The sequence below is a fragment of the Cuculus canorus genome, chromosome 12 (genome assembly GCF_017976375.1).
Source record: "Cuculus canorus isolate bCucCan1 chromosome 12, bCucCan1.pri, whole genome shotgun sequence".
Classification (NCBI taxonomy): domain Eukaryota; kingdom Metazoa; phylum Chordata; class Aves; order Cuculiformes; family Cuculidae; genus Cuculus; species Cuculus canorus.
Genome location: NC_071412.1, coordinates 7123832 through 7260260, shown reverse-complemented (window position 1 = coordinate 7260260; position 136429 = coordinate 7123832). Strand labels below are relative to the sequence as shown.

The following is a 136429-nucleotide window of genomic DNA, read 5'->3' as shown; positions in this document are numbered from 1 at the left end:
GTACTTTACATTTAATCGCAAGCAATTTATGACAATTTATTCCACATGTCTGATACCCCTGAAAAAAATTTGCAAATAAAGCTTGCTGATGCCTCCAGGAAGTGAGCTGTTCATTGTGTTCTAATATTAGCAGCAGACTACAGCAACGCAACATGTAACGTTCATTCCATACCCCAAACCTTGTGAGACATCCTTTTATGCACATACAAAACAAACGAGTCTCTGAGAGTGATTGGGCTGAGGGTGTCTGTCACATGAGTACTGAAGGAGTGTCAAGAACTGAAAGAGAAACTTTGCTGATGTTTCAATCCAATAGTAGAGGAGTTTCGGAATTAATTTGCTTCTTTTTTCATGATGGAAAGTGGTCTCAAAGTGAGAAATTACTTTTAACTATGGCATACACGTTCTCTTGATATTGCACATGCCGACAGTGCTGGGTTTTTTTTCCCCTTTTTCTTTCTGTACTTTCCTTTTTCCAGCTAGATTTTTGAAAAGCAAAGCTTTATTTTTAAACTCAGGTGCTGTAATAGAGGGGCTGACTTCTGGGGTACTCTCACCAATGGTTGGCTGACAGAACCCTTCTACGGCAACCAGCGGTTCACAGCTCCTGCTGAATTTGACAGTAGTGAGAAACTGTGGACTCACCGATCAGTTCTATCTTGACTCTGGATGAGGGCAGGGCTCTCCCTCAGTTTATAGTTCAGAATTAACCAGGAAACCTACTGTTGGCTCACTCAACTTCTAATTTGGGAAAAGAAAATACTGTTTGGCAAGCTTGCAAGGCTGCTGACCCAGGGCTGTTGGAACAATGTAAATCATACTGCTCTGCACTGCATCCTGAGCTAATCAGTCTTTCCTTAGCTTGCACAAATCCTTTGAAATCCTCTGTGTGAAAGAGGAACCTGTGTAACAGATCCACTGTGTCTTCTCATCATTCTGTGTCCAGTTTTAGGCGTATCAGTTGGACATCCTGATGTGATTTTTCTTCCGAGCTTTTTTCTGTTTCCATGTGAAAGCATAATATGGGAGTGGGCACAGCATTTTTGGGAGCTTTCAGGTTCCACTGGGCAAAGCAGTACTCACAAGGAAATAGTGGCTTGAAAATGCTTGTCTAGCAGCTGCCTCCATGGCCTCCAGTTCTTATCAGCAGAGAAAATACAATGAAGTGAGTATTTAGACTGCAGAGATAGGCTAAGTTGGCATTTATATTTAGATATTAATTAAGCTCATAAATTAATCTCATAAATTAATGGCTATTTTTCCTGGGTCGTATTTTTGAGTTTCAAGGTTGGCTTTTTCTTTCTCCTCCTCCAAGCACTTGTTCGCTATCCTCCTAACCATAGCTCTTCCCTGAAGACTGCAAACCTAATTATGAGAGGACTAAAAGACCAGCAGTGCTCAGCATCAACAGGTGTCCAGGCACAAATAGTACTATTGACCTTGAAATTAAAATTACTAATTCACTTCCACTACTTGTTGCAAGCAGTTTTTTTTTCAGATGATATAACGTCTTGCTATATGAGGTGATAGGATCGAAGCTGGCAAAACTCAAAGAAATCCTGCATTATTAAATGTCTTCAATCAGGAATAGATAGTTCTGTTTCTTGTTGAAACTAAGTTTAAGCCAAAAAGCAGGTTTAAAAATCTATTAAGTACTCGTGCCACTGGGTAACAAAACATGAATTCTGAAAAATTAAAAAGATAAGTTCAATTTGCCTTTTTACAAAGATGGTGCTGATAGTCCTGGAGCCCTGATTTCTCCACATTGATTGTCTTTAGCATAAATTTATTACACTATGTATGCGAAAACTGAATTTTTAAAAAAGGTGCCCCAAGTAAATCTCAATCGCAGTGGAGTTTTCAGACCTTTGGCTGACCCATGCATGGCTCAGGTGTGATTCTGGGCAATCTGTTGATTTCTCCATTCCAAGGCATTAATTTCAAACATTTATAGGTTGTTTTTTTTTCACATTGCTGTCATCTGTCACCCAGAGGGATTTGGCCAGTTCAGTTATTTCTGCAGTAGCCAAACAGAAAAGGCAGAATGTTAATATAGCAGTGCCAGGAAATTGTTATCAACGGAGAGTTCATGGCTATGCTAGAAAAGAACTGTGAGCAGATTTCAGATGGATCGTTTTAATGAGTATATATGGCGTATCTTAAGTGTTTCAATCAGTACCCAGAGAAAGAGGGACTTAAGATTTAACAATTAAAACGTCAGCTCACATTACAGCTGTTCTGACACAAACAGAGTACATAACCAGATTAATTTGGGGAATAAGATTTAAAATAATAATTAATTTTCTTTAGAAATAGAAAGAACGGTAGCCCCTGGAGGCCTGGTTGGTATCCCATCTTGGTATGATTCATCTGGTTTTGAAAACCAGAAGCATTGTGAAACATCTGATTGGAGAATATTACAGTTTAATAAATCTGAATGCAGTAGGCAGAAATAAAAGGTTCTGTAGCCTCTGCAATCAGATTAGGTAGCATTTTATTTCAGCTTTAAAAATAAAATTCCTGCTATTTTAGTCACCGGGGAAAATTCTCAGACATGTAAATCACTAAAACTGCCTCATGTTTCAATAGAATTCTTGTCATGTTTACAAACAAATATAAAATAAGGAAATCCTTCCCAGATACAAAAGCTCTTACTGCGTATTGTTTTTGCTAGATTTATGCATAATTTCCTGTTATAACCAGAGTTTTAATTTTAATCCAGTACTGACGTATGATTTTAATGGGCATTTTCAAGAGTCCAAATGATAGCATGTTGATAATTTTAGCAAGTAGCTCTCAAGCAGCTCCTGTTTCCCTTGAAATCTGAAATATCCAGCAGAATTTACGTGAGCACACACCCCATTCTGTCATATGAATGATGATCTTTGAACAGATTTCAGGAAAAAGCGTGTGCTATTCTAAACAGCTTTAAAAATAGTTTCTGTGCAGACAGATTGATTTCTGCCTAGTGGTATTTTGTTCTCTCCTGTCTGTTTAAATGAATCACCTTTACACCATAAAATGTGAGGGAAAATGGAATGACGAGGAGGGGAGTGAGTGATATGTATGGGAATCTCGAGGGTGACACAGTTCCATTGTGTCTTTGTAGTGTTAATCTTTCCAACAGTAAAATTACAAAACATTTAAGTCCAGGATTTTAGGGCAGATTTGACGTCTCCTTTCCTGAATCTATGGCTGAGTGAAAAGCTGAGAAATCTTTCAGCAGAGGTCTGAAATAATTCTCAGAATAAAAGATAGAAATAGAACTGGGTAATTGCCAGTTTGTCAACATACATAATGTCTACATTAGCAAGTAATTTGGGCATGGTAGGAATGGATAAGTACACAAAATCAATTTGTTCTCAGGGCTTTGTGCTTACACAATCTACTTTACTAGGGCTTCACTTTGGACTAGATTTAGTCTGGTCCCCAGATGAAATATATCCCATGTACGAGGCATTACATCAGTTAAAGGTCAGTCATTGGTACAGACTGCAGTGTCTCGGTCAGGGCTTTGAGAAAATGAGGGCAAATCCAGAGTGAAGTTTCTTCTCTAATTTTCTCCAAGAACAATGTAGTTCCTATGTGCCAAAACTATTCTGCTAATCAGTCCAATGCACTGGGATTTGCCTCAAAACTATGCTATGCCCTCAAACCAAAATGTAGATAACTCTCTTCTTGGAACTCTTTGTTCTTACACATTATATCGTCACCTAATGGCAGTGTCCAGACATTTCATTTTCATTCAAAAACCTGTATCAGTTCATTTCATATCACGTCCTCTCCTTCCTGGGCAGTAGCTAAACCTAGAAATGGGGGTCATGCTTGACAGGTCTCTCATTACTACTTGGCAAGACCTTGCCAACCCTCTCAAGAGCCTCTCTTCAAGGGTTCCAGGCCAAAGGAAGAGCACTTGCTTGTACTTTTTCAATCTAAACTATAATTCTTTTATCTATAATATATATATATATATATATATAAAATTGCTGTGCAGCTTTATCAAACCTGTGCCCATATAATATGATGGAAGACAGGTAAAAAACTGGTTTATTTAGAATTGTCTGCGATTTCACCTTTCCAAATCAGTTAGCAGCTGCTTTAAGTTCATGGCAGTATAACATTAGAAGCCAATTCCACTTTTAACACAAGCTAAAGGCAACAGGTTCTTTCCACAATGTTGTTCCCTGAAACTCTAGTCCTGGCCTGATGGGATTGTACCTCCCAATCCATTCTCTCTCTTCACTGAGATTATCATGGAGGATGCAGGAACGGATAGTGTTTGTTGCAATGTTCCTCTCTGGAAAGTGGACTGTTCAAAGCAACTTGTTTTACAAAGCCCACAAATTAACACAATACCAGCCTGAATTATTCTGAATTTCAGCTGGATGCAAATCTGAACTAATGACCATGGCAAAAACTATGAAACAATCACAAGGCACTGAGTGGCACATGGAATTTATATTTGAACCATGTATTCTGCTGCCAATCCTATAAGCCACTTTGGTGTTAGGCGTGGCCACATAGTACAATTTGCTGGCTCAACTGTTGCTCTTACACCTCTGTTAAAAGGATTATGTGTAATTACAAACACTAGCAGGACAACAGGCTTACTGTGTGGGTCATAAATTAGATAGTCTACAGTAACTTTATTACAAAAGCTGGAAAAAAAAATACAGAAGGCAAGAACTGGAACCAGTTGATAGATATAGAACTAGTGGATGAACTATACGCCATTCCCCTACATGAAAAAAGCAATGGACAAAAAAAGGTACCTGGAGGATTTAACACAAGTAATCGCTTGCACTAAACTTATTTTTTCATCACTAGAAACAGCTGAGAACTCTCAACAATCTTAAAGTAAAATGATCTGGAAAATGGAGAGGCCTGTTAGTGATTTACCACAGAGAAAGCTCAGTGGCTTACAGGAATTTCGTCAAAACTCAACAAGATTATGGGTTTAAAAACTCCTATTTTGTTCACAGTGCTCATGCTTATCAAAGGGTCACTGATGCCAGCATTTTCAAACTACCTTAAAGACAAGCTAATGAAATTATTTATATTCCCAGCTTCTGCAGCCTTGAGAATATATGACTTTGACATTACAAGTGAAAATTTAAATAGAAAATCAGAAAGGTGTAATAAAATTCAGAATCTGCAAGCATTCTGTTTTTGTTCTTACTCTCCTGAATGCTCAGGTCTACTCAGATCTCACCAAAGGAAACCTTAAGAATGAAATCTTTTCCACAACAAGAAAAGGCTGATGATAATGTACCCATGTAGAAGAAACCAAACTCTACATAAAAATTGACTTAACATAATGGTAATAGATGAATTAAATGTCAGCAGATATAAAAATAAATGAATGAAATGAAAAGCACGCATAGAAATTGCATGAACTGGCTCAGTTCTGCTTTTTGGATGCTTGAAACAATTGTTTATTCCATAAATTTGCAAGGCTAAAAGCTTTAAAGACATTTATGTCCACTTCTTATTTGGCTAGTATTCCTTCACTGCTCGTGAGCTCACTGACTACTGCAATACAGCCTAAACCTCTAGATGCTTTCACAAAATAAAATGCTGCATTTAAAGCAATGAACACCATAAGGAAAACATAATATGTTGATTATCTGTAGACCCAGCTTCTAAGAATCATTCAATACAATGAGTTATCACTTGAGATAAAAAAAGGGGAGAAAAAGTTGGAGGGATGCATGTTTATTTACTTTTTTGTCTTAAAGATGTTGCTACCACATCAAACTGATCTGAGATATGAAACAAAAAGTTTCACATACCTCAGACCTTTTTTATTTCCCAACTTGCCAACCTCAATGAAGCCAAAGCTGATGCAAACTGAGAGACTTTTCAACTACACAAGCTTCACTAGTTTACAGAGAGCCTAAAAGGCAGACTAAGAATATTCACAGGCAGAGAAGCTTATCTACAGTGGACCTCCTACTAGGTACTGCCCTAGTATTAAAAATGGTAGGAAACATTTGCCCACAATGATCTCCGAACGAAACTGCCAGTAATCCATAATAGACAATGGCACATTGAATATCTGCGTTGCCAGCTACTCAACAGAACTTGCTTTTCGCTTGATCATACAACAAAGAATTAAAATCACTGCAGACGGGTGCTGCTTTTTTTATGTAGAATTTGTTATGTGTTCTGTTCTTTTTGCCACAATATTGAAGTGGGATTTATTGTTAATATAATTTAACTACTGTCCTCAGTAAAAATTAGTCTAATTAGGGTGAAATGGTATTTTATTCACTGAGAAAGCAGCCATCCATCCTAAATTCCTTTCAGTGACTAAGGCATAATGACACATGGGGCATTAATTACATCGTGATGCTATAACACCTATCTGCAGGACTGACTGCCACTAAAAATATTTTCCTGCTCCTACCTTCAGCAAATCCCTAGAAGCAATCCATGTAACCTGCATCACAAATCAATTCCCGAGGACTAGAGTGCTCTGAAAGATCTACTATTATAAAAGAGCACCAAGGCATTATTTAGTCTTGACCACATAGAGAAAAAACATTTTGTCTCCCTGCCTCCTCTTCCTTCCTGAAATCCTTGCCTTGTTCTCCAGTGTATCCACAAGGTTGCTGGAATTATCATTTGCTTTGCCTGACATCATATTTCATCTCCTCTTTGAATTTCATTTACAGGTTTCAACATCCCTTTCCAAACTTCCTGCCTTTACCCTTCACGCCCATACATCTCTGTCAGTGCCTCAGTGCTTGCTTTTTCTCTAGACCTTTGTGCTGTCTGGATAGCTGAGGGAAAAAAATGCACCTCAGTACTTTTTTCAGAAAATATACAGATATATTATTCCAGATATTACCATGTCAAAGCCTGGGGATTAGGACAACGCAGGAGTACATGAGAATAACTTGTTGCTGAAAAGAATTGTAAGACCGCTACGAGATTCCATCTGCTACCAGCAAACTGCTTTGAGGGACAAGCATGAAAAAATTATGGATAATGGTCTGGACAACAAAAACTACTGTAAGGATGATGTTTTTTAATTTGAGTGCTTTGAATTGCTTTTTTTTTAATTTTTATTTTTGCTCTAATAACTGGTATAAGCATATAAGCAATGTTACTCCAGCTATACCATAAAAAACCTGGACAGCTCCAGATACTACTTAGCCATCCTATACTGAAATGCCTATCTTAAATCATAAAACCAATTAGGATCTATACTGGAAGAAAACCGCCCTTAAAATCTCCTTTCTCAGAAGTTCACTTCTCTTTACAAGCCTGCAAGTAATCCTAAAAATGAAAATGGTAACATATAAGAAGTTAATTTATTATAGCTGACCAAAAAATGCAAAATCCATCAGCTTGTCTCAACAATCACTGCAATAATTGCCAACAAAATCAGCAAAGTCTATGTTTTCACATGCTTTCTGAGGATAATATGCATTATTCAATGTACCCAGCCCCAGACATGAGGAAGGCTGAAGCTCCTGCTGGAAGTTTTTCCAGCTGTAGGGACTGACCTAATAACATAAAGATAACAATCCAGAGTCGGTCCTCTGTGCTGCCCCGCCTCAGTTTGAAAACATCAGAATGGCTGAATGCTGAGAGAACACTTATTGGAGTTTGATAGCTTGGTCTGTGGTCCCCAAACCCTGGGAGTTTTTAATATGCTTAACATTTCCTGCCTGTTATCCAATATGTAATTTTCGGGCTATAAAAACTAATTTCTCCAGTCTGAAAGATTACACATCTCACTGGTATGTTACTGCTAGAGGAAGACACAATAAAGGAGGACACATTGTGAAATACATAAAGGAAAAGGTTGGGAACAGATGCAATAGGAACTGAGTGCAGAACTAAAGTGAAGCATTCATCAGTGAGAAAGGAAAAACCGAGGGAATGATTGAAATATTATTTATAAATTTATATTTCCATAGAAAAATTAAAAATTTGTTTATAACTACACCTAAGTATAACAGAGCGGTGTGAGGTATTGCTGGAGAGTTATTACTGACTGCTTTTATCACTTAACATACTGAGAAGGCAGAGAATCTCTGTGAGCTCGAGAGCCTTCAAACCCTATTGAAACTCTGTATTCCTCAGCATAGATATTAAAAGTTCATGGTTAACTTATGTGAGGTAGCTGCTCATCCTACCTCAATTTCTCTACCTGTAAAGCACAGAGAAAAATAGCTGCCTTCCTGGGCTGTTGAAATTCCTCTAGCTAATCATGAACATGCTTTGAAGTAAATACACCTATGCCCTACAAGCAGATTATTATTAGATTCATCTCTCAATAAAGTAAAGAGGATATCATAGAGTAGTTAAATATCTTCTTTACTACTTCTTGAACAAAAATCTGGTTTAATTTTTGGCACATTTGATAGTCTTTGCTGGGATTACCAATTCACCAGCTGGACAAAGGCTAACAAAGGAATAAATTAAATGACTGACTAGTCCATGCCAGGATATGTGAAACAATGAGAACAGTGAACCTTCGTAGTAAATTAAGTAGTAAATTAAGCATGCTAAGTTGGCATGCAAATATAAACATTTTACAGGAGCAGCAGAAGTTATTAAAGCAACAAAGTTGTCCCCTAGCTTTCCAAGTTTAACTAGAATTGTGCAGGATTCCTAACAACACAAAATACGACATGCAAGAAAAATTAAGAAGCCAGAGATGCTGCCAAGCTTCCAGAATATTTTTGTGCTGATGGGAACAGAATCATCCCTCATGATCTTACAGACTGAAACTCGTTACTTTGATCAGCTTCTAGTAGAAGCTTAGAAGGGCCAGGGCTATTCCTAAAAACTTCTTTTAGAGATCTTGATTTTGCATTTCCTAGTTATATACAGAATCAGATGCATTCTATGTTGCAACCATTTCTTCTTTCAGATACGTGTTTACCCAGTTTGTTTGCTGCCTTCTTTTCTTTTTCTTCTTTTCTTGGCAAGACTTCACAGACATTTTGGGGGAAGAAAAACAGATTTAAAAAACATTATTATAAGTCAGTGCAGACTGTAAATTAGAAAAAACTTTTACTGAAAGTAGAAAAGTTTGCAATCTTGGTATGAAAAAAAAAAGTAGTCAAACTTCACATAAACGTGGTATGTATGTAGAACTTGTGACACAACTTGTCACACCTAATTTCCACAACTCGTCACACCTAATTTCCACAACTCATTGTTGCTTTTAGTCACTTCTGTGCTTCATACGTAACATGCAGCCAGCAGAAGACACGTTACAGAAAAAATATTATAAATATATTCTTAAATGGGATATATTTATAAAATATATGTAAGAAACCACATGATTTTCAACATATCTTTCAAAAACTATTAAGACATTGCTTTTCAATTTTATTGCGGCCTATATTTCAGACAGGATATAACAACTGAGCAAAAGAGGGGAGGAAATGAGAGTAGTGATTACAAAAAGTAATGGATAAAATAATGAGAATATGTATGATGCTCAATAAGTAACTGCAAGAATTCATATCAGCAAAAATACCTGTTACAGTAGAGTCACATCTGAAGCACCTATGAATTCTCAAGGGACTAAGCAGCCTTGATAGATTCTATGAAATAGGGGATCTGAAAAAGAAACAAAATTAATGAAGAAAACAACTTGACAGGTAGCAAAATTAAATAAAATGGAATTTGAGAGGAGCAGAACAACGAAAGAAAAGAGAACAGGAGGGGTGGGGAGTGAAATGTTTATACTAAAGCTTCCTTCTCTGTCATGATAACACTATTGCATTCCTTATCAACCAGAACCACATGGTCAGATTTAATTTTTTCTTCATGCCCCGAGTCTGAAAGAATCAGAAGAATGCTACTTATTCCTTCATCCAGTCGCTAAGAGGCAAACTTTTCTCCCTCTCCTTAATACCAGTGTTCAGATCCAGCTGATATCCCGAGGTTAATTCACCTTTCTCCTCTCTGAATTTATTCCCAGCTTCACAAAGGCAAGTCACCTAGATTACCACAGGAAACTTCTTTGTTAACTTAACTAATTCTTTGATGTTTCTTATTTTGCACATTCACTAATATTTCAACATAAAAGCCTGCATTTTCCCTGATTGCATATTTGTACTCTTAAGTCTTGCAGTTTGCATTCCTGCACGACCATGTCTATTCATATTTTTTTTTTATCTCAAAATTGACTCTACCAAGTTGTTTACATACCCTGTTACATCATGGGAAATCATGCCAGTCTTCTGCGAGACACCATTACTCCTTTAAGTTTTGCCAAAGACTGCTGCCAGGATCAACAGAGATTAAAAAGTGGTTTGTGGATTTAGTGATTGTTCTCCACAGAGAACTCCATGCCCACATGACTTCTGTAAGAAACAGAACAGTTTTTGATGTCAAAAGACTATGTAAACTGGAGATAAATGCAAATGTATTCCCTCTTTGATTACCATTTTATGCAAATATAAGTCCACTTACTTCAGTGGTGTATCTTACAACAAGAAGAAAAATCCATCAGCTTTTTCTAGTGTTGAATGTTGCTCATTAGTTTTTTTATCACTAATATTGTTCTTTCATTTCTTGTTTCCTATAGCTACTACTGCTTAACATTGCTCAAATACGGGTTTCTCCTTGTGAAAACCCTAGTTAAAAAGCTAAATACTCTTGAACCTTCTGCAGTTACTTGATATTACTTACTCCTCAGTAGTTCCTACCAATACATTTTCTTAGGGACTGTGTAGGATAAGAAGAGAATGAATGGATTAGGATGACTGTGCATTCTTTTGTATATTTCCTTCATCTCTCCTAGATGGATTCCTAAAATACTAAATAATGGTAATGCACATGACCTAGAGATCTTCATAATGTATCCTTACCTTCTAATTAGTTCTGCATATATTATAGAACATAGCTTTCTGCTGTTGGAGACAGTGTTGAAGGAGGCAGCAAAGCTGCACTTTCACTTTCTCAATGAACATAAATAAGACGTTTTAAAGACCTTCCATTCTGAAGTAAACTTCAGTCAAGAGCTCCCTGTGTCTAATGAGACAGAAATGCCACTCAGCGGTGCTGTCAGGGGCTGTGTTTCCCAAGAAGGGAGCTCCGCTACCCTCTTGTGGAAGCTGCCCAGTGTTCTGTGGGAGCCACGCACACACCAACAGAGTGCTCTCATCTCAGAGCACAAAATACAGTTCCTGTAGACAGATATTCTGCCTCCTTTCTAAAGAACCTCAAGCCTTGCTTTTAACACTAATCTTCCTTTTTTTTTCTTTTTTTTTTTCTTTTTTTTCTTTTTTTTCTTTTATTCTTTTTTTTTCAGGGGGATTCAGCTAAATCTGATAAAATAACATCTGGAAAATAACGTCTGATTCTTAATTACTCCATTCCACTGAAAATATCAAACATGAGAATCATAGAATCACCAGGCTGGAAAGGACCAACTGGATCATCGAGTCCAACCATTCCCAACACTCCCTTAAACCATGACCCTAAGCACTTCATCCACCCATTCCTTAAACACCTCCAGGGAAGGTGACTCGACCACCTCCCTGGGCAGCCTCTGCCAGTGCCCGATGACTCTTTCCATGAAAAATTTTTTTCTGATATCCAGCCTGAACCTCCCCTGGCACAGCTTCAGGCCATCCCCCCTTGTCCTGTCCTCTATTACCTGGGAGAAGAGCCCAGCTCCCTCCTCTCCACAACCTCCTTTCAGGTAGTTGTAGAGAGCAATAAGGTCTCCCCTCAGCCTCCTCTTCTCCAGGCTAAACAACCCCAGCTCTCTCAGCCACTCCTCGTAAGACTTGTTCTCCAGCCCCCTCACCAGCTTCGTTGCTCTTCTCTGGACACACTCCAGAGCCTCAACAACCTTCTTGTGGTGAGGGGCCCAGAACTGAACACAGTACTCAAGGTGTGGTCTCACCAGTGCTGAGTACAGAGGGAGAATCACCTCCCTGGACCTGCTGGTCACACCATTTCTGACACAAGCCAAGATGCCATTGGCCTTCTTGGCCACCTGGGCACACTGCTGGCTCATGTTCAGTCGTCTGTCAACCAACAGCCCCAGGTCCTTCTCCTCCAGGCAGCTTTCTAGCCAGACTTCTCCTAGTCTGTAGCACTGCATAGGGTTGTTGTGCCCCAAGTGCAGGACCCGGCATTTGGCCTTGTTGAACCTTATGCCATTGGCCTTGGCCCAGTGGTCCAGCCTGTTCCGATCCCTTTGCAGAGCCTCCCTACCCTCCATCAGATCCAAGCTTCCACCCAGCTTAGTGTCATCCGCAAACTTGCTAAGGGTGCACTCAATGCCTTCATCCAGGTCATTGATAAAGACATTGAACAGGGCTGGACCCAGTACCGAGCCCTGGGGAACTCCACTTGTAACTGGCCTTCAGCTGGAGTTAACTCCATTGACCACCACTCTCTGGGCCATCCAACCAGTTATCAACCCAGGAGAGTGTACACCTGTCTAGGCCAGAGGCAGACAGTTTCTGAAGCAGAATGGTGTGAGAAACAGTGTCAAAGGCTTTACTGAAGTCCAAGAAGACTGCATCCACAGGCTTTCCCCCATCCAGTAGTTGAGTCACTTTGTCATAGAAGGCGATCAGGTTAGTTTGGCAAGATCGTAAACCCATGTTGACTGGGCCTGATCACCCAGTTCTCTTGCATGTAAATATGGAGGAGGACGCTAACCAATACTTAAAAGTCATTTCATCAAGAAAGATACTTCTCCCCAGAACAGGTGTTCAAAGAATGAATGGTCTAGCTTTTAATTTTGGACTAGTAAATACACTGCACATTGCAATGACCATTTTAGTAATTGTGTTATTTATTACATTATTTGTGCTCTGTCTGTTCATTGACTTCCCAGCATTCCACTGAAGTACCATTTCTCTCACACAACTCAAGGAAAAGCTACTGACTGAGAAGTGCTAATTTACTAACCAATAGCAACAAAGAAACATCAAAATGTTCAGAGTCTGAAATTAGAATGGTTGCCAGGATCTTCAGACGTATAAAATATTTTCTGTAGGCCGTGATGTCTGACATAAATGCACTGCCAGAGTAAGGTCATCCAAATCAAAACCATAAATAGTGCAATGGTGGCAGAAAATGTTAAAAACAATTACAATACACATGTTCTTTTCCCCTTAGGACAAAATATTCTCATCATGTTCCTTTTTGCTATGCCAGAAATATTTAACTGATTCATGTTTTGCGGTATAAATACATCAGTCAGTTTCTGTTCCTCTTTCTTAACAGTTCATTTATGTAACATACAGATTCATCTCAACCAAAGTGATGAATTCTCATCATTTCTTTATCTCTAAACCTTGAGTGCCACATATAAACTTCTGCTGTGGGGACAGTGGGATACAGCTTCTAACAAGCAAATTTAGCAAAGGTTTGCAGATGGACTGACATGCATCTCTCGTGTTATTTGTAAATGTCATTACTTTGCTTCAAGAGACTGAAGCAGATATTTCCACTATGGAAAACTGTTTTCTATCTTAGCACTATCCTCACAGAGAAGTAAAATCCCAAAGGAGAGAAGTGGCATAACCTGCTAAGATTGATAGACACAGTCAATTCACAATAGGAGATAAGGATTGTGGTGCAGGCAAAGCTAAACAGGGAAGCAAAGGTGACCCTAAGCACCATCTATAATTAGCCCTAAAGTGGGAAGAAACAGAATAAGCTGAGTTCACAAGAGGTCATGCAAAAATGCTCCTTTTCAGTTTCAGGAGCAGTAGGTTCACATTGGCAGGAGTGCATGGTTGGACAACCCCCATAGTCAAAGTCAGTTAAGTCTAGGAGATTAGGGCTTTTTTTTTTTTTTGCCTTTTTTTTTTTCCCTACAGACAATCATGTTATTGCTTTTTATAATCAAAAATTGCTAACGAAAAGCGAATTTCAAAATCTCAAGCATGGGTATTCATGGAAACCAAAGTTTAAACAGATCAGTAAACAAGCAAGACAATGACCTGATTTCCACCCTTTATAAATAGGACCACGCCTCACCCACAATGATTTTGTGTCAGTGCCTGTGGGTGATGACAGAACTTTGTAGTTCGGTAAATGCACTCAATATATTGGAAGTAGGGTGGAATAACACTTAACAAAAGTCTCTTCGAGTAGATCCCTTGCAAGTAGAGCTTAAAAGAAGCTGGCTGAGATCATATCATGCACATTAAATACTGCAAATTAAATATGAAACTTTTGCCAGTCTCACTGTTCTGGTCATGATACCTTGGACAAATAATCTGTACCTTGAAAGATAAGAATTTTTAAGTTGCCTGAGGGTAGGCTTACATAGAGCAAAGTCCTGTGAAGAAATAAGCATGAGAAGTAATATAGCTTTATTAATGATGTTTCTGCTTGCACTAATAAGCATAGTAGTTCTCAGCTGAGCTATTTCTTGCAGATAAAAGAAATCTAGCTTCTTCAGTGTTAATACAGATCTCTTTGCAAAATACAATGTTATTCCTTGGAGACATATTTTAATATATCTATATTCTTTTCATAAATTACCACTCCTGAAATGACAACATTTTTTTCTGAGAGATTCAGAGCTCTAGGGGTTATTCAAGCCCACCCCCTGAATAAAATTCAGCCAAGCAAAGGAGGGAAAATCTTCAAGTAGCTAGCATGATCAGTCATGATGAAACAGGTCAATTTGAAGATAAAATATTCAATTATACAGCAATTTCTCAAGAAAGCATGCACTGTACAAGTCTAAATTAGAGACAAGTAAAATGGAAATACCATGGAAATGGGAATACCGCGATCCAAACTTTAATTGGCAAGTGTTTGGTGGTCTTAGAGGCATTGCAAATGATCCCCCCCGACAGAATCTTTTGGTTATAAAATGTCAATGAGCAATCATAGCAACTTTGGATGTCTTCAATCAAATCTAATATTGGAAATCTACCTACATCAGCAAACTTACTGCAAATAGAGCACACAAGCATCCTGCTTCCTTCTTGTAAAAGGTAAACTGAGAAGCCTATTTAATGGATTACTACATTTCAGAAATGACTATACCATGAACAGGTCGACTGCTCCTCAGCAACAACTATTTCAGGAAAACACGCTAAAATTCAAAGCCAAAGTGAGAGATATCAGCACAAGAGTCTGGCAAAATCACAATCCTTACATCTTAATACATAAACTACTTAATTCTTTTTGTACTCTGAATAGACGAGTGTGTGGGGAATACATTAAAATAAGAAACTGAAGTTACATTATTAACAAGCAAATTAATCATTTTAATAACCAGAAACATAATGACAGCAAAGAAAAATGATAGCTGTGCTCTGATTTAGAGCAGAATCAGAATAATGCTAGTACAAAATAATAAAATGAAAGGAGACAAATCATTCCAAAGAACATATGTTTTACTCCTGTGTAATGTAGTCTATATGGGTAACCAAATTTAGCACATTCATAATTTTCAACAGGAAAAACAAAGGAAAACATAAAAACTATAAATATTATCCCCAGGCAGTAAAGGCAGGTATTAAAAATATTATTATCCAACCTGATTGTGATTGAGCATTGTTTTAGTATTTTCTTCACTATGACCAGGATTTTATAAATTGCCAAACAGCAGACACAAGTAGATATTATCATTTTCACAATGAAATAAGAGGGTACAGAAGTGGAAGAGCTCACAGAAAAACTTAATGCTCTGCCACTTCCTCTAAACAAGGTTGGCATACATCTTTCTTAGACTTAATATATCTTCATATCCATTCAGACTTTGCCCCTTTGCCAGATTCAACTAAACGGTGATAATTAGTACTACTGATACATACTAACGCATTTATATGTTAAAGTACTTAATATTAATACACACCTTTAAATCTCATCAATTTGTATGCTGGCATAAGTTAAGACACAAAACATGGAACAATTCTTTCACAAGTACAGCTTTTCTTCACACCATTTAATAATGCAAACAACTGTTCAGAGCAAACATAGATTTTATCTGCTTAAAAGGAAAGTGACGTGTAACCTTCCTTTCAGGGAAGCTGTTTGATTTACAAACACTTTATAGAGCGCTCTTTTTGTTTGTTTTCATGGAATACCATGCAATCAGAAATGAAAGTCTTCCAGGTAACAAGGGTAGTCACAGCGAAATCCTACCAAAAGATGCATGGAGATATTTCTGTACACAATTACATCTTTCAGGTCAGTGCAAAAATAATTAGTATTTCTGCCACTGCAAACTATGATGCTTATTTTGGATCAAACTTTTATTTAACTGTGTTCATGTTGCATACTATTTTGAAGTGCACAATTTGCTCTACTTATTTATGCTGCTGATATTTTTTTCACTGCTTATTCTTTTTTATGTTTTCAGAAAAAAACTCCTTTTTTTCGGAAAACACTTCAGATTTCAAACCACATCTGATACTTGCAAAGGTATTTTATATTCGGCCAACATGAACAAAGATTCTTTCCTATTTCAACTAAACAATTTCAGCATTGCTTCTACAGGGCCAGGTGTAGGAAAGCGTCACTTACCACAACTGACCACAAAGTGGTGCTATTTCAACAAAAATTGATTTTATTTTGTCCATAAAAGGTTTGTGAAGTGCTCAAAAACTTTTTATGTAATAAACTTTTGCTTTCAAAACCAACCCACAAAAGAAACAGATTTCATGTTAACTCTTGTCAAAACTGGCTGATGATAACATGTAACCAAAGCTGTCCATAGAAGAAATGTTTTATTTTAAGCTTTATCTTCTAAGCTGCTCTGGGCAGGCCCCAGGAGGAGCATTCAGCTCATCTTACCTGCTTTGGACATTGATTGCATTTCATAGAGTGATAGAATCATAGAATCATTAAGTTTGGAAAAGACCGCTGAGACCATCCAATCCAAATGTCAGCCCAACACGACCATGCCTGTGAAACCATGTCCCGAAGTAGCAGATCTACAGTTTTTTTTGACATCTCCAGGGATGGTGACTCCACCACTTAGCAGGACTGCCTCTTCCAATGCCTTACCACTCTTTCGGTAAACAATTTTTTTCAAATATCCAATCTGAACCTATCCTGGCTCAACTTGAGGCCATTCCCTCTTGTCCTATTTCTTGTTACTTGGTTGAAGAGACCAGCATCAGCCTTGCTATAACCTCCTTTCAGGTAGTTGGAGAGAGCGATAATGTCTCCCCTCAGCCTCCTCTTTTCTAGCCTAAACATCCCCAGTGACCTAGTTCTCATAGCTTCGTTTCCCTTCTCTGGATGCACTCCAGCCCCTAAATGTCTTTCTTGTACTGAGGGCACCAAAATTGAACACAGTTTCACCAGTGCCGAGTACAGGGGGACAATCCCTTCCCTGCTCCTGCTGGCCACACCATTGCTGATAGAAGCCAGGATGCTCTTGACCTTCTTGGCCACCTGGGCACATTGGTGGCTGATGTTCAGCCACTGCCGACCACCACCTCCAGGTAGTTTTCCACCAGTCAGCTTTTCCTGAAGTCTGTAACTTGCACTGGGTGGTTGTGAGCCAACTGTGGGACCTGGCACTTGGCTTGGTGAACCTCACACAACTGACATCTGCCCATCCATTCAGCCTGTTCAGGTCCCTCTGCAGAGCCTTCCTGCCCTCCAGCAGATCGACACTGCTGCTCAGTTCGGTGTCATCTGCACATTTAGGGTGAGAGTGCTCACTCCATCCCTTCACAGAATCATAGAATCATAGAACAGTTTGGGTTGGAAGGGACCTTGAAGATCATCCAGTTCCAACCCCCTGCCATGGGCGGGGACATCCCACTAAATCAGACTGCGCAAGGCCCATCCAACGTGGCCTTGAACACCTCCAGGAAATGGGGCAGCCACAGCTTCCCTGGGCAACCTGTGCCAGTGTCTCACCACTCTCATGGTGAAGAAATTCTTCCTAATGTCCAGTCCAAATCTGCCCCTCTTCAGGCTATACCCATTCCTTCTAGTCCTATCCCCATAAGCCTTTGTAAACAGCCCCTCTCCAGCTTTCCTGCAGCCCCTTCAGGTACTGGAAGGTCTCTATAAGATCTTGGAGTCTTCTCCAGGCTGAACAATCCCAACTCTCTCAGCCTGTCCTTGTAGCAGAGGTGCTCCAGCCCTCTGATCACCCTTGTAGCCTCCTCTGGACCCATTCCAACAGCTCCATATCTTTCTTGTGTTGAGGATCCCAGAACTGGACACAAAACTCCGGATGAGGTCTCCCAGGAGAGGAACAGAGGGGCAGGATCCCCTCCCTCCCCGCTGTTCCCGCTGCTTTGGATGCAGCCCAGGACACTGTTGCCCTTCTGGGCTGTGAGCGCGCACTGCCGGCTCGTGTGGAGCTTCTCATGGACCATCACCCCAAGCCCTTCTCCACAGGGCTGCTCTCAGGCACTTCATCCCCATCGCGTACTGCAAACGGGGATTGCCCCCCCCGCCCCCGCCCGGGTGTTGCCATGGCGACAGAGGACGCGGAGCGGTGCAGGCGCCGCCATGGCTGCCTACAGCCCCCGGGGGCTCCTCGGGAACTGGGAGGCGGCGGCTCGGCAGGAGGAGGTAGCGTGGAGCCGGGTCCCCATGTCCTTTCTGGCCCCGGGGAGCCTCCCCCGCCCCTTCGGTTTTCCCCTCGATCCTTTACATTCGGTTTCAACCTGGCGCCTCTCCTCTGCCAGCAGGACCTCCTGAGGGATTTTCTGCGTAAAAGAGAACGAGGAGAACTTTTAATACAGAAAATAAACAAACTTGAGGATAAACTTTTTAAGAAGGTAATTAGAATCATAGAATAGTTTTGGTTGGAAAGGACCTCAAAGCCCATCCAGTTCCACCCCTGCCATGGGCAGGGACACCTCCCACCAGCCCAGGCTGCCCAAGGCCCATCCAACCTGGCCTGGAACACCTCCAGGGATGGGGCAGCCACAGCTTCCCTGGGCAACCTGTGCCAGCGCCTCACCACCCTCATGGTGAATAAATTCCTCCTTGTGTCCAGTCTAAATCTGCCCCTCTCCAGTTTATACCCATTCCCCTCGTCCTATCCCCACAAGCCTTTGTAAACAGCCCCTCTCCAGCTTTCCTGCAGCCCCTTCAGGTACTGGAAGGTCACTATAAGGTCTCCTCAGAGCCTTCTCTTCTCCAGGCTCAACATCCCCAACTTCCTCAGCCTGTCTTCCCATGGGACAGGCTTAAGAAGGTTTTGTCCATCCCCTATGATGCGACATAGAATGGCATGGCTGTTAGGAGTGTTTGTGCCACATGAAGAATGCTGTGATCAGCATTTTATTGACACAAAGAAACTTAATAGTTTAATTTAGAATCGTAGAATCACCAGGTTGGAAAAGACTTCTTGGATCATCGGTCCAACCATTCCTATCTGCCACTAAACCATGTCCCTGAGCACCCTGTCTACCCGTCCTTTAAATGCCTCCAGGGGTGGTGACTCAACCACCTCCCTGGGCAAATTTAACCATTTAATTTATCCATTAAGGCAGATACACTTTATACAGCGCTGGAGAAGACCCGGGATTTGTCCTCAGAGTGCTTCTACTGAACAGTGATTTCAGAGAGCTTTATATACACAGAGGTGTTTTCATATTCATATTTTTCCACCGAGTGACAAACACATCTTATTCCTGGAACCTCATTGCATATCCTGAGGGGGTGAGATCAGTCCCACACAGAGTCGTAGCCGTACACTTAGTACACCTAGTAGCCATACCTGTGTGGTCAATCTCAACAGCTCTGGGTGACAAGAAGGTAAAGGTCATTATCATTATCTTAGTTGTTAATCTTGGGTTTTTTTACACATTGCATTTGACATTCCATCTCACCATTTACAAATCACCATTTCATTATGTATTAAAATAGCTCTGATATTAGGTTCTGATAATTCCATAAATAATTATATCTATTTTCATTTAGATACAGCTGTCAGTATCTAAGGATGGTTTTGTTCATTTTGGAGACACTGTGATGCTTATGAACCCAGAGAGCCAATCCTCAGTGGAGAATCACCCAGGAGTGTGCAGCAGTCTGACTTTGGCAGTTTATCTGGATATAACATCCATATATTCGGTGGAATCATTGCAAGCCCCATGTGAAGTTAGTGCAGTCGAGAGTGTGGACCCTGTGGGTCGAAATACTTTTTGTATTTTAAGGTTTGGTACTTTATTCGGAGTTGTTTTCAATTATTATGTTATCTTTCAGAATCTTGTTATGAGAAATATGCAGTGAAGTTTGGTAACATACAAGTGAATTTGAGCTTGATTCTGCTGTGCTTATTACTGTGAATAATTCCAAGGAAGTTTAAATCAGCTTAGAGCTGGTATGAAAGCAGAATCGAGTTCACTGTATCATTTGGTAAACTCTGCAGTTAAAACAATGTGGTTGTATTTCAGCTGTAGAATACAAAACATGTCCAAAAAGCACTTAGTATTATTATTCATTCTCCTGCAAATACGGTCTCTGAAACAGAAATTTGTGTCAATGTTTTTGCTGTATATAAGCGGGCAATGTTTTTGTTACCATGAAAACCCCCATAACCAAACATATTTTCTCTCTCAAAGACATACTTAATTCCAGCTGTTTGTGGGAGAAGAAACAGAAGAACATGATCCTGATGAATAGTGGAAGGCTCTGCCTGAGTGCATGTATTTAACAACAATGATAATACTAATGCTTGAGAGTACAAACTAACCCATGTAATCCTGATTGAACAAAACACTTTGGGTTAGACCTAAGAAAGAATTTTGATGCCAAAGGCATAGTTTAGGCCTTCTAGAACTGCAACCAAAATACTTTTGCTTAGCGATTGTCTGATCTTAAGAGTTGTCAGCACTGAATGCTATCAACTCCCTAACTGACTACTGAGTTCATCAGTTATGTAGGGTTTTTTATGCTGACTATATTTAGAAAGCATAGCGCTTAATTTATGGATTCTGGAAATAGGGATATACCAGCATGTATGTTGATGTAATGAACCAAATTACTGAATATGTCATATACATTATTGGCAACATATGTTAAGTTGCAAAAAACACAAATGCACACTGTTCTGTTTTTAATCCATGATTTTTCAGATGCTCATATTACGTATATTTTAAAGGGGCCCTCAGTGATGAATTCCCATTGAGTTTTTAATTGGATGTTACCTTTCCACTGTGCATATTAATGAATAAAAAGTAATCAGTACAGCCCATTTCTATTCTGTTAAATATTGTAACCAGTAAGGCAAGTATGAAATATCTTTTCAGTTAAGATATTGTACATATTTTTAAAGGTAAACTTTATGCAACATGTTGCCACAAGACCTAACCGTAGACCAAAACAAACAAAAAAATAGTAAAGGTGATTATTTGAATGTCTGTTTCTTTTACAATTTTAACAGTGTTGATGGATCTGCAGTGGGTGAACCAATAAGGTTTGGGCAAAACTTTGGCCTTGGGACAACAGGAGGGCTTTCTGAACAAATGGTAAAGTAATAAAGTCACAAATGGCAACGGTAGCATAAACTGATAGTGTGCATTTAATTACTATATATGTGCATATAAAGCTGTACAGTGGTTAAATATATTAGCTCTTCAGAACAGATTCAAGTATCACACGTAGATCAAGATAAGCAATACCTGTTTAGAAGTTCATACAACTTGCCTGAGATCAGCTGTGCAGGACAAGGGGACTCTCAGCCAGAATGACTGGATAAAGGAGATTTAAAAAAAGAAAAGGGAAAATTAAAATTAGTTTGTGAATCACGAAATAATTCATCATTAGAGTGATTTTTTTTTTTTTTTACTTTTTCTTTAAATACATCCACAATAAGAAAATTTCATTTCTTATGAAGATAGATCTCAAATACTACTTAGCAGGCATATGAAATAACATACTATTCTATCATTCTGAGCGAACAGAGTTCCATTAAATGTTAACATCTTTTCCCTCTGGAAGTTAGAAGTAAATAGCTTCCAGAGGGAAATAACAGAAGTAAAAAACTGTTACATATGCACTCAAAATACAAAAGCACAACTTTGGTGATTGAGAATCTTTAGAATGTAAATTCATTTTTTAAATAGTATTCACCAGTCTGCATATAAAATAGCTTCTTAATGAGCTTATCAACAATGTAGAATCTATGTTATGGGGTTTGTGAGTGTAGTTTTAGCTTGGCAGACTGATTTTTCAAGAGCTGAGAGAAAGTTTTTTGTGTTGAATTTTTTTTTTTTAATTACTTGTCTTGTTTCTGTTATAATTATACTGTCCTTAATACATATTTTTATTTACAGTTCTATCTAGCAAGTGACCATAAATCATTTACAAGATTTGCTAAAAAATCTTGCCTTCAGCAAGTATATTTGTCAGATGAGCTTTCCTTTTTGACATGCTGGCAAGCTAACTTCTTGGATCCACAGCTGCGTCTGGAATGTGAAGGACTACCAGTTCCTGTAAGAAATTAAAACTGTACAAAATGTTATGAAGATTTAATTGAAACAGTAGGTGGAGCACTTAGGAAAAGTTTATGTCCATTTTATTCACATATTGTCCTTATATAAGTTCTGATCTGTAATTTTAGGAAGGGGAGAGGGACTTATAGAATGGTTTGGGTTGGAAGGGACCTTAAAGATCGTTCAGTTCCAACCCCCCTGCCATGGGCAGGGACATGTCCCACCAGACCAGGATGCTCAAGGCCCATCCAACCTGGCCATGAACACCTCCAGGGATGAAGCAATCTTTTTAATCAGGGAATGGGCGTATGTAACTGTGAGGTTCTGCTGTTCATTTTGAGATTGACTTGCTCAGTTTTTCTCCTCAGAATTTTTTAATGGTTGATATTCTCAAGTTCTGAGGATGCCGTGCTTGGAATCTGCCTTTCAGGATTTCTGAGCACTAAATTCCATTTCCAGCATTAGGAGCTCTGATTGATTAAAAACTCCTGTACATCACATTTAAAGACTATTAAAAAAACCAGCCACACAGCATATGGATAAGTGGATGTTTTTCCAAATGTGGTTTTTAACCTTTTGTAAATATATTAAGCAGATGCAGTATTTTCCTGTTCCACATGAGTGCTAGGCTTCCTGAAGTGCTGGGGGTATAGCAAAATATCACAAATATAACTCCCTACAGCCTTGAACTATGACTTACTTACACGAATCATCTCACTAGTAAACACAGTCAAAATTATGCAATTGTCAAAGACAATATTCTTTATTCACGGTATTGATAAATGAGCGTGACTAAAAATTAATTCCGTTATACATAAAAAATTGTAAATTGGTAAGGTCCATTTCTAGGCTGTCCCCCCAAACCATCTGGAACTCTCATATGGAAATATCAATTGTAAGTGGAATTACCTTGATGACACAGGCCACTGGAATGACTTTGTACTGCTTGCTTGACTTCATTTTATTTTATTTTTACGTGCCCAGCACAAGGGAGTGGAATGGGATGTATTGGACAGGAGAATGTGTCTGACCTGAGGGCTAAGCATTTAGCTGGTCTGAGCTGTTGACACAATTGTGTTGAGAACTGATAGGGTGTAAAACATCTCACTATCAATGTACAGGAGCCTCAGAGTCATGCAGAGTTTTACAGGCTTACACTAAACAGTAAACAAAAGTGTTTAATTTGAATAAGAATTGTTTAAATTAGTGTAAAAATGCCTGTCAAGTGTCTTCACTTGTTGGGTTTTTTTCCAGGCAGACTCCAAAATAGTGATTACTCATTGCTATACTAATCGGAGCTTAGCCATTCCAAGGAACTTTTGGACAAGGTAAGAATAATTTATAACTAGCGGAGACGTGCATAATGATGTGCCAACATCAAGAATTACTGTAAGAAGCAAGATAGTTGCTTTAGGAATGCACTGAGGAAATGGAAAAGAACACAGAATGGGCTTTCTGCATTCCCTTATTTTATTTCTGGGCTGTAATGTGCACTGCTGTGATGCTGCAATGAGCTCAGTCTTACCTGGTTTTAATTCTCTTTAATTCATATAATATCATACTTCTTGCCTTCTGTAGTTTCTTGATGGCTCTCCCTTTGAATACCTTGAGCAACTACAGCTGTTTGGTTTTTTTTTTTAATTAAAAAATGGTATACTAAGAAGTGTAAGGAGAAAAAAATGCTGCATAGAACTATATATATTATTTATGTCCATATGAATAAGTCTTTCAATGAATTGAAGTTAATCCAACAATTCAAATTAATATACTAAAAGTATATTAAAGTAATACTGATTAAGCATTGTTAAGGAGTATACCAATTGTTTGCCTTGAAATTCTGAGCAATATCTGACTGAGGATTTGTATCAGGTTTTGAGAAACGAAACAAGGTGGGAAGGTTTGAGGCTGAAACAGTTTTTAAGTAGACAGAGTCTTCCTCAGTCAAAGACAAATGGCGATGTTAATGACAATTGGAACCCAACCAGCTTGTACATACTGAGTTGGCGTAGCAGTGCCTTATACTGATGGAGCTGCTTTAGCTCTGAAGTTAGAAAGGTGGCACTTCTCTTTGATTTCAAATTCTTGAATTATTCATAGGAAATGAAGCGAGCTATTATGTTTCTTATAAGGGTCTAATATTTGAAAGTGCATGGTCATATTTCTGAATAAGCCAAGAGAAACATGAGAAAACCTTTAACTATTTACAGACAATGCAGATTTGCTGTATTTGTGTATATATTAATTCCCCTTTTCTTTGATTTGGCAGCTCTTATTTTGGAAAAGAATATGAGGTAATTTGTCACACTTACTTGGACTCCCATAAAGCTGAAGAAGATAAGAATTACTGGGTAATAGTTACAGGAAATGCCAGCGATGAGGGTGGTACAATGATTGATAGATCCAACCCTCACCCAAGTGGAATAGGGAAGAATGAGTTTTCTGAAGAGACATAGAATTTAAAAATCCCAGACTACAATCAACAGAGGTTGAAGACTTTCTGATTCTTGTGTTTTCTGTTCTGATTTTAGAGGTGTTTGTTTTAAAAACGGAAATTATTGCCTACCATTAGTAGTATTGTATAATCTCATTAACACAAAGTTATACAAAGGGGCAAAACCTAATAAAATTGGATGAACCCTGCACAACATCAAAAAAGCGTTAACTGGGAAGGGTTCATTTTCCCATTTTCATATTCAGTGGTGGCAAAAGATGTCAGAATCTAGGAAATCTAATGTATTTTTACTTCCTTACTGGCATTCAGAGTGTATTTAACCAGTTCTTCCAAAGCCAAATCAATTTCCAAAACACTGAAAATCAAACTCATGCAAGTTATCATGGGATACTTTTTCATTGGAAGTTCATCTGAAAGAAAATTCGTTGTTGAGCTTGTTCCACGTTACCTAGCACAATATTGCCAATTATTAAAAATCACAAATGAGGTCTCTTTTATCTTGATATTGGCTTCAGATTTATGGGAATTAATTAAAAAAGGTATGAATTGAGGTTTTTTACCTTTGTCCATGTATTCTAAACACTTAAATAACACATAATCAAGAACTTGAGCACAGCAATAGAGACTAGAAACTTCTGACAGCCTTATTCATGTGTCATCATGTTCTTTTTGCCTCTTCCCCTCACAGCTTTTCAATCCATAATAATTTCTATCAAGTTTGACAGCGAGGTGAAATTGTCAAAGAATATTAAGCCTGAAACAAAGTTTCAAGAGAACAAATGCCAAAGCAGAAAAAGAATAAGAGACACCATAAATTTATCCAATAAGAAAAAGATCATAGTCTATGTTCATACCTAATTAGACACCAGAGAATCCACCTGTAAAAAATTGCCCAAGAATGGTAGAAATTTCAGCTGGAGCTCACATTTTCTTATACTTTAAAATCAACCAAGCATGAGACACACAGACATGGAAAACAGATGTTATTACTTCATAGAGTTACCTGTCTTTATATGGAAGCTGAGACAGCACCACAGAGTATCTTCTTAATTTATGACATTCCGTTAAATCCATTTAGTAAAGTTACACGTATACATATTCCTTTTTGTACTGTACTACAGAAGCAGTCTCTCTCTGCATAAAGTATGTGAATTTCTGAGTAAAATACTACGTTAATCTCCATTCTCAAAAAGGATTCCATGATTTTCAGTGTTTATAAAGATCAAATAGAACTTTTTAAGTTTCACCGAAATAAACCAACAAAACGTTCACAGAAGAAGGGACCAGTTGAAACATATTATGTCTTCAAGCTCTATCCCAAATAGACTATCTGTTCCAAACCCTCTATTTCAATAGAAATTAAACAAGCACACTGTAGAAGACCCTAAGTAGCACTCAGCATACAGGGTCTCAAGGCAAAGAGATCGATGATGACAGGCTTGCTTTGGGAGAACATATCGCAATGAACAGTTCTTGAATCACACTCCTCATGTGCAGACCTTCAAAGGCCTGTTATAGATGGGGTATTATAGAGGAAATTATCTCTAGGAACTTTTTCTTTCTATGTAAAGGGATGATACCCGACGTGTGGCAAATGATGCTTTCTACAGACGCGTTGCTATTACTCCAATTTACAGAGACTGAAATTCTAAACATTTTTATGATAGATACATGAAATTCTGCTTTGATTTTGTAGGTATTCAACGAAAAAATAACTTAGGCTGCTTGAGCGCACTGTAGTGTTACTAGTTTGAACATTGTGGACATTTATTGGTATTAGTGATAGCTACTTCAAATCTGACAAAGCCTCTTTCATCTTGGTTATATGTAAGAAACAAGAAGAGGACTTAAACCAAAACCATTGCTGAAACAAAGCTTTGTGTGAGCTCATGCAGAAATGAGAACTGTGTGGGCAAAGTGCTGGTTAGTGTTATGGACAGGAGTGTTTGTGTGAGTGTCTGTACGTTAGTGTGGGAGAGAAGCAATGCAGGCTGTACAAACAGCAGTTTTGTAAGCCTTAGAGGAAAACCAGAGAAATAAACACAGAAATAAGTACAGAAGTAGGTAATGTTTGAATTAGGTGCTGATTAAAAGCAGCTTGGAGACTCTTGTGCGTGTTTTGATTAGTCTGCGCTCATGGGAAAGGAGTTCCAGAGCTCTTGGAAAATAAACAGCGTTGAATCAAAGATTTACGATTCCACTATCAGCTCTTCTTCTTATCTAACACAGTTTTAAAACTACAGATTTGTGCATAGCTTCTTATATCATATAATACATATTTATAATTCAGCTGATTTGCCATATTGATTACAGATACTTATCTGTTACCCAGTTTTTCTTTTAAAAACTGTTTTTTATGCTTCTCAATATTGTCCACATGATGGCACCACAATTTTCTAAACAGCACAATCATTGCTAAGTAGGTAAAACAACCTGAAACGTTTAAAATCAAATATAATTCCCTGATATAATGCCACAAAAGCTAACCAAGTTAAATCAGGATTAAATTCTGGATTAGGAGATGTCATTAACAATTTATCACGTTTTTTGAAGATTAAGCAACATTGGTTGAAGTTAAGCAACAACGGTAGATAGGAGAACACAGAACCGTGTTTTGCATACAATCAACTTTTTAAAGCTAATTGGTGTATTAATTTGTAATTGAAACATACTTAAAGGAAATTATCTTTACGAGCTTTTTGTTTGATGTTCTATGTAAAGCTATGAAACCTGATGTGTGACAACAGCTGCATGTTTTTATAGGGGTATTATTATTACTTGCTCCAAATTGTAGAGATTAAAATTCTGCATATTTTCACAAGAGATTGATGTAATTCTGCTTTCGTTTTGTAGGTATTAAACTAGAAAAACTTAGGCTGAGTATAATGCGCTGCAGTTTCTAGTTTGGCCATTGTGGACATTTAGCAATAAACATGGGATTTAATATAAAGAATTACAGAATTAAATATTAGTCCAGAATTTGAAAAATCCTGCAGCTGCCACTTTTTGACACAATATGGTCCCAGTGGACTGAGTACTGGAGATCTGAACGAGGCACAGACCTGACCATTGTGTAGCTGAGGTCTGGCACTATAGTTTGCTTGTCCTAGTATTGCGTATCATGAAATATGGACAGTGATGCTTGCCTCATTTACAAAGCACTATGACATATAACAATGGAAAGAAAAATCATGTATTTTAAGAAAGCTTTTAATATTCCTTCCAAATTAGAATCAATATGGATAGCTCTACAAAAGCACATTGTGGGAAAATAAAACTTGCTTTGCCTCCATTCCAGCCTGCTCAAGAGCTGTTAGCATAAAGCTGATCCTGAGCTATTAGACCTTTCTAAGGGACAGGGTACATTAGTTCAGATTTAGTGCAGTGCTAATATAGCTTTTCATAAGCCTGAGGTGCAGAGAGAACTCACAGCTGCACTTGTTTTTTTGCAAGCGTGTGTTAGCAGCATAATATTGAAGTAAAGAAAAGGTCCAGAGAACTCAAAGAGTCTGCAAAGAAAGGCATCACCCTTCTAGTAATCTCACACATTGGTAACAGTGGAAAATGAAAATCCAGTTTTAAATCTGCCTCTTCACTTTCCTCCCTCTTTTGCGTACTTCTCCAACTCATATTTCACATCACATCACTTCTCCTCTGCCATGTAATCCAGCCCAAACTTACAGATTTGTGGCGGTTATGAAGTGCTCTTCCAGCACTCAGCACAAGTCCCTGGCCCCTCGCCCTAATCATATCACATCTTCAGAGGCTACTTCTCAATAATTGTCATGAAGTGTTGTTCTAGCTCAGACACCAGATCAGAGGAAGAGGCTGTATGCTTAGCAACTGGATAAAACATCAGAGGGGAAAAAAAAAGCCAAAAAAAAGCCAAAAAAATAAGAACATTACAATAAGAAATTCCACACAGCAGCGGAAGAAAATACCCAAGCACTGGAAAATTGGGTGGAGTTGGCAGGTAAGAGGGTGATTTTGATAACATCTGTGCCCACTCACCCTAAATTAATATTGCACGTCTGTTATAATCTGGTGGGTGGGGGGAATATTCTTTTAAAAGCATAGTTGTTGTTTTAGAAACACGTAAGACTTTTTCACGCGTGAAAACTGAACTAACGGGGCCACAAAATAAAACTGCAGATGTGAAATGCAAAATAACTTTAAATACAAGTGGAAACTAGGAAATCTCTACATAATTTTGTCAGATATGCTCTCTTCTAATTCTGTTCTGTTTTAGGCTTTGTCCCATGTGTTGCCTCTGCTCTCTGCATAACCTGCCTTATTTCCCTGCCTCTATACAGAACAGAGAGGGGCAAGCCAGAGTTTTCCAGCTCCCCACTTCATGCTGCTTTGTCTTCATCCTGGAAGCTGTAAAAGGGAATCTTATCCTCAATACTGCATTCCCCTGTGTAAGAGAAAGAGAGGAAAGTCCTGTTACCCTCCTGGTTGTGTGCTATTTCAGCAGAGATGTGAGCAGCCATAATAAAGTCAACTACATAATTTGGATGATAGTTTACCTTTACTTATAATGAGAAGGACAAATCGCCCTGAAGACCAAGAGAGACCTGCCCAGTTTGCTTTGTTTGGGATTTTTTTTGTCAGCACTATGTATGGAGGATATGTAATGAAACAGTTGATACTTTTCTTCAATTTTTTTTTCTCCACTGGAGGGCTTGTGCAGGGCAATATCTTTTATACAAGAGACAGAATCAAGTGCAATACTGCACTAGAAAGCATTGCTACAAGAGTCTCCTAACTTTCGCTTGAGAAGTTTCGGTATTTTTTGGCAAGGAGGACTCAAAACACAGTAGAATAGGCACAAACATTAAAAAAAAAAAGCCTGATGACATTAGTAGTCACATTCAATGATGAAAATAATTCATACACGTGCATCTCTGCTGTATGTTTATATGAGAAGCACAGAAAGCTAATTTCCCAACATCTGTTAAATGCTGCTTCATACAGCACGTCAAAACAAAACTAAACAGACCGTCCAGTTACAGCCTGGCTAGTATGTATGTTACTATAATGCTGATTTTGTTTTAATTATAGGCTTTTTGGGGCACGGACCTTATCTTCATCTTTTTTTCCCCCAATACGAACAACTACAGCAGATAAGTTCAATAAGTAATAGCATTAAGATGGTATCAAAAGTGGTTGTAAGACGACAAGAAATTGAAGCGGACCTGGTACAAATAACCAGAGATACAGGCATATGAAATCCACACACAAAACAGTGCCAAATAGTAACCTCTCAGTGTGGGGTATGAAGATGCAGCTGCCCAAGTAATTCTGACGTTAACAGAAGTTGCTAGGAGAAGCGCCCACAAACCAAAGTGCTATCCCTGTGGGTCTGACAAACCCACAGAGGGGAATAAGAATTATACACGGCAGCATTTGTTTATATATATATATATATATAGTTATTTAATTATATGGCATACTAGTTAAAAATACCTAACCGACTCCTAGTAGAAGTCCTGTTTGCAAAAGTGACACTGGTCCTAAGAGACTGAAGAGCAGTTCTGCAGCTTGTTCACATTAAAACTGTTAGGAATTAGGTTGTACATACCTTTGGAGATCTTAGTCTGACCGAGAAAATCAGTTTTAAAAGTGGCATTTAGCTGTTTCTGAAAATGTTACCTGTGTAATTTACAAAAATGTTAAATGCTTATGCAAAATGAAAGTGAGAAACTATTGAATACGCAAGCTCTGGATTAAAGTATGAATTATCTTTCCCCTATGGGAAAAACCTCTTAAAATTCCTAAAATGCTAATTAGCATGGATTATTGTTATAGGGTCTCTAAAAGATTAAACACAGCAGTTTATGAAATCCACATCAGACTGCAATTTCTCTGCTTCCTCTCTGGTTTCCTACTCCTCCTCTTTCTTGGGCTTTCTGCCTCCTCTATGTCCTGAAGAAACAACTGAGCACTTGTTAGGGGAGAAGTTTAAGGTTCCTTGGCTTTTCCGATCTTTTTTTGCTGACAGTTTTGGCAGCATTAGTTTAGCCAGAACACCCAAGATGCGTTATAGTCTCACAAATAACCAATGAATTTAACTGACCATGAAAAGAGACACATTTTGCTATATAAATATACATCCACATATGCGTATATACATATCTATAGAAATAAAAATGAATTGGCACGATATACACATATGCACATTAGGTACTTTACTGCTGACACACAGATAACATGTAGCTCAGCATATGCAGGAGAACAATCTTTCCCCATCTAAAAGTATTAATTAGTTTCTTTTGAAATGAATTAGTTTTTTCTCTGTAATCTTAGGTGGTTGGGGGCACTCTAGTTACACTTACTGCTTCACTTATTGGCCACCATTCCCCTTTCCTGCTCGCTGCACAATCGTGTCCTCAAATCCAGCCAACCTCAGGTTCTACTTGAAGTCTCGCAGAGAAACTAGAAAGTTGCCCAGAGATGGGACAATTTACGAGCTGTGCTCTGTTCCTCCTAAGGCAGTCAGTGTGATAATTCTCTCTAGAACTTGAGTAGAAGACCTAGATCACTTTGTTGTGTGGTCAATAATTCATAATTCCAAAAATGCAATTTTTAACTTTAGTTTTGTGATGAGGTCCTAATTTATTTTACTGCATTTCGTGAATTTGCCTCCAAACGGGCAGTTGAAATCCGATCTTCAAAACTTTCTTATTGAAACATCAGCTTTGGATCAAATCAGGAATTCTGGCAGAACTCACCATATTGTACAGAAATGTTTATGACCAATAAAACATTTTGAGACCTTATATAACAAGAATTAATAATTTGAGCAGGTTGCCGTGGTATTGGTATAATGTTTTTTAGGGGTCCCAAGCAGGTGCAGTTGAATCCATCAGCATTCAAACTCTCTTAACGGAATGGGCAGTTTAAAAGGTAGCTACAGAGTGCCTCCTGCCTTGTCTCAAGAGGGAAATCCAACTAAGATGAAGAGGAAGACTTGAGTATGAAACTGCAAACCTTATGGACTTTGTGTAGTGAACTCTTGCCTAGCAAGTACTTGAAGAAAGTAGTCAGGTATGGTAAACCCTGAAAGCTGCATCAGAGGATGATGCAGCTCAAGTAGGGGCCCTTAACACTATCTTTTGTTTTTATGGTGTCATCGTAAATCAGTGATAATAGTAGATACAGGTAAAGAGCAAAGAAAAAAGCCAGGCCAAAAATTCCCTGTGTTTGAGTTCTATATCTCCAGTCATTACTTCAAACAAAGACAAAACTCCTTCCATTTCCCTGGTAATACAGGTAAGGATATTCTATTTTGCACTTTCTCATACATGTATCATATACCTTTTCATCCCTCATTTACTGTGTCTATGCACCAGCATCCCTCCATGTTAAACAGGCATAACCCTTTCCTCAAATAAGATCGCAACAAGTATTTTATGGATATTTATTTATATTTATGCTTAAGAACAACACAGAAATATTACAAAGAAAATGTTAGCATTGTTCCTAAGTATCTTGGCATTCCAAAATTTATGATAAAATTTGCGTGCATATGCGTGCTCTCAAATGGCACACAATTTCATTGGTAGAATTAACAAAATTATCAATTAGGTCAACAATTTACACAGATGAAAATACTCTGGATCTATTTTATTTTCCCCACATTCTTTTTCAGACCCAAATGACAGATCGTTTAGAAAGGCTCTGTCTAGCTATCTTAATAAATACAACATACGACCTTTGACACAACACAGCTTATTGTTCTCACTGCTCATTGAAAATTTTTATGCTTCCAGAAGTCCTTGTAATTCAATGTTTTCCTCTGTCCCATGCTAATTAATATCTCACTATATAACAACTGCTTGTACCATGTTAGGTGGTTATGGAATTTTGTCATCAAGTGCTAACTGATTTTAAACAGCATCACGCTTTGGGACTAGTGAATGGTTTCTGCTGAACGCTGGGCTTTGTATAACATTCAGAAACACCAACACAAATTCCTGCTTCCTATGAAATTAGCTTAACAAGGATTTGGGGAGTAACCATTTGCACTGTATCGTTGATGTGTGCAACTTTTTCTTCTAAGCAATTATTTCTGAGAACAGAATGTTCATTCATCACAGAAAGAATTGAGGCAAAGTCAGTTTATACCATACGTATTTGGCCTGTTACATGGCACAACCATTAGCTGTTTGGTTTTAGAAGTTAAGCATTACATACAGGCCAACAAGTGGTGAAGGTTTTTTCATCAGCCCACGTAACCTATAGCAAAATTAAGATTCCTGCAATAGCACAAGGTTCGCATTGTAAAGAAATACTGTCAGAATTTGTATAAATGCACAGTAGTGATTTTTCAAGCATATTTGAAACTATTCTACTTAAGAGTACTTATTAATATGTTGGGCTGGGGCAGCAGTTTTTCCAAGTGAACAGTGTAATTAAGTGAGAACAACCTTCCTGTGTAACTACCATAAAGAGAGTATTCATCACCTAGAGTTCTTGTGCCTGCAACAGAAGAGCATCCTTGGCTAGGACAGGGTTCCTGAGGGTGGGACAATGAAGTTGAAACTAAACTGATAGGCAATTCAAGGAATTCTTAGAATTTGGAAAACATCCATGAAAATAAAAGTATAGAGAGAAAGAAGACAACAAACTAAACCTGTTCGAAATATATTTAAACTTGCAGAGCTGCCTGTGCCTGAGGAGAATCCAATATGGTGTTAAGCTTCTGCAGCTGAGCATCGGTTATTTTCCTCACAGAAATAAACAATGATCATCTTCACAATTTAGTAGTCAAATATAGACGTAAGTATATTATTCAATAGCAGTCTATGAAGATTTGTGTTGATACTGTTCTCAAAACTAAAATAATGCACCTGAGAGAGTGTTCTAGAGATTAAAAGAAACCAAACAAACCAAAACCCCAAAAAACTTTGCCGCATTTAAAAACAGTTTGCCTCATATACTTCGTGTTACTCAAAAGGATCTTGGTATGATAAAGCCATTGATTATGGAATAAAAAGTGTATTGGGTTTAATTTTCAAAGTACATTAATCTATGTAACATTTGCATGTTGGGAACAATCAGGCTACAACTAGTAAGTTATGATTAATAGCTTCACTCAGGTGAAGAAAGGTAAAGAAAATAAACCATTAGTGAGGTGAATCTATTTTACCTGATTTTGCCAATTGCTGTTACATTCTTCCACTCCAGAAGAACATTAACGCAAAATGTGAACGGCCAGGAAGGCTTTTGAAAAAAGATCTAAACAGAAACATAGCTCCCAAAAACTAGTTATGAACGTATTAACCATAGAAATGGGATTAACCACTGTGCCCAAACCAGTACATTGTTGCTCGGGTAAATTGCATAGAACAGAATAAACATTCCAGGAAGTCTTAATTACCTTAATGATGAACTTTCATTTAACCACATTTCTGATTCCAATGCATCTGCCTTCACATCCCAGACCTTTGAGGTTTGTCTCATGAAGGTTTTAAACAGACAGCTAAGAAATCACATGGTAACAATCTGCGGAAAGAAAATAATACAAATTCTTTAGTTCCTTACTGCAAACACACTCCTCAAACTCTTAATAGCCTTTGTCTGAGCTCCTCTCACCTTGTTAACATCTGTGCTAAAAGACGTGGCTCTCAGAATTGGACAGAGAGGCTCGTTTAATGCTTTGTTCAGCAGTAAGGGTGCTGCTGCTCCTTGGTGCTTCCATTTTCAGGGCCACCATGGGGATGTGTGGCCCGGGGCTGCCTGGAGCTGCATCCTCCACTCCCTTCCTAGTCTCATTTCTTTTCGCTTGAGCAGTTTGAGACCAGCACAAGCAGTTTCCCCAGATTCAGAGGGTTACAAACATGGTTGGGAAGATGAAGAAGTGTGACTGGATGCACAAAGGAAGGTGTTTGGGCTCAGTAAATAGCCCAACTGAGAGCACCTGGGAGCTGCTTTACTGAATTCCACTGGTAATGAATTACTCCACGCTGTTCTCGGGAGACTGGAAGGGACTCTTGTGCACTGAGGTTCTGATTTTTCTCTCTCCTGCCATTCTGCTTCTGTAGGGAAATGCCAGCATTCCTTATAGCTACCTAGCTGAACTTCTCCATACTGAGTTTTAACATCCAATTGCCATTAAATTCTTTAATAAATGCATCAGAATAATGGATAAAAGTATAATTTTAGAAGCATAACCTAGCTGTATATTTTAAATGGTATAAGGTGTTTAAGGGTGAAGAATAGAATCATAGAATGGTTTGGGTCGGAAGGGACCATAAAGCCCATCCAGTTCCACCCCTGCCATGGGCAGGGACACCTCCCACCAGCCCAGGCTGCCCAAGGCCCATCCAACCTGGCCTGGAACACCTCCAGGGATGGGGCAGCCACAGCTTCCCTGGGTAACCTGTGCCAGCACCTCAACACCCTCAGTGTGAAGAAATTCTTCCTAATGTCCAGTCTGAATCTGCCCCTCTCCAGTTTACAGCCATTGCCCCTCATCCTGTCACTACAAGCCTTTGTGAACAGAGTCTCCCCAGTTTTCCTGTAGCTGAGGACTAAAAGAAATGTGACCCAGAAAGTAGTAAAGACTAAATAAATATAAGTTAATAGTTATTTTCAGCTGGCAATGATATTAACAAGGGGAGAGCCCAAGACCTATCAAAATTTGGGGTAATTTAATACATTTACTACTCATCAGGAAAGAAAGCGTGCAATAGCAGAGACAGCATAATTGGGAAATAGTGTGTGATTGTTTAAAAGAGACCCAATTAAAAAAACCAACAACCAATCCAACCCTAAAGGAATGGACCGGACAACATGGCAGCTGAAATGTAGTGTAGGTAAGTGTGAGGTAATGTGTACTGAAAGGAACAATTGGAACTATTCATATACAGTGATGGTTTTCAAAATCACTCAAGAAAAAGATGCAAGCATTACTGTGGACGGCTTGGTGGAAACTTCTACTCAGTGCACAGCAGTGGTCAAAAAATCAAACAAGATGTCAGGCTATATTAAAGTTGGATTGGAGAATAGTATTGGAAATAATAGCAATACTATCGAAACCATCAATAATGTATTCTTCATTTTAAGATTAGCCTCTTTTGCCTTCATTACCTAAAAAGAAATAAGAGTTCTAGAAAAGGGAATAAAAAGGGGTTTAGGGGTATGGATAAATTTCTATGAAGCAAAAGATTTTTAAAGAGTGTCTGACTCATGACATTCTTCAAATTGAGTGGGGTTTTTTTTCCTCAGTTTGTAAGTAAGGATAACATGAGCCACTGACCTTTGCCGTGTCTACTGAGATGAGTGGATGAAGCAGCATACAGACTGTGGATGAAGAGCTTTCAAGTACACAGCCTAAATGCCTTTTCCTTGCTGCTTCAGGGAGAAAAGGAAAGAGACAGTTTTTCACTAAACCTCTTCTCTGCTCTCCCCTGAGCCCAGTCTGCAGAGCCCAATCCAGTACCACACCTTCCCCAGTCCAGGCTCAGCCGATGCCGGTTCCCACCACCTTCTATTTATGCCTTTACCCACTTCCTCAAATCCAGCCTAGCAAACTAACTTGAGACCTTTCCTCCTTTAATCCTTTCCTTCCCCTCATGCCCTGCACTTATGTATCTGAACTGCCTTCTGCTGTTTTCACAGCCTCACACCGGTTATTCCACTGCTCCCCATGTGGCTTTTTAGCCCCCTTTCCCCTCACTGCAGGTGCAACTCAGCAGTTTAATTCCTTCAGTGTCTGCTGTGAGGATTATCAGCACTGTTGGATATCCATTAATTTGCCTCCCCTGCAGCACCTACGCAGCAGGCTGCTTCCTCGTGTTCTGCACACTGCTGCTAGAGGGCACGATGCTCGTAACGTTATCGATTACTATTCGTGGCAAACAAGAAAAAAATGAAATCAGAGGTTAATTTACAGCTGAGGAACACCCCCCCCTGCCCATGCACACCATCCAGCGTAGGGCTGTAGCATGCCTCGCTGCATCGGTTAAGGCAGGAGGTTACTCTTCTAATTACTTGACGTGTTGGGTTGAAAGCCATCCTGTGGATTATGGACAATGATATAGACCAAACCTCTGTGGTTCCTAGGGGAGAGTCCTTGCTATAAATAGCTGTCACATTTGTAAATTTAACATTGTTTAGTCTGAGGAGAAGTGAGAAAAACGGGAAACTCGTTTGCTCAGCAGTGGGAGGGTGTAGAGTGTTGTTTTCTGCTGGGGATTTTTATTTTTACTGCTAAACTCTTGAGAGATTAGAGATGTCCCAAGGTCCTTTTGCTGTTATGGGCTTAGAAACCAGGAGGGGAAAATATGAACTGACTCAGTTTTATATAACTTACAAATGTGTTTAGCATTTTCTATGACAGTGAAGGCAGGCAGAAAATTTAACTGTTTCCTTTGTGAATTTCATTTTGTTTGTCTGGAAGTTTGCCCTGTTCCGGCAGAACTGGCAGTAGTCTTGTCCGTAGCAGGGGCAGAACGTTTTCCTGTATAAGAAAAATAAGTTCTAATTACAATAAAAAAAAGGGAGGAAAACCGAAAAATTAAAGTTATGCTGTGAAATGGCATTATTGCCTCTCTAACAGGAAGCATATGGAATAGTAGCATGCACATAGGTCTGAGAGCCAGGACTAAATCAGCGCTAGTCTAGACATGCTGATTCCAGCTGTGGTCCTGAAACAAGCTGTTAGGGCTAGAATTTTATTAAGTCTAATAGCCATCTGGAGAGGATGATGAGCTAAGGCAGAATCACACTATCCCATCAGAGCTGTGCTAGAGGTACTCATGGCTGGGATGCAGGCTGGAGAAAAGAGTTGCCCACTCTAATCTGCTTTTTCTGACAGTGACTGACTGGATCCACAGCCGGTATCGGAAATCAGTGTGGTACATCCTATGGAATAGTGACTTTTCAAATAGCCCTGTTCCCTCTGGTGTAGTACACAAAAAGGACCAGAGGAAATATCTTTACTTGAGACCTGTTTTCCACTTTGTAGTATGGCACTCGCTCATGATTTCTCTTCTGCTTTGTCCACTGTGGCTATAACATTTAATTAACTGATATTTATTAGCACCCAGAAGGTGGAAAGCATACATATTAACTATTTAGGGTGAGTAATTACCTCACAGAAAGACATAAATAAACATTGACCAATGATGTAATTCCTGAAAGCAAACCACTAGCAGAGTCTGACAAACCCTCACAAAAATACCTCCTCCCTCACTTCCCCGAAACAATGAATCCCTCTCAAGCAATCTGATATGAATAACATTTGCACCTCCTTACTATCATCTTATTTCCACACAGCAAAAGGATCCTAATTGTATCTGTTTGTTTTAGCTTGATTTCTGCTATCCTTAGACAAAACTCTTCCCTCTACTACACAGACTTTATTCACCAAAGCCTTTGCAGACCTTATGAAAGGCGTTTTCACTCACTTGGTTTAAATGAGCACTGTGTGTTTTCTTTCTTCTTCTGGTTTTTTTTTTTTTTTGGTGGGGGAGTGGGGGTGGTAAAAAGTAATAAATGAATCATTTCAACTTCAGGCGAGAAGTTTAGGTGTTGTATTTGTACCATGCAACTACATAAACACAGAAGGAGCCAGTTAACCAATGAACTGCAGGAATGAGAAGCAATGAGATGATCTAAAATGTTTTAACACATTTTCCATATATTAGCCCTTGGACTAGTTTTGTTTTGCTTTCTTACAACAGACACAAGTCAGTAAAAGTCCAAAAGGAAAGTCTGAGGTTTTACATTTCTGTTTGTGGTACAGGAAAAGGGTTACGATCTCAGTGGTTGATTCAGTGAAATAACATCTCTTTTATACACATCTGCCTAGCAAGTAGGGCGGTAGTTGGAAATACCCAATCTAAAGCATTAAAGATTTGCTGGCAAGTAGCAAGGCATTTTCTGCAGAGGAAAAGTTATTATACTGAGTAGTCACTTTGAATGCTTAGGAGTTACAGTCAAATATCCAAATACTCTGGAGTTACACTGCGTTTATTATTTTGTCAAGTATTTAACACACTGGGAATTGACTCTGCTGCATACTTCATATCCAAGAAGGCATGCTCATAGTGGACTTAAATAAGAAGATACTTGGCAATGGTAAGTGATATTTTTATAGCAAATTATTTAAGCATCATATAGTCAGCTGTTTTTACATGTCAGTATGTAGAAATTTTCAACTGTTTAAATTTGGGAATTTAAAAGAGAACAGCAAAGAGATAAGAGGTAAACCAAGCTATGTTTTTATCTGTCTATTCACTGTCATTGCTGTATTGTATTTAGATAATATGAGAAATATGAAGTAAATTCTTGTTGTTCAATTATTAGCAATATGACTCAAACCAGAGTTGCTGCTCTACATGGAATTACGTTGGTTTAGGACACTTTTAGTTTGCTGTATAATATTTCTTTTATTACTCCTGACACATACAAGAGACAGCAGAGTGAATCAGAGACTTTTGTGAGTTTATAGCTTTCTTCAGTTTTAAAGGCCTCTCTAAAACTGCAATATTATCAGAGGCAACAAAGAAACAAAATCACAAATCTAGTTATTCATTACTCAAAAGAATTTTAAAACTACAGAACCTCTCTCACTGGCAATTAATCTTTATAAATAAGAGAAATGAATTAAATTCAAAACCAGATGAAGGGGAGAGGATATGGGAAATTTTTTTTTAGCCTTTGCTAAGTCCATCGTTTCCAGAATTCCTCCTAACCTTTCTACTAATTTCAGCTCTCCTGTGTAACTGTAGGTTATATTCTTTAAATATTTTATTTTTCTTCAAAGAAGCAATGTAGAAAAATGCATGTCTCCATGAGAACTGCATAGAGGTTGTATCTAAACCTCTGAAAACACATACACGTTTCCAAAACATTTTAAAAATAAACAGTAATATGATTATCTACTACAGTTTCAGAGCACAATTCCCAGCAAGATATCCAAATACGCTATTTACTTGAATCTCTGTATGAACTAGCCTATACAGGAAATCAGTAAATTGCTCCAGAGTCTCAGCCTCAAAGGGGATACGTATTTGTTTAGTCATATACTATAAATAACATCTGTAGACTTGAAACCTTGCCAGCATTATTAATGTAGTGTTCACTTAATAGCACCCTTTATTATAAGCCTCATTAGTAACTGATTCATACAGTATGAGCCTACAGAAAAAACACGCAGGCACACACTTACTGATGATATATTATCCATACTGCCGCTGTAACCTCATTTGCTGGGGAGCCTGGTACGCTCAGAGCTGAGAGCACACCTCCTGGCAAGCAGCCCCTTGGGAGACACAGTCAGAGGCTTCTGGAGCCCGCGTTGATGCTCCTCTGCAGGGGGAATGCTGTCAGGGTAGAGGTGGGGACCAACACTGCCCTCTTCCCTCACTGCGCCAGGCTGTGGCGGTGAAGAGATGACATAAAGATGTGGGGCTTTCAAATTACTTCAATTTACGCCGAAGATCTGATGTAACAGATGATGGCCTCTTCATCACTTTTACAGCTCTTTGCTAGTAGAGAGCATCAGTGATCTGCTGCTTTAATTTGCCTAGTGCTGTTATAATATTTATGCTGTCTGTATTACAGTATGTGTCATACTGTACACTGTGAAATAACTTGTGTGCTTATGGAATAAACTTTGGGTGCAATAGATTCTGCCTAATACAGGATAGGTTGATGTAAGGTATCATTACTTGACACCAACAAATTCTTACTGTTTTCTAGGAGTAGTTGTTACGCCTTTTGTTCTTTGTCTCATAAAAAAAATACCATTTAATTATCTTATAGTCCTTTTCATCAGAGAAATCCCCACCCCACAAACTCAAGAAAGAAGGTGACAGCATATCCCCCATTGACCCATTTTCATCGATGGGGACAAGGGTTCAGAAATGAGGGAAAGTAAACCTACCTAAGGTCAGAACAGCGGGTCACCATCAGAACTGTAAGGAGGTCTCCATACTCAATGTAGTGTTCTGTCAAAAAATGAGCTGAGGAAGATTGTTACTCATTTACAGTGAGTGGTGTGTATGAGGTGTGTTTGGGGAGGGTCAGTTGCAGGTAATTTATGTCTTTGCCCAAAATGAATGTTGAGCCTAAACTGATATTGTCAAGATCTTAACAGTTTTTCTCTACCCATTTTATGCTTTTAGGTTCATTATTACCCCCTGAATGTATATGTAAATCAAATCTTTTAAGATTCACTCCACAAATTAAACGACAAAATTTAGAATCAGTTTAAAAGATGTTGAAGAAAAAGGAAGGAATCAGAATGGAAATCTTGGTTTATGTTGGTGGTCGTATTGTCATGGTACATGATTTTCGACAATTACTTGGGACTTAAATTCCAGAAGAGGCTGTTTCTTTTGGGAAATCCTAACTGACACGAAGAATGTAGTATTAATTCTTCTAGAGAGATGATTAGCTATTCTCTGGATCAAAAATGAGCATACAGGAGGAAAGGACACTGGAAAATTGGCCCTCCCTGAGCTTCTCTCTCTCTACTCCAGCATTAGGGTCATTCAGCTGCCTTCAGGACCAACTGTAGGACCTGGCATTCTGTGACCCTCAACATACTGGCTTACATATCCACAGTCATACGTGCTTTTTGTGGATATCCAGACGGCCTTTCCAGATAGTCTATTCACAAGACAGCCACGCAGTCAGAAGGCAGACCATCCCTCACATAATCCATACAGCTGCTCCTGTCCCCTCCATCAGCTGCAAAATAAATATAGTACCTGTGAATCTGAGTTGTACCCATCTCTTATGGATTAAGGCATCCCCTTCCACTCCCAAATGCTATGGAGCTTTATTCCTTCCTATCTGGTAGCCCTGAACTACAGATGGGGTGGATCTAACAGTTATTTTTCCAATGTTTAAACGGAGGTCACCAGAAAACCCCCAAAGCAATCAAATGTTAGGTCATGTAATAAAGTTCTGTGACACCTCCCACCACATGGTCCCCCTTCTGTCTTCACAAAACATTCTGGGGAAGTGATCGTGGGCCTTTACTGTGCTGTAACACTAACAGTCAAGCTCTTTTGGACAAATACACAAATGAAAGCAAATGAGGATCATGACATAGCAGCGTTTAAACAAAATGGTAACTAATCAGTGTAACGATATATCTGAGGATTTAGTAAATTTTCAAGACTGGTGGAATGTTGTCTTTACATTCAGATTTGGTGCTAATTTTAAAATATATGCTTTACCCAGAACAGAAATTATTGCCGTCAGTACAGGAATTACAAGTTAATTTTTTCTCTTTGACAGGTCAATTAGACTAGCTAATTAGAACAACCATCTGGGTTTAAAACCTGTGATTTTGTAGGAAAAACAAATTCCAAGATCAGGAATTCTCAGCTGAGACCTCAGTCTCTGGCTCCAAGCTAAGTAACATTCAACACTGCTCTGAAGGTGTAGGCTGATTTCAAACCATGGAAGAAAAGTCATCTCCTACAGACACAGCATCCTAAACTGTTTAGGATGCTACAGCTGACTGCAGCACCGTATATCGCACCTACGAGCAGGGTGTCATCAAATTCCATGAAACATTGTGTTTCGTGTCTTACGAAGGGCTATTTATGGGACAGATTAAACCTCTTTACCCATGAGAAACCTGTAAAATAATCTAGTTTCATCTTTATCTAAACAATAATGCTAGTGAGTAATGTATATGGTGTATATTATGACTAAAGCCAGTGTTTAAAGCTACAGTACTGCAGAAGCTAAGAGCAAGAGAGCTGTTGTTGGAGCTTTATACTGTTATCTTCAACACTCCAAAATAAAACTATGCACTCAGCTTCATTCTGATTGTCAGAGCCTTAGAAATAAAGTAAAGCAGCAGAAATGTGAAGGGTCCTCAAGACTTGTTCAGTGCAGAATTAAGCAACAGCCTATATTAAGTAGCTTTGCCTCTGCCAGGCACCAGGAATGACAAATACTCAGAAGTAGATACTCCTAAAGCCTTGCAGTCGAAATGACAACTATACTTATAAATCTGGTAAATAAATCTTATTCAGGTGTATATAGCCAAGAGAAGAGATTGCACAATTCCTCATCAATCATTGACAATGTTAACAACAAAAAAAAAAATCGAAAAAACCCCAAACCCAAGTCAAAAAATTCCACAACGTCCTTCTCTCAAAAGAAACAAAAAACCAAAAGACCAAAAACTCAAACCAAAAAACCTCTACAATCAAGACAGCTTTATGCATGCTGTCTGTGAAATGCTAAGGAATAACAAGCCCTTGACTTCAGATCAGGCTGCTGTAGAAAGTGGTGCCTGTGCCAAAGTGTAAACTATTGAGCATGTTCTGCCACTGGTACTCAGAGGGACTAAGTATATTCACCCTTTCAGTACTTCCATTCATTAATATCTGTCTGTTCAAGGACTAAAGGAGTAGGCAGTAGCAATCAATATGATAGAATCCAACACAACTCACAATAAAACGTAAAACCAGACAGGTCTAAATGAGCCCTTCATACTGAACTTACAAAAAATACAGAGAAAATTTTAATTTGATTTTTGTATGTTGAGTAAGCTAGTTTTCTTTTTTTTTACCCTTTACTTTTTTTTTCTTGATAAATCTTAGTTTGGGCAATTGATAATTCTTCTTTCATTCAACCTAAAGGACCCTTTATGTCAGCCTACAGTTCAGGGGAGTATAAATCAAAAGAAATGCAAAGTCAGACGAAAAAGGAACACTGTGTGACTGGAAACATGGAAAAGGTGAAGTCATAAAACAAAAAATATTTGTTTTAAATTAGAATGACACCATATAGGGGAGCTCACAACAGGTTTTATTACTCTAATGCTGAAGTAAGTTATAAACTGTGTATTGGTTAATGGCTTTAAACAAATTGATGAACCTTTTCTTCAATACCAGATGTTTAGAAACTTCATAGCTGACGCAAATATTCTGCAATGTTTTTCTAAGCATATTCACTTACTCATAGTCTTTATGCCTAGTACAAAAATATTAAAACAACAAGCAAAACCCACAACACTTTGTTACAAGGTGCCATCCTTGCTATGCCTCATATACCACATTGTGGCTATGGTTGATGGTCTTTACTCTGATAATTTTTCAGTCACACTGTCTTAATACAATACTTACGTAGATCACAAGAGCTGATTTTTCTGTAAACATAGCATTGTATGTGTAGTGTAACATATTCTTCATAGAGTTCCAGGATATGTTCTCAAGATGGGTAAAAATACCTATAATATTATTTAAAAGTAATATTTTACAGCTTATTTGTAAGGCATCGCAATAATTAAGGACACCGTAACGAGGTTGGCAATCATGCAGAGTGTGAGGCATGTCATGCAACACAAGCATATTTGGGAAGACAAGGTCTAAGAACTTTTAACTCACAGGAAGGCAATTCCCTGGAAAACGGTCTAGAAGGCTGCAGAGCTGGATACCATTAGGAGACCGTCAGGTAATAAGGTTCACAAAGGGAAGTGGATTTTCAAAAAAAAGATCTGAAGAAAAAGGAGGAGATCTGAGCATCCGAAAGCAGCATGAAGCTGAGAGAAAAGAGAGACAGAAGAAGAAAAGATAAAAGTATGCAGAAGATAGAGGATGACATCAGTACAGAGATCAATGAGGAAAGGACTCTACAGAGACTTGAAGATCAGGATATTTTTTCCTAGTACAAGAACTGAATACATCTTAGAGCCAGTGAATTTTAAACAATTAAAAGGAAGTACATTTTTATGTAACACGTGAAACTCATTGCCTCTGGATACTCTTGAAATCAAAAGCTTAATGGGAGCCAGAAGTGGATAAATTCCAGTTATATTATACAGGATTCATTTAATCTATAGAAGAAAAAATAATTCCTTGTGTTTCCTGGCAAAAGTTAGGTACTAAATGTTGAAAGGAATTAGAAAGAGTTTTACCTATTTTGACGTAAAGCAATACTTATCCATGATGGGGCAGCTGTAGGTTCTGCTAAAACGAGACTATCCAATCATAATGTGAAAAGCTTCAACAATTCTGGAATGCATACAAACCCCCAGTGCCAGTCTGCTCTTACCAATAAGGTATTCAAGCAAACAAACTCTCTCTCGAGTCTTTTTTTTCCCTCAAGGTAATCCTTTTGACGCAATCGCTGTTAGCCATTGCTGGAGAAGAAGAGTGGGTTAACTGTGTTTATGGGATGTCTCAGTGTGCCATGTTGCTATGTTTTGCTGGATGGAAGGACAGAGTGAAAGTTGTGAAACTCAAGACAGAGATGACTAATCCAGTCCTGGCTTAGCAGCAATAAAGGGATGAATTGTCCTGTACAACATAACTGTTTTCTGGAATATGGTAAACTGTGAAAATTGTGACTGCATTTAAGGCAAAAGCAATTAATCATTTTAATGAGCAACGTAAGGACAGGACAAAAACTACAATGCTCCAGACTATTGGCTCTCTTTCCTATTAACACAAGCAGTATTTGGAGTTGGGTGGAGATCAGGACTGGGGCTAAGTTCCATCCCTACTTAGATTTGCTCTGCTCAGTACTAATCTTCTGCATAAATTTATATGCTCCTTTTTGGAAAAGGTTATCACCAGTAGCAACGGGCAAAATATTTACTACTGAATAGTCTGCATACTTGTCCTCTAGAATCCAAACCTTTGGACAACGGACATAGTTTGGGAAAAACAGCGATCAGCTCCTGTATCTGCGATAGTTCCAGACACATACTGGTTTTAGTCAGGCAAAAGAGAAGAACTGCTATAAAAAATAATTTCAATGGCTCCTTTATCCTTACTTCGAATAGACACTATGCCAGGAAAGTTCCTCTCTTTATGGTAACTAGGGCCCTATCCCAGGGCAGAAGAACCACTCTACCTGTGAATGACACCGTTTGACTTATATTCTGAAGCAAAGTTGCTGTCCCTTCTGCATGCTATTCTCTTTAACTGCAGATTTTATTTTCATCAACTCACCTCGTGGGGTGAACTCTCTGTCCTATGCAAATCAAATGCAAAACAGCTAATTTCAAAGTGTTCATGATTTCTGCTATCTTGTTCCATACATTAATTATGCTTTACATTTCAAATATTTCCTTTTATTTGTTTGAACTCTCTTTGTTTTATTGCATTCTTCTTTTCCTATCCCACATATGAGAAGGCAGTAAAGAAACCCAGCTGATTTTCCTTATAGTACCTATTCTCTTATAAAGACATAAGCAGCTATTTTCTGCAAAGGAGAGTCCACAGAATTTCCATCTTTAAATAAAAAATTCCAGCCTCTAATCAGTGTTCATCGCTCTTTTCCTGGTACAATACCTTTGAGCTAAGTAATGAAGATTGACCACAGGATCCAATATCAAAGCATACCATTAGTGCAACATGGCAGGCACTGAAGAGTGTTTTCTCTCTCTCTCTCTCCTTTCCCTTATAGCTTTTAAGAATATCCTTTTCGGTTCACTACTGGGCACTGAACAATTACTGTACAGCGAAAATGGAAAAAAACTGCAAAAGGTTAGGCTGAAACAGCATGAAAAAAGCCAGCCCCTCCTTGTGATATTTATGTTTCTGCTGCTGGTCCTGGCAGAGGTCCAGACTATGAATGAACAAAACTCCCAGTGGTTTAGGCACTACAGTATTCAGCCCATAGTCAGGAAATGCAATAGCATGTGACAATGGGAAGAAATAAAAGAAGCTTTCCAATGCTTTTATGCTTCCAGCTCAATAAGCTTGTATCAAAACTTTGGGGCTGTTGAGATTTTGTGTGAATGAGTTCTCTATTGCTAAACAAAAACACGTGTGTGTTGGAGTGTAAGACAGTTAAATGGTAAACAGTATGTGGCTTTGCTTCCTCACTGATATTTAACTTTTACAGTACTAGCACCATAAAAGTCCATTTTCTGTATAGAGCCACTATCCTTTCTATTCAAATACCACCAGGAACTGTTTCCCAAAACACAAAATCACTCCCTATTTCTTCTCCTTTCCAAGAAAGCTACTTGATAACTATTGTTCACTACTCAGTGTCAAATCATAGTTCTTCTAGAAGGTTAGAATTTAAGAGAGTTGCATATTGTTCCATGTTTGTTGTCCATTGATCCAGGTCAAAACCATTTCCTTTACAACAGGTTCCTTTAGGGCGCTAGTATCCCGAGAACTTAATTGGTGGGAAAATAATGTCAAATTATATTCTTTTTGTAAACACTAAGGATATAAATTAGTCATAGTTGTATTACCAGGAACAGAGTGTTTTGGGGCTCCTGTAGGCCCTGTACAGAGCAGAGATTTCATCTTTATTTTTCTTCCCAGTATGTGCAACATTCTCATGGGGCAGACGCTTGTCTTCCCAGTCCATGCTTTATCTGGAAGTCACAGGATGACTAAACATGAGACCATATCAGTGCAAAATTTTAAACTTATTTTTAGAATTTCTCTCTCTTTTGCAAGTTTAGTGACAGACCAATAAAACCAGGACCTTCAAGCCACAGAACACTGTAGGCAGCAGGTGTCTAAACACTCTCATTGACCATTTCCATGACCAGCCTGGAGTAACGTTCTGGTTTCTGTTTACATTTTCCTGAAAAGCATAGGATTTGTATTTTGTAAGAACATTCCAAAGAGCCCTCGCTAATGCAGTAAACCAGATTAACCATTCCAGAAACAGTTCTTTCTGGAATGGAACCCTGGTTTTCAATTTGCAAACTCTCTACGTATCTTATCACAGAAATGCATCGAAGGAAAGATTGTTACTTGTTAGTCTGAGCAGAACTGAGGACTGACAGATGGGAACTCACACATTGATCTATGTGACCGATGTAAAATTGCCAAGTGTGCCCAGGGACATGGCAGAAAGGTGGATAACTGCTCCTGGCATTGATGGTAGAGGCAGCTCAAGCAGTGTTTCGTGGAGGGAGTTGCCACAATAGCAGAATAGGTAGTGAACTATTTACTCTGCAACAAATGAAAAGTGTAATTGAGGCAATTTGGAATCCATGGCATCGTTCTCTTTTCCTGAATGCTTTATGGAAGAAACAACAATCTTCTGAGTCCTTGATCAGGTTGGATCGTGAAGTTGCAGTCTAGCCCATAAAGAGAAGAGCATTTAAGAACTGGTAGGTTAAAGGGACCCTGGTACACAATACAAGGGGTCGCCATTCAAAAGCGGCTCCTATTATGTTCTGCTCCTGGAGCAGACGTGGCCTACAAAATTCTTATTGGCTTAACATTTAAAATATCTGGTAAAAATTACAAAAAACCATGCTTGCCTTCTCAGCCTCCAGCACGAAACCCTCCGCTTGATTGGCACGATTCTGGCTGCCCCCTCCTTGCCTCCTCCCAGGCAGGTTTAACACGCCTGAACCCCACCAATCCTAGGACCAGAGCACCATGGTTAAAAATAAATGACACAAACTCCTTAAATGGTCTGGCCATCTCTGGGTAGCTGGGAGCCTGCTGGAAACAGTTTCGCCAATACTGCATCCTATTGCTTTTGTTTATCTATCCTTGCTGACATTTTCTTCAATTAGGAAACAATAGCTCCGTTCCAACGTACTGAGCAGAATTACTGAAAGCGAGTCACGTGATGCCATGGGAGTGTGTTTTCAATTATTTACTCTGTCTTTTTGTGCCAGGCCTATGAAGAGGAACAGCCTTCTGCAGGAGTCAGGTTTGTCTGCCTTGCTATTGTAAGTTCCTCCTTTTGAATATTTATTTTACAGTTAGGGATTTCTTAATTTTATTTTAACAGTAAACTTGACTCTCCAAGAGTTTCTTACTCTTTATTAGAAAACTTCCAAATCTCTAGCTCTTCCGACTCCCTGGAAATCCTAGACATCTGCAGTAGTTCACTGTTAATAGTGCTACTCAGTAATGAATCTGGCAAAGATCACAAGATCTATATTAAAATGGGTGCATGATATCACGCTGTTAGCACTTCATAATGCAAAACTCATCTTGTTCTTGCTAGTAAAGAAAAGCTCTGTCTTTCCTACTGTCTGGTTAACAGCAGAGCATTCACATTCAGTCTGGGAGCTACACCAAATTATTTGCATCTTGTAAATGCTCAGTTTAATATCCAACCAAAAATTTGAACCAAATGGGCACGGCTCAATTTGTGTATTTTGTTTGCAGAAGACAGACTGAGCGAGGGATTTTTAGATTTAAAGCTGGAAAAATAAAGCTTGGGGAAAAAAAAAAGAAAGAAACAGAGAAGGGACATTTGGTTTGCATTACAAACCACAGACAGCTTCCATCAGGCGTACTGGAGGTATAAGAATTTCAAGAGAAAATGACAAGCAGTGAGCGCACTGGAGGAGATGAATGGCTTGGAGAATTGACTTTGAAATAATTGTCCATGCCACCAATACCTTGAATTAAATTTGGTGGAAGGTAGCAATGAATCATAAAGCTTCTCTGGCACTTGTGATATTGTTTTCTGTGTAAAATAACATTTCTGGATATCTTTATTGGAAAACTTATAGACTGTGTTTTTGGTACCTCCTATATATCTGTCACCTATTCAACCCTGAATCAGCAGCTCTGGAAAGGATATTGCCGTAGTTAAGACTTGGGCTGTGATCTAATACTTAGAGCAAGAGCAAATATTTAACTGAAAGCCCGTAGGTCTACTGGGTTTATTTTCAGCGCAGCTACTGGCTTGCTTTGAGAGACTAGGTAAGTAATTCGGGGTTAAACTTGGTCTCTGAGCAGAAGGAGCTCTGATGGGGTGAGGGAGGCGGAGATAGCTAATGCTGTAGGGCAAAAGAGAAGTTCTCTCTACATAAGGTACAATTCCTCAGGGGTGGGATGGCAAAATGCACTTAATGTTTCCTGCATTGTTTCAGCAGGTGCTTCTGTGTGTTTCCTGCATCCCAGATGCTTAGCATGGTTAGAGAGGCACCTCATGGAGCATTTAGTGCTGATGGCAGTGCTCTCTCTTAATCTTAGCAGCTTCAGGCAGGGCAAGAAAGGGCTCCTACATCTCTCCATCCTTTATTCTAGCGTGCCAGTCTCCAGAGAGCTGTATTTTAACCATTAAGCTATTAAGTCCTCTGCTTACCTATGCACTTAATAGCTCTTTTTTTAAAATTTTTCTATTTGGGGAAATAAGAATGCAGTTAATGCTTGTACAACATTAAAATCCTTGAATGAAAAGTACTATTTCTTCTCATTTTCCCCCATAGACAAGGTTGTTTCAGTCTGAATGTGGAACTCAGGCTCATTTCTGACAGTATTATTGCTAATGTCTAATAGCAATTGCCAAAACCACCGAAGAAGCAACAATCCCTGTTGCAGACTTTGAAGAGATGTGCATTCCAACATACCTGCAACAAGTTGGCTCATTTGCTTCCTACCTAGGAGATGAGTGGAGGTACTTGGAGAAGTACTTGGAGTCATCCTAGCCATCCTCTTGCTGTTTTCAATCCCACATTCTGGTCTAATGGGCCAGGCTGCATTTTTACCTGCCTTTAAACATACAGAAAAAACAACATCAAGCTTTACGAGATTAATTTCCTAATACAGTGGGAATGCTAACAGGGATTTCCCAACTCAAAAATTGCCATTAGGTACATACATATTACAGTAGACTAAAGATTTAGGCTTACCAACACACGAAAACCTGTCTTTTTTAAAACAAACCAATCAATCTTCAAAATCTTGAAAATCTTTACATTTTAGTAGGAATAATTGTCAGTCAGCTTTTAATTAATATAATCAGCAAGAAAGCATATAAAAAATTGCAAACTTGTGGTGCTGATTTACACCACTACCCACTACTTATTCCACTTCTCAAAACTGTTGGTCTAATATAATTCATAGCACTTTTTGTCTTTGTACTTCAAAAGAAATTACTGCATAGAGGTTCTGAAAAGTAGCTTCACTCAATAGTGCAGGAAGGGAGATGAACTCTAGAGAAATAAGATCCCACGTCAACCACAAAGCCTATGTGCAAAGTTGAGCTCCATCTATATCATACCTTTCCCCATCCCCTCTGGCCTCTGTGTCCTTGTACGTAGGCTTAAATGTCCTTTAGCTCCACGTGTGCTCTGCGTCACCTGGCGGAGCTGTTGGGCAGTTCTTCATCCACACCGTGGCTGCGTTCAGCTGTAGTAGTGAATTCGTTATCCTTGAGAGGGTACTCTGAAAAAAAGACAGAATAAAGTAGAACCTTCTACTTTTTAGATTTAGACTAGATATGAGGAGGAATTTGGTTCAAATGCTCCTGTTCGGTGGGGTCTGACTCTTCCACAGGAGCAGATGATCCCAAAGACATGAAGGAAAGGGGCAGAAAACACACCAGCTTTGCGGAACGTATCATGTTCTCTGGATACTTTCAAACTTAGACTTTGCCCTGGAATAGCATCCTGCTGGGAGATCTGACAAGTTCCAGTGTTAGGGATTTTGTTTTGGAAAGGAGACATCAGGCATCAAAGCGATAGTAGGACTGGTATGATGGAAAATAAGTTACAATTGAAGACTGTAGGAGCACTACCTATAAAAAATGCCAGGAAAGACTACACAAATAAACATCCTTCTCCCTGGGAAATGTAGGGGCCTCTTTATTTCTCCTGAAAAAGCTATGAGCAAATTTTTTCTTTTACAAATCCGAACAAATTCAGATTCACGCATTTCTCCAGTGATGCCATATAGATCCTTTAGATAGGTACTCAATAGCACAGTGCATTTCATCTGTTTTTGTTTTTTCCTGGTTATTTTTATAAGAGGGAAAAAAATCCTGTAGATTTATTACAAGGCTGACTTGTATTTATTATATGAATCGGGCTTGGTCAGAACTTGCAGGCCTGTGTTTATTGTTGTGGCTGTAGGAGCCTTTAGAAGATCTGTCTTCTTTTATTTCTGTATCACCGGTGACATTTCAGATTTGTACATGTACAAAGTGTGTACATACCTACCGAACTCTGCATAGAAAGAAGGAGGGGGAAAAACCCAACAACCCAAACACACACAGCGACCTATTTTAGAGCACAATGAATACGTTTTCTCTCTCAACGTTCTACTTGAGTAGTACTTTTCAAATTACGTAGACTTTTTGGTTTTGTTTATAATACCTATAGAATCTTTGATTTATGCAGATCCTTTTGTTTCAATAGGTATTTTCTCCAGAATGGCAGCATACAGTATCAGTTAAATACTGTGAAAAAGAATAGAAATGTTTGTATGATAAATGTGATAATAAAAATAAAGTCAAAATAATTAATTTAGTCTTCCTCCTGTTGAATTTTCAACACTGACACATACCTACCAAAATATTTCTACAAAACATTTTCTGAGAGAAAAAGAAATAGCTTAACAAAGCTCCCCTTTGTTATCTTAACATTCTAATTACTTCACTCATTTTACAACAGCTCCAACTTTTGAAACATTTTGATTGTGTAGCACCTCTTCCATTTTCTCTTAATTTTGTATGCAGAATCATATGCTGAAACAAACCTTTTCTTTAATGGGACACTTTTTGATTGATGTATTGGACCTGTATTCCTTTATAGAGTTCAATTCCTAATCAGATATTCACATCTTAAGTGCTTCACTGGATGTCTCTGTTACTGTTAAATGCATGGTCTTAAGTGAGTTCTGGTCTGCAAAGGTAGGAGTTTTGTAGCAGCTTGATGTTCCTTAGTCTCTTATGGCTAAAATCTACTTTTGCTAAACCACTTACAAATTAGAATTGCTGGGCGGAGAACTTAACCTTGACAATTTGATTAATCTTTTTTGAATTACAGTGGTTTCATGACTCGAACTTCAGAAGGAGCTTCCTCTTTCGAAGTAGTGTTAGGAGGATAGACTAATGCTTTTAAAGTATCTTTCTTTTCAGTTTGGGATTTCAACATGCAAATTCAGCAGAAGCCCAGAGGAAGCATCACAATGGAAGCATCAAAAACATTTATTAAAAGCACTCTGTTGTGCTTGGGGAGCATGGGAAGAGAATGAGAAGGTGAAGGAGAATTTAGTAGAGCACTGCAAGAAACAGAATTAGCAAGTCATGAGATATCACGTGGCTGTTACCAGACTGAAAGGCTCTGTTGATTCGATTTATTCATTAGGGCTTTTCAGTAGTGTAGGTTATTAAGTGGGAGAAAGTGGGGTACGTTACAACTTACTTTTTATATTTCCTTTCCTGGAGGATGATTAGCACCAGAGAAGCAGAGAAAGTTACCGAAGTTATCATGCCACATAAATGGGAGAATGACAGGAAGAAGAGCAGCACCACCAGCTCTCTGAAGATGGATCGAAAGAGCAATGCTGGGAACAGGAAGTCAAGAAAATTTCGCTCCATTTCAAGATCACTTATACTTTGCAATGCCAAAAACAGTGACGACGGGTCAAGTCCTGATGAGAAATACCCTGATCCCTTTGAGATCTCTACCAGTTGGGGTCAAGAGGACTTTGACTGCTGCCCTAGAACACAAATGCCATGCACATCAGAGACAGAAGACAGCCCACCTGATCCTCCGCATGTGATCACCAGCATGGTTCGGTCCAAAGCTGCAGCAAATGAGAACTGCAACAACATGAGAAGAAAGTTATTCACCAAGGTAGGCAATTCGGTGAAGTATATTATAATATTTTCCATTGCAGTAGTTCCTAAATTGATTAACTCTTTTCCTAGGAAGGCATGATTCTACTGGGCTTTTTCAGGGCCTATGATCTTGCAATGTTCCTGTTCTGTATAAACAGCATGAAAATGTATTATCTTCCCTGCTCTGCTGTTGCACTCTGCTGATTGATATTCTGCTGAGATCAGAGACCACTGGGCCACTCCCGGTGTATTCAGACCAGCACAGCTGTTGCTTTTTACCTGCAATATAGTATTCAGCTCAAAAATATGAAACTGTCCCTTTAGTTAAGTGCATTTGTAAAGTTTGATACCATGAGATCTCACAAGCTACGCAAGTATGAATTATATTCATACTGTGAAAGACACAAGAGATTTCACAGGCAGATATTTTTTCCCTCTGATTCAGGAAGGAGGTACTCATAACCTACCAGAGATGTCACTATTTCCTAGAGATGTAAAAGATTTTAACAAGCCTCGTATCACAATGTTATTCTTTAATCAAGAAGTATGCTAACCCTAACGATCTGAACAGTTTTTCAGTCTGAGCAATATATTTTAGATGCCTTTAGAAAGTTCCCTTTCAGTGACATATCTTAATTTTTCCACTTTCTCTGCACTTGTTGGTGTGATGTATAAAAGGGACCTCATTTCAAGTATGACATTCCTTTTAATACAGTCTGCGTCGTCCTGGCAGATCCTTTATCATATAGTGGCTTATGTGAAAGAACTGATTATTTCAACTTAATTATTTCTTTCTTATATATTCTATTTTATTTTACATACCTCCAGTAGAAATTGGCTAAACCCAGACCTCTATGTCTAAACACACAGTAGCACAGTGGTACTGAAAATCAGAATCTCCCCTTAATCCCTGAGTTTCTTGCTAATGATCACAGCATGCAGCCCAGTATTGCAGACTGCAGCAGGACAGTGTCCTGGATGTGAGGTTTTCAGCCTCTGGCAAAGTCCAAAAGACAAAACCAAGCCAACTTTCTATTACATTCTGACAGTAAACAAGCAGGTGACACTGATCCAAGCCCCAGAATACACTCAGTCACCTGCAAAACCATGCCACCTCCTCCCTTTTGGAAACAGTCCATAGACACTCTGCTGATTTCCTTTTGTGAGGCCAGAAGGAGCTGGCCTCTCTGGACTCCCTTCTCTTCTCTTTTTAACAAAGCTGAAGCACTTTCTTAGGTGTGTATCAGCTGCCACAGTCTGCTTGCTTGCATACCTCCAAAATATGCAGGGTTCCAATAAGCGTTGTGATCCATACCCATATGAAATTACTCTATCCTATTGCAGACTGTAATTTTAGATCATTTGCTCTTATAGCTGGCTAACATCTCTTGTAGGGATCCGGGTAACAGAGTAAGTCTCATAACTCATGCTCTTGCACAGATAAAATATAACTGCTGAGGGTATAAATCCACTCTTAAGCTGAAGTGTTAGTGTCGCTGAACAGGATGAGTCAGGAGCCTGGACGGATGGCAGCATAAATCAGCCAGCAACCCAGTCACTCACAGCACCATTGCGGTTGTTTAGGGCCACTGTAGACAAGGGGTGTATTAAATTCCCCCTCCAGAGCCCTCATAGCAACAATAAACCTCTTCAGATGTTACTTACTAATCTTCCATATCTTTCAGAATCATGGATCAGTGAGTGATTCTAAAAGGTCTTATCTCAGCATCCTAAAGAGGATGAACTTTGGTAACAGCTATTCTGACCTTACCCGTTACTACTGCTGCTGAGGCTTTGCCCTGTGTTATGAAAGCAGTGATCTCTTCTCTTCCCTGTGATACACACCTGTCAGAACAATCTTCCTGTACCACTTGTCTTAGCTCAAGCTTTCAAGCCTCTCTCTTTAAAGGAAGAAGTCAACAAGCATTTTTTAAGTCCCGGCGTAACACTCACACTCTCCACCTCCGTGTGACAATTTAGAAATTCATGATGGGTGCCTCAGAGGTGAAGGATTCTTGTCTTTCTTCAAGAAAACTGATTCCACTCTTTCTGTGGTGTTGCTGAGGATATTCCGTTATTCTTCTGCTTTCCAGCACCTGCAGCCCTAAGCGTGACTCTGAAGTTGCTAATAGCACCCACAGAAAGGAACAATTTAATTTTTGCTGCTGCATAGGAATAAGGTTTAAAAGTACTGCATGATTTAATGCTCCCTGCACATTTCTTCTCCAGAGCTAAGGAGGCATTTGGAACATCAGTATTCCAAATATTAGTTCCTCTCTTCTGTTCAAATATTTAAATATCTCTCTGAGCCATACCCTGCCAATTGCATGGTATTCACTATTGCATAAATTAGGAGCAGATCAGTGTTTCAGGATTTCTGCACATGTATTAAAGGCATATTTTCCTGATTCCATAATCTTTAGGATCCCATATAGTCCTGTGCCCCACTACTAACAGTGTGAGGAAGTAGGTGCTACTTACAGCAAGGAAATGAGAGGTAAAAGGAGGATTTTTCAAGAGAGAGCATCTATGCATCATGACTTCAATTCATTTCACTTCAGTCTTCAATAGAAAATGATGCTATAGCTATTGGGGGAAGCACTGCAGCATCAGAACAACCTATATTAGACTCTAGAGATTCTCCCTAGAAACACTTTATCCTTCTTGTATTACCTGTAGAAAAGGATTTGAGCTGGATTCAGATCTTATTATACAACAGAGAATTGCAGAAGGCTGAAATTCAGATGATAACCAGGTTTTTTTTCATTCTTCTTTTCAACAAAATACGCACAGGTTTTGGTGTCAATAGTACTGCCCTGACTGGGGTGGGACTGCAAATTGATCTGATGTCTGACTCACAGTACAGTGCTAGTACATTTGTGTGAAGGGATCACGACCTTGTACCTCGGGTAAATTTGGCTCTTGTAAGGACTATTGCAAAGATTGGCCTCTGATGCAAAAAACCAACAATGAACAAACCCCACGTATGCCTGCAGGCATTTTTGTTTTAACCAAAGCATCCATAGTCTGCATTTACACCGTTAGTGCACCGAAAGGACAAATTATGGACATTATTTAACTGTGATGCTTTCTACCACTTTTACCGTGATCATATGTGGGCAGTACCATACGACAGGGTTCATTATGGAACCTTCTCAGCAACTTCTTTCCTGCAGCATGTGGCATGGTGGCACAATCAACATGGAAAGGACAGATAGCTTTAGCTGCAGGGATTGACTTTCATCTATAAAGAAGTTATAACAAGCGGAAGAAAGTAAGGTTGGGACAAGACTTAAATAGGAGACCATCAACAACTATTCAGTGGTTCATTACATTAAGGACAAAACCCCTCAGTCAATGCTATGTCTGTGTGAACTATGTAGTTACCTCAGACATTTGGATGACCAGATGGTCATTCACATCCTGCCAAGACATAATCACTCTATGTCACATAGGGCCCTGTGTAACAGTCCTTAGAGGTTATATCCTCCTTTGACCTCAGCCTACCCTGCTGCCGCACGTAGCTGACTGTGCTGCTTGAGTCGTATTTTTAGTATTTTTTTTGTCACAGAAAGATAATCTGGGAAAAGGGAATGGAGAGGGAAGAGAGTGTGTGGAATTACAAGGCCAGGAAAAGAGGAATGAGTTGAACATGGAATATTTTAAAGAAAGAGAAGTGAGGAGAGGAGAAAGCAGCAGTAAGGATAGGTGAAGGAATCACATCTGCAGCAAAGTATATCGCCTGACTACTCCCCACTTCCTATTAAATGCCACATTCTTCTTTCTTTTATTCTCTGTGCCCTCAGCATATTTTGTATCTTGCAGCAGCACCTTCATTCATTTGCATGTTTCTCTGCAGAAAGGCAAGTAGAGATGCTCCCACTAAGGACTATCACTTCATAAACTTCCCAGGCACCTCTCTCCTTCTGCCTGGTTGATCGTGCAGGAAAGCAGAAGCAAATAACACCTCACCACACACATGCAAGCAAAGAAAAGCTGTATCAAAATCTTATAACACTTAACAACTTATGCTTTGTAATACAGTACCTGGGAAAGAATGTTTCAGTCTGATTCATTAATCTCTACATCTTCTTCAAAGGAACTCCTTTTATTATATATTCTAAATAGCAAAGATCTTGCTTTTCTTCTCCAATGTATGCCAGCAGCAATGAGAGCAGATGAACAATCTTTTAATTCATTTGGTTTCTGTGTTCCAATATTCGCTCAAGTTGACGCTTATGTGTACAGCACCCAGGATTAGCTGACTGTTACCTGTTTTGCCAGCTCCCACATCACTTAGCTTCCAAGATGAGGTGCACTTAGTCTGGTATGGACAGAGCTGGAAAATGGGCTTGTCGATGTATAAACAAGCAGATTTGCTTTATAGTTTTCTTCTCACAAAATCAGCAATTTTCAGGTGGCCTGAAAGGGAAACAAAGCAAACAAAAAAAATGGAAGCAGTGTCTCATACCTTGTGCACTGACACAGTAAACACGGTGAACGGTGGCCTTGTCTGCTCGTGTCTCTACAAAGGCTGAAACTGTGCCAGTTGTAGGGGGAATGGGCAGGACTAGGTAATATCAGCTCCTATTCTTCAGAGAACAGAAGTTTCTGCTGGGTTTGAGAGCTGCTTCATTCCTTTCCCTCTTCCCTGCACCACCAACACCCCGGGAAGCACTGAAAGCTACAAGCCAGAGAGGCTGGTACCAGGGTTTAAATGCCATCTAGAATAAACTATATCAGGGAAGAGCTGACTCTTTATGCAGACATTGGATCCAAGCTGATCTAACGGTGTGCCTCTACTCAGTTCTAGAAAATTCTCTATCCTTGCTTCCTTTAGTCCCTGACTCTTTGCTTGAAGGAGGAAAAAGGCAAAATGTCATTTTTCTCCCTTAGTCATCACCAGAACATATTTTTATGAACTCAATTTTATGCAAACGCCAGTTCGCTGGTCCTTTGGTACCAGGACAAGTGTTATGGCAACAGACTGCAATGTCTCAAACATGAGCCTGTGGGCAGGATGGAAAAACAAAGCCAGGAAAGGAAAGTGCAGTTATGTAGACATTTATGTGTCCTCCTCCCTTTTCCTACTTGTTTTCTTTTTCTGTCTTCCTGGCCTTCTTGCTTTTTGTGACATCAGGGCCATGTTATCCTCAGAGCAAGTTGGGAAAGAGGCTGTTCTATTAAGACAATGCGTACTGCGAAAGGTTGGCCAGGGCAAAGGCTCCCAGAAAACCATCCCAAAGGCCAAATGATGGGTGGAAAGGTCTGTCTGTAACATCTGATGTGCTGCATTGTCTATCTAGGGCAGAACTGAACCCTGTACCCCCTTCTTGCATCATCCAAAGGCTTTTCTATCTTCTGCCATTTTATTAACTGCAAAGGGAATTTGCTGCTGGGAAAATGAATTACATCTACTATAAATATTTTGAAAAGACCAAGACGTTGGCTGGGGTACGTCAGAATCAGTGGAGTCAGGTCAGTTTATGCCAAAGACACTCTGGCCCTTTGAAGAAAATCCCTTAAGACTGTATTCTCTTAATCCTCCACTTGGAAACCCCAGACATTTCACAGTCAGGAGGGAGAAAAAGCTAAATATTTAAATTCATTGTTGTACTGTTAGATATCTTTTTTTGTTTTATTTTTTTTTGCATTTTTTTAAAACAACAGTCAATCAGCTCATTGTCATACCCATGGCTGAGTCAAAGACCTTACTTGAACCAGCCTTGTGTAACTCTTTATTTCAGACAATCGAACTACTGTGTCTTATGCTAAGAGTGCACAAAAGTTTTTTCAGTTTTCCACAGATGCCATGGTTACCCTTATTGCTAAACAACATCTGGAATTAGACGTTTTGAGACAGGACTCTGGGCTGGAAATGTCTAATGAGAGCATGAAGAAAAAAAAGAGATCTTTTAAATGGCAGATAGAAAAACATCTTCAGAAGCTTTGCATTTCTCATGACAAAAAGGGGGGAGAAGGAGGAGAGAGTTGGCCTGGAAGAGTAAATTACTTTTCCAGAACTAAAGACATGAAAAATTAATCTACTGTCACCTGTGACAAGAATGCATTCAGGAAGGCCCTCGAACTCCACCTTTGATTTTTATCTTTCAGCCAAGCATATTCAATTTAAAGACAAATTTTGCTTAGAGTGCACTCCCACAGACTTTCTTAACTTGGTTTTCACAGTGATGAGTGGCTAATGCAGATACAATTATCCCCAGAGCCTTGAACTTCTTGGTGGCAAAGCCCCTTATAATCAGAGATATTTTATTCACTGGCATCAAATATATGTTTAAACAAATGTTCTAATAATGAATAGGCAAAGTTGACCTTGAATCCACCCGCCCACACACCAAACCTGCCGTCTTTATTTTAGCATGTTTTCAGCATTCACTACTTTCAGAGCTATAAATCACCTTTCAAAGTGAGCAGAACACTTTAAAAAGGAGGAGGATGCAAAATAAATACTGTCTACTCTTGGAACAATTGGCAGTATTTCTATGCATAAAATAATAAGTGAGATGGGAAATAAAAGATACTATAGAACAGAACCCAAAGCAAATGGCTGCTGGCACATGAATTGGTCAAATGTTTATTTTCCTAAAGAACAGCTTTTATTCATTTTCTGTCATGTTGCAATAACTTGGATGTGAATATAGTGATCTGTATCCAGGACCTAAAAAAGTGCAGATGCTGACAACACGCAGATATTTGCCACATGTCTCTACAGTCCAATAAAACCTTTTTTAAAAATGTAATTCGCATAAACGAGTTGCAGAAGTGATTGACATACAGAGCTTGTTTGAAACGTAGCCCAACTTGGTAAGATGACTACAGTTTTAAACAAAAATTATTCCCAAGATTTTTCTGCAGTGTATAATGGGTTTAACCTCTACTTCCCTTCTGACTAAGCGCATGCAACTTATTCTTCTTGGAAAGAATATTCATATCAGTTTTTATTTGGTGTCATTTCACATGCATGTCCCAATAGAACCCAGAATTTCCAGTCTGGCACACATCGCATTGTACAAAACACAATGTCTTTCCCAAAGGACTTACATGGTGCTGCAAAGAAAAACCTCAGAGCCAAACCCACTGCATTCAGTGATGTCCTGTGAAAATGATGAGAGCCAAATGATTTTTTGAAAATTGATGATGATGATTTATAAAAACACCATGAACACAGCAGCTGTACACTGTGAACAAGTTATAGGAAGAAAATCCACATGACTGTGCTCTTAACAGAAATGAGTTGGGGATAGTCTGAAAAGGGGCACTATTAAATGAATATCAAAAATGAAATGAAGCATAGAGAACAGCTATGCTGTTCTCAGTATGTGCCTGGCTAATATCCAGTGAGGATATATAGATATTTCAAAGGAACAGTACACAAGAGAAAGGAGTCTTAAGAAGAAAAGTTGTCAAGTTTAAACTTGAATTCTGACTAAAGAAAAAAAGGGAAACACCTTCTTTTTAAACACTGACTCTATAATACAATTTTTCTTTCACAACAGCCGCAATCCATAATCAGGTGGCATTTAAAATACTTAGACAACTGGAGAATAATTTCTTATCTTAAATATCTATCTTAAAATTCTCACATTTTGAAACAACTTCACAACCCTATTGAAAACCATGTCACTTTAATGGATGCTTCATATACGTAGAATCTGGCCTGTAATTCCTTACTGGTACCTAAACTAAAGGATCAGTAAAACAAGCAGAAAAGGTAGCTCACGTTTTTTTACTAATCAAGATCTGAAATTTCAAGACAACAGAATCCTAATCTTTGTTATGTTACCATGCCAAAGACTTCAAAGCGCCTCCATAAGATAAAAAAGAACACAATGTAGTCCTGATTTCAAGTATATATTTCCCGAGATATTTACCTTGGATGAAAAGCAAATATAAAAGCTCCAAAACTAACACTAGCGTTCAAACAAACTGGTTTTAAATAGAATTCTGTCCATGCTTATACACTTCCCTATTACTCACTAGAAGCACTCTTCACCAACAAAAGAGGCTTCGTAAAATTCAGACGCTCCTCATTAATGGCAGACAATCTGGAATGCAAGTAAACCCACAAAGTTAACAAGTCAGTCAATACAAGTATAGCCCTTACCCATTACTTACTGAATTCAGCCTGCAGTGAGCCTAAGGCTCAAAGTTAAATACTTCATTCATTCACAGCCTTAGATTTACTCTGGCAGGTCCCAGACTGGGAGCCAAGCTTCAACAGTCAGCCTGGAAGATAATGACCCTTATTGACATTGCTATAAATTTGAAGTTTGTGTTTGCTGCCAGTCAGGTATGATGTGATCCCTATTGATTTGTGGTCAAGGGGCATAATGAGTCTAACCCTTAGGGCTGGATGAGCTCTGCTCAGGGCAGAAATGAAGCTCTAGTGATGGTGAAGAGGGTGGTTACACAGCTCTCCTTGTGCAGTCAGAGGGCTACAGATCACTGGAAATAGCTCATGCCATTCTGACCAGGGAACCTGGGAGCAATGCAGACAGTTGACCACTGCTATATTTTGTGGCCTGTCCTAACATATGAAATTTGCCTCCCCTTCAGAAATCTATACCTCAGTCATACAAATCTCTCGGGAACAAGCCTGGATCCAGGATACACTGAGAACCCTTTTCACTATGTGGAGTATGGAGAGGCTGGCGAGGGCAGAGGAGGTGGGTTCAGCTGGGAGCAGAACGAGTGAATACTTGATTTAGGAGATTTACTAAGTGAACAGAAAAGAAATTGTGTGCTAACTTTCCAGCTCTCCTTGTCTCTTTAGAATTTTTAAGTGTTCATGCATTTCTGCCTCAAGAGTATATTTCCTAGACAAATGTGCTGTCCTTCATGTGCTTAGTCAATCCATTCTTTGCTTTACTTATTCATATGGCCCAAGTCACTACTTCTATTTCTGCATGGACATATGTTAGTGATTCACAACTATGTTAAAAATGTGCTTACAATTAGTCCTCCAGATGCAACACACAGACTACAGCACCCGCAACCAGTCTGGAGTGGACAAAGAATCTTCCACGGTTGCAGTTCCCGCTGCTCCCTTGCCTCCACTTAACAAGTCAACAGCTGGGTGGAGCTTCTAGTGTTTTGTATACACTTATTTTCCATTCAGACCTCTTCTGTTTTCCAGAGGTTGGGTTTTGGTTTTTTTTTCCCCCTGACATATGTTTATTTTCCTCTCTGCCTTTTCTTATGGTAGTTAGCATAGGCAAAATTTATCCAGTTACTACGAAAAGTCTATTATCCCCTCTCTTCCCCTCTATGCAAAGGGGCACTCTATTCTAATATTCCCTCTTGTAGCCAGAAGCCACCGAAGTCCTAAGGAAAACAACTTCTTTTAAACACTGCCTATAAGACAATTATTCTTTCACAACTGCACAGCGTTCAAGATCTGTTCCTGTTCCGCTTGGAGGCAATCTGGTTCTAAGAACAAGAACATCTTTCTGTATTTCTTAAAAAGGCTAAAGATAATTGTAAATAACTTTTAACATCCTTGCTACGTTTTCTTTCATGCAACCTTTCATCTTCTAAATCAGGACAGCTGCATCTGCAGGCTGTGTACAACCACAGGGACCAGCAGCTCCGGAATCAAGCTCTGTAGGAGTCCCAACTGTGCATCGCTCTGGAAAGGGTTCACGGGCAGCCACGTGCCTGCGGGAAGCACAGCAAACAGGTACAGTACATGTGGAGTCAGAGAGCTTATTAGCGAGCCTTTTGCCTGCACGAAATTTGTATGACCAGCTTTCTGTGACAAGCAGTGCCTTGAAGTTCAGTCTCAGAGAAAGGCAGCAATATTTGGGAATAATTTCTTACAGTGCTTCCAGTTGGAGAAACAGGTCAAAATTCTAGCAAAACAAAACTGCGACCATTCAGGGATCCAATGCTTCTCAATTAGGGTAAGAAATGAAACCTGGAAGATTGAAAGTTTGTACATAACGTCAAGTTTTTAAATGCTCTCTCCTAGCTGCCCTATTAAAGGGTAATGTCAGATGTCACCAGCCTAGCAAAGCACTGGAAAGAAATGTGAATCAAAGCTCCTGAAAGCAAATAAAGCACATGGCCTCTGATCAACTTGCAAATGCAGGACAGTGAGAGAGGAGGAATATTGCCTGGCTTGGGCTATTCTGTGCTGTCATCTCAGCATGGATGTGAGCTATATGGAGAAAGGCAGTCACTGATCACCAGGATTGAGTAGAAGAGAGCAGCAAGAGGGAAAAATCCTAGCAGAGAGTGGTGCATCACACATCAAGAGGTCTCCTGGCAGCTCTGTTCAAGGCAAGGGGAGGACTGCAGCCAGATCCTCAGAGTGTGAGGCACATAGCACAACAGTGACATATTGTTCTCTGTAAAATAATATGCAATCATGTTCCTTTTTTCTTTCTTTTTTTTTTTTAAGGCATGGCCATCTGAGCCCAAGGGATGAACTGTTAACACTAAATGGACAATCACTTAAAGATCTGTCCAGCAAGGAGGCTGAATCTCACGCTCACCCAACACCACGGCTGATGAACATCGTGATGGCTAGCAAAGTAAGCATGAAAGTTGTGGTTCCCTCCCACAACGGTGGGATGATTTGAAAACATTTACTTGAGAAAGAAGGGGAATTTGTGCATCAGACATTTGAAGAACATGGTTTTGCTCTCCCTGACAAAACCCCAGACCTCTTGTGGTCAGACTCTGGTGACTTTCAGCATAGCTTTTTCCCAGATAAACAGAGGCTATGGGGAGGCCAAGGCCCTGGGAAATTCTAGCAAAGGCTCTACAACCCCTCCTTTTAGAAACACATAGCTTGCCAACATTAATTTTCTACTTGGAAGTTGAGCAAAGGCACAGATGGAATTAAGAGAAGATTCAGAAGCCCGAGAGCAGGCCCTATACTGAAATAGTTTTGTGGATCTAGGATCTATAGCTCTGAAAATTCCACGGTGAATGTTAGTGGAGGCTGCTACCCAGAGAGGGGCAGAAGAGGCAACATTCACAGGTCAGCAACCCTGGTTTGTCACCACATATTTCAGTGGAAGACCCTTTTGATCTTTCTCTCACAAAATCCATTTCATTAGATTAGGCACAATTTCAGGCTTCACAGTTCTCTCATTCACACCCCAAACTAAATGGCAACAAAAGCTTTTCACTTGCAAATTCTGAAGGAAATTGGTGAATGATGGTTAGACAACCTGAGTCCCCTACCACACATTTACCACTGATGACAATAGAACTCAGCCAGAGATTTGTTCCAGGCTTCAGATCTTGATATTCAAGATAAAAAGGCATTGTTACCTGCAACAGGGTGGCACAGAAAACTCTAATATAATCCCAGTCTGAGAAAACAGCCCTGACTGGAGCTGCTATCAGGTCTGAGTAGATTGTACTTCTTTCTAGGATACCAGTAAACTGTGTCACCCAGATTGCTGCTGGATTCTACCGAGATTTTTGTTTATTTTCTCTCCTTTAAATGCCTAAGTGGTCAGAGATGAACCATATTCAACTTCTGAAGCGTAATACCACCCAAGAACCAGCCAGGTAAACTGTGAATTTAAGGATAAGCCTGCAGCAAATTAATTAAAGGTTAGTTGCAAGGGATTTTCAAGCTAGCTAGCTTAGTGAGAAGAACGATGCAAAATAATTTTCAAAATGCCTCTTTAAGGATCTTCTCTGTATGTCTTATTCTGAGTTCCCTAAAGGAATGGGATTGGAAAACCCTAGTAGGATTTTGCTACTTGGCAATGCCTCCACCTGCTGTCCAAGAGGAAAATTATCATTCTTTAGTTCTTGAGGTATCTCCTAACAGCACTACTAAAATCAGCCTTGTTGAAGTTAAGTGTTTGTCTTGGTTGGCTCCAGACAGATTAAAACATATACATTGAACCTATAGACTCTACTCTGATATTGCTCTTGTGGCCTTTGTAGCCCCTGCAGAACATCATCGAGGAAAAAACCTTTTCTATTTGAAGCTTTACTATATTTCAGTTTGCATATGCTGTCTGTATTTGGTAATGTTCTCCTTTTAACTGTGATCCCCACAGGATCAATGACTTTCCTTGTGTCACAACAAAAGCGGGACTTTCAGGAACCACTTACATCCAGAAATTATTCCTAATATCAACTGTTACTCAGATGTGATCATTTGCTTATTTTCAAACTGTTCTAAAAATCTCCATTTAGAAACCTGAATATTTTATTTATGAGTTTTTAATTTCTAGAATTAGTGGCCGTGTTTTCAAAAGCAACCAAAAGTTTCCTAGTGGAAGGGGCTGAATTTTAGGAAAACAAAAGCCTAGTCCTCAAAGGTCATTAAAAGGTCCAATTAATTTTCTATGCATTTTGACTAAAGATCAGAATCTATTTCTATCTTATCACTTTGGCAAGTTGTAATCATGTTTATAGCAAAGTTTTGAGCTGAATTCTCCATTATCATCCTGTTTATTTTAAATAATAAATTTTTCTCCGTTGTTTTTGAGTCAGGGTGAAATTTATACAAGCCAAATTTAGAGAAACTTTATTTCATATTCAAGAATTTCTTGCCTAACAAAAGCCTTTCTTTTTGTGGTTTTTGTTTTTTGGGTTTTTTTTCCTAGGAAATGCCAACCTGTAAGGAAAGGCCTTTGGAAATACAAAATGGTTTTCTGCACAGGAAAGCTACATGTCAACGGACTCGCAGTAATTCAACCAGTAAGTTGCAAAAAAGTAATTTTTTTTCTTGTAATATTCAGGGAGAGCACAGGGCAGCACTTCATCGTGTGATGGCACTGCAGTGTTGGAAGAAATTGCAGCTATTGTCCAAATTTAATCTAGGACCCTCATCTAAGAATTGCTGATGCATCAAAGCGTCAACTTCTTTACTCACAATATCCTGCTGCCAAGGTTTATGTGCATAAGCATATTGTTTTACGTTTTTAAGGTGTATTCTAAATAGGTCGGTGGTCTTCTGACAGGGAACGCCTGCTTTTTACTGTACTTAACATTAATGGCTATCCCCACAATGAGGGCTGAAAGATCACCCCCTTCACAGAGAGATTTACAAGAGGAAAAACATTTCTAAGCAATGTTTACCCAGCAAAAGAAATGCGCAGAAATTTCCAATGCTTGAGAAATGACTCAGCCTCTCTATCCACGTCTCCCAGGTGTGAGCTCGTACTGGATAGGGGATGTGGACTGCACAGCGCCTCGGAAAGACACACCTTTCAGAGAACGTCAACCCCACACTCTCCACACCAGCCGCAAATCTCTTTCCCAGCAGCTGGACTGCTCTGGAGGGAGAACCCCAGTAAGTGCTGCAGGAAATCACCAGAAAAACAGACAAAACCATCTCCATTAAGAGTCTCCCAATGACCTGGTCAGTCACTTTCCTGCCCAGACCTACCTTCCTCGCTGGAAGGGAAAACGGCACGACTGCTTCCTCCACTTTTTAACGCTGTCCCTCTCCTGCGAGAAATAAGAGAGTGGGGAAGGCTCTGCATCAGTAAAACCCCATTTCTTCATCAGCTTCTCGCTCCCATTGCCCCAGCAGGTTTTACAGTGAGTGTAAATAGCCCTGCGTGGTTCACATCACTTTGGCAACCACACGGAGCCTCCTCAGAACTCACCACTGAACAGATGCTTGCCAGGTGCCTCCCTCCTGCTGGCTGTAGAGATGCTCTGTGCACACAGCCAATAAATCCTTGGCCTGAGCTTTGGACCCTGCTGCCTCAAGCCTCCCCCGAGTCACCTCTGTTGGTCCAGACATGGCCAAAAGCAGGTATAGACCCAACTCATGGCTGGTGGTCACTGCCCGCAGCTGCACGAGGCATCCCCTTCTTCCCCGCAGTGAATCACTCATATTTAAACAACTCTGTTAGTGTAGGCTAGACGCCTCTCGCTCTCCAGGTGGATGCCAAGTGATTCAAGACAGACTGGCAGAGGGCAGGTTGGGCAGGGTAAGGGAAAGCGTGGGCATCTATGGTTGAAGTTCCCAAGGATCAAGCCTAGAGCGGGGCTGATGGAGGTGAAGTTCCTCACACTCAGCTGCCACCTCCAGTCCCACCTCACACCAGACTTCAGTACTTTCTACTGTTCCCCTGTCTTTTCCCGGCCAGCCCCTCACCCTGGGAGCTCCACAGCCTGACCCTAGGTGTGAGCAAGTGGTGAATGGGGGCACAAACCCCAACCAAACAACACTGTGCAGACAGACAGACCCTCAGGGAGTCGCTGGGCTTCCTCCAACCTCAAGGCCCTGCCTGGCAGATGATGCCCTTCGGCAGAGGCTCCTCAACGGTATCCTGGTTGGAGGCATCATTGGTCACCGCACATACAAAATACACCTCCTCATACAGAAGCAAAAAAATCTAAAAAAACTTTAGATTTCAGATTCAGAAGAGACACAACAAAAGGAGCAATTACCCTGATCTGGCAGAGGTGTACTTCTGAGAAAGTATGTTTTTGGTATTGCACAGACATTTCTCTCTTAATTATGCTCCAAATCTCACGTTAAAGAAATAATCTTGTTTTCCTGTTAGAATTGAGAGTTATTTTCTTACATATGCACAAGCTGAAATTTTGGCTGATGTTAAACACATAAACACGTTAGTTTCACTTTGCTGCATTAAAAAAAGCTGTTGAACTCTTGGACTTCTGAGTGTAACTCTGACCCTGCTGAACTTCATGCACTTTTAGCTTTAGGTAATTACTTTTGTCAGTGCTTAAATAAGTTTGTAATACCCAATTCCATGTTTGAATAGGAGGGTTTTCATGAAATATTTCATTAAAGGTTCATTAAATGGGGTCAAATCTCAGAGGTCAGAGTTCAGAAATCCACTATGAGTGGAATGCAGAGAGGAAAAGCATTGAGAGATTACTTGCCTTGCTTGTCAAGCAAAAAGGATGTGCTTCACCTCTTTCAGCTGTGGAAAGAAGCCTATGTGGTGGCTTAACAGAGGCAGGGTACGTTCACAGTCTGAAGAACTTTTGAAATTTCGAGGGAAATGCTGAAAACAGGTTCTATATACCCCAAGATAAAGTTATTTTAGTATTATGAGGGAAGAAGTTAGATTTTCTTTGTTCAGTTCTTAAAGGCAAATATGATAATATTGGTTTAGGACACCTAATGGCATTTTGGCATGGAAAATCAAATGAGAGCACACATATATATCTATCTACACCATTATACTACTTCAGGGGCCAATATTCTGGTTTCCCTCTAGTTCAGTCACTTCAGGACAATTTCAGTGATTGAATAACAAGTGGCTTCTGAAATTAGAGAGAAATGATTTTTGAAAAAAATATTTATTATAATCAGTTATAAGAAGGAAATTTTGAATTTTGGACCTTTTTGAACTTACCGTTCTGCATTGCAATGTTTCTTTGTTTGTTTTGGGTTTTTTTTTCTGTTCACAGGCAGTTTCAAGGCCATCTAGATCACTAAGTACAGCACAGCTAGTCCACACATCCTGTGGCTCACAGGCTTCAGTAATCTCAAACATCGTATTGATGAAAGGACAAGGGAAGGTGAGACTGGATTTGTTGATTTACCATGGGATTTTACTTCATTTCACAAATGTAAGCTGCAAAGTTCAGGGGAGTGACTTCAGTTATTAAGGTTGCTACTTCAGGTTGCCAATAGACATCCTGGTTCTGCCAGGAATGATTACTTATCATCACTTGCTTCTTAACCTTCTGAAATGTCTCTTTGCTGAAGCACAGTCTTCAGGTTCTAATGAGACATCCAGATCAAGGCAGCAACACTTACACTGATATTCAACACTATCATTTTTGGCAACTAGAGGAAGGCTTGGAATCATGGACTGTGTCATCCATAAGCTGCACTAACACAGCAACCTTAGAGCTTCCTTCAAGTCACCGTTAAGCTCTAAAGGCCATTCTGTTGAGAACAGAAACAAGAGCCACCAGGAAAACACAGGACCTCAATAAAAACAAATAAACATTTGCAAAAAAGCTCAATAGAGTCTGGAGAAAGACATAAGATAGTTGTATCTACTAAAGTAATATGACTGAAGAGTCTTAAAAAGAGAATACGGAAGTTACGAACTTAAACACACCACTTTCGAGCTTGTTGAATAAGGTCCTGAATTCATTCATTAATGATCTTCTCAGTTAAAATATTTAATATTTCATTTGAAAGTATTTAAGATGTGAGATGACTCTCAGAAATCATTCAATTAAGTATGATTGTCATCATGATTTACAAAATAATCATTTGTGGTCTGTATTTTGTGAGCCCAAGAGGATGTCATGAGCACGGTACTTGCACTTTTCATTTGAGGGACATTAAATAGCTTCAGAGGTACGAATTAAACTTGTACTATCCTTCTAAGGTCAGCGTGTAGTGTTTGTATAAAGGGAGGAAGGGCTGAGAATAAGTAGATGAGAAGTATCTACCTACAAAGGTGTATTGGTATTGCTTAAACTTATAATACATATTAACTCCGGTAGAGAGTAAGAGAAGTCTCCACAAGATCTCCATCTCTGTGTCTGAGGTCAGTAGGAATAGCAAGATCTTATATGGTGTTGTGATTGGATTTATGGGAAATGAAATTAAGGAGAAGAACAGATAAATTAATTTCTCAAGGTCACTTATTAGTTCAAAGGCGAAAAATATTAGACCATTAGGTACGTATTTATGATCATGTCTTAATTGATTGCAACAAACAAAAAGCAACTCATTAGGATATTCTGCTGAAATTTTCATTTGCTTTTACTACTGGCATGTGGTTGCCTATTTTTTTCATGCATTATACTACTTTGTTGACTAGTACTGGCCATGTAGGTAACACAGAAAAAACCTGCAAATTAACTATTATGAGACCTGAATATGGGCTCTTACACACTATTTTTCATCCATAAATCAGGGTTTGGGCTTCAGTATTGTTGGAGGAAAAGACAGCATTTATGGACCAATAGGCATCTATGTCAAAACCATCTTTCCTGGTGGAGCAGCTGCTGCTGATGGAAGGCTACAAGAAGGTGCGAAATCTCTCTTCTTTCCATTTTCCCACTCCAGATTCCTAGACTGATATCTAAAAACATATTAAAGTGAAGCTGAAATGAGCCACAAGTGACTTTTACACCCGTGTCCGTTACTACATTTGCAAGACGCCTTTTGAACACACATCTATATCGTAACTCATTGCACAATGCAGTATTAATAACAGAGTGTAATTTTTCTCTTTAAAAACAGGTGATGAAATCCTGGAATTGAATGGAGAATCCATGCATGGATTAACACATTATGACGCTTTACAAAAATTCAAGGTTACGTACTCCCCGTCCAGCACAACTTCTGTCTTTACACACAACATGCATGTGAACAAGACCATGTGTTCATTATATTTTCTTTCTTGCAGGCCAAAAAGGGTCTTCTGACACTTACAGTCAGAACAAGCTTCGGCACCCCTCATTCTGCTTCCAGCTGTCTGTCGCCTCACTTGTGCCAGTCACTGAGCTCGAGTACATGCTTAACCAAAGAAAACAGCTCTTTCAGTTCAGAAAGTGCAGCATTCTCATTAAATGCTACAAAGCCCAATGACAGGGTTATTATGGAAGTTACTCTAAACAAAGGTAAGTGCTAAATTTAATTGAGCATCGGCACCGATTCACGAAACACTGCTCATTTTTTCCCTGAATGCCTTTCCTCACTAACCTGATTCTTTTCCTGTTTTATTTTAATACACTACCTTAGATCTTGATACCTGTCTTAGTGCCAACAACTATCTATCACCAGCAGGATTTTCAACACCATCTGTCCTTAAGAACCAATCATTCTTTTTTTTTCTTTTCTTTTCTTTTTTTTTTTTTTTCACTCAAGCATTAGAATCACATTCATATCCTTCACACGAAAAAGTAAGCCTCTTGGCAACAACTGCCAACTCTTAAGCAGATTATGCAACTCTTACCCTTAATAATGCAAGCAGTTAATTCTTGAAAAGGCTTAAAACCAAATAAAATACGTATCTATATCTTCTTGTAGTTCTTTCACCTCCTCTCCAACTGTCATCAACTTCTATTTATAAACAACCACTGGCAGAATGAAATAAACTTTTAAATATGGGAACATCAAAGCAACGAACAAAGCAAAGTCTCTAAGAGGTAACAGTATGACTTACCAAACACACAGTAGGGGATCTGACATCTGAGTGATTGTCCAGAGCACAGAGGGTAAATTCACAAAAATCTGAAGATGTATTATATAAAGCAGAAAAGAGATTAAGATGATGTAGTAAAAAAATAGCCACACATAAATATTTTTGTTTGTTTTTTTCCCCCTTCCTTAATTTTGATCTTTTTTTTCTGTTCTATCTCCTTGTAAAGACATTTGAATTCTTCTGTAATGACAGATATTCTGCAAAGAAACTACCTGCATTGCATTGTGTCTGCGACACACAGCAATGAATTGCAAACAAGATCTGAGAACCCTACAAGCAGTGTTGATGTGCAATTGCTTTAATCATGGAGCTGGGGGGGAGGTGAGGGGGGTGGGAGTGCGAGAAGAAAAAAAGCAGTAGAATCAGCAGCTAATATTGAATGTGAAACGTTCATGAACACAAAGTTTTCGTTCTGTTTGGTATAGAAAAGAAAATTTAAATTGCAGATAGTTTTTAAAAAGGGCTCTCCAATGGTTTGTTTTGACTGCTTCTTACATCTTCTTTATTACTATTAATTCTTTCAGAGCCAGGTGTTGGCCTTGGAATCGGGCTATGCAGCATCCCTTACTTCCAGTGTATTTCAGGGATTTTTATTCATACTCTGTCTCCGGGCTCAGTGGCACATATGGATGGGAGACTCAGGTACGATGAGGAAGAGTGTCTGTTTTATGCACAAGCTTTTCATTGCTCTGTTTTATGGGTTTATTTTGACCTGTTTGGGCAGGACGTCCTAGTGCTTTCTGAGAGGTTTAGGTTTAAAGCACATGTTCTATTCTGAGGCTTTGGGCACGTGTAATTAGGATACGTGAGATATCCATATATATGGCAACCTAGTGAAATTACCATCACTAGTCCAGGCTAGGCTAAGTTTTGGAGGTCCTAGACAAGCATATAGCACTCCTCCTGGAGATTTCTAAATGCGAAAGTATCCATTAAATCCCAAATGTATGGCATAGTCTGACTTGTTTGAGCACTAATTTTTCCTGACACAAGCTCCTCAAATTCTATTCCTTCTTGCCCAATGAAATACAAATTTGCTGAAATGAGCTTTAGTGGGAGTGTAGAAATTCCCTTTCAGTCAGCCTCTTTTAATACATGAGCATTTGCAATAGAGCAGAGAAGGGCAGTCTCAGTTTCCACATGGACCAAATTCAAATTTCAAGGAAGATTCAGTCTAGCATTCAGCAGGATCACAAGAGTTTGTTACTAAAATTTTTCTATCAACAAGTTGTTCATACATAGCAGAAACACAACATCCTTTCAGATCGTAAATAACACTAGAAAACCATAAAGATGCAAAAAAAGTGAAGCGTTAACTTGAAAGGAAGGAAGATGTAGGTGGAAGCAGCAGCTGAGCTGCATGCAGCTGAAAGGTCACAGCCACAAAGCGTGCATCACTCAACCTGAAGAAAGCTCAAAGGTTGCATACAACAAGATGGTTAGAGCAAAAACCCCTCAATGTCCAAATCATTCCCATTCCATTTTCTGTAACAGGAACAGAAAGACACAATGGTTTAATCTGACACCAAACTAGGGGTCAATCACATGAATTTGGGTTTTGTATACGGTCACACGGGTAAGACAATGTTGGGAGAAAAAAAAATCTGTTTTGCTTACAACCTCTCTCTTTTCTTAATATCTCTGTAGATGTGGAGATGAAATTATTGAAATTAACGAAGCTTCAGTACAAAATATGACTCTTAATGAAGTTTATGCTGTGCTAAGCCATTGTGATCCTGGGGCAGTGCAGATTATTATTAGCAGACACCCTGAACCACAGGTAGACCCACTCTGCATTCTTTCTGACTTTGAATAAAGCACATACTGAGGACTGATGCTAAGTGAGGGAGCAGGTGCTAATCAAAAATTGGTGGAAAACTGTTGATAACAAAGATGTGGTTCTCTTTATAAGCATCGCTGCACACAAACAAAACTGAGACGTGCATTATCTTGAGTATAAACATGTAAGATCTGAAGATCTCTGGAGACAGTCTTGCATGAGTTTGTGCTGTGAATAAGGAAACTACAGAAATAACATTCAAAGAATAATGCCCAATATATTTTGCATTCCAGAAAGAATTCCCAATAATAAGAAAATAATTTGAAAGAGGGAACATACGCTCCCCAAAGACATAAATGTTTATACACCTGATTTCAGTTAATTAGAATTTATTTTTTCCCAGACAATATTTATAATTAGACTAATATTAAAATAAAATATTTTATTTTTGCAAGGTTTTTCAAAATGCTTCCTAGCACTAAATACTATTTAAATGATTATCAAGTTTAAATTTTTGCATAAATTACCATAAAAATGGAGTATTGAATTATCTTGTGGAGTAAATCCAAAACTCCACTTCTAGTGAAATGGGGAAAAGAATATTTCTCTTTGAAAGATCCCTTTTTACCTAAACAACCACTATAAACATCACATTTGCAGATATACTTCAGCTAAAGTGGTGTGCACTTATTTAGTTTTAAAATTAACTTGTGTACGATATATCTGGGTCTATTCATTTCCATTAGAGAACTTGCAGGACTTTGGGAAGGGAATAAATGTTTAATGTTGCTCGCCCCAAGCAATCTCATAAGAATATAAAGGCATGATATTCCCTAGGTGTCTGAGCAACAGCTGAAAGAAGCTGTTGCTCAAGCTGTGGAAAGCAACAGATTTGGAAAGGAGAGACACCAATGGAGTACTGAAGGTAAGTGCGTTGAGATATGGTAATTTTGACCTAAAAAATACATAGGACAAGTACATGCTGCACTAGAATCCTTGGTAACAGCAAAATAACCCAGAGCAGAAAAGAAGAGGGAGAAACTTCACAGGACAGCGCTCCTAACATGCCTCCTAAGATACATTACCAGTGTGACAAGAAAAGACCACATCTGTTTCATCTCCAGCAAAAAAAATTGTGCAAGCTTGCTCTTGTTCATCCTTTCCAATTCTTAACCTCTGCCTAAAGCTTTTCAAACAACTGTCAGTAGGTGACAGGACTTTGCCTAGAAGGAACTGTACAATGCAGGTGATGCCCTGGGGACAAACAGCTTGTTAATCCCCTTGTCAGGAAAGTCATAAGCAGTCATGGTTAGAGCCCAGTTCAGGTATGAGATTCTCCCACAGTAACATATTGCAGTGATACTCCTTTTAGTGTCCTCATTTATTCTAAAGGACTGAAGGTAATAGATTCATCATAGCTGAAACATATACATATCTATGGAAAATGTAATGTTATTTCACTGTCCAAGAATGTAATGGCTGATTCTTTAACATATAAGACTTTAATGCATAAATCATACCTTTGCATCAACTGATGACAGTATTTAGCTGCAAATTTAATTAAATGAATCTTAGAAGTGAGCACTTTGCATGAATCTGAATAGACATTTGGAATATCTTCCTGATACAGGTGTTAAAAAACTAGAAACGAGCTGGCATGGAAGACACCCATGTGAAAAATATATTGAAAGGAATGCTGCTTATTGCAGCCGCAGGACAAAGAAGCTGATGATCCGCTCCAGCAGCGACAGCAGCTACAACCCTAGGTCCTCATGTAGTAATGGTACTGGATACCAACTGACTGACTTGAAAGCCAGAGTACATAGCGTCGATGTACCAATTACGAGACAACCTGGCCTGCTGTACTCATTGTCTGGTAATAATTCAGAGAGAAATTCCCCTCCTACTTGTGGTGACGGTAGACAACCCTTGCAAAACACTAAGAAGTCATCGGAGATCCTCGTTAGAAAACCTAAATCGTCAAAGCCCAAACCTCCACCGAGGAAATACTTTAAGCAGGACTGTACATGTAATGACCAGTATAATGCAGAGAGAAAAGAAAAGCATGTATCAGAAGTGGCTGTATCACCTTCTGCAAATGTTCAGGTAAAGCAAAATCGCCAATTTTTTCTTATGTTTGCATATTTGTGAAGCAGGGGAAGGAAGAAGCCAAGTGACATTGTGTGATGGCAGGAAGAAAGGGAAAGTGTGCGTACATATGTGAGGACTGGGCGAAGCGGATGAGGCTCCTCTGTTTTGAAAATAACCTACGTATCTGAGCGAAGAGAGTTGAGTTCAAAAGGTGATGTTCAAGCTAAGGTCAGCAGGCAAAGAAGCATTTAAAAGAAATTTCTTTCCATATCAAAGAATCTGAGTTAAAACCCCAGTACGAGCAGCAGTGAGAATGTATGAGTCCCTCACTGTCATTCCTTCCGAACATGAACTGCTGTTAGTATTGGATACTTGCTCGTTCCAGTATGGCTGGAACAGTGATGTGCTCTGGACTGGGACTGGAGGAGTTTGCGCGACCTCTGATGTCAGCTTGGGATGGTAGAGCCTAACCTCAACACTTACAAAGTCACTATAATAATTTATAAAGCAGACAAGTCACGAAACAATTTTGTCGTTTCAGCAGCGGATTCCTTTTGGAAGAAAGCACTAACGCTAGGTACAGCTGGTGATCTTGGTCTCATACATTTCTTGAGACCAAGAGGTACTAAATAAACTAATTTAAATTGTCAGTCACATACATATTTTTTGATGAGCTACAGCATTTGAAAACTGAGTGTATGCTGATAAGTTAGAAAATTTTAGTTAGCTAAGAAAATTTTGGTTCCCTAAGAAAATTTTAGTTCCCTCTCTTAGCTAAGACAGGACAGAAAGACAGTATTTCACATTAGCATAAGCATGAGAGATTGTGAGATCTGCACGTGGAAACAAAGTTGTGGTTTGTTTAAAAATGAAATCCCTTTCCCCTGGGTTTAGTAATATGCCACTAGAAATGCACAGATCTCAATGCAGTGCAAAAAAGTCCCCCAAACTAGTTCCCAAGCTGCAGAGATTAAAAAAAAATAATATATATATATCAGACTGAATTCTGTGTATAGTTTTAATATTGAAGAAAGTTTAAATTCAGCATCTCACGTAAGCTTGCTTTTTTACTGTCTCCTGCGAAGAAGGCAGTAGAAACAAGTTCATCAACAGCTGCTGAAAAGTCACCTTTCAGAAGTAAAATTCAGGGAAATAAATCTCTGTTGAACTTATCAGCACAAGCAACTTATTATTCTTCAGTACTCAGTTATTCTAAATAAGAAGGAGAAAAAAATAAACCTTAAGATCAATCAAGTCCATGAAAAGTCAAGCTCTGCTAATGAAGAGAGCTTCCTCTAGTATGACAGTCTGTATATCTCAAGGCAATAGCTCCTTTAAGTCCCCAGGAGAGTTTCTTGTCAGAATGTATTTCAGATTATTAAGAGAGGGTTTTATCACTGCTTTTTAATTTTCTTTTAACTTTATTCCCCTAACATTTTGGTTTAGTCAGTTTGAGGTATGCATAACACAGTTTTATAAGGGGGTTCTGCAGACTGTAATGTTGCATCTTCCTATATTTTTGACTGTGCTTTAAATTGCATCAGTAAAAAGGTAGGTATAAATGCTATCCGCAAGGCCTAAGTTCATACTGTATGTTCACTGTGCTTCCAAACTACCTACTTCACTCACTAAATGTCTGATGCTCACATCTAACAGGGACAAAACAGAAGTGCAACTTTAAAGAGGGATCCTAGTAACCAGAGGATGGAGAAAGGTTTTCCTAGAATTAGAGAGTTGCATAACAAACACCGCCCCATTAGAGAAAAGCTAAGAAATTGTTCAATTACTGTTTTGGGTTTTGTTTTGTTTTTTCAGGACAATCTCTTTTATTTCTACACCTTTGGTTTTGGTTTTGGTTCCTATTAATAATTCTGAAGCTTCGGTACATAGCAGAGGGCACTTCCAGCCTCACAGGAGAGCAGAGGGTAACTTTGTGTCCTCGGTTACAAAAGAATCAAGTAATTCCAGAGCACCTGTTAATGATGTTGAGAGTGGCACTTACTGCAACCTCAAACTAATCCTTTCACCCTGTTTTCAGCCAAAAACAAGGAAGGGAGAGATCTGAAACTGCAGCAATGATTCAGCTTGTCCAGCTGGTGCTTACGGACAAAAGGCTTCAACAGAAAAGAGTTTAATAGGAAGTTAGAGGAAATTTGCTTGGCTGGTTTGCAAAAGTTTACTGAATAGTTGCTTTTACAAAACCTGAAAATTATAACAGTCTGTTTTCTAGTTTATTAATAATTTTTTCAGATGTCAATTGCATTTTTTCAAAGTCTGTTTAGAAGTGCAACCATCAAATATTGTGCCAGCACTCTTGAAATGCAGAATAAATTAAGTTCAATGAGGATAACATCCCAAGCAGAAGTGAAAGCTTGATTTCTATTCAATATTTATTTTCAGATTAAAAACAAAAGGAGTTTTGGGTTGTTTTTTTTTTTTCAGATACGCATATAGCATGATTTGTATAATTACATTCTGACACACTTCTGTTTCCTGTTTGTTCAGCAGGAAGTTGGAGAACCAATGCTTGAGGGACATCAAACTGATGTAACCCACAGTGTCTTTACCACTTCTCCTGCAGCATATGCTACTGAACACACAACTGCTATTCCAGCAAGCAGAGAAAAAGAAAGAAAAGCAAACTCAGGTATGTTTAATTCCATGAACTTATTTTGCAACCAAACCTAGCTTTAGTTTGGATTCCAAAATGAGTATCAAGCTGACTTCATCTTTCCCTTCCCTTCCCTTCCCTTCCCTTCCCTTCCCTTCCCTTCCCTTCCCTTCCCTTCCCTTCCCTTCCCTTCCCTTCCCTTCCCTTCCCTTCCCTTCCCTTCCCTTCCCTTCCCTTCCCTTCCCTTCCCTTCCCTTCCCTTCCCTTCCCTTCCCTTCCCTTCCCTTCCCTTCCCTTCCCTTCCCTTCCCTTCCCTTCCCTTCCCTTCCCTTCCCTTCCCTTCCCTTCCCCCTATATCTGTAAATTTTGAGGTGAACAGATGAAATTTCAAACTATTGATTAATCTTTGGAAAAAAAAGGGAAACTATATCAAAATAAGACCAGTAGGTGAGTTATTGTAAAAAACATTAATAGACAAATATGCCATTGCTGTATTTCTTCCGATGAAACTGCTTATTTACATTGAAAAAGCTTATATTAAAGGTTATTTTTTGCCTTTCTAAAGGATATTTTTACACTACTTTCAATGAACAAGTGTTGCAATGGTACAAACCACTGATAATAAATATCTTGCTGTGCTAGTTAGAATTAAGGAAACTTAGTGCTAAGGAAACTTGGCAGTCTCAAAAGGTCTCTTACCAACCAAGCCATTAACTCCTGCTCAGATCATTAGAATAAAACCGTGCCTTAAAAAAATACTTTTATTTACACTGAAGTGGATGAGAGTAACTGTGCAACTGTGCAAACAATGGATTGCTGCCATTCAGCACTACCATGTCAAACCTTAAAATGATTAATCAGTTTGTGATGTAAAAAATATTCTTACATTAGAATTCAGATTTTACTTACTAGTAAAATACAACTGGAAATGCCTGCACAAATTTAAGGAAGCATAAATATTTATCAAAAGATCTACATGAAAGAATGTTTTTCAGTAGGATATACTCATTGTAGGGAAAAAAAATAAAATAATTTACTGCAACACCAGCTTTTCACTAGGCTTCAATCAATATTGCAGTTTTAGCCTTCTATTTCAACTGTTATAGACTACATCACAACTCGACACCCCAGAATTCCAGGTTACCTTCAAAAGTTGCAGCCACTTTAGGAAAGGGATCTCGTATATAAATACAAAAGAGCCTTGGGTTTTAGTTCATTTCAGTTTCAAGAATAAGAACTTGTAATCAGGAGTTCTGAATTTTAAAAAAGATTATACTTTTTAGAAACTTAAAAAAAATGTATTGGATGCTTGAATAAAATGCAAATTTAATGAATTAATAGCGATTAGATAAGGATAGAGGAGGATAAGGAACGGAGGAGGAGAATTAGAAGGCTACTTGTTATTAATCAATGTTTCTTTAATACAGGGAATTCACCTTCATCAGTACAAAGGCCTATACTTAAAAGGCAAGCACGGGTAGATTACAGTCTTGATACAACAACGGAAGACCCTTGGGTTAAAATTTCTGACTGCATAAAAAGCTTATTTAATCCTACCATGAGTGAAAACAACGTCCATTTAGATTTGCAACCTGGCATGGACACAGCCAAAGAGAATCAAAATCGAAGCAGCTCAGAGACAGTTCTGAAGAAATCGGAATCAGAAATAGTTGGTTCAAAAGCACTAAAATCAGATGAAAATGACAGTGTGAAAAAGGGTCCTCCTGTTGCACCCAAGCCAGCCTGGTTTCGCCAAAGTCTGAAAGGACTGAGGAAAGCAAATTCAGATCAAAACCCACAGGCGGATCAAAGTACTCCTGATCTGCAGAGTATTTCCAGCAAAGAACTGCAATGCAGCTTATCCCGTATCTCTCCTAGGGGATCATCAATAAAACAAAGAATAAGTTCATTTGAATCCTTGAGTGCTCCACAGTCACCCGAAAAAATAAACCGAAGGTTCAGCCTGAAACTATCAGTCCAGAAAGAACACTCTCCCAACGCAACAGGGTCAGAAGTGGTTCCAGCCAGTTTACACCAAGCCTTTCTCCAACATTCTGAAAATAGCCAACAGCAGTCAAAGTCACCTGTGGTCACAGGTACAAAGAGCCTAGATAGATCTTCCTCTCCCAGGGAGGTCCTTGCAGCTAGCTCAAAGAAAAGCAACAGCGCCAACACTGAAAATTCTTCTGGTCTCTTAACCACAGACGCTATCGCAACTTCCCATGTTGTATCAGTAGCAAAAGCCCACAGCCTAAGATCACGAAGCTTCCCACTTACTGCTACCCAGTCTTCTGAGATGATGAAGCTGTACGATGAAAAGTGTAGCAAAATCTATTCCATCAGTAGCCAGGTGTCATCTGCTTTAATGAAATCTTTGCTTTGCCTTCCTCAGTCTCCCGTCTCTTCTGGAAACAGTGCATGGGAAACTCTGGACACATTGTCTCAGTCCTCTGCGGAGGAGGATAGGACTTCTTGCTCACCTGCAAGTGAGAACCATCACCCGGACACTGGGTTTTCACTAAAGTAAGATACCATATTTAAAAAACCAGATTTGCAGATCAGCATTGGTGAGCATCTGTGCTGATCCAGTAACAGATTAACATTATAAGGTAGTACCATAAAATAGTAAAACGCAGACGAAGATAAGAACTGTTGAAAGAACAAAGCTTGAATGAGTCGTGTGTCTGTTACATTTGTTTTTAATCTGTACTATATAATCACGTGTCTACCTCAAGCTTTCTCCTACTTAAGGAGAATTATTTCTAACATCTTTGTGATAGAAGAGCTGTAAGTCTGTTTTTGCCTGAAGCAGAGATTATTCCTATTCTTTTACATGATGGATCCTACTTCCATTAAACTAACCTGATTAATTTACATTTGTATGTATTTATAATAATTATTGTAGGAGCCACCACCTCAATTAAATGCTGATAAGATCAAAAGAGAACTGCTTTAAAATTGTCCGTGCTATGCTTTCGTGTGTATGTTCTTTCATAATTCAATATTTCTTTTTTATCCTTGTCACAATGGGACAGCCTCTCCGAGTTGAGAGAATATACTGTGAGTCTAACAGACAATGAGAAAGAGGAAGAGAAACAGGAACACGGCTCACCTCAAGCATCCGGCGTGTCAGGGCAGTCTGTCATCTCTCTCCTTTCCCCTGAAGAGTTAGCAAAGCTTATAGAGGAAGTCAAATCGCTAGATGAAGAAACCTTAAAGGTAAATCTGCTTTTTCTTCTGCTGTATGATTTTCAGAAAGCTGTGGAGCGGATGTGCCTGGTTAATCTTTGCTACTTGATATTATGACAAATGGAACAGTCATTTCAACATGTACCAGTAGTAATGTTCAGCTCTTTTAATAAAAAATCTTGAACAAGTCTTCCAAGATAACTAAGCAAGAGCAATACTCATATAACTAATAGGGTAAGAGTTATTCAGCCGGTAAGGTCAGTGTGCGCAGAAGCAGGTACTGATATTTTGGAGGCCCTTCTTTTGGAGGTTGCCAATCTGAGATAATCAATGCCTCATTTCTGGGATACTGAGCAACATTTAATCTTACTGGATTAATCTAAAATTGTGGTATTAGAATAAGCTCAGAATAAGTAAAAATCAGGGCTAAATATGTGCATTCTCGGAACTGTAAAGACTTTTAAATACTGTTCACACTCAAAGATAAAGCAGATAACATCCAGATCTCTGTGCTGAAAATGGTTCAGCTTCTTCTGGCAGCTGCATGCCTGCTGTGCTAAAACACTCCAAGCTGTGCAAAAGCAGCATAATTGCATTAATGCACCAGTGAACCTAAGCTAACATAGTTTTTGCCTCTTAGGCACCTGCAATGGCGTGTCTCACAGTCCTGATTTGTGTCACGTCTGCCTGTCAGATTACTAGGTATATTCTCAAGTCAGAGACAAATTCCTACTGACTACCTCAAACTTTGCTAGTATGTTGCAATCTAAAAATTTGACAAGTAAATTTAGTGAAAATGAAGTTTCCTATTAATTTGTGTTTCTTGTCAACATCCCATGGTGAAATTTTTGGTCTGATTAGCAATAGAAGCAATGTTGCAATGTTTCCCCCAACAGGACATTAGCGTCTCTCATATCACGCCTGTTTTCACAGACCTCTCAGGACAATCTCTCAGCAGTACATACCCTCTGCCTGGTTGCAGTTGGCCAAGGGATTCAATTGTGGAAGGAAACAAAGCAATATAAAAAAAAATACAACTTAGAGTTGCTCACATACTGAACTTGTTTGTGAAATTGTGGTCAAGAAAGCCATGTTTCCTTAGGAAAACAGGTTAAACAAGAGTTGTTACCTTATACAAACTCAACGCATTCAGAGACAACTTACTCTACTTATTACTAGAATGTTGTTAAAAAATAAAAATAAGACTGATAAACAGTTTTTAAGCAGTGAGACTTACATCTATGTGAGTTGTATGCCAAATCCTTTTTCCTCTTTTTCCACTCCGTGAAATGAGCCTCTAACATAATTCAGCAATACTTTCTGTTTTCTGCCATGCATATTATCTATACTCTTTAATATAATTCAATTTATGGTCCAGATTCAACTGATAACCTGTTTACCAAACCAGAACAATTTCAAACACAGAACAGCATTTTACAAAACAGGTAACTGATAGGCAAATCAGATCAAAACCAAATACTAAATATCCCTCGGTAGTATGCTTATGCCACCAAGACTTATTATAAAATACAAAATCGAGGTTTTTCAATCTTCTTGACATATCTGTTGGGAAGGTTTTGACATTCTTTCTTTCTCTGCCTAGGAATTTGATGATATTCACGTTACAGTTTTGCATAAAGAAGAAGATACTGGGCTTGGATTCAGCCTGGCAGGGGGCATTGATCTAGAAAACAAAGTGATAACAGTAAGTAGCATCTTTCTTAAAAAAGACTTCAAAAACAACTAACCTATCTAAAAATCTATAACTTAATGGTTTTAACCACAGAGGTTGGCTTTTGGCATAATCAAATAGGCGGCTGTACTGACAGGGTCAGAAGAATCATAGTGTTCATGGGTGAAAACAGGATCCTCCTGCATAGAGCTGCCCTCTCGAGGAGACTGGCAGTGTCTTCCTTGGGCACAACACTCGCCAGTAGCTCTGAAAGCTACAGAGAACAACACACAGCCCTCAGGAGGAAGCACCAACACTTTATTCACATGCTTATAGAAGACCATGCAGGGTGGGTCAGGAGGAATGAGGTGAACACATAGACATGCAAGGGGTCTGGAAGGTAGAAACTAGCTTCATGCCAGCTTCCTCACACTAGCAGAGCAGCAAGAGGGTCAGGAAGTAGCGTAGGTGAGGTCTGTACGACGGGCAGCAAGGCCTTTGCCCTCTGATACTTGGGCTAGCCAGATTTTCTATCTGCTTGAAGAAACCTGTGCCCAGAACTTCTCTGTACGATTTATTCAGCCCTTAGTCCTGAAACAGGTTAGAAGCAACTTGTTCCTGGCAAAAAAAATGGAAAATGCACGATAGTAAAAATTATTAACTCTGTGATCTAGTGATTTGTACATTTTTCTCCTCTTTCCTTGTGTGCGTGTGTGGTGACTGGATTCTTCAATAGGTTCACAAAGTGTTTCCCAATGGACTAGCATCCCAGGAAGGAACTATTCAGAAAGGAGATGAAGTACTATCCATTAATGGAAAGTCTTTTAAAGGTGCGACTCACAGCGATGCCTCAGCAATCATGCGGCAGGCTCGCCAACCCAGACAAGCTGTTGTTGTCACTAGAAGAGCTAAAGATGGAGAAAAAAATCACAATGCTTCAATCAACTCTAGTACATCTTCAGTAGCGAGTGATACCTCACAAGAGTCTGGTAAGTTCCGTGACTTTGCCTCACAGCCCCCACCTCCTAAGTGTTTACTCCTCACCTGAAAGCCTGGATGTTCATAAAGCGGCTCAGTGTTGGCTGTGTAAATCTAAGAACCATGATTAAAGACAGCACGCTTAATAAAACATTGCTGAAACAGGCATTTGGAATGACTTTGTTGGAAAGGGAAAAAATTAATGAGTTTCTAAAATAAAGGAACCCTCTGAAACAAAGCAAGTGTGATCCTCTATGAATTCTGTAGACATACAAAGAGTATAATTGTAGTAACACACCTAATTGAAGGTATAATGACAACTCACTGAGCAGTAATTCTTTATTCTAATATTATTACATTCCAGTTTTTAAGATTTTTTTTCTGTGAAAGACAATTTCAGTTTGAACAAACAGTGTGCTATTGTTTGACATAGCAGGTGGCTACATCTGAAACACAGCAAGGTCAGATTTTTGCAGAACCTTTCACATTCTTAAGATACCTTTGTGGGTTTTTCTCTAAAGCATAATTGCAAACCTGTAGTTTTATTTACATACTGCCAGTAAGCATTAGCATCTTTGTGGTTGATAACAATTCCTAACTAACATGAAGTCAAATATGCTTACCTTAAATTTCGTTCATTTAACAATTTTTCTAATTGTAGTAGATGTCACCAGCTTTTATTTTTGTATTTCCACTATGCTATGAATTCAAACATAACTTACTCTCCCCAACTTCCCAGAAGGCCTTGCAATGACAAAAAGAGGAATTAAAAGTTAGAGTTTCATTTTACATTTAGCAGTTCGTGGTGCCTTTGCAAACAAAACAGAGTTCATTTTTTTTGCAGCAGATGTTTTAGCTTTTCTGGTTATGTGGTGCTCATCTGATAAATTTCCATTTGTTTCCAGCAACTGAAGATACAATCTGCACTATAACTCTAGAAAAAACACCTGCTGGTTTGGGATTCAGTCTGGAAGGAGGGAAAGGCTCTATTCATGGAGATCAACCCATCATCATCAAGAGGATATTTAAAGGTAAACACGCTTAAATGCATACACTGCAGGATCTTAATGGATTCATACTTGTGCAGTTCATGACTGACTGCTGATTTATACCCACAAAACCTGTATTTTTTGTCAATGCATCATTATCCTGTACAGTGCCAGTAATTTGTTGCCTGCTGAGATCAGGTGGTTTATATCACACATGCTGGTGATCCTTAATAAGCAAAAGATCCGTTAAAGACTCCTCTGCACAAAGAATTAAAGGAAATTCATTTTCTGTCTCCAGGGACTGCATTAGAACAAAACAGCCCTGTCCAGCCTGGTGATGAGCTATTACAAGTGCACACAACTGCCATGCAAGGACTCACTCGTTTTGAAGCATGGAATATAATCAAAGCCTTACCTGATGGGCCCACCACAGCGATCATCAAGAGGAAGAAGCCAAGCTCTGTTACCGCTAAGTCATCTGAAACTTTGTAAGAGGATATATTTGTAATATTCGCCAATATTACAAACAGAAAATTGATTTTATTACTTGCAGCCCCTTGGCTAACACAGCAAGATACTCAGAGAACGCATAAAAAAAGTACGCATGATCTCACTGCCAGTTACAGAGCAAGATATCTGGAACAAAACAAAATGTGCACGATTCTTATTTCAACATTCAGAAACAGATGTTCCAAAGTGTAGAATTATAAAACAAAGATTATTAATAACATACTGTAATATGTAATTGTAATTAATATTGTAATAAAATATATGACGGCTATGGTATTCTCCTATTTTAAGCCATTAATATAAAAAAAAATCAGAAGCATATTCCATGTTAAACTTTCAGTCCTACGAGTCTTGCTTCCTGCTTTACCTTCCCAGAAGAAATGTGTCTACAAGCCTAAACACTCAAGAAATGAAAACCCTGAGAGGATGAGTAAAGGTCAGAGAAAGGGAGATTTAATTTTGTATGTCAAAAACAATGTGCCCTGAAAAACTCCAGCTTTTGTATTCAAACCACAAAACAGCTATAGAAGTCAAAACCTGTCAAGGCTAACTTTCTGCTAGTGGTTGGTGGAGCCATCTCAACTCCAGCACGCAAACATAAGGTAGTGGGGGGAGGAGGAGTGTCTTGCAGTGTTGCTAGGGTGAGGCAGGATGCTGAGGATATTGTAGAAGAGATTTTCCTAACCTTCCCCTGGCCAGAGGTCCGGGAGCACTACAGCAGGGGAGTACAAAGCTGTTTAGAACCAACACTTACCTTCTAACCACATGCATTTTTTGTGTTAATTTTGTAAGGAAAAGTACCTGTGAGACTGTTTGGGAATTAAAAGTTCTGAATCCAAATGTTTATTCTGGAAACACTAAATAATTTGGAGATAAATCTATGCTTCAGATGTTGCTATCGGCATTTTGGCAGTGCTCTCTAAGCATTGTATGAAATTCTACCAGAAACAGCTCACATATCAAGGACAAGACAGTCTTGTGCACCCATTAGGGCTTCTCTGACCTATTTCTCTAAAGGGAGAGATGCCACACTGGGATGGCAGTAACAACTCACCAGGTGAAAGCCAGATGGCTGCATTTGTTATTGTCCTTGGCTGTTCACCTTTCTGTACCCAGGAATTGCCGCACCCTTCTTCAATTACTTAATTCCACTAAATCATAAGCTGCAGTTCAGAAGCTGCTTTCCATGCACTTAACAAAATGACACAGAAACAGCAATTGAGAGAAAGGAAAGTAGGAGACACGGCAAAAGGTATTAATCGAATCCAGGCATGTAACTTGCCCTTCCCTCACAAGTCAACTCTATGTTAATATCCTGGAAAGAACATTCTTGACAAGCCATCTGCCCCAACACCTCCAACCCCTTTCCCAATTGAGTTGTCTTTTCCAAAAACCAGCCAATCAAATTGTACCTTTAACAACAGAAACGGGACTAGCTACAGCCATGGTACAGAATGCCTTAATTACTTCAATGCCATCTGCAGAACGTGTCCTCACCTGCAATAGCTATTTAATTTCATCAATTGAAGATTTTATATAGAACCATCAAGTTGAGTTTGATCTCATTTCTTTCCCGAGGTGCTCTTAGCACTTCAGTTCCATAGTTTTTCAAGTTTTTGCATGCCTCTGCACTTCCTGGCATCTGCCAAGATCAAAAGTCAAAACATGCTGTGTGACAGGTGTGCCTCACTGGTGAGCCCCTCCAAGAGCATTCAAGATGATCTTTGCCAAGATGTTTCCATCTTCAGTTTGGCAGGGCAGAAGGGTGAGTGTTAGTGTTAAGCACTCAGAAAAGGGATCTTTAAGTTATTCCAAGGAAGAACCTCACCTACCACCTTTATTGCTCAAAGCAATAAAAAAAAAAAAAAGGAATATATAATAAATAGCTAATAAAACCTCCATTTTCTGCAAATGGTTTACTTGCAGGAATAATTTGTGGTGACTTGAGCTCTACTCCTTGATCTTTTTGCTAATTAAATTAACCCTAATCCTGCAAAGACTTGCAGAGATGCTGAACTTCATGCCCAATAACTTCAGTACATCTTGATAAATGCGTATAAGCCTTTGTAATATCAGGGCACAAATCTCCCCTAGGTGAATTTGGTACTCTTCTTAAGTACAGAAAACAGCAATCTAAATCGGAAATAACAACCAGCTAAGGGCAAAGAAGTTGGGATAGTGAGTACTGTCACCAAAACACATCTATCCCCACAGTTAGTGGGGAGTGTAAAAGGTAGTGGAGGCTTTTCCCGGCCTTGTTGCATGGAATTCAGAGAGGTGCTGGAGGTCCAAGTGGCTCTTAAGTTTCCTTGATGGCAAAGCAGGCGTATGAGGAACCACTGTAAAGCACCATATCAGGACAAGAACAAGATGTAGCAGAAAAATATTTATTTTATGACACTCATATAAGTTTTTACATCTTTGTACACAAAGAAGGCTAGATTAAAATAATGTTTTCTTGAAAAATCTATTCCATAGCATGAGATTTACAGTAGGAAACTCTATATGCAAGTCCAAGCTCTCTACTAAATATAAAACAAATACAAGGACAGAAAGCAGAGCATATTAACCTTGTTAAATAATCTAGTTACAGCATTAAAATCACAACCTGCATTTAAATTCGTAATTCAGCAATTAGTTTTCCTTTTCTAATTATATGTAATCCACAGTAAAGTCTGATACTATTGCAGTAACCAGCACCATAAATATTTTCTAAAGCTGCACACAAGATCAGGAGCTGATTTCCCAAGATAGTTCTGTGAGGCAAACCAGTCTCAGAAAAAAAAAAGCAATGTCCTTATGGCCTGTCAAGTCAAGGAAAAGGTACAGAAAAGATTATTTACCCGTTAAAACCTCTCACCACAAGAGACTGAAAAATCTTCAGGTGCAGTTTAAAATTAGCAAGTAAAGTGCTTAAACCTCCTTATTTATTGCCACTCTTTCAGTGCAGTTTGTTTCACAACACTGGAAATCACCGGTTTTGGTACAGAGGGCGGAAAGGAAGAGTGTTTATTCACCAGCCCACAGACCTATGAACTGATTTGCACTGGCAGATCTTGACCTAGAAAAAAAAAAGCACTTGAGGACTATCCACAAAAATACCAAAGTCTGGTGGAACAAACAAGTGGGATCCTCCACACAATCCAATTTGTTCTGGCTTTTACCATTTGCTGGCTTGGACTCACCGATGCATTTTAGCAGTTCAATGAGTGCTGGCAGCAAAAGAGCTACCTATAATTTAGGGGAAGGAACATTTTCCAGAGGAGTTTATGGGGGGCTTCAGAGGCAAAACATGGCTGAACCTGCACCTGGCTAATGCCACAGCGCTAAGTGGATTTTAGCAATGCTCGTCCTCACGCACACAGTAACAAAGCATGGGCAAGAACAGATCTCGTATGTACACCATCTCCCTGCAGACAGGCAGCAGTGCTGCCTCCAGGATTCTTCCAGCTTCTGGTGTCATATATTTCTAATTATGAAAATGAAAGAGAACGTATTAGAAAAGAATGCATTGCTTTGCATAGAGACAGGTAGAAAATGCCGTTTTAAAAGCTTACTTTACTCAATCCATTGTTCCCCTTTCACCTTTCATGAAAAACCCTGTTGGTAGTAAAGTCCGGTACAGCCAACTTCCTATTTCTGCCCTCAGGCTGCCAGGTTTTCTCCCACCCTCAGCTGGTAGGGATGTCAGCAATTCGTCTTGTCACACTTTTAATGCCTTAACAGCTTTGGTCAGGTTACTGTAAAATCCAGCTATACTAGCTGGAAAGAAGGAATCCACCACGGTCTGAGGAAGATAGCCACCAAGATCAGTCTGAAAGAAACTGAGGAGTTGAGTCTTGTCTGTCTCCCTGCAAAGACAACGCAATGATTTTATAGACAGTGGTTTAAAACCATTAAGAAGTTTACAATGACTCATATATGTACTGTCTGATCATAGATATTTCTAAGTACTTTTCTCTTAAAAAACAAACAACAGGCATTAATTGAAAGTTTAATGAACATGGCTACCCCCACAAGTGGAATTACAGTTAAACCAGGCCCTAATGAGGTCATGATTCTGTTTATGAATGGCAACAGCGTAATAAACAACCAGATTTACCATAAATTAAGACCATATTTGTGTATTAGGCTGAACCTCTGCTTAACAGGTCAGTGAGAATCCTACCACGATGATGGTTTCTGTAACATTAAAGACTTCCCTTTAGGAAAATAAGAGACACCAATTCATTGCACAAAAAAGAGAGCAAAAGGGCTTTCAGTCATAATGATTACCAGTTAAAGAAAGACAGAAAGGTGTTACTGCCAAGAGGCTAGAGATCACATGTGGTCATAAACACAAACACGCTGCACAACACATAGAAGGGCGTTAGTATATATCATGTTCAACTAGACCACTTCTTACCCTGGAAGAGGTATACAGAAACAGCCACAAGGATAATTAAAGCCTCTCACGAATTCTGGTTGAGGAGGACACAGTGGGTGTTCCACGTTGGTGGCTGTAAGAAAATGCATTCAGCAAAAATGTTATTTTCACAAGAAATGGGAAAGAGTCTTTGGTACTCAAAGCACCAGCTGAGAGGAGAAAACACTTAAGAACAGCAGTATAACCATTTCAATGTGAGCCTGTGCCATACAAGTGGTCAGAAAAGACCATTAAAAGGAACCACTCTGACCGTGGAACGGAGAAACCAAAGAAATGTTAAATTTAAAAGCAACTGTTACTGAGGTCTGTACTGAGCTCTGAACTAAGCATCAAGACACTTTGAGGGAGTTTCACTGAACCCATATTGTGCAAGGGCATTGCTTTTCTTGAGAGATCATTGAAGTTACTTCCAACAAATCCATGACACGGAGGTATATGCCGCTTGACTGCTAAGAAGCTACACTCTAGCAAGCACATAAATACTTGGCAAGGCATTCCTGAACAGGATGGGAAAACGGGACAGCTGAACAGTAAGACAATAAAAGCACTGACTTGTAACAAGGAAAAAACAGGATGAAAGTGAAAAAAAACAAAAGAAACCTCCTTCTAAGCAGAGGCAGCCCCTTAAAAACTAGCACTTTTTAGTTTCATCAGAACAATTATTCCCATGTACAGGAATGGTACATTTGTTCAGTGACTGCACTGAAACATAGACATATTGTAGAAAATGCCACTTAATGACATTTAGCCTCAAAAGGACTCTTTTTCGAAAGTTCTGTAAATTCTTAAAAAAACAACAACAAAAGCATGCACAAATACCCATTCAATCTCAGCAGCACAGCAAGGGAATAAACCACAGACAAACAGTATCATCATTACCTGCGTGTTAACAGGACTTACATACTCTGAAGACAATGATGCAGAGAGACCACTAATATTTTATCTTTTGGTCCAGATCAACAACTACTAAACAGCACATTACTTATTTTCTATTTTAAATTTATTTTCGGTAGCTGCTGGTTATCTCTTAACATAGTGTGAACACGTTGAGAACACAGGAGCCTCACCAGCAGATAGCATTGTCCCATCTTCAAATTGCTTGATGAGTACTACATCCACAAATTCTCTTGGTGAAATAATCCTCATGAAAGCTGAAGGAGTTGTGGTTCTGCATACAGAGACAGTCTGGAAATCACAAAACAGCTTTGTATCAGTTGATGCTTTCAAAAATACATCAGAGAAATCCTTGTACTTTCTGGTACTCTTTCGGTTACACTTTATGAACTGTATTGAGGGGTTCTATTACACCCTTTGTTGAATGAAATGCTAATCAGCACAGTCAAAAGGCACTACAGCGTGTCGATGGAGGACAGTCTAATGGAGAAAAACAGACTAATAAAGCATTGCTCCCCGGTTGTTTAAGGACAAATACCACAAGGGATGCTGAAAAGTAAATCTGGCATATCTCTGCTCACAAGACAGTTAAAATGCTTCTGTATTCCAGTAAGTTAACAAAGATAACTTCTTTGTATTGTACTACATGGGATACAACTTTACAACCAGATCTGTTGCACTGCAGAAACCTTAATATTACCATCCCCTTCTGTGCATGCTCTAGGGTAGCAGGCTCATCAAAACAGATGTTTTTACCGCACTAGTAAGTGCTGGCAAGACTGATAGTCTATGAATTTCAAGGGGAAGGCTGCAGCACTCCTAAAGTTTAAGGCTGTAATTAATACTAACTGCCTGCAAGATTTCCTCAAGAAAAATAATTTTCCCAGGACTTCCACAAACTTTCCTAGAGCTGGTTGTGCTTCTACCCTGGCCACCTACGCCCACTTGATAGGGATCCAAATCCAATGCCCTTTTAAGGTTCTAAATAGCTTCAAAATAAAACAAAAATCGAAAATAGGACTGCGTAACTGCAGCAGCAAACTACTGCTGAAACACTGCCCTTTTAATCTGTGATGCTCCAAGTGCAGTATCTGCATTTTAATGACAGAGATACTGACGGAAAGCACTGGGTGCCAAGGTCAGTCAGCCCGTTAAAGGCAGAGTGCGACATGCACAGTTCAAAGCATGGCGTGCCGCCACAGTGAAAGACAGGACCTCAATTAACAGCTGATGACATGAACCCTTCACTGCTTACCTAAGTCTGTAAACTCTTTGCGTCACCTCCTCCCCCCTTACAAATAGCTTGTTAAAAAAATGATACTTTGCTCGATCTGCAGCTTTAACAACATTGTAGTGCTGGAATCTCTAATGTTACAAATTTACATATTTTTAAGTATGCAGTATTTGGCCATGAATGTATCAATAGTTCCTTTCAGAAAGATAAGCCACTGTTAAAAGAATATGAACAATTTATAAGAAAAGGAAGAAAGAAAAAAAAGCTGCCCAGTCCCAGTACTGCCAGACAGAACCTGAGAGGCTGCCCAACTTCCTGAAACCTTTTCACATCCCTGCACATAACATCAGCTTCATAAGGCTCTGCAAGGACAGGGTCTACGCAGAGCTCAACGCTTCTCAACACAGGCCTACGTTCATTGCACCAAAACAGTTTTAAGGAACTTACATCACTGATGGCTTCAATGACCTCAAAGTCCTTCACATTTTGGTCCCACTTGGTTCTGAGCCCACCGGCCACCGGCTTTATACATTCCCAGACCATCTGCGGGCTGGCAGGCACAATCCCTTCTCCCCGGTACCTGCGGCATGATGAAAAAAAACAAACCCTGCTGCCGTCCCATGCTTGGCCCCACCACGCCACCCTTCAGGACTGTGCCCTGGCTGCCAATAGGGTTAACCGTGTCTTGGGGTGCATCAAGCATTGCACTGCCAGCCAGTCAAGGGGAGCAATTGTCCCGCTCTGCTCTGTGCTAGTGTGACCCTACCTTGAGTGCTGTGTGCAGTTTTGGGCGCTGCAGTATAAAAAAGACATCAAGCTACTGGAAAGGGTCCAGAGTGGGCCACAAAGTTGTTGACGGGTTTAGAGGGGAAGTCGTACGAAGAGCAGCTGAAGTCACTCGGTCTGTTCAGCGCAGAGAAGACTAAGCGAGGACCTTGTAGCAGTATACTGCTATCTCACAGGAGGAGGAGGAGCAGGCACTGATCTCTTCTCTCTGGTGGCCGATGATAGGACCCGAGGGAATGGCAGGAAAATGTGCCAGGGAAGGTTTAGATGAGATATTAAAAGGACTTTAGACTGGATATTAGAAGGACTTGGGGGGTGCTGGCTGAAAAGAAGCTTGACAGCAATATGCACTTGCAGCCCAGAAAGCTAATGGTATTCTGGGCTGCATCAAAAGAAGAATAGCCAGCAGGCTGAGGGAGGTGATTCTGCCCCTCTATTCCTCTCTTGTGAGACCTCACCCAGAGTACTGTGTCCAGTTCTTGAATCCCCAACATAAGAAGGATATGGAACTGTTGGAATGGGTCCAGAGGAGGCTACAAGGATGATCTGAGGGCTGGAGCATCTCTGCTATGAGGACAAACTGAGAGAGTTGGGGTCGTTCAGCCTGGAGAAGAGAAGGCTCCGAGGAGATCTTATAGCGACCTTCCAGTACCTGAAGGGGCTACAAGAAAGCTGGGGAGGGACTGTTTGCAAAAGCTTGTAGTGCTAGGACGAGGGGCAATGTGTATAAACTGGAGAGGAGCAGATTTAGACTAGACATAAGCAGGAATTTCTTCACGCTGAGGGTGGTGAGACACTGGCACAGGTTGCCCAGGGAAGCTGCCCCATCCCTGGAGGTGTTCCAGGCCAGGTTGGATGGGCCTTGGGCAGCCTGGGCTGGTGGGAGGTGTCCCTGCCCATGGCAGGGGTGGAACTGGATGGGCTTCAAGGTTCCTTCCAACCCAGACTGTTCCACGATTCTCTCTGGTGACCAAGGATGGGACCCGAAGGAACAGCAGGAAGATGTGCCAGGGGACGCTTAAGTCGGATATTAGGCAAAGGCTCTTCAGTCAGAGGCGTTGGGGCACTGGAGCAGCTGCCCCGGGAAGCAGTCCCGGCCTGGCAATACTGAAGCAGCGCTCGGACACTGCCCTCAGGCACACGGTGCCAGTGCCGGGGCTGCCCCGCGCAGGGCCCGGAGCCGGGCGGGACGATCCCCGCGGAGGATACTCACACGCTGCCAGCGAACTCCGCCGAGGGCCTACAGGACACCGCCACCTCGCCCTGCGGGAGGGGAAGCGTCAGCCGCCCCGCCGGGCGCCCCGCACCTCCCCGCACCGCCCCCCACCCGCTCACCGTGCGCCGGCAGCCGCGCCAGCCGCCGGGGTCACTCCGGTACAGGCACAGCTTCTCTGCCGCCGCCTCGCCCAGCGCCGCGTATTCCATGGCCGCGCCGGGAGCAGCCACTGCCACCGCTGCTGCCTACGAGGGACCGCGATGTCCCCGCTGCCACCGCTGCTGCCTATTAAGGACCGCACCACCCCCTCACCTGAGGCACCGCGGCTGCCCCCGCCCCGCCCCCAGCCACGCTGATCGCCCCGCCCCTCTCCCGGCCCTCACATTTAGCCCCGCCCACCGCCACTCCCCTCGGTTCTAACCACCCCCGCCACCTTTAGCCACACCCCATCAGCCACGCCCCTCGTGTATAGACCCGCCCCCTCACCTGGGGGCCCGCGGCTGCCCCCGCCCCGCCCCTAGCCTCGCTCATCGTCCAGACACTCATGCCTCGCTCCGCCCCTCGGCTCTTGCCCCGCCCCTCGCCTCCCGCCGCACATGTAGCCACGCCCCTCACTCCACCTATCGCTCCGCCCACCGCCTCTCGCCACGCCCTCTTACCTGACCGCCTCCAGCCACGCCCATTGCCCTTCGCCACGCCCTTCGCCCGTCCCTCACCAATAGCTTCTCGCCCCGCGCATCGCCCCGCCCCCTCACCTGAGAGACCGTGGCTTCCCCCACCGCCCTTCACCTCTCGCCCCGCCCCTCGCCTCCAGCCCCGCCTCTCGCCTCTCGCTCCCTCAGCTGAGGGCCCGCGGCTGCCCCCGCCCGGGTTCTCACCCCGCTTTGCCCCCTCTGACCTCGCCCGTGGCGGGCAGCCAGGGCTCCCTTGCCGGCCAGAGAGCCGCTGGCGGGGCTCTGGCCCTCGCGGAGCCACGGGGGAGGCTTTGCAGCTTTCTGAGCCAAGAAATGGCCCCGGGGTCCGGTGGGGTGAGGGGTGACCAAAGGGACCCGGAGGGACCCTGATGAACGTCGTGCGGTTGAGCAGGGCTGAGTGCGGGGCTCTGCACCTGGGGCAGGGCAAGAACAACCACAGACACGGGCTGGTTAGACAAGAGGGTGAGAAGGCCTACAGGAAGAATCCTAGAACGGCGTGGAAGGGGCCTTAAAGATCACCTAGTTCCACCCGCGTGCCATGGGCAGGGGCATCCCACCAGAACAGGCTGCCCTAGGCCCCAGCCAAAAAATCGCTTGGTCAGAAAAGACCTTTGAGATCATCAAGCCCAGCCGCACCTGCCCCACTACTAAATCACATCCCTAAGCGCTTCATCCACCCATCTTTAAATACCTGCAGGGGTGGGGACTCAAGACCTCCTGGGCAGCGATTCCAGTGCTTGAGAATGTTTTCAGTGAAGAATTTTTTCCTGATGTCCAGTTGAATCTCCCCTGGCGCAACTGGAGGTCATAAAGAGTAGTGGTCAACGGCTCCGTGTCCAGATGGAGATCTGTGACGAGAGGTGTCTCTCCAGGGCCTGTACTGGGACCAGAGCTGTTTTAATACCTTCATCAGTGATACAATGAGATTGCGTGCACCCTCAGCAAGTTGGCAGATGACACCAAGCTGAGTAAAGCTGTTGTCACACTGGAAGGAAGGGGTGTCATCCAGAGGGACCTGGACAAGCTGGAATAGCGGGCCTGAATGACTCTCATGAGGTTCATCAAGACCAAGTGCAAGGTCCTGCAACCTGGGTCAGGGTAGTCCTGAGCAAAAGAACAAGCTGGGTGGAGAATGGACTGAGAGCAACCCTGAAGAGAAGGACTTGGGGATGCTGGTGAATGAGAAGCTCAATGTGACCCAGCAATATGGGCTTGCAGCCCAGAAAGACAACCATGTCTTGGGCCGCATCAAAAGAAGTGTGACAGCAATGTGAGGGAGGTGATTCTGCAGCTCTTTTCTGCTCTCATGAGACCCTACCTGGAGTCCTCTGTTCATTTCTGGAGTCCTCAGCACAGGACAGAAAGGACATGAATCTGTTAAAGCAAGTCCACAGGAGGGCCATGAAGAGGGCTGGAACACTTCCCAAATCAGGACAGGCTGAGAAAGTTGGGGTTGGTCAGCCTGGAGAAGAGAAGGCTCCAGGGAGATCCTATAGCAGCCTTCCAGTATATAAAGGGAAGGGGCAACAGGGAAGCTCGGAAGGGGCTCTTCGTCAGGATATGCATGGGGGAATGGTTTTAAGCTGAAAGAGGGAAGATTTAGATTAGATATTAGGAAGAATTTTTTAATAAAAAATTTTAGCAACTTGATCCAGTGGAAGTGTCCTTGCCTGTGGCAGGGAGGCAGGATCTTGACAATCTTTAAGGTCTCTTCCAACACAAACCATTCTATGATTCAATCTAGAAGACTAATGCTATGCTTGATTAACCCAGTTGCCCATGCATTACACTCTAAAGAATCTCGCTATTGTCTGTAATTAACCGATTAAAGGTTTATTTGAGCCAGAGAATATTCAGACTCGGTACACTGAGATGTCATAAATTATACTATAGATAGCAACTCTATCTGTAGGAAGCTGATTACCTGCTGAATTTATTCAATGGAAGCATCCTTAGCTGTGGCTGTGTCAGAGAGACAAGAGAGCCTCATCTGACATATTTTTGTACCAGTTTAAATTAAAGCGCCCCAAGTACATAACTTCTGATTTTTCCATATATAGGGGCTTTGTTTTTTAACGCCACAACAAAGTAATAAATTGGAATAATTTTCTTTTCCAAAATTTGCAACATATCAGTTGTGATGTTAAAGCAAGGTACAGTTAACAGTAAAACACAAGGCTAACTATGCTTTTTCCCACCTCAAATGGCTGCATATACTATTTGTTGCAAAGAGTGTGTTGTGGTTATTCCAATAGGCCTCAAACAGCAAGTACAACAAGTGCATGTACACCTATTCAGAACACAAAAAGTTGGCGCAGTTTCTCAGACATTTGAGCACACCAGTTCATTAGGCTCAGACATATTTAGATCAACACTGTTTTTTGATTTCTTTTTGGTGAGTTTTGTCCCAGATTTTGGATACTTTTCCTTGCTGTGAATGACCTGGATATACTGGTCATTGCTGCTGTTCTGCGGATCACTGCTGGATTCAATGGAAATGGAATCAGATTCTGTTAGAGATTGTTCCAGCTTTTGCTTTGATTTTGGTTTCACGCGTGACTCGGGATAGTTCAGGTGCACTTTCCTGTAAGCATATGGAGGCCTGTCCAGGTCTAGCTCAAAACCATCATCCCAGGATTTGTAATGTACTCTGGCTAGATCCTTGCTCATAAGAATGTGGCCACCAGCACGTTCCCCAATGTAAAATCGTGGTGCTGGGCGAAGATCAGACAGTGAGCGAGGGCGATGAGATCTGTTTATGAATTCTCTCCCAAGTTCCTCTTCATCTTCCTCATCTTCACTGGGGTGAGGGGAATACATCTGATGTGGTGTTCGAACCACATATCTTCTGATATTGCGTGGGTACAACTCAATAACGTCTCCTGAGTCATCCTTTCTGAAGTGTCTTTGGAGTCGTGGGGTAGAACGGAGTGATTTCTTGCGGGGCTCGTTTTCATTAACAACAATATACCTGGTAGCATATGGTCTACGTCCCACAAAAACAGGAGCCTCTGCCCCAAGGGCATCCAGATTTACCTGCCGAATGCCTTTTCTGAAGAGAGGCTCAGAATGAACATCTTCAGAGTGCTTTTTGAAAGTCACTGGTGTGTAGGGCTTTGTTTTACAGAGCTCGCTTGCACTCCCATGCACAACGCTTGGGTACCTTCAGGAAGGAAAAAAAAAAAAGGAAGGAAATACTGAGATGCACACTTACCTGTTATTGCAATTAAAATGTATATATGTAAAAAGCCATTGCTCTGGAAGTCAAGCACAAGATTGTAAGGGTGGAGATCACAGAATCTCCGTTGTTCCAAGTTTCTAGGCTTGGTTTGGGAAACATACCTTAGAAATTACATATATTTGGTCTTCCCTGGGAAAAGAAAGCAGGCAGTTGATGTCTCAAAGTTATGTTCGTGTTCCATTTTGTTAATCTGAGAGCTGTTTAAAAATGCTCTTTATCTGATCCCTTGGAAAAAAATCCTACAGGTTGCTTAAAGCATCAGTCTGCTGATGTCCAAAACCTGTTGCCCTGCAATTAGACCTGCACAAGCAATCTGCACAGTTCCTTCACTCTTACTGTGTTTGTCTTGCTCATGGAAATAGGATCGTGCACAACCTGTTTTAGTCATATGCCTGAAGGGAAGCTTAGGGTTTACTTTGCTTAAGGTGTGCGTAAATCCCATCAACTACATAATTTCCAAAGTTTTACAATCCCATCTGAATTAAGGGAGAGTTATGGAGGTGGTGTCAGCAGTGATCTGAATAGTACTCATGAATGAATCTGCTTTTAAAAAATTCCTCAGCTGTTTTACTGCCCCAGACAGTCTGAATATGTGGCTGTTTTGTAACAAAACACAGGTGTGTCGTGGAGCTGCTGGAATACCATTTCAAAATCAAAATGGTCTTACCTGTTTGTGATACGATCATTTCTTGGTTTCTGAACATTTGATACTGAGAGAGCTGGCGTTAAGGAGGTTGGAGTTGTGGGAGTTGCGTTGACAGGTCTTGCAACATCAGTTGAGGGCACAGTTTGAGGCACAGACTGGGAAATAGTTTGTATTCTGGTGCCTTTGCTCACAGGAGATTCAAAGTTCAATACACTGCCATTCTTTCGGGGAGTTGAGGACCGAACAGAAGACTCCTGGCTGATCATATCACCTTCGTGCTCTGGTTTCTTGTCATTCCCATCTAGATTTTGGATTCTGGCTAGAAAACAGAAATTATTACAGGAACTATCCAGGCATCTAAATTTAGAAACTGCGGTGTAAACGCAGCAGCTCAAAGTCACCCTTCAGTCACGGGAGCCAATGCTAACAGAGCACCACTGTGTTCAGAGAAGAGAAACTGGTGTTACTGTGAGAGATAGTGATAAAGAGGGGGATCAGCATGCTATGCTACGTGGCAGATGTAGTAATGGGGAATATAGAAAAAGTACTGGACATTGCACTGTAGGATTCCAAAATGGGCAACAAGCCAATGACTCTCTTCCCAAGCCCTGTTGTAGTTCACTGTACACTACTCCGAATTTGAAGGTGTCCAGATTCAGCAGACTGGCTCCAGTAACTGCGCTGGTTGCTGCCAAAAGTTGAATTTCATTTCTGTAGCAAAGGAAATCCAACTAAGACATATACCTTGTTGCCTGTAATAGTTACTCCTGATCACAGTATTGCTCTACATCTGGTATTTCACTATTTATGTGTCCAGTGGAGAGCTATAAGGGTGTCACAGTAGCATAAAGAATTAGCCACAAGGTTACTAAATAATATCTTCACTTTGGCTTGGCAAATTTTGACTTGTTCCTTTCCCTGGAAGGCATCAAGAGGATGACATTCTTTCTGTGGTTTCTCATTGCTAAAATCTTGAGAAGTGGAAAGTGCAAATTCCAATTCCCTCAGGCAGAGTGCACAATTAAGTCTGAAATCTTTTCATTGCTGGTGAAATATTTAACTCACTCAGGTCAAAGCATACGGGCCATTACTTTCCTCCTTCTCTGCCTACTACTCTGTGAATGTTATGGAAGGTCTGACATTACTTGAATCATCAGAGCTGCCTCCCCAGTTCTGCCCCGTTGGTGGTAAAAACAGGAAAAATATCCAATCCAAAGATCTCAGCAGAGTTTAAGTGTAAATTAGACATCTTGTCTTCCAGTGCTGGCAAGGTTAAAGCATTTAAAAGGAGGACTACATATGAAATAGTTTTTTAAATGTAGTTTAACTTCCCTATGTTTATGAGAAATCAAATTACTTTTGCATCCAAATGCTTTGTTAATAGTGGCATTTCTGAAGCTCATCAACTTACCTACTGCCATCTGAATGACTTTCTTCTTATCTTCAGTTCTTTCCTGCAATACATTTAGAAGAATAAGAAGCAATAAATTATTATGGATCAGAGAGTAAATTCACTGCTGTGTATGGATGAAAAACACAGGGTTGGCTTTACATTGTGAAACACTGGAAGTGACTTTAGAGGTTTAATTACGTTAGTACGTTCCTGAAGACCAACCAATTCCATGCAAAAGTGTTTTGCGCTGTACTTACTGTTTGGATCTTCATTCTCAGTTGATTGTTGGTGAATTTTAATGATCTTGCAATACTTTGTAGGTAATAGATTAGCATGCTAGAAGTGAAAGAGGTGATTATGAGTCACTCCGAATGTTCTTGGCAGTTTTCTCTTGAGGCTTTATAGGTCATCAAAACCAGGTATAAGTTCAGTTGCTGCTTTGTAGCATTTCTTTTATACTGTGATAATGGATCACAGCCTTCTTTAAGCCAGACATACATGAGAGAAAAAAGTTGCACTGAAAATGGATTAAACAGTATTTCTAACTGTGCCTGCACTTTTTGCAGGTCTTTTTATTGTAAATATAACTCTGGGTGCATTTCTAGTTTGGTTTTTTTTTTGTTCTTGTTGTTTAATTTCTAAACAGACTGAAACTGAAAATTTTGATAAATATTTTCTTCCCCTTCCGCCTAGTCCAAGGTTATGGAACAGAGACACCAGAATTACTGCTGAGTGTGCTCACTCATACCAAGGTACTTTTGTTGATTGACTGGAGTAACAGGTTGTTTACACTGCCACAGCCGAGATCAGATCTGGCCTGACTTCATGGATTATGCTGGCTTTCAGATGAAGCAAATTCTTGTAGGTACACTTCACACCACAAACATTTACATATGTGCTTAGCCATCAGTTTGAAGTAGTCAATAAATCTACTAAATTTTGTAAACATATTCGTATTTACATGGCTGGGATCTTACAGGATAAAGTTAGAAGTAGGAAGTATTGCTTTGATCTTTTTAATTTGTCTGAAAAGCCCACTGGTGTGATAAATCGGCCTGTAGTTTACAGGGGGAAAAAAATGATACCAAGGTTCGTGATACAGAGACAAATGATGATTTGTAGAAGCAAAATGAATTTCAAATAGCTCAAAGTAAATATTAGTTCTGAGCTGTGAACAATTATTTAGAGACTAGAGTAAGAAAGGACTTGCTCTGGAAAATCTGCAGTAAGTTATATTACATTAGACACTTAAGAGCAGACCTGCATAATTTATTTATCTTGCCAGAAATCAGGATGACTGAGAAGCTTCTTTATATGACAGACTGAGGTCTGTTCACAGTCATAAACTGGACTAATGACCGTGAGGAAATTGAAAATTAATTTCTGAGGAGCTCTTGAGAGGAAAGAAGGATCTTAAAACTTCCTGGAACCAGTAGCATTGCAAGCCCGGACATAGTATAATGAACTTGCTCTAACACGGTATCCCTGAACAAGAAATTCCTTTTGAAAATGTAATTACAGCCTTTTTAATATTGCCTCATTCCTGTCTGATCTGTATATTCAATAAGCTAGTTTATTTTTCAGATACACTTAATAAAATTACAGCAATGCAGTGTTTGTCCCTCAGTATCAACATTTGACTCTCCGGAGATAAGGCCAGTATTAATATAATGCATTTAATCTGTCTGTGAAGAACAAAGTACTTACAATAAAAGTAGTAGTGCGGGGAGGACCACCACAGGACTGCTGATGTAAGCAATGACTGTGTTGAACCATGCGGGAAAATCGTTTTTAATTGTTTCAGACACAATATCATATATTTTTTCTTGTCCACTAGAAGAGAGAGGAAAAAAAAAAAAGAGAAGGTAAAATTAAGTTGTCAGAAATCCTGGGTGCACATAAATTTGTTAAGCCGTGTTGGCAGTGAATAAACAAGGAGTTTCATCCACAACTACTTTGGAATAGTACAGTGAAAAGAAAGGAAAAAAAAAAAAAAAGATAAAAGCAACTTGATTTGCTTTTCAACAAACTTTTCAAAAGGACAAAAATATTGGCCATGCTTGGAGGGTGCCTGAATTGAGACATAAGACAGTGATGTGAGCCAGATTGCTCAGTGCCGTATTATGTTGTGTAGGCAGAAAATGACTGTACCGTGTATTTAAAACCCAATATCAAGCTTCACTCAGGATGTTGACATATTCACCTAATTAAATCTTAAACCAGAAAATACTGGCAGCAGAAAAACATTGTCACGTCTGTATTTTTTTAATAAAAAATTAAAAATGGGGTATTATTGAACCTCATGAATTTATTGTGAGCGAGTGAAATAAAATCTTTGCAATTTTCATTGACCTATTATAACTTACCTGAAAGGACCACAGCTTAACGATGGTTTGTATCTGGCAATAGCAAAGATTGTTGGCAACATGCATAAGAATAGCATGAACAGCAACATGGCCAAGTAGAAATTATTTGATCTGCAAGAAGGTAACATGTTTCAGATTATACTAATCAGAGAGAAAAACAGAGGCAGCATTAAAGGTGCGAGTCTGTATCTACTGAAAAAGTTCAATAGCTCCATTTCCGAAAGATCATAATCATTCTGCTGTGATTAGAAAGTCTGAACAGAGCCAGTTCAAACAGAGTCTTAATGATCACAATCATATTTGCACAGCTTTCCAGATACCACTGCTGCAGCTGGAGAACGGTTTATTGCACCCCTGTATAAAAACTGACCCTACTGTCCAGTTGTGTTAGGGGAGAAAAAGAACAGTGGCAGAAGTTGGTTCATCTTAAAAACATGTTAGAAATAACTGTTTCTTAAGAGTTAAAGATGCCCTAAAGTATTTCCATTTTGAGTAAATAATAAAGATATTCATCATGATAGAAGAAAAATGGGGAAATCTGCTGTGAAGCAACAGATGAGCAGATAATTCCCAGCTTTCAAAGAAAAAAACATCAAGAAATAGGATTTGCAACAATTATCACATGTATGTTATTGTGCTCAGTCAGACTTGTATGGAAATAAAGCATTTATGTTAGGACACATATATTGGTGTAGGAATATTCCCTGACATATTTTTCAGTTCTTGCATATCTTGAACTACCCAGCTTTAAAACCTCCAGTTTCTCAGTAACTATGGGTTGGTTTTTTTTTTCATTCATACACAGACATTTGCTATAAATATTGCCATCAAATCTGGTTGTCAACTTTCAGAAATAAAATCTCCTGTCGTTTTATTCCTATGCACAGAAGACATTTCTATTGTCTGCTTTGGATTTATTCTTTATCCTTTCTTCTTCTTTTGACTAACCGAGATGCTCTGAAAACCTGCTGATGTGGTACATTGCATGTTAACACAGCCCAGCTCCTCAGGTACATGAGTCCAATCAACTTTAGGACATTGAATGCTGGTAAACAAGGTGAAAAGAAAGCTCCCATCCTGCAAAAATAATATCATGTCAGTGCTCAGTATTGGCAGAAGCAATTTTAACAGCAAAAGAACATAAGAAAAAACCAGGTGAACAACAGCCTTGCAACAGACAATCCTCTATTATAATAACGTTTAAAAGATTCCATTACCCATACCCTACTTGATTCACTTAGTAATCAGCCAAAATGGACCAGAAAAATCACTTATGGACTACATACCAGATCATTCCTTGGTTGTACACCAAATGCAGTACGTTCTCTGCGATTTTGAATTCTCCATATTCGGGCTACAAGAAACACAACGTAGGATGAATACCTTGCCTTAGTCTTTCTTTCAGATCGTTTATTAGAAGCATTTGACTGAATCAATATGCTGACACCATAATAAACTCATTCCTTTCTAGGTTATTTCACTTTTTTAGTTAGGGACAAAGAACAGTCCTCAGCATTTCATGGCATCATTTTCTTGCTAACTAAATATTACTCACCATAATTTTCTTAAAGGCCTCTCTGCTTTTGGTTACTTGGACCACTGTCAACATTATGGAGAGATGTTACAGCCACAGAAAAGAGGATGTGGGGAGTGACTCCATGCTCTCTCATTTTTGACTGCTCTATGATCTCATTTTGCAAAAGAGATTTTTTGCACCACAGCCATGGGAGCAGGCTTGAGAAAAACGTCCAGTCTCAGCATTTACCCTGTGACTTCCAATTAAAACTTAGTGTGAGCTGTGTCTTTATAGATGCGTAGTACCAAGATATTATTTATCGGTTGAAAAGCTTTAAGGACATTCACCACTATGGAAAGAAGCCTACACATCTTCAGTATCTTAGCTTGATAAAATAAAGACTGTACTTACGAACTTGCTTTCTAGATCCCAGCACCAGCAATCACTTAAATATCGGACACACAGTCCACGGAAGAAATCAATTAGCAGGATGCTTGCGACCGTGAAAATCATGTCGATAATTGAAAGCTTTAGCATCTCCTGAAATACATATTTCACATGTACTGAGTCATTCTGAGAGCAAATGGACTGCATATGGCTCTTTTGCATTACTTGTATTTCAGCTCAATCTTAGGATGCTGGTATGATTTGAATATATAAATTATTTCCTCTTTGACTTATCCCTTACTTGTCTTTGTTGTACCCAAGAAGACAAATATAATCAAGCTTGCAGTGTGCCTTCTGTTGCTTGCAGCAAAACAACTCTGGTCATGATGGCTTCAAGCTTTCTTTTGAATGACTGTTCTGAAAATTTATCTAGATAAACTGAAATGGGTTGTTTTTTCTGTTGTATTCAATCCTTTATTATATTGACTGTCGCAATACGTATTTGTTAAATGAAGACAGAGGCCAAAACCTGGCTAAAAAACATTTGTACAACACTAAACACAATGTAGATACTGAAGAAGAAACAAAGCTTATATCTGTGTCCATGTCACTTTGTGTAGTCTTTACTCCTTCTGCATAATCCTTAGCTAAATTCTGGAATTTATACAAAGAAAAACTCTAAGACTGAACACAGCACAACATGATTCTAACTTTTTATCAAATGTCGATTAGGAATAAATTGATGACATAATAAAAGCATTACATACTTGACCAACATACGTCTCCCAGCACTGATCCTGTGAGTTCTGGGTGTTAGAAGAAGCTGTTTTGTTAACCAGCGAGTCAGAGACTGTTGAGCCTTGATTACGACTATCTTCTGGTGTGACAATGCTGTTTCTCTTAAATTGTACATCAGGAATGGTTGTAGATAAATTGTCTTCTTTAGAAAGGGTTTTGTTTGCTAAGAAGTTGGTAGAATTGCTCACATTGTTGTTAACATTAGAGTCCTGAAATAAGAAATATCCCGAAAGCTACTTTTCAACTGTACATACATGCAGATGTCTGTACCTTCTACAATGTGGAGGCATGTACTACACACATAGAGGCATTTCTTCACGTATTTTCAAGCATCTGGCAGGTGACTGCTGTCGATGTACAGATGCAGATGGAACTCGTAAGGGACACTACTGCAAGCTGATTTTGGGTAGCTGGAAATATTTGGCATAAATTGATGGATTTTTAAAAAAAGTAGTTAAGCAATGCAAGAAATCTATTTACTGTGATGCGCTAGTAATCAAATGAATCCAGTTATCCTAGTAAACTCAAAGAAGTTGCAAAAGAACATTACAAACTAAATTTAACTTTACAATCCTACCAAACTGTAATATGCTTTAGTCAATTACAAATTTTCATCTGACTTCATATATATCACAACAAGTGCAATTCTCTCCATGAAGTCTACTAGATTTACACATCAGAAAGCATGATTAAACTTACAGCGACACTCATGCTGTTCACTTTATCCAGGAGAGCAATGATTAAACTGTAGAGGTTTCCCAGATACAGAACAAGAACCCTGAAAACAACAAGAATAAGAGAAGATTTACTGACATTTTTATCCCGTTGGCTTCTCATACTTCTCTGGTTGGGCTGGGCTAAAATGTGTGACCAGAATGCATCTCTCCTCCTCCTCCCTTTCTCCCCATGTATTTCCTCTACTGCATAATGCCCATACCTGGCAAGCTGGAAGCGAAGAGTGGTCCTTGGGTGATACATCTCCAGAGCTGCCACAAGTTCAAAAGCAGAGGGTGCAATCATTGTAATCAGTGACACAACGACGCTTACCTACAGAACAAAAAGGCACAGTGGTTTTGTAGCTTTGCATGTAGATTTGCTATGGTACTTTGACTGCTGATGGAAATGCTGGTGCACATGCTTTGGTGATGGCTTTTCTTGGAGGAGATGCTTTGAAAAGTTATTATTGACATTAGTAATAACAGTAGCTGTGATCCAGAATTATAGATCTGGAATACCACTCAGGAATCTTTACTCCAGACATTCTAACTTTAAAGTTACTACTTTATTGATTAAAATAAAAACTTAACATGTGGGAAGTAGGAAGTCAGCATCTTCCTCTGAAATGGATGAGTAGCTTTTCCATGTCTATTCACTTCCTACTCTCACTCTGCCCTCTCCTTCCCCTTTTCTCCTGGCTAATCTCTTGCAATCTTCACCTCAGTGCGCACTGTTGCTACAGAAAGCCCTGAGACAATAAACCTGCTTCTAACACAGAGGTGGCATAAAGGCCGTATACCTCATTTTTTTCCCAAAGAGTCAATTCCTTCTTGGTGCGCTCTAACTTTTGGGATCGATCCACGACAAAGTATATGATGTAAATACTTCCGGCAAGTGAGAGAAGCACAAGGATGTTTGCAATAATTCTTAAACTGATAGTCACTGCTCTGGGGAAAGAAAAAAAGACATAACCAATACAATAGGTTGTCCTTTGACACCAGAGGTCTTTTCTAACATGGTTGTTAGAGGTGTGAGAGAAGCAGATGAGCACTGCTGTCTGTGTTGAAACAGTGCTTTGAAAAGTATCTCTGGTCTTATATACGTACAAGTTTTTGCTTTTCTTCTTTTCCTGCTCCTCCAGTATAGCTTCCTTGAAAGAAACACAGCATTGTCGTTTTAATAGCGTTCAGCAAAAATAACACACATATCTTACACAGAAAGTATCGTGCATACTAATAAAAAACTTCACGATCTGGAAATACAAGTAGATAAGTGCCTCTCTGTCCTGCATAGAGTTTTAGGAGTGATAAGTGAGCTTAAATAGCGAAGGAGATTTCCGAAAAACAAATACACAATAATAAAATACTTGTGCACTTTCAGTCATGCGTCTTCAATGGGGTACAACCAGAGGTTTACATCACTGTGCAGGACATGCCAAATGGAACCCATGTGTCAGTAATATAATACAGAATTGTTGAAAGTTTACTCATTGAAATAACTAAATATCATAACTTATTAATTTATTCGTAACACAGTTTGAAGTAATTTTGTTCCATGGCTTAAAGAGAATACACCAAATTTGGGAAATAAATTACTTTTGATGAAAAACACATCTGTTCTTAAATTTTAAATGGAAAACATCTGTATTTAAAGCAATTTCATAACATTGAGAGAGACCTGTAAGATGTGTCTGGACCATTTGTTACAAAGAGTTGGAATAAATGAGTGTTTTCACGTTGTTAACAAGAATTTGATTCTATTACTCAATGAAATTGCATCACAAAAAGATGTTTCTGGTTATCTGACTTCTTGTCACACATACAGGGGCATTAAATGTAACTCTTCTGAAGAAGAACACGGTGGCCTTACTAGGACAGAATGACAGTGTCAGAAAGTATGTTGTGACTGCAGTATCACACAAAGATGCTCTACCAGCCCTCCTAAAGGCAAAGAGGTGTGTAAATTAATAACAAAAATACAATAGGAAATGCAAATGAATAAGAGGAAAGGCTTATATAGCGTACAGATTAACAAACAAATCAACTCTAAATAATCTGAAGGGCAGTTGCTCACTCTGATGCTGTTAACTATGGCAGCAGCTTTGCTCTCCGCAGCCTCCGGGTTTCCTATTAAATAGTCCCAAGCACAGAACAGTCTCCAACAGAAAGTGTAATTTTCATCAGAGGCACTTGCTAAACTCATTCTTGAGTTCTTCGCCATTCTGTAAAAGTATAACAAATATTCAACCGTTATTAACGTGTGAAGATGAATATGAAGGAAATCACTGATTTGTTCATAGTTTTCAGGTGCCTTTAGAACTACCAAAAGTTTACAGCAACTAGAGTCCGCATTGGCAGCTTTCTGAAGAGAATAAAACAGGGTGAGGTTCAGAGCATGAAGTTCAGTTTTGTTCTAGTGCAGAAGTGACTCACTATGGAAGGGCATTTTGATATTTACATTCTTTATAGCCAAGAAATAAAGCACATAAATCTCACTAGAGCTGTTGACTTAAGCGCATTTAAGTTTTACGGCCTTCAGGTAGGATCCAGCTGGAAGACACTATAATGAAGATTATTATTACTGTGGTTACAAGCTAGTTTGGCAGAACTAGTGATCATGTGCAAGCTCTGTTTTCTCTATAGTTTCCACGCTCAAAATATGTTATTGTAAAATAGGAACTCAATGCCATTTTACAGACCTTGGGAAAAGATAGAAAACCCCGCATACTGATATCAGATAGGCAAGAGAGCAGAATATTGTGACGTGTAAGAAGTAGTGTGAAGATTACTATCTTATGAAAGAAAGGGCATCAAAAAGGATATTGTTAGAAGGGGAAATGTAAACAGCTAAGAGAAGAGTCAGTGAGCTAAGAGAGAAGGAGAAGAGCTAATCGCATCCAGAAACTGCAGATGAGTAAATCAGCGTCAAACAAATCAGTGATCCTTGGCAAAAACCAGCAGGTAGAATAAAAATAAGTGAAAAGGGAACGTTCAGCTTCAAAACTGAGTTTTATTACAGGTGGTGCTAAAAATGTCCCAGGGATGTGCTGTGCTGGATAAATAGGTATCCAGAAGGGAGAGGAAGATCAAATCAGGAGAGGATAAAGTGACCTTGCCCCTCCCTCTCCAAGCTTTGTACATTCCTAGCATTTATGGTCAGTGCCAGCAGTCTTGTTCTTTCTGCTAAGTAACTCCTACTCTCGGCCCTTCAAAAGCAAAAGATTTAAGCTTGCATTCAAATGGAATGCCACATACCAGCTCAAACAATGCACAGGATATTGCCTGTAAGATGTCATTTTCATATGTGTGTTTCAATAGATGACAATAATACTACTGAAATCATTACAGTGAAAATATATATTTCTGTTATGCAGTATTTATACCAGAAAGGGGGGAAACTGAAAGGACTTCCATGTGTGTTAGGCCTTACACTATACAAACACAAAACACACAAATCATCTTCTGTGCTGCCCTCCTTTTATAGTCTGGAAAACTGAAGAAAGAGGAGAAAGGATTGCAAGATAATGAGCAAGTTTGAGTTAAACTCAGTCTGCGCCCCTGGTATTAGCAGACTTGAACGGGTTAATAGAACAACGCAGAATGAATACCCAGGAAATGTGATAAACAAACCATTAATGATTGCCTGAACATATAAGCTTATGAACGGCAATGAATGGGAAGTCTTACTTTTTTAAGAGAATGATGAAGCTGTAAGCAAACACTGCCATTCCGACAAGGAAGTAGGCAAGAGGCAGCCGGTATCCAGCTTTCCCAATCTTCCTGTTGCTCCCATAGTAGCCATAAAACAGAACAGAGTATTGGAGGTAGCCCTGCAAAGACCAGAGGCCCTAAGTAAGAGCAGTAACGAATGGTTACCAGAGAACAACAGTAGTGAAACAATAAAGAATGGTTTTAGTCTTGCCCCTAGTGACCAGATGGTGTCCAGGTCTTGAGCGGATCCAATACGCTCCTTGGGAATGGTCTTGCTGTCTGTGCTGCCGAACGGTGCTCCGGCCAGTAGCTGGGAAAAAGGGAGAAGGTCTCAGAAATTGTCTGAGCCAGGGCTGCCCAGTAGAACCCAGCGAGGGCTGCCCACACGGACAGTGCTGTGAGGATAGCGAGTATTGGGTCATTCCTCATTCTAACTGGAAACTCCATAGAAATCCTGCATTCATTTTCCACTAAAATAGATGGGAGTTTTTTGTTACGTGTGGTCTACATATGAGGAAATTTAGTGCTCTGTAGACATCCTTGAAATGGCTGAGAAATTAAGAGAGATCAACTGAAACCATTAACAAAATACTGGAGCTTTAAAAGTTATGTTTGTTTTAATTTAAGCATTTTAATATTAAATATGATGGTGTTTGATATCAAAATGTTATTTCAAGATGAACTCTGCTTTTCCTTAAAAAAGTAAAAAATTAAAGTGGACATCTTTTTTATTTCAGTTTACCGTTTTGTTTGTTTTGAGGCTACTTAGCCGATTAGAAGAAAAATCAGACATTTCCATGTTTTCTGATAACATTATGAAAGCACAGGATAGGTGAGGCAAAGTAATATTTATGAATAATTTAACAAAGCATACAAATAGCCTTACTTGCATACAAAAGCTAAACAAAAGTTGTGGCTCTTCAGAAGTTCTAGAAAATTATTTCTGATGGGCAATAATGCAGAGTCTGGAGAGGGATGTTATGTTTTTCTGCCTGTAAATGACACTAAGGACCTGAGTGTACTCAACATCAACTACAGCTTTCAGGATCTAGTTCCCTGTTTTGGTAATCGAATACAAATGTATTCTGTAAAAGCATTAGTACCGTTTTGACAAAATATCATTTCTAACACTAATAGCAAAAGTCTCTTATCCTGCGGCAGAAAAAGCACCTCCTCTTAATAGAAGACTTTATTTTAAATAATTCATTTTGAATTGTACCTTTTAAATCGATGCATACCTTGAAGTGGGGCATTTGTTTAATTCAGAAAGGAAAGTGCAACAATAAGCATTTTTCTGTAAATATTAACAACGTGTTCTTACCTCTGGTAGGACTACAAACGCTCCTGTCATTATGGTAAGGACGATATTGATTCCAAATAGCCATCTCAAGAAGATGAAGTAAGAGGCAACTCCAGACCCAAAATGACCTTAAACCACAGAAAAGAGTTATCTGACCAATACCGTCTATAAAAGCTCATATCATTTATTTGTGAAGTATTATTTGAATAATAAAGAAAAACCTTTCTTATTCACATATAGCAAAGTTGAGAAAATTTAACGCTTCATTGAGGAAAATATAATTCCAACACAGACTCTGTTGGGTTTCCTTTACCACTGAAGCACAGAGGTATGACCTGACTGCTGACGTAGTGTCCAGGGATGCTTTAATTCAATTCTAAGGTTCAAGAGCTGGTGACACAGGTTGCAACCACACTGAACCATGGGCAGCTCTGTGATGTGGCCTGAGGATGCTGCTCCATGGACTGTGATAAACTGCAACCAAATCTGGCTCCGTTTTCAGAACCACAATGGAACAAATTTGACTTTAAAAGGTTAACCCCTACTAAGACCATAAATGGGAACTGTGCATTGTCTATGTCATGAGGAAAAGAAGAAAAAGTGAAGTTTTAAATGAAAATATTACTGCTGAAAGTCTGCAATTAATTCCCCAAATGTTATTTATTTAATTCAGTAAAATAAAAAATAAACCCTAGTACCCAACATTTTAGCAAGCGCTTTAACTGTTCAATACCATTAAATCTCTATACTCACTCTCAATTTTCTTTATTCTCATTTCCCAAGGAATAAAGAGTACCACAAAATTATATGCCAGTCGAATAAACTTCCTCCAAAGCTGAGAAAAAAGCAGAGAAACATGATACCGTAAAATCTAATCTCCCAAAACCAAAGAGAAGTAAATAACATTTTAATGACTGAACGTATCATCAATCTCTTTGGCCAAAGTTAATTCATTTTTATAGTGTTATGGGTATTTTATTGCACGGACGGGGATTATTTTAATTAATTAAACAAAGGGACTGTAGGTGCTGTGAATTGCGTGGGAATTGTTGGGATTGCTACTTTCATATGAAAACTGGGTTCACAAGGCTGAGAAAGGAATCAGGGAGCTTGTGCCAGTTGTACTACAGATTTATAAAGTATACAAAAACTGTCCAAATGGGAGTTTTATTTGTTAAAATTATAATCGCATATCTATAATCTCTTTTTCTGTCCACTACGCCCATGAACAGATAATTTATACTGTTAGAATCCTGATCATGGTCATCTGGCATTAATTGCAAATTTAAGAAAAAACACAAACAAATATAAAATAATTAAGCTGAAAAGCAAAATTACTTACAGTGTCAAAACAGTCAAAGGTTTTTTAACTTCAATTTTCATTATTAATAGCATGAATGAATTGTCCAATTAAGAACAGTTTGTAGTTTGCCAATTTTAAAAATTTATGAACTTAGAGCTGCATTTTGTTCTTAGCACATGCTCAACAAGTAAATTCTCAACTTTGATGAAGTAGTGCTTGTTTTGCTGTGCTACAATTTTGTCTCCTTGGTCACTATGCTGTTTTCTGAGAAAATACATGAAAATGAAGCCTTTCCAGATAGAAAAAAAAAAAAAAGTGCATTTGCGTTTGCTAAATTTAGCCCTGATGTAAACTCTATATTCACTAATTTGCGCTAGGAAAAAAAAAATACCATTTCCCTAATGAGTGGTACTAATTAACTGCTGAATTATATCCCTGTGCTGAATATTTTCAAGCAACTACACATAACGGAGGCAATCAAATTAGATGAGAACTTTTAATCATTATGAATTCTAAGATGAAAGCCTCGACTTTGTTATGGGAAAAGGAATAAGAGCAAGCAATGAGCTCAGTCTCCGATTTACTGACATGTACTGCAGATCCTTAGCACTTATTTCTCGTTCTGGGTAACATCCTAGTTCCACTCAAGTCAAAGGTAAAAAATGGTATTTATTTTAAGGGCATCCCACTTCCACTGCATTTTCCACATGCACAAAGGCAGAAAAAGACAAAACGACACTTTCCTACCTTGAAAAGTAGTACTTTTAACCTCTGCTGTGGGCTAGCGTAATAGAATAACAGAAAAGATATACAGACTTCCACTTGTTCACCAAATAAAATGCATGGTGTTCTACTTTACTATTACAACCCTGCCTTTTTGAATTAAGATAAGAAACTCATTCAAATTTCACTCATTATGATGATAAAAATATTCTTGGCTGCTTAGATGACTAAACATCTCTTCTCTATTAGTTGCATATTAGGGACAATTTCCTACGTGTTATTAATTTTCAGCAGCCAGGGCCATGGTCTGTTTTCAGTGGTGTGAAAAGAATTCAAATCTAATCATAGCAAATCTATAACTATTAGGCAAGCAAAACCTTTTTTCACATTGTATGTAGACAATTCTATTGTAGAATTGTCTTCCAAACTAAAAGCTAGACGCATTTTTCATTACTAAACTCTTGAACTGTGGCCCCAGAGTCTGGTGAAATTGCTCTTCAGAGAATACTGACATCATGTTGTTGGTATCCCATTCTCATCACCCCCTTTAACAGACATCAACATTTGTAGTTTATTTGAGAGGGAAACTCATACTGAGCTAACAGAAAGACATTCATCCCTCAACACATCAAATTAGCCTGCAAAAATGTAATTACTAAATTCACAATAGAAGCTTTTAACTGCTTTTTCCTCCCTCTATGTAGTTCCTGAGATGGAGATCAAGACTGCAAAGCAAACATGCACATCCGTAAATGAAAACCAGAGATGATTGTTGGTATAGAAAAGAGCTGTAATTTAAAGAGAAGCCGCCGTACCTCTGCACCAGCGGCTTGGTAACCTCTTGTTCTCGTGAGCCTCCCTTCATACTTCAGCACGATCTCCTTCGCCTGCCTGCACAAGAAGGTGTCACTTTGTTTTACGTAGATCCTTTTACTCGAAGCCCCTTATCCCGCACAAGCAATGTTGTCAAATACTCTGAAACGCAATCATGGACTGTCTCACCATAAGTTTCTTAACCGGGCATAGGTTTTTTTATTTCCTATTCAGGTTTTAACTGACTTTAAAACCACTGAGAATTTTGTCTGAGAAAACTCAGCATTCAAAAGTTTGACTGCAGGGAGGGTTCACTATTCCTCCAATTTTTTTCTCGGTCCTTTTGATTCAAATTCTTTATTAGTTCAACCCAAATAAATAAAATAAAAAGATCCCCATTACAGTCCAGTTAACCTCACACCTCTTCTGCAAATATGTTGTAGCGCTCTTATAAGAAGCAGAAAGGTGCCTATTCATCTGGTCGTACGCAGTCTTTGACCTCAGCAGAAAGTGGATAGGGACCACCAAAATCTCATCAACACCTTAAGAGAGAAATAACTCTTTGTTTCCAAGATTACGCAAGGGCTCTGCTGCTGTGAGGATTTCCTCATGACTGAAATGCCCTCCTAGCATCAGGCAGAGTTTTAAGAGAGCAATGCCTGGTGAAAAGGAAAAATAAAGCAAACCCCAAATAGAACACACTGTGAAAGAACTGACACAGTTTAGACAGGTAACCTGAAGAGTTACGCACCCATTCTTTCATTGTAATTTCGGAATTAATATAATAATTAAAATCTTAAGCTGTGAAATGTAATTGCTACACTGAACGTACCTTTTAAACCTACAAGTGTCCAGTATTTCCTGCCATTTACCATCTATTACCTGAAAAGTGTGACCAGCTTCTGTTCTCATGCCATGTAATCATCACGTGCAATTACCTTGAAAATGGGAGACTGTTTTTCCTTTTGGGGACAGAGTGAAACACTTCAGCTTAAAAATGTATTACTGAGCATTACCAACAGCCTTTCCTTATGCCACTGAATGGCTAACACACTGTTTTAACAGTTAATAGCCAAAGCAGGATTTTCTTCCTCTTCTCTACAGTGACTGTTGAAGGAGGCACAGAGGACAGCTTCACCTGCAGACTCGCTTCCCTGTGGCTATTGCCCGGACTTCAGTTAACTCTCAGATCTTGTCAGAGCATCCTCGTGGCATGCTTTCCTGGCAGCTCATGATCATTTCTGTGCATAATCCCTTCCAGTTTACATTGAAAAACTTTTGAGGCTGGAAGCACTGTCACCGTCAGTGAGCCTTAAAGCTTTCCTGCAAACGCCTTTACCTGAGCACCCGCAGCTTCTGCCTCATTGGCCACGGTCGGCAGCGGATGTTGGACATAATCTCCTTCTGGTGCTGGATGTTCTGAAAGATCTGCTCTGGGTCATGGCTCTCAGCCTTTTCTCCACTGATATCATCATCCGAGTTGCTGGCAGCCCAGGACAGACCCCACGAGATGAAAAACAAGACAAATTATTCCCATACAGATCACCAGTAAACTGTTGGTTTGCAGAGGATCCAGCCTATTAGAGCAATACAGCAGCAATGACCTAGGAAACTTGCATGGCCTCACTGTTTTAAAGCTGATGAATAATTTGGATGATTTCTCCCCGTCTCCAGGATGTGCCTCCTTTCCTCCCCATTGCCTGCTGCTCCATCGTAAATTATCCCAGCTCCCCACCACGAATCCCAGCCTTTCCCCTTGGAGCATTTCCAGGCATACAGCTTGTACATCATGTGAGCAAGACGCAATATATATTTTTCTGGAACAAAGTGCTGTCTGAACATCTCCAGCAAGAGCACTTAACATTCATTGATTCACCGCGTGGTTTTGGCCTTTTATTTTGGTTATAATAATGATAAACTATTTTCTTGTTAGAATGGGAGGAACAGACGTTTAGATTGCGGTCACCCTTTTTCCCTGTTCCCTGCTGAAGGGGGACGGGAGTGTGGGACCCCACACACCAAGAATTACTCATCCCTGTAAAAAGATTAATGTGCTATGATGATTATTAAGCTGTATTTTCTGATGCTGCCAACACATTTGCTAAGCTACAGCTCTCACAATTCCCTGTTTGAAACAGGGTATATGAAACAGCAGCAATATTTGTTCTTGCAGAGGCTTAAGTCTGAAAAACTGTGGTGACTGTTTCCCTGAAAAGAAATTAGGAGATCTTAAGTACTGCAGCCATCACCAGCTGGGAAGTACCCAGCATTACAATTAAAAAACTTGTTGGGAAAAATCGCCTGCAATTTTGCTGAAAAAGCCAATTTTCTTTTTATTAAAAAATCAAAACACATCATAAACTAAGCCATGCCTTGTAAGAACACTCCAAGGACATACTTAATCAACCCACTGATCCATCAATCCAGAGCCCTGTTTCCTTGATCACAAGGGACATTCAAGGGAAATGTATAATTACACAGAAAAGCATAGAGAGATTTCTTACCCTGCTATACCCTGAACTCATTGGAGTTCACTGCTTTAGGTGGAGTTTTTTGTTGTAGTACAAAACGTGACTTTTGTGAAAATAAAAAAAACCCACAAAGATGTTTGAAATATATCTGAATATAGAGATTTTTCTCACGCTCCTTTCCGTGTTACCACACTGAGTCTAAATGAAAGTGAAAAGACAAGATCCCACTTCTGTGCTAGATAAGGCAGATTTGCACTCCAGGAGAGAGAAAGGTCTCTTACCTGTGCGGTGGCTCCTGGTAGGTGTAGATGCCAGCATGACGCTTCATCGTTCGATACTTTTTGCAGGACTTGGCAGTTCTTGCAGCAGCAGAGCCCGTTGCTGCTGCCATGGTGGCAGCTGCCGCCTGCTCCAGGTGAAACTCTGCTGCGCTGGAGGGAAGCCTTTCGTCCTCGGGTCAGATGTCTCATAAGCAGCCAAATGTTATTAAGTAGAGAGCAGCGAGTGAGCGCGAGCCCTGCAGAGCAGAGGATTGCTGCCTGCGCCTGGTGCACCAGCAGTGGTGAGGACCTCCAGCTGGCAGTGCCTTAAAGCGGCAGTGTGCTCACAATCAAGATATGGAGCAGAGTCCAAGGGTGGACCAGCTGCAGGCTTTAACTCAAAGCCATGTTTCCCTTGCCGTGGTTGACGAGGGATAGCCTGATCTAGTGGGACATGTCCCTGTCCATTGCGGGGAGTTGGAACTGGATGATTGTTTTTGTCTCTTCCAACCCAAACCATTCCATGATTCTATGGTTGAGATATTCCCTCAGAGCACCATCCCACTGCACCACGCTGGCCTGCTCTGTTGACATCTGCTCATGTACTGTGATTTTGCTTCACATGCTTGAGAGAATGTTCTTGCTCGAGTAAAGTGAGGTAGTTTGCATTTTGGCTTCTACTAACAAAGAAGAACACAACATCATTTCCCCGCAGGACTTCCAGATCCTCTCCCGGAGGACAGCCCTGCCAGAACGTGTGGCTATTGATTTCCTGGGCCTTGGCTCCAACCTCTCCACGTGACCTCCATTTGTTATACCTAAACTTACAACTTTTCTTTTGGAGGTATCAAGATATCAGCTATTCAGACAAGTACAGATTACCAAGTGATTTAATTTTTCTTGATAACTGTGATATCTTAATTATGCTCGATTCCATTGATGACTGTATCATCTTTACATTTTCCTCTAAGCATTTCTTAGATTATTGATCATAATGCTATTCCTAGAGCTAAAACACTGGAAAACATTACTGTCTGATGCTCATTTCCTGTTTCTTCAGATCTACTACTTAACTAATTTTATTACAAAATTAATTTAATAGATACTAAAAGTGTATTTATCACAAAATCACTTTAAAAGACAACAAATGGGCTGGTGCTGCGAGCTTCATAACCCTGTATTAAATAACTTTTTTCCACTTTCTTTATATCCTGGGGCAAATTTTTGCACTTTTAGGACTCATTTCCCATCCTTAAAGGCAGACAGCATTTCTGCATTTCACAGGATGCACTTGGTGCCTATTGTATGATGCTTACATATTATTACATCATTAACTATCATCACAAGGGCATAAACTCCCTAATTCACTCTAAGTATTCGTGTGCATGGTAAAAACTGATAGTAAAATAGGATTTCCTAAGTTTTGAATATCTCACAACCAAAATACAGTAGCACTAGCTTTGACTCAGTTCATATCTATTCAAAAAGTAACCCGTCTATTTAACTCAAGATTAACTTCTGGGTAACTGACATAGTGTACTTGCCGGCAGTCATATTTTCGTGTTGGAAAGTCCCCTGCCACAGTTCCTACAGTCAGCTCCAACACCACCTCTCCATCAGAACCTCAGAGATACTGGTGTCACATCGTTGGGACAGCATAGACTGCTCTTAGCTTTGCTGAGACCGGGGCAGCTGAAGAACTTGACGCATGGTCAAGTGAATTTCCAGTGCCTTTCTCCATCATTCTGGGTCACATTATTAAAGCAGAGCAAAACAGAACAAGAAAACTTGATTTGAATAGTTTCTATGGCCATAATTTGATGCTAAGAACATGGGAGAGAAAGGAAGAGTCTACAGAAAGTTTTTACTTGTTCCTAACTTGGTATTCGCTCCTTAATAGCTCTGTGCACAATGTGCAAGGGTTTCAGTTACATAAATTAATGATCTGTTAACTTTTATTTGCAGTCTCCGACAAGAAAGAACATTAAGTTCTCCACTAAATTTCCTGTAGAGAATAGCACAGGCTGCTTTTTCCCTCTGCCCTAAGTTAATCTAAACTATTGCCACTTGCTGAGAAATTCATAGTTCTATCTTTTGTACTATGCTTATTAAGTAAAAAGCTTAAATGGCTATGTAGTCATGAACCTCATTATTTATAGTCTTGAGAATGACTTCCATGGTTTTAGAGTCTTGAAAGAGTAAGTCCATTTGGTGTAAAACCCACTCCACACTTTTTAGATTACAAGGAAAGACCAGTTTAGATAAAGAACTCTGCATTCCCAAAATGTAGTCAATAGTAAAACCCAGAGCCCAAGGTGAATCTTGTTTGAAGCTTCAACAAAAATCTGGGAGTTCCATCAGCTCAAGGGAGAAAAGCACCAAAATGGTAAAGAAATGCATCTACTCAGAGTTCAGCAAAACCAGGTGGCTGTGTTCTGCACCACCCCTTTCTCTCTCCCTTTTGTCACACATGCATGACCTAAACCTCGTAAAAACCATTGGTGGAAACACCACAGCCGTGTTCTACTTACTGCATGTTTTTTTCTGTGAACTGAACTCACTAGTCCCAACTCCAGTCTGACTTTCTTGTGCACACCTCCTTTAGACACTATAGAGACTAAAGGGCGTAGGCTCCAATTTCCATCTTCCCAAGAAGAGTGGAGCATAGAATTTTACTGTTTCTTTGCTGCATTTTATTATTTTTCATACTGAAGTCTGTAAAATAGAGGCTGTTGGGGCTTTGACGTATCAAACTATCTGCACCATACTAAAATCCATCAGCCTTGGAACGCTTTTCTTGTTTGGCTTCTAGATCACAGGACAGAAGAAGCACCTGCTGTCCTCTGTGTGTGTCAGACCATTTGTCAAGTAAAAGCAAACAGAAACACTTTATCCAAAAAGCTTATTATCTCTTTCCTGCTCCAAAAGCAAAGAAAGAAACTATTCTGAATGCCAGAAATGCCTTTTAAAGCTTTGATGCTCGGAGCGTACTGCAAACACACCCACATCACCACTTTTTTTGACCTGCTGCAAGATAAACTTTCCATTTTATAATTTAAAAGCAATAATATGTGAGTACAAATACATTTCCTTGGGTTTTAGATATTCATTTGCATTTAGGCCAGTGGCACAGCACTAGGGCCCGGATTCTTCTGCCTTAGCTCACCAGAATAAGTGCCTCTCTAGTCAGGCCAATCCACTAAAGTCCATTAGCTGCCTCCTTATTTGAGTTACATACAGAAACATTAAAATTATGTTGCAGATAGACATCTCAATAAGGAAAATTCCTGTACACTCATAAAGTAGATTTTGATGCAGTACCATCCCGAATCCCTGAGAGAATATAAGCTAGATCTTCCAAAATGTCAGGAGAGAAACTCGGCTGTTTCTCCCTCTGTGTTACTGTTCCTACTTCTCACTTTTCCCTGGGCTTTTGGATGCCCTAGCTTTCATTTCAAGGAACCACACTGGAGAGATTAAGACTTAAGCTCATTGGTAGTTCCCAGAAATTATTCCATTTCACAGATAAAGCAGTATCCTTTCATATGGTGATGCTACAACACTACCAAACCCATTAAAACGCTAACATTAGTGATTTATGTAGATTTAATTAGCTAGTATATCTTCACATGTCAAGAAGGAAGAATAATTTTGTTTCCGTTTGTTAGAAGAAAGCCTAAAGTCTAAAAAACAAAGGGATGATTTAAGCCTGATGTTTATATAGCTTTAATACTGCCAGTGCTGGAGTCGCATACATAATCTGAAGTTACTACCAAACACTAAAAGCATAACAAGCAGCAAGAGACTCATGAATTCAGAGCCCGAATGACAGAGGGATGCAGAGTGCTTTTTAAGAGAAAACTGAAAGCTGGCTTCAAGAGCTTATCCCTGAAGCTGGTGGCATCCTTCATTGCCCATGACCTCTGCAATGGCCTCTTCAAAGAACTCAAGCGTTAACTCAAATCACAAAGAGGCTTTGGTTTTGCTTTTCAACTCCGGCAAGCAGTTTAGCGGCCAGAACACTCAGCTGCCCATTTCAATATGCTCTATTGAATCCAGAAACCTACTGGGGTTTGTTTTACTTTGAATGAATACTACAGGGGTTATAGATTTGATTTCAATTGTCATTAACTGGATGTAAACCAGGACGTTAACCTTTTACTGCGAAACTTATAGTGGCAGCTCGCTGTGCATAATAGGAAGCCTCACCTTTGATCCATAGGATCATTTTGCATTTTCAAACACTTCTCCAGGAAAAAAGACTGATGAACTCTGCTTATTGAAAATTCAAGGAAATAGCAGGCTATATGCTCCACACTTGTCCCTCCCCATGGACTTTAAGTTCAACCCATCTTTCCAGTACTATGGTTAAATTCTGGGACCTTTTCTAAATCTCCCATCGTGGGGGTTCATGATGCTGCTGATCCCAGTTCCAGGGTGAAAATTCAAAAAGGGCTTAGTTTTCCAGTCATCTCTGTAAAAAGAGAATATTATCTCTCCAGATCCTTAAGTACGTAAAAGAAGAGGGAAAAACATATTTGGAAACACTGAAAAAGGAGACTGGTGCATCTTTAAGTGACTAATTATAATATCAGTAGTGCTAAAAACATTCAACCCCATAGAAAGCAGTGATAGGTAATGATGCTGTACAGTATCCACGTTTGTGTGAATACACTGAAAATCCTTTTAGCTTGAGAACCTTTTTAGAGCTGCAAAAACTCAGCTCAAAAGAGAACTCAGATGGGCTTCAAAGAAAGACATTCCATTCTCGAATTACTCTCTCAGCTTACCTGTTTGGTCCCCAGAGATGATATAGGTGGGCAGCTGGACATAGAGTATTTATGGGATTTCCAGGATAACAAAGCCAAAGCCACCATATCTTCACTTACTGCAGGTAAAATTAATCTACTGAACTCTGTTAAATCACTGTCTCCCCATAAGATTGCTTGGACAGTTCAATTTTATACAGTAGGTTTCACACTTCAATTTCAGCATGTTCATAACTCTTTCTGACATTTATCAGACTTGGATCAAGGGGAATAATCCCATTGTGGTTCAATTTTCTTTGTGCATTCACAACCCACATAAGAAATATTCCATTTAGAAAGCTCCTCCTGTGCAGTTAACTGATCTTACATCATCGCAAGATGACCATTTGTATTCATTAGATGAGAACCATGACTATTAAAATATACATTTCTGTGACAGTACAATCCACAATGGAATACTCTTTACTTTCATGTGGCAGGAAAGAAATTAAGCACTGTGAGAAAACTTCGTTTTCAAGTGTCGTAGGCTATTGCTACTTCTGCTAGAAGGAAATCTGTACTTTGTGCAGCTTTGTCTGTCCAGCAGTATGACGTGCATCCTACAGACGTGTTCATTTCACCAGAGACACTTTTGAAAGCACTGTAACCAAATTATTTTCCAGACTTACGTGAGTCATTATGAGCCAGATCTAGGAGTCAGTGAAAAAGAAGATAATTATAGAACATTTAAAAATAAATAAATAAAAGGAGAAATTCCACCTTTTAGAAGAAAAGAAGAATGTATTCAATCAATTGACAATGGCAAAATGTAACTGAACAGTCAGGGCTTGGGTCTGGTTTAGCATCGTTGACTGAGATGATAACCTTGAATTTCATAGCTACTTTTAAGCATCTTTTGGCAACAAATTCCTCCATTAGGTTGTCTCATTTTGGCTCAGGGCGAGGAAGCAAAAAACTTTCAATATTTGAAATGCATAAAGATTGGGTCTTGTTCAATCCAAGCTGTTTTTCATTGTTTTCCAAACACTGGAATGCTGTTTTGCAGAATTTCTAATATTCACCAAAACCGCACCTTCAGTCAGAGCTTTGAAATCAATTTGAAATGCACAGAATGAAGTTCTTCAGCTAAGGAAAACTGAAACAGAGCAGACAGCAATTTTTCAGCCAAGGCAAGGACTTCTGAGTACCAACAGTCAAGCCTCTAAACTTCCTCCTGGTCTCCCAGAGCTCAAATTTCCACTGGTCGAGTTCTTTATACACTCCTTGTTCTCCCCCAGATCTTCTACCATCTGAGAGGGTTGAGGTGCTATGTGTTTATATCATGACTAAGTCCCCACAAAGTTCTATCCCACATGCCTAGCATGGAACAACATGATTGAGCTCCACACACAGAGTTACTACAACCATCTTTACCATACGAAAAAGATGCTAATTTTATCCAGTATCCCAATGCTGCAACCGCACACTGAGTAAATACGAGATCTGAATTCAGCCTCTCAAATTAAAGCTATTCAGAAAAACATGCGTCTCCCCAGCTAGAAGAATGCTTAGTCTATATCAACTAGTCGGAGATAAAGAGTAAGAAGAAAGAAGGGGGCGCACACACCAGTTTTCTTGTCAAGTCCATGTCACTTTGAAACACTTATTGTGATTTATTGGCAAAATGATTTTTTTAAGAGAAGGGAGACACAATTTCTAGTTCCTGGTCACAATCTGTACACAGAATTCAGTGCAGTTTATCACTGGTAGAATTATTTGAGTCTACAGTGATCCAGACATGAATGTTAATTCCTTAATACCATGTTTCTGAAAGCCCAAAGCCACAATGTCCAACAGAAGAGAGGAGAAAAAAATATCAGTGAATATTACAACTGCACTGAAAAGTGCAATGAAACATATGGTTTGAAATGTACCTGGTGATATCACTCCAGCTGCATCCCACACAACAAAATGATAAATAGCAGCAGGACATCTGAGAGGTCCATGAGTTATATTTGTTTGGGAGCAACAAGTTTGACATCCTGTGTTGGGAGAAGACAACAGCAGAGCTTTCTACGGTAACGTCTGTAGAACCAAATTCAACACTGAAATCAAGAGGCTCACATTTGCATTCTGATTATTCCAAGATGGCTAGTTAAATTCCAAACGTCTTAAAGAAAATGTAAACACAAAGCATTAATATTTCATTTGAAAGTCTCCAGTGAATGTTTTGAGAATGGAGTTTTAGGGAACAACACAGTCTTTGTGATGCTGGTTAATCATATGAAAAATTAACTCCACTTCTAGTTTTCCCAAGGGAAGCACTAGCTGACCTAAAGGGGGAGGCAGGGAAATTAATGCAATAAAAGAATAATGATACGTATTTAGCCAGGTTTCTCTTCAATTAACTTTTAAAATACAGATTAATTTTTTTTGAAGTGACAATTGTACACTTCAATTACCCAGCTCACAGTCCTAGAAAAGCTAGATTTGGACTTCTCAGGTGGGTCATCAGAAATGTGGTGCATAAAGCTGAGCAAAGGAGATACAATGGAGATGAGCCTCGCCAACTACTATTGCTCATTGTGAAAACAACAGACTAAAGGGCTGCAGAGACAGGGTGAGTAGTACGTAGCAGCTGGATAGAGACAGGAAGAGAGGCAAGTACTAGCGTACCTTGCTATGGCTCTGACAGCAGGCAGATTCAGATTTGGAGAGGTCATGGTTTTACTGTATATTTCTATTCCTATTGTACTGTACATTGCTATAATAAACAATTTGAGAAATATTTTGTCTAGAAGTGACACTGTTGCTTAGTGTAAAGTGTGTTAAATACAAGAAACAGATCCGATTGACTAAGAGTTTCTGGAGTGAGGATACGTGGGAAAGTCTTACAAGTCAAAAGCCAGAGAGAGGTATGGTGTGGCTGAAGCAGACATCCATAAAAACCTATGTTCTAATTTCCTTGCTTTTTGTAACATCCACTCAACTTCAGAGCCTAAAATTGCACCCCAATTTTAAAGGACCTTTGGCATTGAATTAGTGAGGTTATTTCACCCCCATTTACTATCTAACCCCTTCACAAACCAGATGGCTTACAAAAAAAAAGGAAAGTCCAGATCAGCTTAACTTATTGTGTAAGGAATGATTATAATTCCACTACTGCATCACCTAGGAGGTTGTTTAGATACACAACAATTAACTCATTAGCAAACAACAATCGTCTTTTGTATAAGGAAAACTCACAAACACAGTTATTCAAAGCATTGTCTGCAAGGAGATGCACTTCCTCCCTTTGCTTCCCAGGATATCACATCAACACAGTCCTCAGAAAAGCTGAGATGTACCAGACTGTGGGGACATGAACACTTGCATTCAGCACCTCTCTGTAACACTTCTGACAAACCCCTGCCCCTCTCCACCTTCCAGATTAGTTTTCAGCACATCAGTCCTTTGATTCAGCTTCCATTCAGCAGCGTAATCCTTACTTGGGAGCACAAGAGAGGTGGTAGGAACAAACCAGGAGGAAGCAGGGAGTTGGATGGGTTCATCCTTTCAGCGGTAGCACGGACTTAGGTTAAAGGCACCATTTAACCACCGAGAGGTTTATAAGGGCCAAAGGATCCCCCTACAGTAGTTCTTTCACAGCCTGTGCCTCTTAGGGGATATTCCCTTCAAGCTCTGGCCAATAACCTCCTCCCTTCCTTGGAAATGTTCCTGTTTCTCCTGCTAAACTCATCTCCTTGTTTTCTCATTCAGTCCAGAACTCTTAGGCTTCCCAAATCCTGACTTTGAAGGCTTCAGCAAAATGCATCCCAGTTACGTGGGGGAAGCTGCTCCCTGTAGTTTCCACACAGGGAATAGGGAGCAAAGCTTCTCTTTAGACCTAGGAAGCAAAGTAAATGAAATGCCACTTTCAGTGGCCGATGCACTGATGAGCAGTTGCTTTGTGGCCCATTTCTGTTTCTTAGTACACAGAACCCATGGTAGGAGTGCAATGAAAGAAAGTCAAGCCCAGGCAGCGGTCAGCACTGTTAACACAGGATTCAGAAATTCTACCGAGAAAAGTCCACAAACCAGAGTCAGCAATCCATAATGAAGGTATACGATATCCTCAGGCCGGAAAATGAATCCAGCTGATTATATCTAGACATAACATCGACCAGGCTGGTGATGAGATGAACGGGTAGCGTAATGATTTATCTACAAGATTTTACTAAAGAAAAAAAAAATATTTGGCATTATGAAACACATTAGTCAAAAAAATACATCCAGGACTATCAAGAATTTGCCAAGGGGAAAACTTTGAAAGTGTAATAAAACAAAATAGCAAAGCTTTGGAGACTTCAGAGCGTTATGCCCTGGCACAGAACTGTTCTTAATATTCTTCACACAAATACCACAGTAACTCAACATAATAAGATTTGGTGTTTCTTCTTACTTTACCCAAAAGACACATCTCAGTTTTTAGAAATAATGATGTTAAGACTGATGTTTATTAAAAATAGCAAAATGTTTTTATTTTATACAGTCTCAAAAGTGCTGTGCAGCCTGATCTCACTATGGATTGGATGACCTTGAAAGCGCCTGAGTCACAGGCAGTTCAAGATGCAATCTAAACAACCATCTTAAATCTTATACGTTGTCATGTTCTCATTATCTGGACTTTGTACTTTCCTACTATGGAAGGATTTTCACATAAATTACACAGGAAATGAAGCAAAATGTAATTACAGTATCCAACAGCTTCAAGGCAGATAGATAGCACGAAGAATGGAACACAGTTCACGAGTCAGCTTTCAATAAATGTCACCTATTAAGAAGAATCTAAATGAAACATATATCACTAAGCCTTCCGTTTCTAAATTGTATCATTATCTCATCACTGGAATAAAGAGTTATAAAGTTACAGCAATTTTAAATAATCAGCTTTCAGGCAGATTTCTCAAAGGGACTTTCATGCTTTGCTTTTACACATCACCATTTGGACTTTAACATATACTAGAAAATTCTATTACACTGTATTAAATTGAGTTATCCCAATGAAAACATCTCTCGTAAGGTTAACCCAGACATTTAATAATCCATTAGCACCCTCACTTTTTCAACATAACAAATTTCCTCGTAATAGCTTTTTAGTCTCAAAAGGAAAAGATGCAGACAGAGGACTTTTCAGTATTCTGAATTGATGTGATTCAGCTGAACAGAAGAAACACTACAATAATGAATAAAATCACATTTTTGACCCCTGCTTCAGTGGTTGCAAAGTCAGACCCATAGCCTTTGCATTTTGTAGCCTAGTTTCTAGAAGAGAGCACAGAACATTCTTATCTTCAAGGGAAGATACTTCGCTTGGTTTTGCAGAGTAAGGATAGTGAAGGTTTTGTTTCTTTGGATCTGGGAGCTTTTGTGTGTGCTCTCCTTGGTGCAAAAGGATCATAAAACAATGCAAAAAATGCAAAATATAATTTGCAAGCACTATGGAAATTGTAATATATATTTCAAATAGTCCTTTACTCCAAGGACCTCACGATGCAGACATATAAGCTTTATTCTGCTGCTAAATGTCATCATTGAGGTTATGGGTATTTGAGCCCTGAAAGTTAGAAGAAAAACCTTAGATTCAGCAAGCAGTGTAGAGACTCTCTCTGATACTGTGGTAATGATCATGTCCTTCCTGCCAGCACACATTAAACACACACTGGTTTTTGTAAGCCTGTCTGTTGTGTTCACTGGTCCTTGCTGTACTTTTTATATGCTTAGCAGGTAGAATGTTTTGATAAAGCCCTATAACAGATAATATGGGTTTAGCTAAATTAACCAAAAATGCACGTGGATAGTTTCTAAGGCTCAGCTCATGCAAAGCAGTCTAAGCCTTGGTAACATGATTTTGGATCACAACCTAATGTTAATATTTAGCGTTCCATTAACGTTGTACAACAAAATTAGGCTGATGAGCTTCATGTTTTGCTCTGCTATCCTGTCTTTCCCTGCTTACAGGGTGATGGTGAAGTTCTTTTCTAGCCATGAATTTTAATTTTCACACATCCTTTCGAAAACGTATGTTCTTCTCAAGGTTTTAAGATATGCAGTTCTTTTCACAATTTAAAAACATTTCTAAGATGGAACACAAATGCAGAAATTATTTCAATGGAATTAAATTGATTTGTGCAGGCTTAATTAAATAAGTGTCATCTCTTTTTATACTTGTAAATCACCTTAACTGTAACTAATACTGATTTATTTAATTAGATAACTGGTTTAAATGAATAACAAATTAAACTGAGCCAACTCCAAGTTGGGAAGTTAGTTAATTAAGCCTGTGCAATTTGTACGTATGGACAGACCTTTAAATTTGCATTCTCGTTCAAAGCACACAAGTAAGAGAACAGAATCACTGAAAGAGTTGGCACTCATTTCTGAAGGGATATCTACCAATAGGTAAGAAAAGATGATGTCAATAAATAAATTGGGAAAAAAACCACACCTTAGTGAAAGTTAATTCTTATAAAAATCTCACTTTTATCAGTGAAAGGATTTTTCTGTGAGGCTTCATTTCTATTATATCACAACCAATCTTCTGCCATCACAAACACAGATGTTCCCTTAAGTCTGCACAAATGCGGAAAGCTCTTTGTCTTAATACCCACTCTGGAAGGACTTTGTTAATGAGGATGGATTAGCAATTTATTAAGTAATGTTCCTGCATCTGCTGCTGGTCCTTAGCCTTTCCCTTCAATGTGATCCAAATCAAAGACTATACAAGATGAGCCTGGAGAAAGGCAAAGCATATAATGAGCTTCTTGTAGGCAGAAGTCCAGTGAGGAAAGAAAGTAAGGATAGTACGCTGCTTTTATTTGTAAAAATGAATATACATATATGATGACATTGATGCCTCTAGGGATGATGAATAGGTCGAGGACCTCTTCATCTGCATGTGGCACTAGTCTAAAAGCGCAGCTATGATGCTGGAAGTAAACCAGAATTTGCTGGTCTGAACGAAATGCATTGGTAATTAATTTCACCCTTAGAGTCAGTGTCCAAACTTGGAGGGTGAGAAGGAAACCAGCACCATTCACACCTCCCATTACACATACAAACATAAATCACTGTAAAGAACGATATTACTGGGATAGTTGACAAGACTTAATATCTACCTCTTTGCTGAAGGATTCTGGCAGTTAAAGAGCTCTTTTGACCATTTTTTCCTGCAGTGAAAGCAGAAAGCTCCACCATGTGGCCAAGTTGCTTCCCTGTATATTGTTTGCTATCAAAGTTAACAGGATCCTTTGCGTTTTATCTCTAATAACATTTAGATTAGTTCTTGGGAAAACAAACAAAACAGAAGAAATAGAAAAAACTGTTTTCAGATAAACAAGAAAAAACATAGAGAGTTTATTAGAATGTAATTTGACTTGAATATTTCTTTTCAATCATCACAATTTCATTTAAAAAACTTGAAGTGTTTTCCTTGGCCATTTGACTAGCAATTCTGTTTTCAAACTAGTAAGTGGTACAATTCGGGACTTCAGAGGTACGGTCTGTTCAAATAGCAATAACCTTGACTCATAAAATTATTTTTTTATTATTCCCCATTCTTGTTCTTTCCCACTAACTTATTTGCAGTACATTTGTGATGCTTCTAGCTCAAAACCAACTCTAGATACAGTTCTGTATATCTAGTTTAGTTGCACAGCACAAGGTGGCACTGGGAAGCTGAGATAAGCCCAAGAACGCCAAAGTCACAGGAAACTGAGGTGAAAGTCTAGAAACAATTAAATCTCCATGGGAAATCCAGATCAGTATTTGAAACTTAAAGCCTATTCTTCAAATTCATTGTTAAGAAAGAGCAAGCAATTAATTAGGAACAAAAAAGAGAACCTATGTAATGTACAAGGTACTTTTTTCCTCCTTTTTTCCTTCCTCTATGAGATATATGGACTGCACCACTTTTACATCTAGAGTTGTTTTTTCTTTACTTTTAATATTTGCAACATTAAAAATAGAATTCTTTTTTTACTTTATCCTTTTTGCTTAAGGCTTTAGTGAATTTAAGCATGACTTTTTCAGTGTAGCATACTTATTCAATGCCACATTAAACACTTAATATCTGCAGATGACTAGAGAAATTAGTCTTATTGTTGCTAACGTTTCTCAACGGGAAACCTAAATGAAGGTATATTTATGCTCCAATTCAAAGCCCACTGATGGTTTCCAGTAGTTTTTCCAGTGCTTTCTAAGGGCTTTAAAAATGCTCTAGTGAGACCAAGGGTTCCAATCCTAAAGACCTTGAAAATATTGTTTATATGGGATGAGGACTCCACCTTCAACTGATTGCTCATCATGGAACAGCGGAAAAGGTGGGAATGTCATAAAGTTTTCTTCAGTCTGATCAGCCTCTGACCTAGAGCAAATTCATACATTTACAGAAACAACATCTTCTGCTGAAAAGTGAAGCTCTCCTAAGAAATTAGATGGTTTTGATAAAAAAGAGGCATCTGATTCAGATAAGTGGCGTGGTTCCTAGAGACATGACTTCATTGCCTAACTGTCTTAGAACAAATTTCTGTCTTCTCATAATGATGAATAATAAAATCAATATACTCTAAGTGCCAGATCATGAAATAAGCTTGGAGTGCAGACCACGTGGTATGTTGTGTTCAGAGGAGATTTTGAAGAAAGTGAGTGATATTTACTGTGGGAATAACAGTGACATTTCAACTACAGGAGCATTCTACTGTAAACTACTTTCTTGGGCTATTAGTTTAATCCACTGCTTACTTACTACAGAAATTCTTCTTGAAATAAAATTAAGGGGCTGATGCATCCAATACTGAGTGTTCTGCTCCTCCTGCACACCCAAAGTAGACAAATTCTATACAATATAGATGTTTAAGTAGCAACTCCAGACATTAAAGCTGTACTGCTTAATTATAAGAAAATAATCTGATTTGGTTGTAATCTGATTTGGAATTTGTAACATGACCTAATTTGAAGAAACCAGATCAATGAGATTAGGAACCTGCACTTCTCTGAGGAAAAGCCAGCAGCATAAACCCACAGACATACAGAGACAAAACAACTGAAATCTGAGATGAATGTAACTAAACAAGATTCTATCATTTGAGACCACATGCAATAATTTCCTGAAACATTTAACATTAATTGTGATTTGCAATAGGTCAATTAGGAACCAAGAATACCTGAAAGGTTCAAGTCACTGGATCACAAATCTCCATTTTAGATGGTGAAAATTCTTGTGCAGCGGTTCCTGGTGGTAATATTCTCATTCCAGCCAGTGCAGCACCTAGCAAGGAATTCTATAATGGAAAGACAAGGCATAAAATCCATGGCCTGAAGCATTTACCTGCTGATTAGTGGAAGTGTCCACAGGATAAAGTTTTATAGAAGTGGGAAATATAGCAACGCATGAGCTGCCAGACAACAACAGGAAGACCTGGAGGGAAACATGTTGCATCAGACCTGATGCTGGAGCTCAGTTCAGGACTCTGTGACTCATACCATATCCAAATGAGTTTAGCAGTGAGTTTCATTGATAGTACATGATCCATTCATGTTTCTGCAAATAATGTGAGCAACATAAGAATTATCAGGTTAGGACAAATTTGTGAGAGATTTCTAGGAACAGAAATCTAGGAACCGAAGTTACAGTGGAAACATTGAGATGTCTGAAGATTTACTTTAGTAATAAACATCTTTCAAAACCCAGACAGTCATATCAATAATTATTATATTCCTGGTAATGACACCTTGATTTGGTTCCCACATCTCGTCCCATGTCATGGATCTGGGTGACAACTGCTTAATCAATCTATGTTGCTTTTTTACACAAATGCAGGTCATTCAGCTGTTTAATCATTCTCATTACAAGGTCATCTGTTGAGGATATGAACATTTAAATGAGTGTCATAATAAACTGCAATTCCATGATTAAACAACAATTATATTATTATTATTATTGTAATCCTTTTCTGTGTACCCATTTCTGAGGCACAGTTCAGGCTATATTTAGTGGTGGACCAAAGCCAGAGGAACCCTTGATGGAGGCAAAGGCCACCTCTCCATCCACCAACCTCTTTACAAAGATTTGGACATGAGGTTATCATGGTAGCCTTTTGTTGTGGCCTCCCAAAATGGTGCACAATCTTGGTTTCCTGTTCAGAAATTTACCCATGAAAAAAAAACAGGTAGATACTTAGAACAGAGGCACAAACCGTCACTTTTGAAAGTGAAAGAAACCATTTCCACACTGCCCACCATATCAAGGAAACAAGGTCACTAGGAGGCAAACCAGAAAACTGGAATTCTCCTGTCAGCAAGTGGGTGGTTAAACATGGCCAAGTCATGTGGGGAGAGGGTGGTGGTGGTAGGCCAGCTTGCTAGAGATCTTCAGGAAGCTGCCCTAAGGAATTCAAAGAAAAATGGTGTTCAGCATTAGGAACATATTTTTACCTGGCTGGGTAGCCTTTGACTAATTTTCTGACTCAAACCATCGGTGAAGCACTAGAAGCAGAAAGGGAAACTTCAACTGGGGTACGTAACAGCACGTGCTGTGGCGTAAGGCTGCCTGCTGGCAGAAATAGGGCAGTAGGACACAGGTATAAGCATCAAGAGGCATTAAGAGTCCTTGGAGAATAATTTGTAAACTGGATGGCCTGTGCCTCTATCACTCCATCCTGTCAGGACGTGTCTGCCTTCCTATAAGCTGCATCCACAAAACCCTCAGGAAAATTCCTGCTGTTTCTAGTGAAGTAAGCATCCTTTATCTCACTGGTTCATAGAGCAAAGAAGACTTAGAGGGGAAGACAGCAAAGGGGTTAGGAAAAGAAAGGAAATACTGTCCCCATGTGGAATTGGGCTGCTTGATTTGGCAGAATGGAAAGAGTAGGATATAATCAGAGAAAACAGGAAAACAGAAAGCATCTAAGTTGACAGAAAGAGGAAACAGATCTGGACTGCTCAGCCTTTCAGCCTATCAATACTGCTGACAGACACAGCTAAGCCTTCCAAGGGTCCTCAGGGAAGTCAGCAGCAGCTCTGATGATTGCTGTGCCATAGATTGAGCTTCAGCATAAAAGGGACCTTCAGCTGCTCTGCAGCCAGTGCCCTAAACTCCTATAGTCAGTCTGTGCTGATTGCTGGGGGCGGAACTGGATTTAAATGTAAATGAGAAATTGTCTACCATTAAGCGATACGCTATAGGCGTCTGTTCACACTGACCCAATAAAAATTCATCTGGATGAGGAAAGTGAAGCTTAGAGTTTCGATTTTGCCAGTAAGGCTGTGCGCTGGTTCCCACTCAGCATCCCTCTCCGGCTCTGCCTCCGTGCACAGACTCCCCGCGAGATGGCTGCAGAGACTGCAGCATCGGAGCTGGAGTGATGGGGTCTGGGTCAAAGGCCTCAAATTTCAAATGCGCATGGATGCTCAAAAAAGTTGCTTCTTTCAAAAATGCAAATCCTTGTCAGTGTTTTGAAAATCTCACTAAAAAAAAGGATAAAAAAATAGAAATTAAACAGACCCCTCTTTTTTTTTGAGGTAGGTTTTTTTCCTTCCTGTTTTTCATTTTTGTTCTTATTCAGTTTTTTGTTATATGCTGCACATGATTCAAATCATCAGCATCAGATTATTTTTTCTTTCTGCTTTCTTGAAATAAATGTCTTTTGGGGGAGACCTTTTCAAGCCACTAGATTTCTGTCTTCAGCTGTTAGGCATTACTTTTTGTTGATTATACTAATTGGAAGCTTTTAATCTTCCATATGTTTCGCTGTAATTCAGTTGTTTTAATTCCTGTTCACATTGCCTGGTCACTATACCACCTATTTGGTTTAATTTTGTGATTTTTAATAATTGATCATTCCACACCTTAGCTCAACGCTGGCTTTGGGTCTTAGGCTCTAATTCAGCCAAGGAACATATGCATAAAGCCAAACATAGGCTTGAGTATGAAAAGCTTGGCCAGTCACAGCCCTGGAAACCCTGCCTTGACAAGGAGGATCAGCTCCACCTGAACAGAAATCTAAGCCAAGGACTGAAACTCACTCTTTCTTGCTGTCAACAGCTGTAATCCAAACTCTGTGTCATCCTACCTTAAACAGTTTTAGCATGAATAATGCAAAAGCTTTATTCCAGGAGGATCTACATGCCCTTATCCTCAGAAAATTACATTTTCTGAGGTCTGATGGGCATAACACTGGTTTTAGCCTGGAAAACTCTTCTGTAACAGTTACTAAATGTCAACACAACTCAGGGTCCCCTTTTTTAGCCTGTATCTGATTACAGCCTTAGTTTGGAAAGTCCCACAGAGAAAATCAACAGAAGACATCTCCAAAATGCATCTCTATCCCTCTCTTGGTTGAAAAAACATCTTATCAGATTTGTCTGCCATTCAGAATTCTTACACTTACTGAAATCTGTGATAGGCCTATATTGGAGCGTATTTTTGGCTAAACAGGAATCCAAAACCTACCTATTTTTAGCCAGTTAGGAGTTAGGTATAATTACTTACAGATTTACATCCTCTTCCCACCATGCGCCCATTTTTCCGACTGATATTTCTAAAGTTTAGTCAAAGTACTGCTGCAAACCTCAGGCACAACCTTAGCATGGAAGGCAGCTGCTCTAGACAACTTTGATTTTCAACTAGGTCTAACGAGAAACCCTATTGTTATCTTTTATACATGCCAAATCATCAGCCAAAAATATCTCCTCTCACACACATACTTAGTACCTTTGTTTTTTTTATATCCCTCTCCCTGACCGAGCAGTGAACAGAATGATTCAGTGTCAGACATCCATGGATCTCGTCCATCAGAAAGAAAAACACTGATCCAACTTTCCAACATGAATCAAACTTCATGGCCTCGTCTAAATCCAGTGTCTTAATTTTCATGATTACAGTGTTTGCAAAGCAATATGAGTCACACACATATATGTTTGGATAAGACGATAAAAACTTTGTTCTTTAAGCCCTGAATGTGCATAGTTAACCTTCGAAAATCAATTTATATAGCCATTACTCGTTGTTGTTTCATGCTTGTGGAGTTGAGGATTGGCTTTTATTGAAGAGTTGATTGATTAACTTCAACATCACAGAAACCTCATTTAGCTGGGGAGACATTTCTGAGGTTTAATTTTCTAACTAAAAAGCAACCATAAAAGTACATTAAAATTATCTAATTTTGAAACTCTGAGGCTTCTCATGAGAATTTGCATTTGGACATATTTCTCATTTGTTTTTTTTGAAAATACGTTCAGATATCGTGTCACTGAAATTAGACAGATGTGTAACATTTTCTCTGTTTCTCATAATAGAACCTGAAGCAGATCTTTTTGCAGCCTGCTTGCAATTTACAATCTCTAATAAATGTAAGAGTTAAAAGAAAGTTAAATGAAATGTTAAAATGAACACACAAAGATGAAGAAATTGTATCATCAGATGGACTATGGGAAAAGAGTTACTTTCTCAGCTCAACAGATTACTGTTTTCCTCCTTTCACAGAAGTCCTGTAAAGGCTCACTGGAGATGTTAGAAAATCCTGGCAAGAAATATTTTTATGATACACATAAATCAATGCATAAAAAGCATTTGCAGTCAGAGATAAAATCTAATTTTTTGAGTGCTTTACATTCATGCATCATAATTTTGAAAAAATGGTATTAAATTATTAAACTATACTCTGTATATAAATATCACCTTCATATCAATTTGTTTTAAATTACAACCTGCCCTGTGTGTATTTCATTTTTCTGTGATACATACAGATGAACACATATGTATAGCTTATGAAATTATGGAAATAAATGGAATAGTAAAATTACTATGACATTACATGTGTTAAGGCCATTTGCATCTGTTGTCTGAAAAGGCCGGTTCAGTTGTGTTCAGTAGACTAATCAAGTGCTTTGTAATTAGGCAGTGAAACAAGTGACATAAGAAACGAGTATACTTTAAATGTTTTTATGACACCAAATATCAATGGTTTGTCATAAAAATGACACCAAATATCCTCTCCAGAACCTGTTTTTTTCTTTACTCTGCAGATTCTACAGTTGATCAATACCATACAGTTTTTCCCACTTGAGAGGTTCACCTTTTCTTTACTTCAAAGGTAGTTCTGTTTGGTCATATGATTCTGCACATTTAAACAACCTCAGTGGGGGTGATGAGGCACTGGCCCAGGTTGCCCAGGGAAGCTGTGGCTGCCCCATCCCTGGAGGTGTTCCAGGCCAGGTTGGATGGGCCTTGGGCAGCCTGGGCTGGTGGGAGGTGACCCTGCCCGTGGCGGGGGGTGGAACTGGATGAACTTTAACAGAAACTACTCCATGATTCTATGTTAGACATATTCTCAGCTTTCAGGAGGCATGAAAGTACTGAAGAACTCTTATGGATGCCCATGAAAAATCTCTCTTACAGAAAGGTCACTTCACACCCAAGAGAGACAGACATTTGTCCATCCGTATCCCTGAGGTTATAGACAAAATATTGAGACCTCCTGGGAAAAACTAGCTACTTAAAAGAAAACTAAGCAGTGAATGAAAGACAACTCTTTGTCAGGAAATAAAGCTTGGCTACTTTGGAAAACGTACCCATTTGAGAGTAATTTCTTCCCAGGATAGAAATCTAAACTAACCTCAGACAATGAGCTGTCTTAAGAAACCCAATGTTGGGGCAGTTCTGGTAGGGCAGCTGCGTTGTGGGTGAGGAGTATGAGATGTGCTCTACACCAATTACATCCTATTAATATTGTTTAAGAAACCAGCATCTAGCTCTTCCTCTTGCATGGACAGCAGCCCCCCAGAGGTGGCTAACGCATTCTTATATGATCCAAGAAATATGTGTACATGAAAGACAAGCATAATCCATCGCTTATTTGGCTAATTAAGCAGAAAACCAGTATTAGCAGTTTTGAGAAAATCCAAGACAAATTTAAGCATCTGGTATTTTCCTCTCATCCCAACTTGGGTTTTCTTGGCATGCGAGCTGTCTTTTGGCTGATTGCCACTAAAAGCAGAGAGCCTGCATTATAGAAGAAGTCAAGAAGAGTCCTCCCTTTCCCACCATCCGTTCTCAGTCTTTTCCAGGAAAACACTGATAAGGCCAGAGTAACCTCTTTGGGCATCCCAAGCATAGCGGGACACGTGACTCTTCCAGAAGATTTATAGTATATACTGTTGCAATATTTTTGACATATTTTCCCTGCATGTCAAATTACTCAGGAACTCTTGATGGGCTTTTTGGCAACTTCTTTTCTTGCTGCCTCCTCTGCTACAAAAGGCTGTTCTCCTTGACAATCCTAGCTGCATTTGCGAAAAAAAAAGAGAACAGCCAAAACAAGGTTGGCAACAAATCAGCCAAAGAAGAAAAAACTTGTATTTCTCTTTCTCCTCATGTATCTACAATTCTGTAAAAATTACATATTCCCATAGTTACTTAGGGATTGCAAA

The 136429-nt window shown here is 39.5% G+C and overlaps 4 protein-coding genes and 2 long non-coding RNA genes across 20 annotated transcripts; 2 read left to right on the top strand and 4 right to left on the bottom strand.

The window, feature by feature from the left end:
• Positions 1-15811: 15811 nt before the first annotated feature.
• On the top strand, positions 15812-28505 carry CFAP161 (cilia and flagella associated protein 161). Of its 4 annotated transcripts, XM_054077626.1 has the most exons (7): positions 15812-18507; positions 18624-18716; positions 19867-20102; positions 21332-21416; positions 22224-22382; positions 23637-23710; positions 24649-28505. In XM_054077626.1, exons 1-7 carry the CDS (start codon positions 18232-18234, stop codon positions 24833-24835), a joined length of 1110 nt encoding a protein of 369 aa, XP_053933601.1. In that variant the 5' UTR covers positions 15812-18231; the 3' UTR covers positions 24836-28505. The 4 variants fall into 4 exon arrangements, 3 of the variants coding, with proteins under 3 accessions (XP_053933601.1, XP_053933602.1, XP_009560029.2); XR_008451853.1 differs by having other exon boundaries at positions 15812-18716; positions 22224-22430; positions 24649-24707; XM_054077627.1 differs by lacking the exon at positions 18624-18716.
• Positions 22275-44711, bottom strand: LOC128853360 (uncharacterized). Of its 6 annotated transcripts, none has more exons than XR_008451857.1 (6): positions 40736-44711; positions 36101-37303; positions 34435-34877; positions 34220-34344; positions 30419-30489; positions 28518-29251 (listed from the first exon to the last, which is right to left on the bottom strand). It is a non-coding gene; the product is annotated as an uncharacterized LOC128853360 (long non-coding RNA). The 6 variants fall into 6 exon arrangements; XR_008451855.1 differs by lacking the exon at positions 30419-30489 and having other exon boundaries at positions 36101-36195; positions 37157-37303; XR_008451856.1 differs by lacking the exon at positions 30419-30489 and having other exon boundaries at positions 36101-36192; positions 37157-37303.
• Positions 44712-48430: 3719 nt separating this feature from the next.
• IL16 (interleukin 16) lies at positions 48431-86428 on the top strand. 4 transcript variants are annotated; one of them, XM_054077623.1, is made up of 21 exons: positions 48431-48484; positions 52942-53353; positions 62901-63037; positions 63761-63893; positions 65940-66033; positions 66486-66628; positions 68734-68844; positions 70206-70320; positions 70535-70608; positions 70701-70914; positions 72023-72140; positions 73146-73278; positions 74116-74203; positions 74909-75384; positions 77878-78016; positions 79408-80503; positions 81016-81199; positions 82773-82874; positions 83578-83830; positions 84725-84850; positions 85107-86428. In XM_054077623.1, the coding sequence occupies exons 1-21, from the start codon at positions 48435-48437 to the stop codon at positions 85298-85300; spliced, it is 4392 nt and encodes a 1463-aa protein (XP_053933598.1). In that variant the 5' UTR covers positions 48431-48434; the 3' UTR covers positions 85301-86428. The 4 variants fall into 4 exon arrangements, with proteins under 4 accessions (XP_053933598.1, XP_053933597.1, XP_053933599.1 ...); XM_054077622.1 differs by having other exon boundaries at positions 77875-78016; XM_054077624.1 differs by lacking the exons at positions 48431-48484; positions 52942-53353 and adding an exon at positions 61940-62024 and having other exon boundaries at positions 77875-78016; positions 85107-86423.
• On the bottom strand, positions 50136-57597 carry LOC128853361 (uncharacterized). Its single transcript, XR_008451860.1, has 4 exons — positions 57385-57597; positions 53262-53319; positions 50776-50939; positions 50136-50264 (listed from the first exon to the last, which is right to left on the bottom strand). It is a non-coding gene; the product is annotated as an uncharacterized LOC128853361 (long non-coding RNA).
• Positions 86429-87696: 1268 nt separating the features above from the next.
• STARD5 (StAR related lipid transfer domain containing 5) lies at positions 87697-94892 on the bottom strand. Of its 3 annotated transcripts, XM_054078186.1 has the most exons (7): positions 94753-94892; positions 93994-94159; positions 93872-93921; positions 92320-92452; positions 90812-90929; positions 89724-89817; positions 87697-89169 (listed from the first exon to the last, which is right to left on the bottom strand). In XM_054078186.1, exons 2-7 carry the CDS (start codon positions 94081-94083, stop codon positions 89022-89024), a joined length of 633 nt encoding a protein of 210 aa, XP_053934161.1. In that variant the 5' UTR covers positions 94084-94159; positions 94753-94892; the 3' UTR covers positions 87697-89021. The 3 variants fall into 3 exon arrangements, with proteins under 3 accessions (XP_053934161.1, XP_053934159.1, XP_053934162.1); XM_054078184.1 differs by lacking the exon at positions 94753-94892 and having other exon boundaries at positions 93994-94205; XM_054078187.1 differs by lacking the exons at positions 93872-93921; positions 93994-94159; positions 94753-94892 and adding an exon at positions 92639-93849.
• A 1500-nt stretch (positions 94893-96392) lies between these two features.
• TMC3 (transmembrane channel like 3) lies at positions 96393-116458 on the bottom strand. Of its 2 annotated transcripts, XM_054077639.1 has the most exons (22): positions 116235-116458; positions 114822-114965; positions 113485-113560; positions 111397-111478; positions 110665-110771; positions 109555-109653; positions 109320-109462; positions 107707-107854; positions 106740-106783; positions 106433-106580; positions 105854-105963; positions 105616-105694; positions 104886-105125; positions 104143-104271; positions 103502-103569; positions 103164-103292; positions 102216-102326; positions 101557-101682; positions 100107-100185; positions 99868-99910; positions 98478-98775; positions 96393-97732 (listed from the first exon to the last, which is right to left on the bottom strand). In XM_054077639.1, exons 1-22 carry the CDS (start codon positions 116342-116344, stop codon positions 96892-96894), a joined length of 3354 nt encoding a protein of 1117 aa, XP_053933614.1. In that variant the 5' UTR covers positions 116345-116458; the 3' UTR covers positions 96393-96891. The 2 variants fall into 2 exon arrangements, with proteins under 2 accessions (XP_053933614.1, XP_053933615.1); XM_054077640.1 differs by lacking the exons at positions 114822-114965; positions 116235-116458 and having other exon boundaries at positions 96395-97732; positions 109565-109653; positions 113485-113535.
• Between the last annotated feature and the right edge of the window lie 19971 nt (positions 116459-136429).

Bases quoted from the DNA above. Each gene is read 5' to 3' on its own strand.
- CFAP161 (XM_009561734.2), top strand. From the start codon at position 18,300: ATGGACCATCACCCCAAGCCCTTCTCCACAGGGCTGCTCTCAGGCACT. The intron at 18,717-19,866 runs GTAATTAGAATC...ATTTTCATTTAG, and splicing joins AGGATAAACTTTTTAAGAAG to ATACAGCTGTCAGTATCTAA. The intron at 23,711-24,648 runs GTAAGAATAATT...TTGATTTGGCAG, and splicing joins CCAAGGAACTTTTGGACAAG to CTCTTATTTTGGAAAAGAAT.
- IL16 (XM_054077622.1), top strand. From the start codon at position 48,435: ATGAAGAGGAACAGCCTTCTGCAGGAGTCAGGTTTGTCTGCCTTGCTA. The intron at 72,141-73,145 runs GTACGATGAGGA...ATATCTCTGTAG, and splicing joins CATATGGATGGGAGACTCAG to ATGTGGAGATGAAATTATTG. The intron at 75,385-77,874 runs GTAAAGCAAAAT...CTGTTTGTTCAG, and splicing joins CACCTTCTGCAAATGTTCAG to CAGGAAGTTGGAGAACCAAT.
- STARD5 (XM_054078186.1), bottom strand. From the start codon at position 94,083: ATGGAATACGCGGCGCTGGGCGAGGCGGCGGCAGAGAAGCTGTGCCTG. The intron at 92,453-93,871 runs GTGAGTATCCTC...ATCATGCCGCAG, and splicing joins GCGGAGTTCGCTGGCAGCGT to GTACCGGGGAGAAGGGATTG. The intron at 89,170-89,723 runs GTAAGAAGTGGT...TTGTCTTTGCAG, and splicing joins TTCTGTATACCTCTTCCAGG to GGAGACAGACAAGACTCAAC.
- TMC3 (XM_054077639.1), bottom strand. From the start codon at position 116,344: ATGGCAGCAGCAACGGGCTCTGCTGCTGCAAGAACTGCCAAGTCCTGC. The intron at 102,327-103,163 runs GTTAGTCAAAAG...ACCTTCTTGCAG, and splicing joins CAGGTTTTCAGAGCATCTCG to ATCAAATAATTTCTACTTGG. The intron at 101,683-102,215 runs GTAAGTTATAAT...TCTCTCTTCTAG, and splicing joins TTAAGCTGTGGTCCTTTCAG to TGGACAAGAAAAAATATATG.